This window comes from Myiozetetes cayanensis, unplaced genomic scaffold (genome assembly GCF_022539395.1).
Source record: "Myiozetetes cayanensis isolate MyiCay16 unplaced genomic scaffold, myiCay2020 scf29, whole genome shotgun sequence".
Classification (NCBI taxonomy): domain Eukaryota; kingdom Metazoa; phylum Chordata; class Aves; order Passeriformes; family Tyrannidae; genus Myiozetetes; species Myiozetetes cayanensis.
In genome coordinates, this window is record NW_026087510.1 from 3,960,725 (window position 1) to 4,094,161 (window position 133,437).

Consider the following 133,437-nt stretch of genomic DNA (forward strand, 5'->3'; position numbering starts at 1 on the left):
GGACCTGTTGGGCTTGCAGGTTTAATTTTTCATCTACCACAAGAAATGGCAAACTCCTTTGCAAAGACTCCTTCAGGCTGCTGAATTCCAAGTCTTGATCCCCTCCAAAGTCAAAAGAAAACAAAATTTTGGGCAGAAAACTAATATTTTCTTTGCAGGGGTGAACCTGGTGATTACATTGCATTGAAGAGCAGAAAATGAATTTATGAACTAAGAAGCCCCATAACTCATTATTAAAAATAACAGATGGGTGGAACCTAAATCAAAACCTAAAAAGATCAAGTTTGTGTGTTTCATCAGTAAGAAAATCAGCACATTTTTAAGTCTTTTGGGCAATTTTCCATCACTTTTTTTTGTTATGAAGAGAAACACCCAACTCACCGTAGTGCTTTGCAGCCTCACACTGCAATAATGGAGTTACTGCCTTCTATCCAGCCACTTAATTATGAAATATTTTGGGGAAAAATGTATGTTTGAGGCTGCTAATTGTCCAGCTAATTCGACAGAAATTGATTGCTCTGTTGCAACCACGGTCAGGGGGAAAAGGAGAGGTGGAGAGGGATGTACAAGCCTCCCTTTCGTTTCAGCAGGAAATCATATTAAAACAAAATATCAGAAAGAGCTGGATCAAACACTGCAGAGCGAAATAAATTGAGTTTATTTTTTAAGGGTGGCAAAACCCTGCAAATGTTACCTCACTAATCTGTTGCCCACCTGCATTGCCACCTGTGTCAGGTGACTTGGAGCTTTTTAATATTTCCCTTTACAGGTTATGTTGACAAATGTGAGGGAGTGTTTTTAACCTTAAGCAATGCTCCCTCACAGTCACGTGGCCATCTGAATACCTCACCCTTGGAAATGGGTAAGATACCATTTGGGAAGGTAATTTCCAGTTTTAAAGGGTTATTTGAAGATGCATTTGCGAGATGCTGACTGGATTCTGTCCTTTTTTTCTTTTTTTTTCCTTTTCTCAACCCCCCCCCCCCCTCCCAAGACCTGTCATCCACTTCTGGAGTGCTTAAAATAAAGTGCACAGATACAGAGTAAGCTGAAACAGTCAAGAAGCTATATAATACAAAAATGTTGCCAGTAAAGTGTGTTACTCAGATCTTTCTAAAGTACATTTCTGCCTTTATTCTGAAGGCCAGAGCGCAGACAACTCTGACTAATGCAAGTAATGGAACCAATCTCTCCCTTTGATCATCAAAAAAAGGTTATATATATTTTTTTTTTCTCTTTTTTTGTAAACTAGGTCCAACTAGTTTTGCAATCTGTTGGGAGCAAACATGAAAGAAAAAAAAAGGTTTAATTATCTTTCAACAACGAAGAACAATTCCTCTTCTTTGGACGCACACCTGAGTCGTGACATTCTCGTGCTTCAGGTGATGGCAACGATTTGTGTGCTTAAACCAGGAGGAAAAAACCAGCCCTAAGTGATTTATAAAATCCACTCTCTAGTAGAATTGACCTTTTAACTGGAGGCTGAATCGTGCTTACTGAGTGTGGTTTGCGGATGATTTTCAGGGGAGCTGCTCAAAATATAAACACGGAGCTGAGGGCCTTGACAGAGATCAGGGGATGAGAGAAAGCTGCTCAGTTCACTTTGTTTATCAACACTTATTTCCTCTGCAGACACTGTGATTCAAACTGTGATTTAAAGACTTAGAAAGCTGGGGTTTTTGTTCCACAGGCTGCCAAGGTTGGGTGTTTTCTCCGTGCCTGATACAGGAGGTCAGGCTGGATGGTCGTAACAGCTCCCTCTGACCTTGGAGTGCATCATTTGTCTGCTTTTTTGTTTTTAAGGCTTCAAAACGAGACGCTTTAAGGTTGGAAAGTGAAGAGTGGAACTGAAAAGAAAATCAGAGCATTTGAGTCGTTTCGGTTTCTGTGCTCTGCTGGTTTTTATTTAAGTTACTTCTCACTTAACTCCGGGCCTGAGCTCAGACTTGGGGGTTGTATATTCAGTGTTTTTCCCCGTGGAAAAGGGATACGAGGTTTTCATGAGGAACCTGGAGCTGCAGAAGGAGGAAAAACACAAAGAAAAGTCAGGGAACAATGGGAATAAACTCGAGGTTGAACGGAGAAGAAAGGGAAAAGGAGGATTATCCTGCCCCAAAGGTTAAAAGCAAGGACATACACGGTTCATACATCACGAAATTGGGGGGAAACAAGGGAGGTCCCGAGCCATTAATGCAGAAAAGGGAATGAAAATGTTGGGTTGTGCAGATGCTTGTTACACAGCTGGAATGAAAGGCCACGAGTGAGCATTAATGTGCTAAAGGCAACAACAAAGCAGGGACTAGAGGAGCAAGAATGGATTTTTTTAAAGAGAGCAGAGGATTAGCCCAAGATCCCCAAAGTACAGATGGCTGTTGGGTGAAATAATCACCTCGGCCTCGAGGGAGCCAGCAATGCCCATGGGTTGGTCACACCATGAGGAGGAATTGAGATGCAACCAAATGAAGAGGAGACTAATTGAAAGCAGGTCCCAGGGAAACTTCTAAGCCTTCCCTCCCAATTTCTGACTCATTCCAAAAAAAAGAAAAAAAAAAGAAAAAACCCAAGAAAATAAAGAAAGAAACAAAGAAGGAGGAATAATCTTGCTGTGTTTTGGAACAGTCCAGATGACCCTGCTGAAGTTGGAAACAAATATTAGGTAATTAAAAAGGTCTATTTTAAGCAAGTGTTTAGACCAAACCTGTCAATGTTAACACTTTCTTTCTCTTTCTGTGAGTTCCCTGCCTTCAGAAAATGCTCAGGACTTCCAGCTAATGAGGCAAATTTTCAGTGCAGAGATAAAATTTTGGATCCAGGAATGAAACCCCTGAACTCATGCACACATAGTAAGGAACCTGCAGTCTGGTTTTGCACTTTAAATGTTATTTTGCCTGTCAGTGATGCCATGCCTCTTTTTGTCCCCCAGGTTCTTGCAGGTATTGGTAGTGATGCTCAAAAGTGCCTTCCTCTCTCAATGCCTTCTTAATGTGGCATCAGCCACTCTTCCATCCCCTGTGCTTTTCACCTGAAATTGTTGTGCAGTTCACAGGGAGATTCAGTGACTCTGTGAGAATAACACAGACCCAGCTTTTGACCTGAGTGTTTCTTGTCTGGGGATAAAATCAACAGGCTGATTTCATCCCTGTTCCTCACTCTGTCTCCTCTTCCTCTCAGCACAGGGGCAGTCCACGGGATGACACATTTCTGAGGCAGCAAAAGCCAAGGGCGAGGTTTGATTGTTGGAAAACTCTGGATCTTCTCCTGGTTAGGAGTTAACCCCCTCTTTGATGCCTCTTTCCCCTCACACCCTCTCTCAGCACTGGGACAACCTCCCATGCCCTGTGTTTTTAGGCAGCACTTCACCTCAAACCCATCCACGCCCTCCTTGAGCTGGTGCCAAGGCACTGCAGGGGGTTTCCAACACTGAAATATTCATGGAATCACAGAATATCCCGATCTGGAGGGCACCCACAAGGAGCCCAGCTCCTGATTCTCCATGGCAATCATGCCAGGAGAAGTCTCTGGTGGAGACCCAACCTGGTACTCAGGGGGTTCCCACCACTGCCTTTACCTTTATAAAATCACATCATCCCTGCTCCTGGAAGGATTTCCCACAGCCTGCAGGGTGCTGGGAGGCAGGGTTGGGTGCCAGGGGTAGGCACAGGTAGGTGGGGTGTGGAAGGGCAGAGGGGCTGGAGCAAGACAGGGGTGGTTTTTCCTCACCCCAGCATCACCCTCAGGGAAGGGGCACCTGCTCCTGCAGGGTGGGAAGTGGTTTTGCCTGAAGCACCACGATGGAACATTCTCCATTAAGCCATGCTTTGTGTTCAAAAGACCTCTCTCTATGTTGCAGTGTGTGGCTACTCAAACCTGAGCTCTTCAGACCTTTTTCCTGCAGCCAGGCTCCCATTTTGATCCTATCAAGGCTGTCTGGTTTTAATTTAACCCTTCCTTTTGGAGTGGATTTGTCTTGAAAGGCATGAAAAGGCCGGGCTCCCAAGCTACCTCACCTCTTCAAGAGCCACAGGGAAGGTAAGTGCACGGATTTTTAAGCTGCACCAAATTTATCCCTAATGCAACAACACTGAAATAAAGCTGCCCACATCGATGTGGCTGCACCGACCTTTTAAATGACCCCCGAGGTTTTGAGTCACATGAATTTTCTGTTTTCCTGGGCAAAAAAATTCTCCCTGTGATACCTTCAAATGATCTCAAGTGTGCAAGTGATGGTGGCTGGGGTTTAGCTAAGCAAGGCAGGTGTGTTGTGTGTGTTGTTAAATCATGAAAGGGGGTGTTGTACATACACAGGGGGGATGTGTTTATAAAAGTTTATAAAGCTCTTCGAGCCCGTAAGAATCATTTTATTTTATTTTAGCGAAGAAACAACAACAAACAAACTCCACAGCAGCGTGGCTGCCTGGGTTAGGTATCAACCATGAGGTTTTGGGGGTCCAGGAGCCCCTGCTCTGTTCCCCCACCAGTTTGGCAGCAAGTGGGATGATTTGTGTGCTTGCAAAAACCCACAGGAACATCTGCTGTGTGCACACCTGGCCAGCAGAAAGGGTCAACCCAGGATCTGGGGGCTGCTCCTCGGGGAGGGCACGTTTTGGGGGTCCCTGGGTGAGATCCATCCTGCTGGTCCCCACCACCCCAGGGACCTGCAGAATAAGGGCAAAAGGGGAAAATAGGTAAGAGACTTTCAGGGCAAACCCACCTGCTGAGGGTGGGAAGCCCATGGCACCCCCTTTCTGTCCTAAAAAGCCATGAAATGCTAAATTTCAAACAGCCCTGGGTGTGAGGGCTGCAGGGCAGAGGTCCCTCCTTCCTGAGGGTTCCCTTCCTTTCCCTGCTCCACAGATGGGGTGTTGTCACCTCTGCTTCTTGCCCCTCAACTGGCACCAGTGCCTGAAGTGCCACTGCCTGGTTTGGGGCCGGGTTTTTGCTGCTGTTGCTGCAGGAAAACATCAGAGCAGGACCCCAATCCCTTTCTCCTTTATTTGTCTGTGCCCTAAACAAAGAGGGACCTCAAAAAGCAGCCCCTCTCAATGTGGTTTCAGGCAAAAAACTCCTGCTTGAACCCCAAAGCTGTCACCCAATCTGGCTGAAGTAACACAACTTTAATCTTTCAGATCTGCTTTAAATAAATATTTAAATAAATATTTATGGGCTGAGCAAAGCCCCAGCCCTCGCAGAGAAGAAATCTCAGCTGATGAAATGGCCAGTCAAGCAGCTTATACACTCCAAGTTGGGCTTTGGACCCTTTTAATCACTGTTAATTCATTTACTCATTTGCTCCTCAGAGAAAGTTGTTGGCATGTTTTTAAACCCCCAGCCAAAACCCCGTGGTGATGCTGAAATGGGCATTTGAGGGGGGGACACTGCAACAGATTTGTTACATTTATCTATTTATCTATCTATCAATTTATTTATTTATTCTTCCCAGAGAAAAAAGGGAGTTTTGTGGGCAACACAGGGAGGGGTTTTTTCCCCCCACTTCTGAAGGGCTGCTTCTGCTTCCCTGAATCAGTGCAGCTGCATCCAAACTCTGCAGGCAAGGGTTTATAGCCATATCTGTAAAATATACATACGAACATATTATAATATAATATTTAATATAAATAGAATACCTGGAATAAATATATAAGTATACAAAATATAGAAATATACAAAATATAGAAATATGCAAAATATACAATATAAGAATATAATACATAAATATAATAACTAAAATAAATGTATAAATATATATTTAAATGCATATATGTGCTGTTTAAGCGAGTGCTGACTGCCTGCACGTGGTCACTACACGTGTAAAACAAGGTGTGTGTGTGTGTGGCTCTAACACCCAGGGGGTGAAAAACGCCCCCGTGGGTTTTCCCGGTGGGATGGGGAGCTCTCTGGTCCCCTACGAATTTTGGAACTGACGCAGGAGCCACATTTTCATCCCACTCTCGCTTGTCTGTGCCCTGCGGTGGCGGAGAATCGACGGCACCGCTGGAAAGCTCGGGCGTCGCGCATTCATTAAAGCCCGACGATTGCCATTTCTATTCTTTTAAAGCTTTTTCCTCATCTATTTACCATTTACCAGCTCATCCATATGGAAGACATGGCTTACACTTCCCTGAGAACTGTACTTTTAGGACTAATTGATTCGGGTAATTAATTTGTTCTACCTGCTGGATCAGATGGAAGCGCTGTCCGTGTGCCCAAGGATTAGCACTTGCCTTTCTAACATCTTTCTTAATTATCTAATAGCATGGGTTGTGCGAATTCTGGCTCTATTAGAACACTTTTACTATTAACGGTAGTGATTGGAATTGTGATGACAACTCGATTTCAACAAATTAGAGCTTAAAATCAGGAGATGAAGGAGAAGCGCCTTCTTTTAATTTCCCTGAGTTTAACATCAATAATTAGAGCAATTTTCCGAGATGCGAACCGAAATTATCTCGGCTATGATGTGGCGTATCACCCTCATTTTAGCAAATTGACTCCGGGGAAATGAATGTTACAGATTAGAGGGGGAAAAAAGAAAAAAAAAAGACAAACAGAGGAAAGACACCCCCCCCCCATCACCACCAAAAAAGGTCTTGGCTCAACAGAGAGCGGGGAAGGGAAGGGAACAAAACCCCGACGGGGTGAGAAGCTGAGCGGGAAGGGAGAACCTGAGCGCGGGGGCACAGGTTAGAGGTGGTTTAGGAGCGGTTTTAACCGCTGATTTATTTCCCCCGAAGTTTTCTCTTTTTAAAAATAAAGGGGGAAAAAAAAAGGAGATAACACTGAGATTTGGGAAAACGCTCCAAGGGGGCTGAGCGGGGCCGGTGCGGTGCGGGCTGCGGGGGATGCTACGAGGCACCGGAGCGGCTCCAAAGCGGCTCCTCGCCCCCTCCTCGCCCCCGGGGTGGTTTGGGTGGCCCGGCAGGCCCGTCCCCCCCCTGCTCGCCATTGGCTCGCAGCGCAACCCCCTTCCCACCGCGCCTCAAAGGCGCGCAGCGCCCCGCGCATCCCCGACCCGCCCGCCTCGCCTCCCCCGGCTCCGCCAGGTTATTTCTGGCTGGGGGATATTTTTATTTATATGTATATATATTTTAAAATTATTATAGTTATTTATTTTTACTCCGTCTCTTTTTAAATTTGTTGTTTATTCTTTTTTTTATTTTGTCGTCGTTATTTTTGTTTATTCCCTTCCGCGCCGGGGTTCGTTCCACCCACCCTCCTCTCTTCCCTCCTCCGGCAGCTCAGCCCGGCTCGTTCCCTTCCGCGCTGCCCGTGGGGGGACACGAACGACATGAACCTCAACTTCACGTCGCCCGTGCACCCCGTGTCGGCGCCCAGGCCCACCTCCTTCTTCATCGAGGACATCCTGCTGCACAAGCCCAAACCCCTGCGGGAGGTGCCCCCCGAGCACTTCCCGGGCTCCTTGGCCTCCCGCGTGCCCCTCTTGGACTATGGGTACCCCCTGATGCCAACGCCGACCCTGCTGGCGCCTCACCCGCACCCTGCCCTGCACAAGCCGGAGCATCATCACCACCACCCCTATTTCCTCACCACCTCGGGTAAGTGCGGGAGGGACGCGGCGGAGTTTGGAATGGTGAGGTGGGGACTCGGGTGGGGACAAGAGTGAAAGACGAGCCCCTCTGGGGTGGGTGGGCATCTTCCTACACCCCTCACCGACACGCTGGCTGCATCCCCCGGGGCAGCACCGGCTTCGTTAGTGGGGAGAAGGCAGAGTAACCCATCGCTCTGCGGCTCATCGTTCACTCGGCTGCCCGAAATCTTGAGGGTTTCCCCGTCTTTGACTTTAATTTTATTTTTTTTTTAGAATCGCTTTTATTTTGGGACTGATAGCCTCTCTTTTTCCTTGCGCTGTCCAACTGGGCTTCGCTTTTCCACCACTGGGGCTGTGCCGCTCCTCTCCCGCATCCCGGGGCTCTGCTCTTCCCCGGGCCCGTTCCTTGCTCTGGAAGAAGAAAACCTCAAAAGTTTCCCACTGGGCAGCCCAGAATGTGCGCCAGCGGCGCCGCGGAGGACGGCTCTCCTCCTCCCAGCCTTTTCCAGGGCTCCCTTGTGTTTTTCCATGCCCATTTCGTTGTTGTTTCGTTGTCGGGAGGGTGCAGTCTCGACTCCTCTCCGGTGGCAGCGCTGCGGGCACTGCCCGCGCTGCTTTCCCCTTCCCGGGGTGAGCTCGAAGCGCTTGGAAAAGCAACAGGCTCCCCCAAACCAAACCAATAAATCCACCTCAAAAACGAAATAAACGAAAAAACAACCAAAAGAATTAAAATAGGCAGGGGGAGAGCCCACCCCGAGCCTCCCCAGCCTCCCCGGGGGGTTCCCCCCGGCCCCGAGTCCCTTCCCCACCGCAGCCCGGGGTCTCCGCCGTGTGTCCCCCCAGGAATGCCGGTGCCAGCCCTTTTCCAGCACCACGCTCACGCCGAGCTGCCCGGGAAGCACTGCCGGCGCCGCAAAGCCCGCACCGTGTTCTCCGACTCGCAGCTCTCCGGGCTGGAGAAGAGGTTTGAGATCCAGCGCTACCTCTCCACGCCCGAGCGGGTGGAGCTGGCCACGGCCCTCAGCCTCTCCGAGACCCAGGTACGGGGCTGCGGGGACCGGTACCACGCTGGTGGAAAGGGGTCTGGCACCTGTGGCCCACCCCTCACCCCCTCCAGCATCCCTCATCCCGTCCGGCATCCTCTGTATCACACTGAGCATCCCCACATCCCATCCATTCAGAATCCCCGATATCCCTCCCATCATCCCCACATCCCCTCCAGCATCCCCACATCCCATCCAAGATCCCCATATCCCTTCCAGCATCCCCACATCCCATCCAGCATCCTTCTCCCTTTCATTTTTATTACTTTTCTCCCCCCACACCCCCTCTCTTCTCCTTCTCTCTCCCCTCTTTTCCCGCTCTCTCCCCAGGTGAAAACCTGGTTCCAGAACCGCCGCATGAAGCACAAAAAGCAGCTGCGGAAAACCCAGGACGACCCGAAGCAGGCGGGCGGCGAGGAGAGCCGGGAGCCGAGCTCCCCCGAGCCCGAGCTGCCCGAGCCGGCCGGCACCGAGCCCCGCAAGGGCCCCCCCGGCCCTTTCCTGCTCCAGGACCCCGAGGACGAGGTGGACATCCTGGAGGAGGCGGATCTCTGCCCCCACCGCCTCTAGCCCTGCCCGGGCTCTCCTGCGCTCCCGGGCGCTTCTGCCCCAGCGCCGACCCCGCAGGTCGCCCCCTCCTCCCCAGCCTTGAGGAACGCGCACAGGGAAGGGGGGCACAGGTTTTTTGGTGCCCTCCCCTCCCCGGGGTGAGGGCAATACCGCCGGTTCCCTTCCGCATCACCCCAAGCCTGAGCTTCGCTTGGAAATCTGATGTTGGGGTGGAGGGGGGAGTAAACTAAGCCGAGTTTCCTTTAGGTTCGCCCTTCCCCTCGAGATGTCGGACTTTTCCCCCTTCCCCGAACTTTCCCGGAGTTTAAAATAAATGTATACTCGTGGCAGCATGTTGTCGTTCCTGGGAGCGGCAGGCAGGGCAAGCCCCAACCCCATTCCCCGAATCCCAAAATCCTCGCCGCTCTTTCCATGCACTGGGCTCGCCGTCTCCATCCCTAGCGCTGATCCCGGGCAGAGCTTCCAGGACGGGCACACACTCAAACAAACAAACAAAAAAGAACTGTAGAAAAGCCCTTCAAAGAAACAGGTAAGAGCAGAATTACGGTTTATTTAATTCCAATGTGGACGAGGGGAAAGGGGGAGCATCGCCAAGAACTCGGTCCCTCCGCGGATGCTCGGAGCGAACGCGCTCCCGGCGAGCAAAAGGGATTTTCTACAGCTTGGAGAAACACCTACGCTGGCAGCCGGATTCCTTCCCGGCTTCCAGGTGGGAATCAACTCCGGATATTCCCTTTTCCGCTCAAACAGCCCCGGAGCTGGTCCCGCTCCAGGTTTGGCTCCTGTTCCCCCTCTCCTGCATCTCCCCCCGGCTCCCTGCGCTCCGTGCCGCGCTCACACAGAGCAGCCACCGGCAGCCCTCGCTTTGCCTTCATCTTCCTGCCAGGGAAATGGTTTTAATTTCCAGGTAAATTAAGATTTTTATCATTTATTTTTGTGTGCTGCCGGACTGGGAAACGCGGAGCTTCTGCCGCGCTCCCAGCGCATCTCCGGGGAGGAGATGGTCGGACTGGGGATTTCTTCCACAAAAACCTGGAGCAGAGGCTGTTCTGGCTCAAAAATCACCTGTGCAGCCCTCGCTGCACAACAACCCGGTGGCATGTCGATGTCTCGTTGGGTTATCTAATTTATTCTCTTTACATCTTTTTATTTAATCGGGAATTTAATTTGATTGTCTGGCATTATCAGCACGTTCAGGGCATTTTGGATTACGGGACGTGTTGTTTTGTGAGGGGGAAACGAGTCCCTGTTTAATATATAAAATATAGATGATTGAAAAGTGTATGTTTGCTTCATTTATGTGGGTTTTTCTTTCTTTCTTCTATTTAATTTATTTTTTTTTTTTACATGTAAAACAATAAAGATCACACATCGTGGGGAGGAAAAATCCTGGCTATCCAGAAAAAGCTTTCATGTGGTGTCTATGAATACTTTCAGGACAATAATTTTCACCAACAAAACGCCACCCTAAAAATTACGATTCAGAAGGTAAATCAACCACTTTCCTCCTGCAGCCTTGGCGTGGTTTTTTTTGAAGGAGCTCAGGGAACCAAGAGCAGGGTCCAGCAGGTCATTTCCCATCTCTGGCTGAAAAATGCTTCTCCCATCTCCGTGGCTCTTCCCTTCTCCCAACACCCTGCAGGGATGTGATGGAAACTGCCTCAAAATCCTCTCAATTCGCCGCTGTTTTTCCCCTGTCTGCCCACCGGGTATTTTGTTTGCTTCGCTCTGTGCTCACTGTCAGCCTCCCCCGAGCGTGTGCTCCGTTGGGAACCGCTAAAAATGACCACGATATTTTCACCACCGTATTTTTCTGACCGTGTTTCCACTGCTGTTCCCAGGGGTGGGGATGGACACAGCTCAGGGCTGGCCTGGCTCTGCTCTGGGGGTCGGTGATGTGCCAGGAAGGGGCAGAACACGACTCAAATAACACTCAGGTCTCTACTGTTTCTGTAGGAACTCTCTTCCCGAAGTTTTTATGCCGGTCAATAAAATAAACCCCACAAACAGCCGCCCTTCTCCCCCTCTCGGCGGTTTTAGGCACTTTTTGGGTGATGTTTAAAGCTACAATCCTATTTAGAGCCGAAGCCGCTGATTTCTGGCAGCCTCAGCGACAAACACAGGCAGAATGGGAAGCTCCCAACCCCAGGGGTGTCCCCCATCCCAGCGGTGAGCACTGAGCCTTGCAGGCAACAGGAGGATTTGGTGTTTTGTTTGTTCGTTTCAGCGATTTTTTCCTCTCAGAATAAGCGAAATTAATTTTTATTCCTGGTCCTTCCTCATTCCATGACAACGGCCCGACTTTTTCCTGCTCTCCCCAAAAGCTTGAGGAGCAGGAGAGGGGTTGTTTAGAGCTACCTCTTTCCCTCTCTCTTTTAAAAAAATATTTAATGTCTTCATTTGGGAAATGTTAGAGTGGAAGTGGCTTGTAGGAAATAATTGCTGGAAATGGGAAATCTTGGTGGATTTTCCTATTTTTCAAGAAATCCGTTGAAGATTGATTTTCAGTAAAATTCTTCAGTGTTTCTTTTTTTTTCTTTTTTAAATGAAATTGTTTCCTGTTAGTTCATTTAACATCTAAGTGGTTAACCTTTTTTTTTTGTTGTTTTCCTTATAGAAAATCAAAAAGCAATCTAAAATCCTTCCTTGAACCTTTGCTGTTGTAATTTTAAACACTTTCCCATCCGCTGCCCTAAACATTTTGAACTTTTAGGGATCTGGAAAGCAAGTCCAACCCAAATTTTTTCATTCTGTAGCCAGAGCTACATAAAAGCAGATCAGATATGCAGGTTCTGTGGGCAGTTATAAAGTGAATAGTAATTAAAGCTTTGACTTTGCTCTTCCTCTCTTCTGGTGGCAATGACAAACAGCATCACCTTAACCAGCTGCAAACTCCTGCTTGGATGGTCTTACTGGGCTTAAAAAGTGGCTGATTTCTGTCTTGGATTTATCTTCTTTCTAAGGAATGAGACATTTCCAGGGGTGGGTGCAGTTCCTCACAGGATCAGTGCAGTTGGAGCAAATATTTGTCCCTGAGCCTGCTTGGCGCAGAAGTGAGAAAAGAGAAATAAGGGTAATAAAATAATAATAAAAAAGGTATAATTCTTTGTGCCACTATATGATTTATTGTAGAACAATTTATTGTAAAATTTACCCTACTAGGAGATGATAACAACCAAATGGCTTGTGGGCTGCTGGACATTAGAGCTTGTTCAAGTATTCCATGACTGCAGGAGTTGGACATAACCTTGTCTGGTTTACCTTCTGTCTTCAGAGATGTGATGATGGAACGTGGCTTTGAGGTTCTGCCTTATTTGATGTTTTTAACTGATAAACCCACGTTTTTTGTTGGGGTCAGCAGCCTGTCCATGCCTTTGGTGAGGTGCTGATGTCACTGCAGTAGAAGTGACTCCAGGTCTTCGACCACTGAAGGTGCTCTGGGCTGCAATGCTCCCAGAAGTTAAATATTAAGAAATGATGGCTCTACAAAGTGCCTGCCAAATAAATATTGGGAATTTCCATGGGATGATGCACACAAATACCTCTCTGCCCTGTGTTGGGCCATGGGACCACCAGACATTTTTCATATACAAATTTACATACATTTCTGCAGGGGTAACTGAGGTACCTTTGTTATCTAAGTGAAATCCTTTTCCCAGCAATTTGAATCAAAATCAAAAGGACAATTCATTACCTATATTATCAAAAATGCTTCACTTCTTACTTCCAAATTGATACTTAAGTCACTGCCCTTCTTCTACTAAAATAAATTCAGTCTAGGTTAGTCAGGTTCTGCTGGGTGCAGGAAAAATGTGGGTTAGTCCCAGGGGGGGAGATCAAGAAAATTTTCTTTCCACCTAGATGCTGCAATATGTTGGGGAAGAAAACCCCCCCCAGAACAACATCACAACGAAGAGGCTTCTCCAAATTTTTGTGGGATGATCAGTGTTCACAAAGAAACCTACCCCTCCCCCAGGAGCAGCATCGCGTACAGGGCTTTTATTTCAGCACCCAAACGCTCCCCAAAAGATCCTTGTTTTGTTCGAAAAAGCCACCCCACCCAGGGAGATGCCCCTAATTTATGGGAGCTCTGAAAGGTAGTGGGATGCCAGATAGGGAGGAAGGTGATCAATTAAGACATTAAGCATTTTGCACCACATGGACGCATCTGCATGGCAGCCAAATAATAAGGCCATCAGCTCATTTTCAGGGGGCTGTTGCCTACTTCAACTCAATCCTCAGATCAAAGGGAAAATGTCTGCTTGCATTTTCTAATCAGAAAAGGGATGCTAATTCAGGTTCCTTAATGTGTGGTGATAAGAGACTTCTTCAATTAACTGGATTCTATAGCTCGGGAAATAAAAAAAAAAGGGGGATACAAAGGGAGTCAGGCTGGAAAGGCAGAAGTTCTCATTAAATCAAAGGTCCAATATTCATTACCTCCAGCATCTGGGGCTAAACACTAAACATGGAGATCATCAAAGGGGGTTTAATGGGTTAAATTGAGAATATAATCTCATTAAAATATTAGATACGAGTAAATAGCTCTTTGATATTCATCTGAAGGTTTCATTAAAATAGGCACTTGAGGTTTGTATTAAGGGGGGATTATCACTTTTAAGCAGAAACAACAAGTTGAGGTTCCCTGAGCAGAAATGCTTCCAAGTGCTACCATTTGGTTTAAAAATGAAAAGTAGGAGCACTGGCAGAGCATGGGACCATTTTTCCAGCCGGGATGGGTGGATTTTACCACCTTCCACAGGGAGGGGATGCCAAACATGCCCCCTGCAGCCTCACCTTTTTCAGAAGGTGATCCTTCCAAAGCATCCTCCCCACACTGGAAGGTGCTTCTCCCACCAAGCTTTCCCCAATTTTTTGTAAACTTCCAGCTGCCAAACCCCCTTCAAAAAGAGACAAAAAGGGACCTAATAAATTGGACAAAGCAGTTACACCCAATCACAAGGTGCTTGGTTATTTGTCTGCCTTGTAACCAGCTTGTTTGCTTGGAGATTTTAGCCAAAAATTCCCTTGCCGGGCGTTCTAATCACATTTCACATGTTGACTTAATTCATCACTCACTAACTTAAAGAGATGGAACCATCATAAGAAACCCATCTGTTTGTTGTTATTTTTATAGACTTAATCTGTTAAAAGCTGTTTCCTCTCCAACATGTAGCTCTCAATTATCCTTAGTTACCCAATACATTTTCCAACTGCTCCTGGCTAATAACAGATTGTCTGCCTGCTCAGCCAGGACTTGGTTGGAATTTTCTTGTCCCAGATGAAGCTTCAAAATTTTGGTCTTAATGTGACAACTATTCCCTAATAAATACCAGAGTAATATTTGAATAATTAGTGTTGCATCATTACCAACTGCTGTGTTTGGTGCATATTTTTGGTCTTTTTCCTTACCAGTAATACCTTATTTTTGGCTTCATTTCTGGACAGTCTGCCAAAATCTCCTCTGTGCTTCAAAAAGAGAAATATTGATGGTATTAAGATCATCATATGAGACAGAAGTTCATTTTTAATGTGTTGTAGACGTGTCCATGTGTTTGACTTGTCCAAAAATGATCCAGCTGTGACAAGCCAACAGCTGATTAGTCTGAAAGATGCAACTGCTAGATCAGTTATTTTAAAGAAATATAACAGAGAAGACCATATTTAAAATGCTACATATGCAAAGGTTTATTTTATTAAAAAAAAAAAAAAAAGGTATGGTAGAACTGAGCCCAAAATGTACCAATGATTAAACTTGAGCCACTTCATATTTCAATGGGCTGGTAAATCAATATGTGATGGTCAGAGCTCTTAATCAAGTAGTTGAGGCATTTTTGATTTGAAGATATCCCAGATATTTTCAGATATATCCCTTATAAGATATGAAGGGCTTTGAAGGCAGCCACAACCTCCTTCTCCTTCTCGTGTCTACTTCGCAGAGTCTCCAGGGATGGGATTTTGGGGAAACTGCTTCCATCTGAACTCTGGGGCTGAACTTCCTCTTTCCCCTCTTTGTCTGATGGTCTTGTCATGAAAGTCTTTGGCCTTGGAATCTTCTTAGCATATTCCAGTGCCTAAAAACAGCAAAACTGCGGTAACTGATGGGGAGAAAACCTGACCAATGTTTCCAAGAATACTTAGGTGGGTTTATGTTGAGTCAAACCAACAGGATTGCAGAAATCCTGGATCTGAGAGAGCCCTGGTTTAACCTGGGGTGTTTTTTGGTGTCTGTGCTTGCTGCAAGAGTTGGGAAAACACCTGCCATGCCTCAAGTGGAAGCTGCATCGTCTCATGTTCTTGGTGAAAGAGTGTGTGGGAAGCCTTCTGAGGGAATCCAAAGCCCTTTGGACACCCAGACAATTCAGCTTTGTCACATTAAACCCCCCCTCTTTGTTCCTGAAGCCTGCAGGGCTCCCTTTGTCCCCTTGGAGAAATACCCCAGTAGGCAGGTGAGCTCCTGCAGAGCTGATGGCTCAGGCATGGCATTTCCAGAGCTTTGTTAATTCCTGCAGCAAGGAAAAGGTGCTCCCTCGGTTGGTGTGTGTGGGTGCAATGCCATGGAGGCCCTCACTGCTCATTTGGGCCATTTTGGGAGGCCAGTGAAGGCTGAAGTGATGTTGTGTGGGCTGGAAAAATAAGAGCAATTACTGTAGCTGTGGAACCGATGGGCACGTTTGTGAGGGAGCCTGAGGGGCAGGTGGGTAATAATTAACAAGAGGAAATCTGTGCTTCATGGAAAAAGGAAAATCAGAGTGGAGAAACTATTTTAGCCTGCTCTGAGTTAAACTGATTCCCTTCCCCTTGTGCAAAGCCCAGAATCTCTCCCTGTGTGCATTTTAAAGGGAATCTGTTCTTACCTTCTGTCTCGACACTGAAGGGGTGACCTGAGGCTTTGTAGGTAACTTCTGAACTAAAGTAATATTTTTCATGTTGTATTCCTTAATCTGCTTTGAATATTCCTTTTGCACCTTCAATTTCTGCTTCTGAAAACAAAACAAAACAAAACAAAACAAAACAAAAAAAAAAAAAAAAAGAGGAAAAGAAAGGTGTGTCATTGAATGTCTCAGTGGATCCATCAATGAAACACTTTTCCCCACCAAGTCTTCCATTTACACCTCTGCTGCTGTTTAACCTGGCCATGCCATTGATCCCCCACCTCAGCAGAACACAACAGGAAACCCTGATAAATGGCACAGCTTTTTTTTTTTAGTGGCTTTTCATTTTTAAGAGCTTTTCCCTGGGTTGAGGATAGAGCTCAGCAGAAACGTGACAGGCACATCTGAATGTTGGGAACAATCTGCCTCCATTTCAACAGAGTAATGTGCATCCAGATGCTTTCTTGTGTTTACACAACTTGTTCTACTTCCACTTTGAGGGTTGGGCAGACCTCCTGCACTGGGAATGACAGTGCAGCTCAAGTCCCTGCTTCTGGAACCACAAAATCAGAGGGATAAAATTACCCACGGTGCAATCATCTTCCCTTCTATTTGAATTTCCCCCTTTAGGATCTCAAGGCAGACCTAAAACCAAGGATATGAGGCACCAAACAATCACAAGTGACTTCTCAGCAGCGATTTCTCTGCCTGTAAATTCACTTTGCAGAGCTGTAAAGCAGAGCAGGTGACAGAGGATTTACTCACTTTCTCTTTGATGGCTTCATAGTCAGGTCCGAGGCCCCCGAGCTTCACGTTCAGGTTTATGCAGACTTTGGGGCCACATGGCTGAAAAAACCACCAAACAGCAGTGATAGATTCCCCTTTATATGGTTTGATAGAGAGAATAATTAAAGCAGGAGCAGAGCAGGGTTCAAATGGACTCTCAGTCTCAGCCCTGGCACGTGTCATTTTAAATAAGTGACCAACGAGACTGAGTTAATTGCACGAGGCAGAGGACACTGCATTTATTTCCTTTGAATCTTGGCGGGAAATTGCCAATTATCCACATCACAAAGCAGCATTTTCTCAGTCAAAACTGACCTCTTGGAAGCTTTATTTTTAAACAGCTTAAAGTGACCCCTTTGACTGTTATTAGAGACTCCAAAGGAGGTGTTGTGAGAGAAGCAGATAAAAGTACCTGATTTTGGTGGTAAAAAAACTAGGCCAGTGTTGATAGTAATAGTAACCTTTCTTTGTTCTCAAAACTGCAGTGGAAAATTGTCCACAGGCAGTTGAAAAATCCATGCCTTGAGCACAGCAAAAGCTTCACAAGTGCATAGGAAGAGAGGAGTGATGGGTGATGCCACTTCAGTCCTTCTTTCTACAAGGACCCCAATGCTTCCAGAATATTTTAATAGAAAGATCCTTTAATACTAAGTCCTTTTTTAATAAAAACCTTGATAAATAACTCTTTATTAATAAAAAGTGCCCTTTCAAGAGTACCAGGTTAATTTTTGGAAGTGAACTATGTTTTAAAAACTCGTCCTTGTGATCAGCTCTGCAGTAATTTCAATCACAGAGTAAAGCAGAAGCACCAAGACATTTCTTCTATATGCAAGTAAAATATGCATTTATTTAAAACACGTGTTCAGGATAAACTCAACTGCAGAGAAACTAATTCTATGCTCTGAACTTTCTGTTTGAGGTTTCTTTGTGTCAGCTACCCCATGACATAAATTACTAACTTTTAATTTTAGCTTCTGTGAGGAGTAAATCCTTTAGCTGTCTACAGAAAAATCAGGGTTTTCTCACTTCACATGATGAGCAGAACTGCATTTGTTTATTAGGAAAAGCTGGATTTTCCTGTGAGACACAAACACTCTTATTCTCTGGGCATTGCTCACATATGAAGCGTGAGAAAGCCACCAAAAATACAGGATATAAACAAAGGTTGGAGCTCAGGGGAACAGAAAGGGATGGAAATCTGCCCTTCAGTTACTATCATAATCCTGCTAATTCTTCTTAGAGGCATCCAAGCAGCAACACACAGATGAAACACAGGAATAATTATTCCAGCTTAAGTTTGTCTGCCCTGAGACTTGGAGCAAACTTCTTAAACGTTTAATTTGTCATGGGCACACAGGGATCCCTTTATGCTGTTCCACTGCATCTGTGTTAACTGGTTCCACTGTGAAACTGGACACACAGAAGAGACAAAAAGAGATAAAAAGACCCAAATGGGATCATCAGGAGGCTTGGAATCGTGTTTATGCCGTTAGCTTTACAAATCCCCTCAGTTTGGTGCTGTTCCCTGGGAATCCCTTGGAAAGCAGGAGATTTGGGTTGGCCATCAAATGAGCCTGCCCAGGGTAATGGTGTGCTCAGATGGGAGGCCAGGCTGCCTGCTGGCAGATCCAAACAATCTACAACAATGAAATATGTGATGGTTTAGGAGAATTCTGGGGCAGAACTCCACTATTGCTGCCTTATTTGTTCCCAAAAATCCCTGAGAGCATTAAGGAGTTCCCATAAACCCAAAAATGTTACAAGTAGAAGTTGGACTCACCTCCTCCAAACATCCACTTTTGTTTTTTCCCTAAAGAATTTTGGATTACTGAGGGAAAAAAAAATTAATCAGATGTTAAACCATCCAATCCACGTCTGTTTTCTTACCTTCTTGCTGACTTTAGGCAGGGTTTCCTTTTTCATTTGCATGAGATGTGCCTCTGAGCTGCTCCTCCTTGTTGTCAGTGGATTTCCTCCACCTCCCTCCAGATCCTCCTTGGAGCCACTTGGTGACCATGGGATTGGAGGTGGGAGGAGGCTGAGCAGCCACCTGTCAGCAAAGTGAGCTCCTGCCAAACCAGGGATTCCTGGGTGATGCTGCTCCATCATCTGGGTGAACCTGGAGGTTGAACAAGGGGCTGGTGGTGAGCTGTGAACAGGAGAATGAGGAGGCCTTAAAAAGTGAGATATACATTTATATGCTTTATATGTGTTTCTATATAAATTTATTTTTATATAATATATTTCTCATAATTTTATAAATAGTATATATTTATTATATATTATTATTGATCTAGATTATTATTTAATTTTTATATAATTATTTTTATTTTTATTATACATTTATTTATTTTATTTTATATATATTTTATATACAGCAGGTAGCTCAACAAGCAACCTGCACATGGAGTATACTGGGAGCATGAAGATGGAAAAATGGGTATCTCACAATGACTGACTTCCCTTCCACCCAAGTGTATGGAAACTGCACAAAATAAAAGGAAAAATACAGATGGGGAGATTTTCAGCCTGATGCAAAGTTATGTAAAGCCAAGGAAAGCTGTTTTTAAATGGTTTTGGGTCAGGCCCACTGAGCACTGAGAGAAATCTTACATAAATCTTAAGTTAATAGTAATCTATAGTGGCAGGCTGGTAGCAAAATAACTTTATACTTTGGGCTTTAAAGCATTTTATGGTCCATTTCTATATTTTTTTGGGCATCATAGTGTTATAATAACACTGTTTCAACATTTATGCCCTTACCATAAACTACTGATAATCGTAATTCTGGTACCTTTTATCCTCATGGATGTATTTTTTGCAGTCCTGAAGCAGGATTTGATCCTTCAATTCTTGAAAACATCTTGAAATTGGGGAATTACTGAAGCAAGTGCTGGATTTTGCTGCTGGATCTGTGTCAGGGCCAGCAGAAGGGTTTGGATGCAGAGATTCCTGCAGGGCAGTGCTCTTGACCTGCTCCACTGGCCTGGGAGCAGCCTGAAATCCTGGTATTTGCTTGGCACTCTGGTGCCAAGGCTTCGGTTCTGCTGCTCTTCCTGGTGGTTGTTGGCTGCCTTTCCCTGGAAAATCTTTTCCATTGAGATTCCCAGTGGGTTTTGCTTTATTCCTCTGGGAGAACTTGTTGTGCTGATCCTGAAACAAATTGTCAAAATTGGGGTGAGCTTCAGTTTAGGTGTTCAACAGGAGCCCTTAAATGCACAGGACTGCCTGTTCCTAACCCTGGGGACTGTCAACCATCTGGAGAAACTCTTCCAAAAATCAAATCAACTCTTGGATTTTACTCTCTAATGAAAGTAAACTGTCCCAAATTTCAGGGGAAGATGGCTTTGTGCACACTTTTTAGACTGATCCACAGTAGGAACAAACTGATGTCAATTATAGGAATGACTTTATTTCTAAACCTCCTCCCTGCCTGGTACCCTGCAAAACATCACCCGGGTGATAAGAGATAGTTGAGGAGTTTAATCACACCAGGGCTGCTGTTGTGAGCTAAACTGCCCTCCTCTAAACCTGGAGTTTATTTAAGATTTATCCCTTTGCAATGACAGCGTCAGGTGTCGCCCACTTTGAGGAAAGACCTGGAAACACACAAATCCACCCTCAGCCCGTTTAATCTCTGGCAGCTCTAAAATCCTCCATTTCATCCTCCCAGGGTTCTTTTGTCAGCAACACTCGCAATCTGCACACAGGCACACGCACTCAGAACAACTGCTTGATGGCAGGAATTAAATCCACATATGGACCAGGGGGGTTTGGAAAAGGAAAACTTTAGCACTGGAGCCAACAGGACCACTTGTTAGCTGGACCCTCTGCTCTAACAATCCCTGTCCTGGCACGTTGAGGGTCACTGGTGGAAAGAGGGAGGTGCAGCTGAAGTTTTCCCATTTAAACAGCCCCTTCTCCCCCCTGAAATTCCAGATATAAAGTAAATCTCTCCCGATGAAAGCTCCTGTTTTTTCATCAGTGATCATAACCTGGTCTCTTCACTGCTCCAAAGACTCACATTGCATCGGTTTAAAGCCAGCAGAAAACAGATTTATGTGTACAGAGGAGGTGAGTCCAACTTCTTCTCTGGTTTATGGTGACTTCTGGTTTTCACAGGGATTTTAGGGGACAAATAAGTCAGTAATTGAGTTCTAGCTCAGAATCCTCATAAACCATCACACATGACCTTGTACCATTGTGATTTTGCATTGTTATCAACTCAATAATGTCATAAATTCACTAAATAATGTCATAAATAGGCAAGATCCTTTAAGCTCAGAATTCCTTGGCATTTGGGATCCCTTTTGCTTTAAAAATATTCAGTCCATAAGGCACATGCACTAAATTTTGGTGATTATCTATTGATAAATATTCAAGGATTTCTTGTCAGTCAGCAGTACTTTAAAAGTAACAAGATGACAGCTTTAAATATCCAAACTTCAATGATTTTACATATATATTTAAACTATTAAATTCTATCCAAAAGGCACCTTGAGCTGCTGCCCTTTCAGGTTGTCTTTAGGCTTCTTTTTCACAGTCTGGGGTGGTGGTTCTTCCTCATCAACTGTTTTAGGATCTGTAACCTGAAAACCAAGAACGTTTATGGCAACAGCACAAAGAAATGAAAGGATTTAAAAATCTTGGGGAGAGAATGAGTAATAATTTGCCTCCTATTAAAACTAAAATCCCAAAGTTAGGCATGATATAATAGGCAACAAGAAAATACATGGTTAAAAGAGAAAAGAAGCAAAAACCCGATTAACAACTGTGTGGTATCAGGGAGTGTTGCTTCTGCTTTTAAAGGGGAGAGAGAGGAAAAGAAAATTGCAGGAAGTTTGCAGCACAGAAACCTCCCTGTGAGTCTCAAATGTCTGGGCTGCTCCATTTGGAGGAGTGGATGCACCTAATGACAGAAAAACAAGCAGAAACCATCCCCGGCCAAGCAATCAGATACTGATGGATGACACACCCCACCCACTGCCAGGGCCTGAGAAAGTCTTGCAGAAAGAGATGGCAAAAAACCACAGTAATACTGGGAGAAAAGGGCAGGGAAAGCTGCAGGAATAAAGCACCCAGTACATGTCACCTGGCAAAATAAGCTCACAGACAAGAACATCTTCCCGTGGCCACAGCTGTGGGAGCAGGATGGCTGCAAATCTGATTTGAAGGAATTTTTTTTTTTTTTGCCCTGGTAAATACAGCAATAATGAACATTTTCCTTGAAAGCATCATTTTTTTCCCACCCCACTCTATTACATCACAGGAAAACAATTTTTTTTTTTCGAAAAATTTTTCCCTTGTATTTTTGTTGTCCCAAACTATGCTGCCAAGTGACCTCGACGAGTGGGGCAGTGTCACCACGACAGGTGACTGCGTGCCTGCCCCACCCTCCCACAGAACCTGCACTGGGAACACACTTGTCACCAAGAGGACTGTGAATTAAAAATCAGAAGGGTGAAATCAGTGGGAAGAAAGCGTGGAATCCTCCCTGGAAGCCGAGTCTCCCTGTGGGATGAGAGATCAGGACAAGGAAGAAAAGGGTTTCCTGCTGAGTTTTTTGGGGTGACCCCCTGGCTCCAAATGGGAAATGCAGAAACTACAAAGCGAATTAAAGGTTTGCAAGGCAGGTTTCCTGACCTGTGGAAAGAGCCAGCTCTGCAGTCAGCAGGATGGTTTTGGTGGAACCAACTGACTCGCTGCACTGATGGTTTCCTGGGCAGGTAAAACATACTTCTACATTATCTCTTTGAAAGAGGAACAGGACACAACCTCTGCCAGCATTTTTTATTTATTTATTTATTTATTTTTTTATGTGAACCATTCTATTAATACCAATCAAATTGAGAAAATGATCAAATGAAATTGCATTTTGAGAATCATAAGCTGTGTAATGCCTATTCTGTTAAATTGAGGCCCGTAATTGCTTCTCTACTGAAAAGATACAACAAAGACAGCAATCATGGCATGTCATTATCCCAGACTAGAAAACCAGCCTTTGCAGTGAGGACTTCAAAGGCTTGTGGTTCTCGAATTGCATTTGGCTGCTATTGTCGAAGCACAGGCAATCTTGATTAGGTGTTTACACTGAGGTAAGGCACGGTGCACACAGAGCCTGAGTGCCTTGGTCTAGAGCCATTAAAAAATTGTACATTATGTTCCTGGCTTTGAAGTAAGGGGCTTGTAGGTAGGAAAGCAACTCAGATTGAGTACAGCTGAGCTAGATTGGGCCACTGCTTCTCTCTCTTTCCTCTCTCTCTCTCTCTCTCTCTCTCAAAGAAACTCATCATCGGGTTCTTTAAGAATCAGGCAACGCTGCAAAGAACTTGATGCTTTATAAAATGCTGTATAAATTAGTAAATATACAGATCAGAACACGTTTATGGTATGTTTTGGGACATGCAGCCCGTATGCATAGGGAGGACAGGTGTAAATCCTGCAAATATTTTAACTCCAATATTTTAACTGCAAAGTACTGACTTCACTGTTTCATTGCCACAGCACCAGTGTCATATCAACAAAAATATCCTACCAATAAAAACAGCTTCAACCCCCTGCAAAGCTCAGATTAATCCAGTTTAGGAAACAACAGTTTGGTTGCTTCAGCAGAGGATGTGGCTTGTTTGCTTCTTCACATCCTTGGTGTTTAGGCACTTTTTGGTAAAGTTTTCCAGGTGAGGCAGCCAAAGTTGGTTCATGGGCCAACAAGAGGCTTCCTTCAAGTCTTCCTTCACCCCTTCCAGCAAGATGGAGCAATGGATTAAGAACAGGACAGGTAAGGGCTTCTTCCTGTGCAGTGAACACACAGGTGGTGATGTTGTTCACAGAACCACAGAGTTACAGAATTGGCTTGGAAGGGACCTCAAGGATCATCTGGTTCAGCCCTCCTGCCTTGATCAGGGACACCTTCCACCAGCCCAGGCTGCTCCAAACCCTGTCCAGCCTGGCCTTGGACATTTCCAGGGAGTCCAAAACCCCTGATGTGGTGGCTGTATCAAGTTTTTGAGAGAAGAAACACGTGTGCCACATGTCACAGCTCTGCTGTCCCCATGGCCCCTTCAGCAAGGAATTCTTGTATCACAGCCCTGTTTTTAAGTGGTTTTTTCCCTATTACATCTCTTTGAACAGTGCCTACACAATGGAGTCCTGATCCCCGGCTCCAACACTCAGATATGAAAGATTTTCAGAAATTTCCTGGGGGAGCAAACATAATCATATCAACACAGCTTTAATTAGCAGCAATCTGCACTAATTATTTTTGCCATCAGCCAAATTATAACTGGAAAAAAACAAGTGCTCTTAATAGCCCTGCTAGAAGAAAGCCTGTCCACTGTTCCTGTCAGAGGAATGCAGTCACCACACGCCCTCTAATGTTGTGTCAACTGTTCATTAGCCCTGGGAAGCAGCACTTTCACTCCAAGCACAAAGTCCCTGCAGTTTTCCAAGCTTAGAATTTTCTATCCCACAACTCCTGGAGCGATCCAGTGACTCCCACCTTCCCATTAAGCATAATAAGTAGCAAGGAAAAGCAACAAACTCGTGTATAATGGTTCATTAGGAGCTGTAATTACGTTGCATTTTAATACCAGACAGTCCTCAGTTTACAAAAATATGTCAGAATTACCCACCTGCTCTTGAAGAACTTGTTGCTTTTTATTGTGTAACTCCAGATAGGAATTTATCCTCTCTGAGGGCAATCCTAAAGTCTGTTTATTTTTCTTCACAAAGTTTTTTTTTGCTCTCTGTGGTCGATCTTTGGACTGGCAACCATCTGCAGATTCCTTCTTTTTGGTCTGCAGCCCAAGGGGCTCATTGCTGACCAGGACATTTGGGTTATGAAAGCTTAAAAATTCTGAATCAAACTCTGAGAATGAATCCTGGGCTTTTGCCTCCTCTTGGCTCTTTTCTTCTGAGGAGCCACTGGAGTGGAGGTAAAATGACTCCTGTGAAAAGTCCACAATGCTTCCTCCAGCTTGAGATGCTTTCCCTGCCTTTCTTGTGTTCTTCCACTTAGGATTGTACCTTTGGCTGGAATGTTTGTCCACAGACTGTTTTTTCCTGTTTGAGAAACAAACACACAATTGTTCAGCACAAATTGCACAAATTCGACATGATTTCATTTTGCAATGAAAGGCTTGAAATAACTTTTAACTAAGAGTAGAAACTTTTAACTAAGTGTAGAAAAACATGAATAAGAAAGGGCTGTGGGTTTGCCTATTTTTTTTATAACAAGTGGCCAAATCGCTGCTCTGGTTTACATTTGTCATAAAGCAAACACAGATGCTCTGCTTTAAAAAAAATCCACAATTGGTTCAATTTATGATTTATGATCTGATCCAACAGGAGGAAAACCAATGGCACGAGCCAAACACATAAAAACTGGCTTCCAGGAGATGGGGAAGGACGTAGCAGGAGTAAAAAATGTGGGAGGAAAAAGCTTTTAAGACTGTTTTTCATTCACTGGACCTGCAGTAGAGCCCTGGTTTCTTGGGCACTGCCATGATGAGTCTTTCAGAGTGACATTTATAGGCACTGAAACCTGGTTGACTCTTCAGCCCCTACTGAAAGAACCGTCCTGATGTGCTGGATTCTCCAAAGTGTGGCCCAGTTAATCCTATTAACGTTTCCATAAACCATTTATTCATGTTTCTAACTGAGTGACACGCCTCTGCCTGTATTTCAAGTGGCTCCTGACAACAAAAATAACGTTTCATTTTCGTTTCAGGTAACCACTGGTGTGCCTCGTGGTGGAGAGGAGGTGATTTAAACGGGGGAAAACATGATTATTTCTCCTTGCCACGCACTGCAGGTAAACAGAAATAGAACTGAGTACAGAAATATGTGATATAATTGCCATGATTCAGAGGATAATGCTAAAGAGCCCCTTTGTGCTGAAACGTGGGCTCAATTGGGGGCTGCAGCCCCGGTCAGTGCATGGGGACAGAAGGAGTGTGAAGAGCCCCTTCAGCCCTAATCATCCCCCAGACAAAAAGGGCACCTTTTATTCCTCCCCCCTCACAACCTCCCCACAGCCCAACTTGAGAGGGAGGTTAGATGGGCTCTGCTCCTCAACAAAAGTGTGGTGCACAGACAACAGATGCAGCACTTCCCCTTCAAATTCCAGGGTTAGTAATGGATGGAGAGAGGGGGGCTCGTGTGTATATGCTGTGATATTTGCTCTGGTTAATGGACTGGGTTGGAGTACTTACTGGGCTAAGTTCAAACAAAATAAAATCAAATTTCCATTTAATGAAGAGCCTCGCATTCAGCGCAGTATTCAGTCAAAAAAATTACTAAAAATTAGAGCATGTTTCTAGTACAATTAACATCATTTGCACTCACAATAAAATATTCAATAACTGGCCATTTTGCTTGTTGAGGAGGTGAATAAAAGCATGCTATTAATCATTTAGCCTTCATTTGTTTGTCATTTTATTTTAAATAGACAATTAAATTGAAACTGCGCATTATTATTACTTCAGGTTTAATTTAATCCCTCTAAACTTGAGAATTATTCCCAATTCATAGAGGGTTAAACCTTTTATGCACACGGCAGCAAATTAAATTTTATTTTATGTACCAAGTTAACGCTTTCTAAAGGATGTTTAAGGGTGACAGTAACTCTGGAAATTTTTAGATTCACACAGCCATGAGGACAAAACTGCATTTATTCAAGCCATTAATTTTTGCCTATAAGTTTTCAAACAGAAGTGGCCTGGTTTGTTCAGCATTTTTTGTAAGGAATGAGAAGAGGATTGCCCAGTACTGAGTCTTGGTTTTTTCTCTCCTGTCTTGCTCTCCAAGTTCTCCCTGCAAGCAGTGACTGGAAAATCATGGAATATCTTGGGTTGGAAGGGATCATAAAGATCACGAAGTCCAACCCCTGGTGATGCCCCCAGGACAATGGATGTCCCTGCTGGTTGCTGGGCAACTCTGACTCATATTTAACTTGCCCTACAGGTTTGAGAGGGATGTTTTCTTCTCCATCTTACCCTCCTGGACTGGTCATAGGTCATTTTATGTTTCAGCCAACATCATAAAAGTTGAGGATATGCTGAGAAATGGGCATAGTAATTATGAATGTAAGATGAAATCGTCCATCTTGCTGTGTAACTATGCCTGTAGGTCCTCTAAAACTATGTCTGTAGGTGCTTTAATAGCACTTGGGCAACATAAATTGGTCTTGAAATGCCATGTATATTCTGAGGAACATATAAGGGTTTAAAGTGTCAGAACTGCTCTGCTCATCTACTGAAATCCAAGCCTTACCCTCGATCCTTCTGTGCTCCGTTTGGGCTGGGGTATTCTCCCGAGCTCACCTCCTCCAGGCTGTCACTGTCCAGCTCATCAGAACTCAGTCCCAGCAGCTCTTCGTTGTCCAGGATCATCTCCTGGAGCCCCAGCTGGTCCTGTCCCTCCTCAGGGAGGCTCTCAGCGTCCGAGTCCCGGCAGTCCTGCGGGCTGCAGGCAGATCCCCCTTCCCCGGCAAGGGCCCTCCTCCATTTCGGAGGGTGGAAAACGGGTGGCACGAGGACTTTGGGGGGCACGTGGATTTTATTCAGGGTGTGAGTGTGGGGAGAAAAAACTGTGATGTGCTTCAGAGCCGAAGGTTTCATGCCGTGGCTTGCACCGATGGTTTATTTACGCCAGCCCTGTGTTTGGAGAACAGAGCAAACAACAAGGTTGTTCACCTTATAATAATGATTATTTTTATTAAAAAGCTGTGGCTGTGGGTATTGTTGTTGGCTAAGGCTCAGAATTTGACCTTTTATTGTTCAACAATTCTTTATTCTCATCTGTCACACTCATGTTTCTTTAAGCAGTTAATAGCAAGGTCCCTATGCAGCAACTGCTATGAAATCTTAAACTATTGGTGGTCATAAATAATGCAGAAACAGCTTTTGAAAAGGAAAATGAAGCTGAGACAGAGCAACAAGATGTCATCTTTTAACTTTTGAGAGTTACAATAAATTCTGTATGTTCTCTTTATTCAACTTGATACCATCTTGACATGCAAAATCAGCTAGGAAGTGTGGCAGGGAACAACACAGTGAGAAGAACTGAAAAAATTGTAAATTAGGATGAGAGTTTCTTTACATTTGATTGAAGTGTTCATAAGTCATTAAGGTAAAGTGTCTGGGAGGGAGGAAAAAGGCTCCATCACTGGTCACCCACAGCGGGGCAGAGCCTGGGGCGGGCAAGGAAAGTGGAATCTCACTGGGAATTGCCCCTCCATGAGCCCCTCTGGGGCTGAAGCAGCACCTCAGCCCCTGGAGAAAAGCCAGGCCAGGCTGTGTGTTCCCCAAGGTGTGCCCAGTCCCATGTCCCCATCCCCTGTCCCCTTACCCTGGTTCCCTCTCCCAATCCCAACTCCACCGTTCCTGTCCCGTTTCGCTGGGACCTTCACACTGGTCCCCTGTCCTGGTCCCCTCTCCCATGTCCCCATCCCCTCTCCCATGTCCCCTGTCCCTTTCCCCTCTCCCAGTTCCTCATCCCATGTCTCCTCACCCCAGTCCCCTGTTCCCAGCCCTCTCCCAGTCCCTTGTCCCTGGTCCCCTCACCCCCATCCCTTTTCCCATGTCCCCATCCCTTTTCCCATGTCCTCTCTCCCTGTCCCTGTCCCCATCCCCTCTCCCACGGTCTCCCATCCCCTCTCACCCTCTCCGTTCCCGGCTCATTCCCGGTCCCATTCCCGGCCGTTCCAGCCGTTGCCATGGGAACCGTGAGGACGCGACCGGCCCGTACCAAGCGCGGGGGGGAGCGGGGGGAGCGCGTCCTTCCCCCCCCGCCCCGGCCGGGGCAGTGGTAGCGCCCGGGAGGAGCCGCTTTTCCACCCAAAAATGGGATTATTTCCGCTCCCTCCCGGGATATTTCTCTCATTCGGTATTCAAACACACTCTGCGTGTTTTTTTTTTCTAGCGAGAAATAAATCTGAACGACCAAAACAGCGCTTTCTGTTGTCACGTACATGCCCTTTATTTTAGGGGTTTGGTTTTACCCTTCTGCGACAGAAAAGGCGATGCTGTGGCAGAGCTCTGCGGGTGTGAAGTCCTGGCGAAGCTCCCACCTTGCCTGCTGGCAGGGAAGCGACTTCATTCCTGGCTTTGGAGGGGTCCCGTGGGTGACATCCTGCATCCCCTTCACGTTCATAGAATCATCAAATCATAAAGTGGTTTAGGTTGGAAGGGACCTTAAAGGACATCCATCTTCTCTGTAACACCCCTGGAAGTTTAGGGTGATGTGGGAGACTGTAAGTGGTGATGTTATGCAGAGCAGGGAGGGATGTTATCCTTGTGCAGGTGAGAAATGTTGTCCTTGTACAGGACTGAATATCTCCAGAGGACCCCCATTGCTGGTGGGATCTGGGGTGGGATTGCTGAGCTCGATTTCTGGCAGTGGATAATGAAATCCTCCGAGGATTACGGGTGAACCAGCCCATTGCTGACAGGAGCATCAGTCCCATCTACCTGTCCTGAAGCAGTCCCAGTTGGTTTTTGGATGGAGAGCAGCTGCTGCTGCTCCTGCTCCTTGAAATCTTGATACCTGAGATCTCTGACATGAGGAAAAAGGGCTGTTTCTGCCCGTGGTACAGGTTTCCCATCGCTACACATCTGTTTCCTTTCCACATGCAAACATTTTCTCACTTATTGCAGTGGTTTTGTCACTTGGATTCTTGGGGGTGGTTTCCCCATATCCCTCTGTTACATATTGCAGGTTGGGCTTGTGATTGGCAACTGAAACACAAACACACATTGCTTATTATTATTATTATTAATTTATTATTTATTATTTATTATTATCTGCAGCAATGCCCCAACAGGAATTAGTTTACGTTGGTTAAAGCTTTTTACCTTGTCCATTCTTCTCGTGGCCTGGACTGTCTTCATTAGATCTGGATTTATAACTCTCCAGTGTCTGCTCTGAAACATCATTTTCTGCACAGAAAACAAATGTAATTAAGATAATGAGGGTTTTTTTCCCACGACTCTTTCTCACCCTCTGCCTTGAGCAGGAAAATCCTGAGGGACTAGTTATGAAATGGAGGTTCAATCAGCCTGACCAGCTCAGGGACAGGCTTGACACAGCAATTCCATGGTCAACATTCCAGGGAAATCACCCACCTCTCTTCCACACTCCGTGAGCTTTCTTCAGCTTCATCATGAAAAGCAGGACAATGATGAGCAGCACGAAAATCAGGGCAGCCACCAGGACTGGCAGCAAGAGGTTCTTCTCCTTCTTTATGACGCCTTTGGATTTGGGATCTTGCCCTGTAACAGGGGCAGGGGGGTGTTTGTGTCATTAAATGTCCTCTGAGCCTCTGCTAATTAACACAATAACCTGCTCCAGGCCAGATGAACATGACAGAAGGGCAGAATTCACCTTATTTGACTTCATTTTGGGATATGAGGTCAATTTTTTTAATTGGATGAATAAGAAAAGCTGGTAGAAATCAGTGGACTTGTGCTCTGGCACAACAAACAGCAAAATTTAGCTTTATTTCCTGGATGATACAAATGGCTGTGTTTCTGTGGTCTCCCCCCAAAATTACAAGCCAGCACTACCTTGATGCACTGACAAAAGGGTTTGGAGGGGGAAATGTGGTCAGAGAGACCCAGCCTGGTGTCAGAATTCTCATTTCGTGTTTGGAAGCTCATTAAGGAGTCCCTACCAAGAGTGAAGATGGAAATCACAGTTGCATTTTCACGTGGCAGTGGGGCTTCTGTCCTGGGAAGTTCCTCTGTTGTGACATTTCCTTTGGGTGCTGCCTCAGTCCCTGGAGGAAAGGAAAGGAGAATATTTCTCTGAAGGCCAAAGGGATGCTTAAGAAATTCGTGTTTTCCCAGCAGCTTTGAAGCACCTGGGACTTCCCCTGGCTTAGAGCTCTGTGCTCAGTCCCCTAGTGCTGGATTTTGTGTAAATCTGAAACTTTGTGAACAGAAAAATCCTCAGAGTCCCTTACATTGTGGAACTCAGCGGTTCCCATTTACAGCCGAATTAAAACAAAGCTGAGCTTTGACTCTGTGGTCATCTGGGGGCTTTCCCTGTCCATCAGTTTGCTTCCTTTGCTGGAAAAACCAGGAATGAGGCTGTATCCTCCTCCCTGAAGGAGGTATTTTGGTGTTCATATCCCTGACTACTCCTTCAGTGTCTTCCCAGCCCCCAGTGGTGCAGTCACAGCGTGACAATCCCTGTCCTTTGCCATCCCCCCCCCCCCCCGTATCTGATGATGTAAATCGTACCATTGGGGTCACCATAACCTGATGAACCTCCCAGTTCTTCATCTCCTGACGAAGCTGATGATCCTTCAAGCCCTGCATGGACAGAGAGGCGAGTTCTGACTTTCTTATGGACACAGCTGAAATGATGATGATGATGTACCAAAACTTTGCATTTTCCTCCCTCTCAGGTATGGCAGCACACCTCGTGAAAGTCACACAGGATGGTTTGGGGTTGGAAAGGACCTTAAGGACCATCGAGTTCCAACCCCCTCTTAAAAGATTCAAGCTCCCCTTCCATGTGTGTTTATCAACACATGCGTGAATTGTTTATCAGGGTGTTTGTAATCACCGATTTAACGCTTTTAAACAAAAATAAACAAAGAGCTCGCCCATTTCTAAAGCAGCAAGTGACTTTTCACTGCAGGGCCTCTAATGCTAAGAAGGCACAAAACCCTTGGCCAACTAATTTGAGCAGTGGAGCTCTTGATTCTGCTGGAAACAACTCAGTAACTGCAGCCTGGTACAGGCAGGGATTTGTGTTGTTGCACAGTGCCATCTAGTGCAACCCACCCAGAGGATCCCAGCCTGCATCTCCCCATCCTGCTGCATCTAAGGAGAGAGACATTGGCTTCTTGCATGGCTGGAAACTGAGAAAGCAAGCAATAAATGCTGTTTTCGGTGCTCCACAGCTCTTTGTAACACAGGATGTAACTCTGTTCATGCAGCATTCCCACCCTGGTTTGGTAAATTCACGTGGCAGAGACCAAACTTACAATCAGATGTGACATCTGCTGGGAGGTTTTGCTGGGTTGGTGCTGAGCTGGTACCTGCTGGAGCCTCTGGTGCTGCAGGAGGGCTGGTTGGTTGGTTGGATCCTAAAGGAAGCCCCCCCCAGACACGACATAAATCAGAAGACAACCTTTGCCACTCGAACTGATCCTGGGAAAGTTAAACCTGCCCTGTGAGCTCTATGCTCTGGGCTGTTTGGGTTCTCTGTCTGATCTGGGGTTACACTCACAGTCCTACTCTCCCACTCTCACTTTCTCTGCCCTCTGAATGTATTTAATGCTGTGAAATGAGGAATAAAATGAAGGTGAAGCACTATTCTGTGGGTGTCTCAGAGCAGAGACCTGACCCTGAGGAAGAACTGCAAATCCTTTTTGCCCCAGGGAGTCCTCTCCTTTAAAAACTCATTCCCCACACAGGGCAGCACACTCTGGGCTTCAGCTTTCCTCGTGTATCTGTGCAATTCTGACCACCTTGGAGCAGTACAATGGGAAGGAACTCGCAGTACCCGTCCTGGGGAGGTCCTGGAAGTGGAAAGATGCCATCAGTCTCTCTTCCCTCAGGGCTGGGTGATGGATGATGCAGCTGGCTGTGGCATTGGGCCCGTGGGAGAGGACTGTCAAGCGTGCTGGTTGTGCTCCATTTCTTCCCATCAGCTCCCAGCTTGTGTTTGGTGTCACCTAAACGTTTAAGGAAACATTGAAGTGCTTCCTAGTCAAGGGCAATTTAATGAAAACCCTTTCCAGGGTCGATCTGCTTCACTGTGCTGTGCTGAAGCAGCACCTGATCACTGTGCATGAGTTGTGCAAATGGATTTCAGCTGCCCAGGGAGGGTGTGGAGTCTCTCTCTCTGGAGACATCCCAAAGCCACCTGGATGTGTCCCTGTGTCACCTGCTCCAGGTGACCCTGCCTTGTTCTGGATGATCTCCTTCCCATCCCAGCTATTCTGGGATTCTCTGTGCTCTGCAGCACAACTGGGATCTAGAAAATTTTCCATTCTATGTGACACCCAAGGGCTATGGATTTGGCACCCCAAATATAAAAATTAAAAAAAAAATTGTGCAATATTTGTGAACATCAATAAACATACACAGTGACTATTGATGGGCAATAGTTCCATTTGTACTAAGTAAATATTTATGTAACAGTCCTCCATCATCCCTACAGTGACTTTTCTCCTTTTCCAGCTGGGGGAAGTCAAACACAAAGATTCATTGCCTTGCCAGAATGAATTAGGGGGAGCTGTGTAACCTGTCTGACGGAGCTCCTGCTCCTCCAGGTGACACTGACTGTGTTTATGTGATTTGGGAAAATAAAGATGTATTTCATGTGACAGAGAGATGTGTTTGAACAGCCCCGGTGGAGAGAGAGGCATTTTAGATGTGGTGGCACAATAATTTCGACTGACTGTTTATAATGTGCAGGTTCTGATGCTTTCCCTTGATCTGTTATCCTTAAATGGAAGAAATTCCTTGTTTCCAAATCAACTTTTGCAGATAATTCACTGTAACACACACAGCAGTATTTCCCAACCTTCTTTTCCATCCCCAGCAGGGTCATGTAAGAGCTCCAAAAGCTTTCAGAGTGTTTTTTTGCTGGGAAGGAAATAATCTTTGTCAGCAACAGCTCAGTAATTACAGCTGGTTTGCCCCTGCTGAGCCCTGGTGGAACTCAGGCGATGCTGGTAATTAAGATTTATTAGCTGTTTTCTGATTAGTATAAATATTTGCAGGAAGTGATTAAAGCTGATAATGGAAAGGAGAGTCACTCCAGGCCTTCGAGAAGGAAGAGCACAATTGTTTTAAGTGGAGAAATGCATTGTTTGGTTTATGGAGGTGGGTAGTGTCTGAGTTGTATGTTGTGATGCCACAAATAATTCACTTTATCAGGCCAGAACTAAGGTTGTTTCTGGTTTAAGAAAAACCCCTGGTTTTAGAAAAACACTGTGAAAAACACAGATAAAAACTCAGAGGTGACATATTGCTTCCCTGAGCACCTTGCTTGCATTAATACCTTTGTATCTGGCAGCCTGGTTTTTTTTTTTTTTTAAATATACCCCTAATTTGGGCTCATTTTGCTCCAGTGGGATCTCACTCTCTCCAGGGGTTTTGGTGCCGATTGTTGCTGTTCTGTGCTGAGTGGGAGCCAAGCAGATGAGCCCCTCCCTTGCACAGACACCGGCATTTAATGCTGACCCATCTCCAAACCTGCACCAAGGAGTAGTAGGCCATGAGTAACAGCCCAAACTGATGTGTTGCAGAAGGTGTTTCACCCTCCACTAATTTTTAAGCTGCCCAAGGGTGATAAGAAGAAACTGCTGGTGATCAAACCCCTGTCTTTGAGCACTCACCTGGGAGCTCCATCCCGTTGTCCAGCAGCCAGCTGACCCGGGGCTGGGGTTTGCATCCTTGGGTGTGGCAAGACAGTGTAATGCCCCTTTCTGTGTCTTGGGACGCTTCCAGTGCTGGGTTAGAAGGAGCAGCTGCAGCAGGAAGATTTAGAATCAGTTTTTTATATATATACATATATCAGTTATCTTTCTACTCAGCCTGATGAGCAGTGTCTGGGGGGAGCTGAGCTCAGAGCAGGATGCTGTTGTGTTAAGCACCATCAAATTCCATGCAAAAAACTGCAGGCCTGGAGCTAAGGAGCTGGCTCTGTCGCCCTCCTCCTCTGGGACAAGCAGGGGAAGGGACTTACCCAACACCTCAACAGGCTGGGCCTTGCTTTGGAAGGGGCTGCCGTAGTAGAAGCATTTGTAGGAGCCCTCGTCGTGCACCGTGACCTGGGACAGCTGGATGGATAATTCACCCTTGGAATAACGGATGAGTTTGTACCTCTTGTCTCTTAAAACTGTAAGGAAAACAAAACCCAGCGTGCCATGGGTGTTGGTGCATAAGAGGAAGGCAAATAATCAGAGCAGTGACGAGTGAAGATGGTTTTTATAATGGAATTTTTAAAAGTTCCTCGACACTTAATGTAACAGAGCAGTTTTTAATGAAACCATCTCCTTGGATATCTCTGCTCTGCTGTACAGTTCCCTTTCTCTCTCTCTTGACTTTCTAGTCTTTATTTCATCCCTCTTGCTGGATGACTTACAGGATCCCTCAAGGTCAGGCCAAGTTCCTGGATTTTTCCCACAATTGCAGCACAGAAAGTGTAACTCTCTGCCCTCAGAATGAACTGAAACTGGGGGTGTGCACCAGCCACAGGGAGAAAAAGACCTCAAAACCTATGTTTTTACTTTCAATCTTTTTTTTTCAGCTGAGGCTTTGTGAAAATACAGAGCCTGGAGAAAATCACAGCAATTTCAAAGTGATTAAATACTCAACAATTCTGAGATCCCCAGGATGTCAGACTCGGCATATTTGTAGCTGCAATGAGACTGGAGGGAACTGACTCACAGAGTGGTTTGTTGGAGAAGCCACGTGACAGAGGCTCCCTGTGGTGACTCAGAATGGAAAATGAAAACTTCCATGTGCAGGGTCAGGTTTGGTTTCTCCTTAAACAAGGACAGTTTTCTTTTGTAATACAAAATATTTGGTGTGCCTGACTTACCCAGGATCCACATGCTTTGCAAACCCTGGTCCTTGTGGGTGTTGCATCACGTGTCTGACCGAAGGGTGATTGTGGGATGTTGGAATTATGGGGGGAATCCTCAGGTGAGGGAAGTTTTGTTCACTTGGGTTAAAATCTGCTGCTATAGATACCCATGGATATGTCCTTTCCCTACCCTTCTTAAATTGTTGTGTCAGCACAGGAAAACTCAAGCATCAGAAGGGCTAAATCTTAAAAGGTGGAGATGTTCAAAATTGGACAGGGACAGAATCAAGTGTCTCGGTCCAAAATTGCTGAGAAAGAATTTGTGGGTATAAAGAACTTGTATAAATAATGGGGTTTTGCTGCCCTTGCCTGCCTCTGTGGTGTAAAATAGCAAGAATGTAGATTTATGTCAAAAATAGAGATAACTGATGGAGAGGGGACGGTTCACACACTGAGAATACTGAACCTGGGATCTTGGATCCCACAGGAAACAGTTCCACATCCATACAGGTGTGAGTCACTTCAAAATGCTAATCAGCACTCATCCCACCTGCTCTTGTAACTGAGTAAATAGGAACAGCAGTTACTCAGGGCATATTCTGTTCAGAAATATTGGCAGTATTTAAGGGAAGCATCAGTGAGCTGGTTTGGTGGCTGTCATTCCCAGAGCAACCTAGGAGGATTTGGGCAGTTTCAACATGAGTTGAGTACCCAATTTGGATAAATCCCAGTTGCTGTTATCATTAAAACACCCAGGATTTAACAAGGAATGCTGTCTGGGTACTGTGTAAATAGGGAAGGCCAAAGCAGTGCTCACCTTGCAGAGCTCTTTGGTCCAAGAGGAGGAGAGCCAAGGGCAGAGGGAGGTGAGGTGTGGGGAGTGGAAGGGAATGCAGTAAACTGTAGCTTTGGCTTTGCCAGCACATCCAAGAAATCACTGCTTGTTTCTAAAAACTTTCTCTTGATGCACCTGGAGGGGTTTGTTTCCATTTCATCATCCTCCTGCCAGAAAGGGGTGCAGTGGAAAAGCCCCTCGAGTGGTCGGGTGGCGGGTTGGGAGATGAGACAGCCCACGCTGAGTGACCCTCCCAACCCCCGTGGAAAGTGTCACAGCAGCTTTTCACACTCACTTACCCTGCTGGCCGTTCAGGAAAATGGTGAAACCGCGGGGGTTTAACCACTGCAGGGCAGAGCTGTTGGTGCTGCTGAGGGTGCTGAAGGTGCAGCGAAGATTCAGGTCTTCTCCTTCCTTCAGAGTCACACTGGCAGCCCCTGGAAACCCCCCTGCCACAGCCCAGGGTGGGGGGAAAAAACACCTCTTAAAGGAAAGCAACGATGTTTTGTACACAGTAATACTGCAATTTTCCTTTTCTCGAGGGTTTTTCTGCACTGGGGGACTCGCCCGTGTGGTTGTACTGACGTAAATAAATCACAGTTACCAGAGAGGTCAGTGGGATTTGTACCAAAGGTTTCGTGATCAGCACAACCAGATTTAGTTATTAAATGTTATTAACCATTAAAGAATTGATAGCAGACTCATTTGATGCACTTTCTCGTTCGTTTTCTTTATTCCATTATTGGAACTCCATGATCTTTCAGTCCCTTCCAACCCAAATTGTTCTGTGATTCTGTAATTCTGTGTTTCATTGTGGAGCTGTTGAACCTGAACTACAAGTATGTGAGACTGAGCAAGGAAGGATATTTTTGCAGCACCTCTGAAAAATGAGGCTTTCTTAATTCAGAAATCATCATGCTGCAACTGCTTGGAGACTTCTTGCCAAGATAAGACCCACAAACCTGGCCTGGCACGGGTTACTAAAATGAAATTGCATTCTCTTCTCTCAGTTCATTTTACAGTAAAATGTCTTTTTTTTTTCTCTCCAGACATTCTAAGACGTATAATACATTTTGTGAAAATATTTGACCTGGAATGAATTACCTTCTCCAGAAAAAAAGCAAGCCCTGGAGAAATTACTAAGGGCAGTGCCTGGGTTGGAGTTAAGTAAATAGTCAGTAAGAGGGTTTTGCTTTTCATTCCCCTTTTTTTTATGTGTTTTGATTTTATTTTCCAGGTAGCTCTTTGCTGCAAGTTCCTACTGTGCATACCAGCACTGCAGTTTGGGGAAATGAATCTTTCTGGGCTCTGGGAAAGCTTTTCATGTTCTTGAAGGTTTAAAATACATCAGAAATGAAGCTTTTATAGGGCATCCTTGCTGCAACTGTTATTTTCCCCCTGGAAACAGAGGAAGGACCTGTCTCCCTGGAAGAGTTGTTTCCAGGGTGGGGGGTTTGTGGCCCTGGTGGAAGGAGGTGCAGTGTTGTTGGAGTGGTAGGGGAGAGTTCTCTGTGGTTTTCCATGGGGGGCCCTTTCTTCATCATGGTGGTTTCCTGTCACCACCAGCAGTGTGGGGTCTTTCAAATCACACCTCTGGAGGTGAGAACAGCAAGACTGAGCAAGAAATGGGGGTGGTTGCTCGCTTTTCTGAAGCAGAGCACGCGTGGAATTTCCATGGGAGCCCCTGGCTTTGTTCAGCCCATGACTCACAGGTCAAATCTTCCCTGCACAGGGGGCAGCTGGACCTGGCTGTGATCTTCAGTCACTGGGGAGTGGGAGATGCCCCTGTGCCAGCTCCAGGGGACACTTGTTCTTGTACCACGTGGATCCCACGTGGAAAAATTAATCTGGCATCCAGTACAGCAACATATCCACAACTTCAACAATTTCTTGCCAGAAATTGCAGGATGCACTGAGCAGAATAATTCATGCCTCTGGTTGCTGTTCTGAGAGCCACCAGGAAATGCACTGAGAACTCACTGCTCTGAGATGTGCACTCAGAGCAGAGCTCTCTTTGGACCTGTAGCCCACGCAGACACCCTGTCTAATGAGTTATTTTTGGCCTGCAAGTGGAGCTTGAGTTAACTGTGCTGCCCAGAGCAGACAGTGGTGGTCAGCAGATGCAGGTTCATCCTTCAGGAGTCTGGCAGTGAGGGGGGAGAGGGCTTGTACTCTGAGCAGAGGCTTCTGAGGGCATTAGCAAATTGTCAGCAGGAGCCCTGCTGTGGTTCCTGCTCCAGCATCTGGTAAGGAGGGAGAGGGACCACACATTTGTTTCTCCTGCAAAGCTCAGGAGTGAAGCCTGCAGGGATCCTGAGCAAGGATCACTGTCTTGCTGGTTTTTTTTTTTCCTTAAATCTTTCCCTGTCTGACACAGTCAAATATGAATCTCTCACACCTCTCCTGTGCAGACAGGAGATTAGCAAAGCAGGTATAAGCTACATCCTCCAGCAGGAGCGAGGAGACTGAGCATTTAAAGTGCTTTCTAAATTATTCTGACTTTTATCAGCCTCTTTTTACACGATGGCATACACGGATATCCAAAAGCTGTGGAAAGTAAGCAGTGATCCACTGCCCAAATTTAAGGGAGAATCCTTGGTTACCTCAAGTATGTCACCAGCTGATAGGAGGTGACCTGGCCTCGTAGATCCTGGCTTTAGGAGTCAGCTGAGGCTCAGCATTGGGGTGACAATACCTCGCTGTCAACCAGAAAGCAACAACAGCAGAGCTGCCTGGTGTGCTGGAACTCTGGGAACAGAGCTGTCCAGGCTGGACCAAGCGCAAAGGGGAGATGGAATAAGATAACCCAGAGGGCTTACCTTGCAGGAGGAGCAGAGCCACGGCGTGCAGCACCCTGGGGACACTCATGCTGTGCTCTGGGTGCAGGCAGTGTTGGCTTCCTCTCTCTGCTGGGGCTGCTGAGCAGCAGCAGGTCCCTTTTCAGCACAGGCTGGGGGAGGGGGGCAGATTTACCATGACTTCATCCCCACCAGGGTCTCTGCCCCTTCCCTTCTGGCTGCTGTTCCACTCTGCTCTCCCCCCTACCTCACATTTCCCGTGTGTTGGCGACTGCTGAGAACTCAGTGACCTCACAGGTCCCAAAAACGAAACTGGTGGGCGACAGGATGGGGGGGATTTCACCTTGACCTCCCCCTCCAGCTCTGCCACAGAGGGGGAGCAGGAAAAGGTTAGCAGAGAGCCATGGCACAGCTGCACTGTGCCCAGGATTTAATTCCCAAAAAATGGGGAGGCACCAGGAAGGCAGAGCAAGGTCGCTTAAAAACCCATCTGGGTGGTTTAAATCCCTGGGGAAAAAAAACCCAACACGTTCTTGGGTCACTCTGCTCTTGCCCCAGGAGGTTTGTTTGGCTCTCCTTGCTGGGATCCTGGGGAAACGACGAGGGAAAGGTAATTTTGCTGGGGTGCAGGGTTGGGGACAGTGGGCAGGTCCCACAGGACTGGTGGCACAGTTTGGGTTCCCCTTGTAGGTCTGACAATTTCAGGAGTGATCTGAGACTTAGAAAACTTTCTGTGTCCCCTCAGTCTGTGATTTATCACAAGATTTATCCATGTGGTTCATGGTGTAGCCACCAGCCATGTGGTGACTGCCAAAAAGCTTTGGCACATCCTCTCCTGGGCTCTCTTTGCAACTGCCCAAAATTTAGTGTGAATGGCTATTACTGTCAAAATAAACTGAATTTAGTAAGGTAAGAATTATGGCTTAAAAGCCATGTGCACTTGCAGGATGTGGGCTTGAGGGAAGTGGACAAAATGGTTAATTATAAATGCATTACTGGGTTTGGCTTCTAATTTATCATCAGCTGTTTCCATTAAACTTTCAGGTGCAGGGAAGTGCATCATTCTATTAGTGTACCTTTGATTTACAGAAGTTATGGCTTCTGTGTTAATCATAATCAGTTTTACTGGGATACAGAGCTGCAGGTCAGGAATTCATGGAGTTTGAAAGGGAAGAGTCTCTCTGGCTGATAAAACTATTGGTGGATTAAAAAAAAAAAAATCCGAAAAGCTGAGACTCCAAACCAGAGGGAAAACTCCATCCCTGCTCGTGGAAAACCACACTCGAGATGGTTTTGTGCCATCTGCTGTCAAATGGGTGAACTTCACCATCGGCGCAAGGAATCAAAACGCGGCTCCAACTCCAACACACTCCAGAGGAAAACTGAAATAGGAAGGGTGTTTGGCATCTTTATTCAATCACCTGTGAGACTTTTTCTTTGTCCGGCTTCCGATTAATCCATTTAATGTCAGAAGCAAATTAAACCGCAGTGGTTGTTTTAAGAGTTGTTAGCACTTGAAATTGAGATTAAAAACAACCAACCACCCTCCCCCTCCCCACCACCACCACCTCCCACCCCCAAAATAAAAAAATACAGATGTCACAGGTAATTACAGCTATTTTTGGCAATACAATTATTGTGGTTTTTTTTTTTAAACAGCAAACAACATTTTTTTCTCAAATAAATACAATCTGCTCACACTAAAAAAAAAAAAAAACAAACCAAACATAATAAACAGAATGATACAACAGGTTGAAAATGAAACACCAAAAAAGTTGATAACATCAAGTTTGACCAGATGTCACCGAGAGAAACTTCAGAAAATACATCTGAATGGGAAATAATAAAGGAACTGGCTGTGTATTTTGTGTCAGGAAGCATGTGCAGGTCACAAATATTCCCCAGGGAACAAGTATTTGAGGAAGTGGTGAGCAGTAAGTAGCAATTTAGGGTGTTTGCAGCCAATCACACCAACTGCTTAATTATATTTATTTTCTTCATTGACTCACCATTTCAAGCATGTCTGCCCCCACCATCGTCTCATGTGTATTTTTAACTTTTAAAATAATTTCCTGTGTGCTCAGGCTCTCTTTCTCTTTAAGAAACAAACCAAACCACAAACCAAACTCATTCTTTGGTGATAAAAATTATCACTCTCACAGTAACACTGACACTAAAATCCAATATCAGAGGGGAGAAGGAGGCTCCTGCCCTCAGCCAACTTCTTCCTGAAACTGCTCAGTCTGAGAGAAAAGGGAAATAATTATGGTTTTTTTTAAGTTATTATGGTCTGGATCCTCAGTTTGCATAAAAAAGCAAAGCTCTGTGATTTCAGTTTACAACGTCAATTTGACTCTTTCATTTTCCTAACTCACCCCCTAAGTTGCAATTCACAAAAACAATTGGGTTAACAATTTATTCTTGGCAGCTTTATTCCTTAATTAGGGAAAAAGCTGGGAACTATTTGCCTCCTACAACCTGATGAAACCGTTGGGATCTGATGCAGCTCAAAGTGAAGGCAAGGAAAAGACAGAGATCAAATTCAAGCCTAAATCTAGGATAAAACACTGGAGTGACTTAAATACACGTTAAAGAGCAGCAACGGAGTGAAAGTGAAGCAGCAATTGTCTTGTACCCTTAACTTCTCAATTAAAAATTTAAAAGGAACAAATTTTTATTCTTTTTTTCCCCCCACAAATAAGCCTTACCAACGTGAGACAACACAAAACCCCAAAGAGAAATCAAAATGCTAGAAGAAAATAAGATTTTTCTTTCTTTCTTGACACTTAATTCGAGACAAGACTACAGTTGTCAAAATACTTTCCCAAACATCCAAAAATATACTTTTTTTTTTTTTTTTTTTTTAAAGAAGAGAGTATTTTACCACTACCTTCTCCAACAAAACATTCTTCTATATTACTATATGCAAAGAGCAGCTTGTACATTGTTCAAGTTGTGCATTCAGGTTTTTGTTCCCTCTCTGTTTCATGCTTCTGCTTAAGAAAAAAAAAAAAATCTTCTTTTAATGTCACTTAACTGCAGCAGGGCCTGAGCAGCCTCCACTGCTTTGTACAGGCAATAGATATTATAACATAATACTATTTATTGCCCAAATTACATCTTGCTGGCCCCCAGCACGAAACAAAAAAGCAACCTGGAGAATTCCACGTCAGGAACCAAATTTATTGTGGTGTGATTGTCAACTACTGAAGTTTTTAAGCATGGAGGAAAACAAGCCAGAGATGCTCCTCAGGATGTCTGTACACAGCCCAAACCAGCTTAAATTACAATTAAAAATTAACCTGACAGTGATAAACCTGGCCAGGAGCAGTTTGCTCTGTCACCTCATGAATTATCTCCCTGACTTTGCAGTTACATCCCTGCTTTAATAATGCACTTACAAGTGGCCCACGGTGTGATACACAGTCATAAAGGTATAAATCCCAGAATATTCCCGTGGAGACGGTGGCAGTGGACAGGATTTTGCACAGGATGAGCTGGAAATACGTACAGGATCTGGTGTTCAAGCCCCACAAACCCAGGGACAAGCTGAGCTAAACCCCTTCGGGTCTGCTGCCTCCCAGTTTTGCCTCCTTTAGGAAGAGGGAATTGCAGTTTGTGCCTCCTGCTTCGTTCTGGCTGCTGGAAGGGCAGCTTGGCTGTGTCCTAGTGGAGGGGAGAGCAGTCCTGCTGAAGGCTGGAGAGCTTAAAATAAATCACCACAAAGCCAGCTCCGATCTGTGAGTATCAAACCTACATCAAATTCGACCTGTGTGCCACTCACTCATCACAAATGAGGGCTCTGACACTTTCTGCAGAGGAAAAGCAGGACAGGAGGATGCTGGAATGTCTGTCTTGGTACATCTGAACATCTTTTTGATGCTATTTTTTGTTGTTACTTTGTTTTTACTCTTGGTTGCCCAGTGAAATGGTTGATGCCCCAGCCCTGGAGGTGTCCAAGGCCAGGCTGGATGTTGGTCTAGTGGAAGATGTCCCTGCCCATGGCAGGGGGGGTGGAATGAGATGAGCTTTAAGGTCCCTTCCAGCCCAAACCACCCTGGGATGATTCTGTTTCTGGGAATACTCAGATTTATGGCTCAAACCAAGAAAGGGCTTTGCCTAAATCTCTTTCATCCCACTTCAACACATTTTTAAGTACCTTCTGACAGTGATGAGATCCATACAAGTGTCTGCAGCAACATTTTCATCCCAGGCTGATGACTTAGATAATTCTAATCCAAAAAAAAACCCTGTGCTCTGATGCCACTTTATTCTCTAAACTACCCACTCTGGTGTATTTTGCACTCTCCTGTGACACAGCTGGGATTGGAATCCTGCAGGATCTTGCACCAGGAGGACCCCTCTTGTGATTCCAAAGATTTTAGTTGAAGATGGAAACTCTCCTCTACCCCTTCTCCCAGAATCCTAACCCTTCCCCCACTGGATAAATAGCATTTTAATAGGTCAAAGCAAGTTGCTCCTAAATTTAAGTGTACTGGGTTGTTTTGGTTTTTTTTTTCAGCTGCTTTGTGTTTATGACAGATGGCACTTGGGAATTAAGGATGAGGAATCAAAGCACTGAATTCCAGCATCTTTTTGAGTCCATCATTACCTCCTGGAGAAAGCTGCTTACTGCAGAATCTCACCAGGGTTGACAAAAAAAAAAAAAAAAAATCAGCTCCCAAGGGACAGAAAGCCACCCCTGTGTAAATGAGCAGCACAAAATCTCAGTATAAAAGGGAAAAGCCTTTTCTGAAGGGAACTGAAATGGCATAAATGCTTTAGGCTGTGTCTGTGCACAAGGGTGGATTTTAATAACCAAAGTAAAGGGAAAAAAACCACCCAACCCTGAACTTTCTAAGCCCTCCAGGTTCGGTTGAAATAGGCTTATTTTATCTCCACTTAAAAGAAGCTGCTCCCAGTCTTTGTTCACAACAACTTTTGATGCTCAAACTTCATCTGTAACTGATGGGAAATTTGGGATTGTCCTGCAGTGCAGATCAACATCCATCAATCTCTGCATCCAGCACAACCCCCACCACAGTGCTCAGACAGAGGAGAGGAACAACCTGCTGCTGGACCCTCCTTTGCAGCTGGTGGTGATGGAAAAAGGTGCTGAGAATTTGGGGGCTCACACGTGGTGCTGAACAAGCCTGCTAATGCTCTGCAAAACAGCAGTGAAATAAAAACAAACCCCAGCCCCAGCATCCTGAATGCTCCACTGACACAGTGCTACTTGTTCCTAACGGGGTGCAGATGGCAGTGAAAGCGTCCCCAGAGCTCCCTGCCAGGTGGGAGAACGGCTCAGCACAGGCTCTGGGGCTGTGCAAGACCTTCCAACCTGTATTTTAATACCTTTTTTTTTTTTTTTTCTCTCCCCCCTCCAATCAGTCCCCTTTTTTTGTATTCTAGTTGTGGATGAGACTCTTTGCGTGACTGTGGCTGTGGGAGATAACGCCAGAACAGCTGCTTGTGTGACCCCCCTGGGCATGGTATGACTATTTTTCCACTGTCAATGAAACACAAGAGAGAAGAGACATTCTCCAACGCTTCCAAAGGCCATGGGTTGGGTTCTCCTGGCTGGGGTGGCTTTGCCTACTCCTGTAGTAAGGTTTCCCTCCAGTTAAAGCCTCCAGTTGGTCCATGTGTGAGAGGGAGGATGGGGGGGTCTGTGAGCTGCCAAACACCCGTGTCCCCCAGTTCTTCACAGGAACAAAACCCCAAGTATGGAATCTGTGGGAAGAGAGATGGAAAAAAAAGCAGGGATTGAGCTGAGCTGCCCTCAGGGGTGATGTCCTGCTGTTACCACTGAATCATTTCACCACCTTCTCTCTTTCCCCTTCTCAGAGGGGGATTGCAGGGCTCAGGTGTGACAGACAGACTGTGCCCCTTTATGTGTGCAAAGCTCTGGCAAAGACAGATCAGAGCCTTGTATTTTGGTTTAAATACAGGCCAGTTCACACCAAAAGTGTTGGCTAACGTGGTTCCCAAACCCTGAAGGCCAGCACAGCTATGCAGGAAAACATGGACCCTACAGATTAGAATATCCCAGTGAGACCTGGCAGTGCCCTGGCAGTGCCCTCTCCCTGGGCAAGGCTGGAGGAAAGGAGTGAAGGTAATTAAAAAAAAAGAAATTATAATTTTCAGTCCTTTCCTATGACAGTGAGTGAGATGAGAAGGGGAAGTGCAGCTCAGAAGTGCCCTGGTCACTGTGGTGAGGGTGTTTTAGGCACTGTGGGAGTCTCTGGTGCCTACAAAGCCACACAGGAGTCACTGCCAGCCCATCTGGAGGTGGGCACCTGATCCCACACCGCTACAGCAGTGCCGCTCTCGCATCATCAGCCCCTCAAACCGACCTTCTGCACTCCCCTGAGTCCTGAAATGAGTGGAACTCGGGCACAGCAAGGTGTCCCTGCCTGGCTGAGCAGATTCCAAACTGCTTTTCTCTCTGCAGAGCCCGAGCTTTGCTCCTCGGTGGGAATTACCTTTCGGACCATCTGCACGAAGTCCTTGGAGTTCTGTGGGGACAGCCCTTGGAGCTGGCAGGTACAGGCCTCCAGGGAGGATGCATGGGCCACTATCAGGATGTTATTTCCTGAAATACAGGGAGAAACACTGGTTTAAGAGGCAGGTGGAGCCAAATTTAGGTCCCAGTGCACAAGATCAAGCAGATTATTGGAAAAAACAGTTTCAACTTATCACGTAACAACACATCAAGCTGTGTATTAGGGAGAAAAAACGTGATTTATTAACGTATTTAGAGCATTTCTCAATTTGCAGGATAATGGTTGGCTCGGTGCTGCTTAATTTTAGATGCTTTCTGAAGGAAAGTGAGATTTCAGCTGTTCTTGTCAGGCAGGTGCTTTTTGCCTACACAAACACGGACTCCTGTTACAACCAACACTTTAATTTCTGTTGCTGCTTTTCCACTGTGGTAATTTTACGTTTCCATTTCCAAGAGCCTTTACAAGCAACGCCCCACTGTGCCATTGCACAGTTCTGTGTGCAAACCATTAAAGTAAAAGCTTCGAGTAAAATCAGTGAGATGAAATGAGTAGAAACACCAGAGCTTAGACACAGCCTATTTCTATGGTGTGAACAAAAAAAATAACAGCTAGAGATTTTTTAAATCTCAATATTGCGTTTGGAGAAACGTTTTAAGGTCTTGATGGGGGATAACTCTCAGAGGAGGAGCTCAGATAGGGGAGGGAAGATGCCCCATCTGATTCTGGGGGGAGAGATAGCAGAGTGCAAACAGCTCATTTATTCCCTTGGGTTGGGTAGGAACTCCTAAAATACCTTATTAATTGTGTTTATGGGCCTTTCTCATCAGGTGAATGCATTTCAGCTCCTAGTTCTGACACTTGCAGCGTCTCTGGGAGAGGGAGGGGGGATTCAGGCATGGGAATTTCCCCCCCTTTAGGAGGGAAAGGCTGATTAGGAATATTGGCATTCACATCCCAGCCAGCCTGGCTGGTTTTTTTCACCCCCTCTGCTGCACTTACCTTTGCCTTTACATTCACTGATGATCTCCTTTGTTACTTGGTAGCTTCTACTTATGTAGGTGTCATAAGATTCAGAAACCACCAACTTGCTGACAGGAATATGAGGTCTGTGAGCAGAACAAACACACACAGTAAACTGGAGGAAGCAATAAAGTTTGAAGTGCAGGTTATGATTCATCTCAAAGTATCTGTTCTTTAACTCTCCTCTTTCCCTAAGCCCTCAGAACTTGTGTCAGGACCTCTGTGATGGTTTTTAAGCTCCGAGAATGAGATGTTTAACGTTCTGCTGTGAGGTAGTTGGGGGAAAATGATAATTGTTTCCTCTGATGGGCATCACTTGGTGAAGGCAGCTGGGTGGGCTCCTGTTCCTCCTGCAGTGGAGATGTTCCTTTGTGTTTCTTTAGGCATGTTTGTGGAAAAAATTCCTTACTGTGAGGGTGGGGAGGCCCTGGCACAGGTTTGCCCAGAGAAGCTGTGGCTGCCCCATCCCTGGAAGTGCAACCCCTGTGTATTAGCTGAGCCCAAGCTCCTGAGTTTTAGGAAAAGGCTTAAACCAAAGAAAAATCCTGGAAATCTGAGAAACACCCAGGACAAAAGGAACGCTGGAAAGAGGACCTTGCCAGCGATGTGGAAAACTTGGTTTCTAATAAGCCATTTTCAGGTCACGCTCAGCCCAGCAGCACTGCCTAAACTTACAAAAAGACCCTTTCCCCGCTCTTTTCTGCTACCTGTAGGTTGTATCAACGCTTAGAGTAGCTGCAGCTAAATCCACAGGGGGGATCCAGGCAGGTAGTGTGTTCCCAGAGACCCACTTGGTCCACTCGAACAAGCCTGGCTCTATTCGGATTTTCAGGTTGTTCTCCTGTTGCATACCTGGAAAAGGGGGAAAAGAGGCCAGGGATCAATGGAAGCAGCTGGGGAGGAAGGCAGAAAGACTTGGCAGCTTTAACACTTCAGTTTGATTGTTCACGAATGGTTTTAATCAGTCGATTAATAATGGATATGGAAGATGAAATATTTAATCTATGCACTTGACAGAGGATATGCCAGGGAATGCAAACCTCTGGCTGGCAGCTACATGCAATCAAAAAAGGGTTCTTTTTGTGCTGGTATAAAATATATTCCCATGCAGATAATCCTCACCCTGAATTCCCATCCCCTCAGGTCTCCCATATCAGCGTTTCACCCAGACAGTGAGAGGAACTCTGTGGGTTCTCACCTTTCAGGATGTTGTGTGCTGTCTGCACACACCTCAGGGATGGGGAGCTGTAGATGTAGTCTACAATGGTGTTGCTTTCTAGCAAGGCTTCACCTGCAAGGAAGTTTTACCTCCTGTGAGTAAAATGAGACAAGTGGCACTGCAACATCGACAGCAGTGGTGCAGCCACCCAGCCAGGAGCTGCTCAGGTCCTGCCAAAAAGCAACCAGTGTGCTCAGAGGGCTTGGGTTTGATTTCATGTCGTTTATAAGCCGTAAATCAGAGCGATTCAACAAAACTCGAACCCAGATTAATTCAACTGGCTCCACTCCTCTCTAGTATAAATTACCATTTCATTACACAGGTGGGAGAGCACCGAAAATGAGATAAGAATCAGCTCCACTATCAGGGTTATTAATATTCCTGCAATGCCTAAGGGGACCAAAGGAGAACAGGGATCTGCACAGGCTCGTAGGAAGCAAGAATTACATTTTTGCTCCGTTTGAAGAGGCAGGACAAAGGAGTGGGAGCAAGCAGGGGTCGCTGACCTCGTCTCCAGTGGCTGTAACCACGTCAAGATCTGTAAATCTCTCGAGAGAAGAGGGGTAATTTAGAAGGAGAAGGGTAATTTAGGAGGGATCTACCACCCCTCCCTCAGGGGGAAGCTGCTCTTTGGCTCCAGCACCACCAAGGTCACACCTGCAGCTGCAAGTCGTGCCCTCAGCCCCCTCCAGTGCCACCAGCAAAGTGTGCTCTGGCTGCTGCCATGTGCACCCTGCAAACCCCGGTGCCACGTGGAGCCCCAGCACCCTGCTGCTGCTGCACTGGGATTTATTTTGGTTTAAGGAAGCAAGTGTAATTTTAGCTGCCCTACTTTGGATGCGACCAAGGGGAAGCGCCCTGGAGGAGCTGAAGCTGAGGGAGTGCTGAGCACTGAGGCTCCCCTGATCACAGCACTCAGCACGTGCTCTTTGGCCACCAAATGGTTTTGTGCCTCTGCACAAAGTCAGGGACGGGGATGGAGAGGGGGCTGGGAGAACACTGGTAATAATTTCGACTTAATAATTTATGGTTTTGACAACATAAAGCCGGGAAGCTTGATAAAAGAATATTGGTGAGGCACGAGAAGATTGTGGAAGTCAAGGCAGAAGCAGATTTTGCACGAGGGGGCTGTCACACTGCTGCTTTTCTCCCCAGCACTGGCAATAACAGTGTATTCCAAATGCACCCATCCTGCTGACAGCTCCCATTCCATCCCATGCCCCAGATTTCCTGCTTTGCCTTCTCCTCAGCTGCAGCAGCTGAAGGAGAAAAGGTTTCCTTTGGAAGAGGGAAATTGCTGGGGAAGGAGGAGGGACTTTGTAAAGCTCCTTGGAACGCCAAAATCCCATTTGTTCAGGGCACCCAATTCATCTTTGATTGCCTGGCACTTTATCCTTCTCTTGGCTGGGTGTGTGGGAGGAAAGACAGCAAAGCCTCCTGGGCAGGCTCTCCACAGGATCATGGAATGGTTTGGCTTGGAAGGGACCTTAAAACCCACCCAGTCCCACCCCCTCCAGGTTGCTCCAAGCCCTGTCCAACCTGGCCTTGGACACTTCCAGGGATGGGGCAGCCACAGCTTCTCTGAGTTCAAGGCAGAAGAGTTGCACCCCAAAATTTCCACCTCTTCCCTGTGCTTCTGTACCCCTCTACGCCCTCCCACAGGCAAGAATTTCTTCCTAATATCCCATCCAAACCTCCCCTCCTTCAGCTTGAAAGCTGTTTTCCGAGGGGGACTCACCAACCAGCCTTGCCTGTGTGCAGCCCAGCACGGTGATGGGAGCGTCCTTCTCATAATCCCTGAATCCACCACTTCTCTGAGGTAAATTGTGAGGCATATTCAGGTTACTGCGCATGTACCTTCCTGGAGGGAAAGGGTCCAAGCTGGAATTATTCCTTCAGAGGGACACAGAAGCATCACACCTTCTCCTACCCTCTCCCACCACCCACATCCCTGCAGGTGCTGCCCAGACCTGGCTCTTGAGCAGTTTTCCCCAGGTAAAACCACCAGGGATCTCCCCAAATTAAGTGAAACAGCAGCATCCTCTGCTTTTAAAGTTACCTTTAGCACAGGTTTCCCCCATGGGAAAACAAATTCTGTCCCACAGCAGAAGAAACCCTGAGTGTTACACTCTTAAAGGAGGCTGAAATGTCAGAGTTCTTCAGCCAGAAGTTGGAAAGAAGGCAGTCGTGAAATCATCCTTTGGCTACAAGATATTGATTTCTATGTTTTAAATATAAAAAAGGACTTTTTGGACAAATTTCTGATCAGTTCCAGTGCCAACAGAGCCTGGAGTTACAGTTTAATTAAAGTCTGAAATCAAGCATATTACTGGGTTGAAAACAGCAGTTTTTGCCCCAAAAGCCACTCTGAGCTGTACCTGTAGTGGGGTTATTTTCATTTAGCACTGAGAGCCAGCTGTACAAAACATTTTCCTGATGGCAGTGAATGTTTTTCCTGAACACTGATTACTAACATCATGGCTGCATTTGTTTCTGCTTCTGACTGCAGCCCTGCCACCCCAAAAAACATCAATCTGTGTCAGGAAACCGCAGGTTCTATCTAAGATTTGCCCCTCTCCTTCCTCCCTCTCAAAGCTGGGAGACCCCAGAGCAGACTCACCTTTGGCATCAAAACACTGGGACAACCAGTACTTCCCAAAAACCACATCCATCCTTTCCCCGTGCCTGCAGACAAACAGGCAGCGCTTCTGAGGCCCTGGATGGCTGCTTATCCTCAGGGGCTGGAAGGGAAATCACAGGATATTTGACCTTCATCCAAGTGCAAGGGGTTTGCTGAGATCTGGGAGTCAAAAGCAGGCACTTCTTGCTTTGCCCACTACGGGAAAGTCTTCTGTATTTATGATTTTTTTATGGAATTTATGAAACTCTTTATAATATTTATAATATTGGTGAATTTATGGCGGTGTAAAAACTGCTGAAGGGAGCACCCCCTCTTAAGAGCCAGTTTGGGGACAGCAATGTCTTCAATTAAGAAGACATTGTGGTTAACTGTGGTTAATTGTGCCATTCAAAAGCTTGCAGAGAACTTGAGCTGCAGGCAGTGAAAAGAGACGAGGTGATAGGTTTGTTTTGGTTTTTTTTTTTGTTTGGGAAAACCCAGTGGCTGGAAGCTTGTCCCTAAGGCTGTGTGTGATTTAGGGGTGTGGGGGTCCCTACCTGCACGTTCTGGCAGATGATGGTGAGTGGCCCTGCATCCCCAGGTCCTTGGTCCTCCTGCTGCCTTCTCTCCAGAGCTCCATCCACGAAGCCTTGAAGGGATGGGGAGGATGTGGTGTTCAGAATGGAGTAGGACCTGCCAAAATCAGGAGGATGCTGTTGGCTTTGGGAATGCTTGGTGTGCTCAGGCCGCTCTGAGGGCATTTCTGCAGCCCTCAGGAGCTGCTGATAATTGCTGCTGTCACGTTATTTCGTTATTAGTCGTGTTTTATTCCTGTTTGTGCCCAGAGAGAGCACCTTGCTAAGTGATCTGCACGCATGAAAAGACAAATTCCATCTCAACAGGCTGTTTCCTTGGAAACAGTTTACGGAACAACAGCTCCCAAAACTTCGGTCTGCGAGGCTCTGAATATTCTCATGCAAGTGCCACGACCTTCCTCATCACCACAGGATGTTCCCTAACATCATCTGGGGACCAGCTGCATGTCACTGACCGTGGTCTTGTGGATCAAAATTCGGGGACTGAAGCCTGCAAGGGAGTTTTCCCTCACCTTTGCAGCACAAGCTGTTGCTGGGGCTCAGCCCTGCCTCTCCCCCTGGGCACAAAATAGCTCCTACCCCCTGGCAGGGACCTGCCACTGTCAGCTTGGGTTGTGGTTTCCACATTTTCCAGTGCTGATTATCCTGGTTTTTCCCTCCATGGGAGTTTGTTCTCACCAGTGCTCCCAGTTCAGTGCAGCCAAATGGAGGTGACAGATCCCACTCTGCCTCAAGGGCTTTATCTCTAATGACAGTGCCCCTGAATAAAGCCCAGACATTGAAGGATTTTGACCAAAACCCTCAGGACTAAACCCTGACAGGCAATTACAGAAGCTGCAGTGCCCCTCTGCTGACTCAGCACATTGGATGGGTTACCTTTGCTTAGTCATTAAGAAAAGAACATCATCAGGTAATGTATGTGGCCATTTGCTTTGACAGAAATAGCTGCTGGTGACTGCACTTTTCAGTGCCTTAAATATGTCAGCAGTTGCTTCCTGATGGCACCTAGTTAGGATAAAATCTCGGAGGGGCTCCACAGCTGTTAAAATAACACTGAGTGCCTCTGCCAGGAGGAACAAAAATGGGTCACCTGCATTTTTGTTAAGAGCTGATTTGTGAGATCATACCATTTGCACCAGTTTAAAGGAGAAAAAAATGCCACTTTGTTGGTCCTGAGAGTTTCTCCAGCCTTCAGAACTGACCTTGTAGTTTATTTTAACTGTTTTTATTTTAATCATGCTGAGTTTTTCCAACAGGGGCCGGCCCTCCTCCAAAGAACTTTTCCTCTCAGGCAAAGGTTCAACACAGATCCATCCTCCCTGACCCCAAAACTTGGTCTCTCAATATGAGAAGAATCTCAGTTTCTTAGCCAGACCCATCTCTATTGCTGCACAAAGTGAATCTTCTTCCAGCCTTTCATCCTGCCTCAGCCCTTTCCTGCTTTGCCCACATGACATTTTTTTAAGGACACTGGTCTGGAGAACCCTAAGAATTTTTTGGCTGCCTCTCTTCCCTTTGCCCCCAGGAGCTGCCACACAATTTCTGAGACTTTCTTTTTTCTCTAAGCCCTTACTGAAAGGCCACAAATGCTTCAGCACCTATTTATAGATGGGAATGATGATGAGGCAAAGGCACCCTATCTTGCTGTGCCTGGAGAGGAGCCACCAGCTTGTCTTCTACCTCCTTCACGCTGCTGGAAAACAGAAACCACTGAAGCTATTTCAGCTCAGTCATCTTCTAAGCATAGGTCATTGTTTGGAAGCTTTTCCCAAAGGGAAAAAAGGAGGCAAACAGAGGTTGAAGGCAGACAACAACATCCCCTGTCTTCTGGATGATGCCTTGTCCTCACTGCTCTGTCAGGGATATCACTTTGTCCTTGGAGGCAACAGGAGAAGACCCCTTGGAGAGTGGAGATGGTTCAAGCAGAGGATGGAGGAAGGGTCTCTGTCACAGCTGGCCCTCAGCTCTGGGTAGGAAAAGACTCCTCTGCCACATCCCTCATCACTATCCAGAGGAGAGGGATCGCTGTGGAAAATGAACCAGCCATTGCTGCAGGACAGGAGGAAGAAAGGGGGGGAAAAAACCCTCCTCAGGTCCAAATATAGCTGGAAAAATCAGGGCTGTTCTCCCTCCCCCTGGCACTTGTGCCAAGTCTGATTTCTCAGGGCTATTAAAGGGGCAAGGAATGGCTTTGGCATCTCACGAGGGGCTGGAATAAACTGTGGTGTAACATCCACAGCACTCCTGGCCTTTTTGGGGCACAGGAAGGGACTATTTCTGGCTTTGCTGGTAATGGAAAAGCAGTGCAGGGAACCATCCTACCATGAGTACCCTGGTGGGTTGTCCTTAGTTTGCTGTATGGCTTTGGCCACATGACATTCCACAACCTGATATTCCCTGTGGGGAGCCCCTGTGTAAGAGGAGACTTCTTCTGGGTGTGTCACAGTGGTTTTGGTAAATGCTCAAGCACTATTTTTTTAATCACTGTTTATTAACTAATTCCCACCAAAATCAAGAGGCATAAGGCATAATCTCATTCAAAAGGTGAGGGCTGCACTCTCACTGAAGCCTTCTGAAAAAATCTTGCTAAGTACCCTAAGAAATGTTGCTGATCCCAAATCCTTTTCCACAGAAGACGTCCCTTCCCAAATCAACGCTCAGATTTAAACCTTCCTGCTCCTGGCCCCACCACAGAGATGTCTCCACAGCAGTGCCTGCAGCAGCCATCTGCTCCAGCAGTGATCCTACGAGTGATAAATAGCTGCTGTAACATCTCAGCCAAAAAAAAGTCCCACTGTCCTCTAATCCCACGCCCGGGGGCAGCATCTGCTCCTCTTGGCTGCGCGGACAGGGCTTTGTGTGCCAGCTCCTTTTCCCCCAGCGACCTTCCCAGCAGCCCTGCGAGCCTCCTCACTCACCCAGGTGAAATCCCAGCAGCTTTTTTACCCACCCGTGGAACACCCAGGTGCCGCACTCGTCCGCCTTGGTGATGTAGTTCTCGGGCAGCAGCCCCGAGCAGCCGGTTGCGAGGGAGATGCCGTAAATCCAGCCCTCGCTGGTGCTGGTTTGTTCCACCGGCGACATGAAAATGAAATCCCCCGGCACCAGCTCCAGCTCGTCGTCGTTCTGGGGGGTGTAGGGGTAGATCACTTGCAGAGTCTGGGGGGGAGAAACCGAAGGGCAAAGGGGTGAGAGGGTTGTTAAGGGAAGGGCGCCACACCTTTAACCCCAGCAAGGTGTGAACAGCTCTCCTTGTGTTTCATCCAGGAAAGCTTCCCTTCAGAGAATTCCTGCTGCTTCCCCCTCTTTGCTGTTGGGAAGCTTCTCTAGGTACTGGCTCCTTCTTCCCTCTTTGATTCCAGTTGCATCTTTGATAACCAGGAGGGAAAGTGAGTGGGATGATTTTTTACAGTGAGCAAAATCATGACTGCGTGCTTAAACCTGTTGAAAATGGAACTGAATTCTTGTTGGGATCTGGAATTTAGACAGCTCTGGTGGTCAGTGACCATTTTTGATTTACCTACACACGTTTGATCTGAAAGAGCAGCTCTTGTTGCTGTTGCTTTTGAAGACAGGGCAGAGATACTCTTGGGAATCTGGGACCTGCTGCTCCCAAAGCTGTTCATGGGACTGCACAGGAAAAAACCACAGGTGATTAGAAAGGCTGGGATGTGGCCACACTCTTTTCTTTGTATTTCCTGACATGAGCAGGATTAAGTAAAAGGTGGGAGAAAGATGAGTGAGTGTAGGTCTGTGATCTCCACTTGAGCATGAGGAATCCACATGTATTAAATGCCTACCATTAAATTTCCTTGGAAATGGCTGCAACAGTCCCCAATTTAAAAGGGGAACGGTCGTGTTCTTGACCCTTGGCCACGAAAAACTTCTGCATCGTTGCAGAAGAGAAGAAAACCCCTCATCTGCTGAGCAGCTCTGCTGTCCTGGTGGTGTCAGCCCTCACCAATCCTTCCAGACTGCATGTGGTATCTTCAGAGGAAGATGGAAACCAGTCACTGTCACCTGACATCACAAGGCCCAAACTTTCACACGTGGCTGCCTGAAGTGAGATATGCAAAGATGGAGCTGGGTTTCATCAGCAACTGCCTTTGCCATCAGCAATAGTGTTGTTGACTGTGTGATGCTTCTGAAGGACACAGGGACTCTCTGGATAGGGAAGGAGGTTGTCACACGTGGAAGCACAGCCTGGGCTGGGTCAGAGACGTGTCAGCTCTCCAGGAGCCTTGGTATTTGTGTGAAAACCAACTTTTTCCCACTCTGCCACAGGTTTTGGGGGTCTGGCTGTGGGCAGTGCACCTTGGTGGGGCTGATCACCCCAACCTTAGGAGCTGAGTTAAACACCCAAACTGAGCAAGCACCTTCTGGAGGTTCCCTCCCCCAGACACTGATTCATCCTGAGACAGACATCTCAGATGGGTCAGATGTCTCGTGTTCTGGAGGTGCCTGTTCCTCTGCACTGAGCCTCAGACTGCAGGTCTCACTTGGGTATTTACAGTGAGGTGAGATGAATCTCACGTGTGGTTTCTCAGTGCCCAAGATCCCAATCTGCAAAATGGAATTATTTTTCTGTGTGTTATGTGGAAAACAGCATTATGAAGGAAACTGTCTTAAGAGATTTAAATACTGCAGTTACAGAATCCATATGAATAATTGTAATATATGAGGGTAATTATTTCTTACATGATGGAACTAAGTGCTGTGGTTAATAATAAAGTCCAGGCTGTACAGTAAAACTGGATACTGGTCAGGTTAAAATACTGGTCTGGTTCTGGAGAGATCAGACCAGTTTATGTCGAGCTCACAGGAGAGTCATTATTAGAATTAATTAATCCAGCAGGACACTGTTGCTGCAAGAAGCAAGGGTTGAGGTGGGTGAAACAGCAAGTCTGGACAGCACGAGCAAAAAGAACAGGCAGGAAGGTCTGTTTGTTCAGATGGCTGGTTAGTCTGGGTTTCTCTTCTGAGACAGAAAAGTTTGGGTTTCTTGTCTGCAGAACTTTACCTCGTGGTTAACGAAGCGAATGTCTCGGGAGAAGATCGCGGCCACCCAGTCACAGCCCAGCTTGACATCGATGTTCTGGGCCAGCTTCTCCAGCGTGGGCAGGTGGCTGCTCTGGAAGTGATAGGCCAGTGTCACGTGGAGCTGCTTCTTGTGGGGCTCCACGTGAACATCTGCAAGGAGAAGACGTGGGTGAGCGACCCCTGAGTGCGAGGTGAGCGGTGATGGGAAAGGAGGAGAGAAAATATCACAAAAATTGCCAGGAGCTGGGCTTTGGAAGACACTCTAGAGGAACAGACTGCAGGGCACTTTGAACAGGCTCCGAGGAAGCCAAATGTGGGCTCTCTGTATTGCACCTCGGATCAAATTAATCAAATTATTAGAGGTTTTTGGGCTGGCTCAGCCCTGAGTCACAGCAGGGTGGGAGACAAGGCTGCCCTGCCCAGCTGCCCAAAAACAGGTTTCTGGGTGGTGTGGTAACAGCTGCTGCCCTTCTGAACACACTTCCCAAAAAAACCAGACATTTTTCCAGGTAACTTGGTAGGCTTTCCTGAGCAGCTGAGGATCTTTCCAAAATAAGCAAGTGAAAAAGCGTAATTTTTACTCTCCCTCCTTTGTTCTCTCTGCCACAGCAGCAATTACAAATCCATGGAATCTACAGGTTCATGCAGGTTGATTAAATCTTTTCCCTGGGCATTAGTTGGATTACCAGTTTAGCCACTGAGGGCGAGGTATTCCCAGATTGTGGAAACAGACATTGATATAATAATGATTCAAAATGATCCTGCAGGAAAGATAAAAAAAAAAAAAAAAGAACCTGCATTAGGAAAAGAGAAAGGTGAGAGTGTGTGAAATATTGTGACTCTTCCAGTAGATGTGGAAATCATAGGATACATTGTTTGCATGTAATTTATTCTTGCTTATTCAACCAAAAATTGCAATTAAATTTGACTGATTATTCAGTCAAAATTGCAGTTATTCAGAGACTTGGCTCCAAGTGCCAGCCAGGGGTAGCTTTGCAAGCTCATCCATCTTTTTCTCTCTTTCTGTTTTTGATAGCAATGAAAAATATGTTTTGCAAAAGCCCCAGAGACTTTAATGTGATAACCTGCCCAAGCTGTGGGGGCTGCAATGCAGCAACTGGCCTTCCCTAAAAAAAGAACCAATTCGGTCTGAATTGGAGCAGTCACAGGGGCAGAAGCTTTTAGGAAGCTGTGGGTGCTTCCTTCTTCTGGGTCAGTGTTTTTTGGGGGTAAGAATTGCCCCTCTGGCTGGAGGGTGTGTCTGGGGAACACTTTGGAGGGGAATATTTGTCCCTCTCTCACGTGGCTGCAGCCTCCTTGGACCTGCCCAATGTCTCTGTGCCTGTCACTGCCTAAAAATGTGCATTTTAAAGATAACATTCCCTCCCTCTTCTAAAGGGAAGGAAAATTCTGGGTCATTGTTGGGTGAAAGCAGGGGCAGAGACTTGTAGCTGTTCTGGATGGTTATGGGATGCCTGCCTAGCAGGAAACACCCCAGGGATGCAGAATTTGCTGCATCTTGATGCATTTAAGCTCCAGATTAAGCCTGTGACAGTGAAAGGCTAAACCAGTCGTGCTGTGACCAGCCCAGGCTGAGCCCTGCAGTGATGGAGGGTGGGAGGATTAGTGGGGGAGCTGTTCCAGTGCTCCCATGCTCTTCTGAGTTTGGAGGTCACTGGGGGACACCCAAAGAGCCTATTCAGCAGTGGAGGCCACGGGAGCACGGGGTGCTCTGCTTACTTCCCCCTCCACGAGCAGCAGAGGACCAGACAGCAGAGCCAGATGCTCTCAGGACTGAGGACTCTTCTCCAAGTCCTCTTCCCACCTCAGAAATGAAGTGAGAAAACAAGCACGGCCTCGAAACGGTCAAGGAAAGTTTTGTGGTGGTGGCTTGAGGCGGGGAGGGGAGCAGGAAACACCCAGCAGGCAGAGCACCCACGTGAAAGGTTGAGGAACCACCAAATGTCAACTTCCCTTCCAGGAGATAACGCTGCAGGAGATCAAGAGCGAGGTGATCTTTCGGCTGCAGGGCACTGAAACCCAAAGCACCTGCCGGGCTGTTCCTCTCGAGGCTTTTAGTTCTCACTTAAAAAGCAGCTTTGTGAGCTCTGGTGGTATCCAAAGTGGCAGTGCCCAAAAAAAAGCCACAGGCTCTGGGCAGCCCCAGCTCGGCCACTCACCTGCTTTAGAAGCCGCCTCTGCAGCAAAGTCCGCAGCAAACTTCTTCAGCACCTCAGCACTGTCCTCCTTGACAAAGAGGCCGATGAAGTTGGAGGATGTGTAGAGCTCCAGGGGCAGGGGGGCGGGGAATTTGCATTTCCAGCGCATCACGGTGGCCTGCAGGGCCTCTGTGAGAGCATCCACCTTGCTGTCCTCACACTGCCAAGGGAAGGGCAGGCACTTGTCAGGCAGGGAAAGGAAAGCAGGGTGTGTGTGTGTGTGGGGGTGTGAACAGCCTACCTTAGCTGTATCACAGCGAGAAAAAGCACAGGGGCACAGAAAAATCCATATTTAGAAATCCCCTGCCCCTCCCTCGCCCTCGAAGCGGGATCAGCCGTCCTCAAGTGACCTTCCCAACCTCACCCCACCCCCCCATCCATTCTCCTGCTAACGATCACTTGGGATGATGAGAACTTGGTCCTCTGCTGCTGCTCTTGGCTGAAAACAACAGCTTAAAAACCAATTACCTCCTCAACAAGCCCAGGCATCAAGCAAAATTTCAACCCCAGCTCCCCAAACCCTTGTGCAGGGACCGAGTGGAGCGTGGAAAGCTCCACCCTGAGCCTGGCAAGGCAGGGAGGGAGCTGTGCCTCACCATGAAGAACTGGCACAGGGTGATGTGTGGGAAAATGTTGTGAGCTTTGTTCTTCCCACAGATCTGCTTCGACTGCTGCCAGAAGTCCGAGAGCTTCTGAGCCAGGGGGCCCGTGGGGCGCAGGTACAGGACGTACTCCCGGGGCAGGGGGTCGTCCAGGAACGGGTCACCCACGTGGGAGAAGAGCCTGGGAGGGAGAAACAGCGGTTAGGTTGTCAGATAATGGCACATTTTCTCCCAGCAAAACCAGCTTTCCCCTGTCCTCGCTCTCGTTCGTTCTCCCTCTGCGGGAAAAGTCACCTCTGGCAGGTCAGGCAGAGCTGCCCTGTCCCCCCTCCAGCCCATCTCCACTGTCAAGGAATACAGAAAATTGGGGTTTGGCTTCAGGCTGATGCTCTGAAGATCCAACCCAGGTCACTGCCTCTGCCTCTCTGCCTTCTCAGTGCGCAAAACGCAAGGGGGAGAGCGCTGGAAATTGCTCAACATCTCTGAAAAGGCAGCTCTCAGCTTTCTGTTCATCAGCTGCAGATAGCGGGGGGTTCTTTCTCTCATCTGTTTCTGCTTTTACTCGAGACCACAAACTCCCTCAGACAAAGCTCGTTGCTGGATTGCTTATTTACAGCACTTAAATAGCGTTTCACTGAATTCTGCAGGTGCTTTTCAGATGATGACCCCGTTTTACATCCCCCTTTCTAATGGCTGAAATCTTAAATCCACTAATTTCTTTTACTTTTTAACTTTTATTCATACCAACCAGTCGCATGCTGCTTGAACACTTCTTCCACCTGTGGATGCCAGTGCTTTTTGTCTGGAGAGAGAGAGAAAATAAAGAGTGTTTTAGTGCTGCTGGGTTATGTGGCTCCTGTCACAGGTATTCCTTGGACCTTCCTTGTGTTTGGAAAGCTGTGGGATACCCTTTCCAGGCTGATTCTCTCAGCCCTGGGGCTTTTTTTTTTCAGATGTGCCACCTGCCAAATTCCTGCAAAGTGTTTAAAGGGTGAAGTCTGAGATATGGACTTCAGGGTTTTCCATGTTTTCCCGATTTTATGGACAGTGAAGCACTGGATATTGGCATTCAGTGACCTCTTTGCTGGTTGTTTCACCAAGAAAACCCAAAGGTTTGGGTCTGAAAGTGCAGACGTTGCACTGAGGACAAGAAAAATTCAACTGCCACGAGAGGGCACAAACCAGAGATTTTCAAGGTTAGAACAGTTCCCTTCAGTCCTTGCTACACAGAAACAGCTCTTCTGCTTTTTTTTTTTCCCTTCAAGACACCTCTAAATCCCTTTTCACTCCAGCTGGGAAGACCCAAGTCTCCTGTTCTGCAAATTTTCCAGTTGCAGGACAGATTGACACAGCGCTGTTCAACTCCCAAATGTGGAACTGTGCTTTCCAAAGGCTCGGCATCAGCACTGAAATGCAGCTGTGGATCAGGGAGGAATTCACCCAGAATCCAAATGGCAGAAACACTGAGGGGAAAATGACGAGTGGAGGAGGCAGAAAAGGATAGAAACGTTGGGGTGGTGGGGCAGGAGACAGGCTTTGAGTTGGTTGAGGGCAAAATTCCCCATGAATGGGTGATTTCAAGGCTTCCTGCTTAAGGGAAGAAGGGCAGACTCCAGGTGGGTCTGAGATCAGGGCAGTTTGGACCCTCTATGCTTCTGCCACCTTCCCTGTCTGCAGCAACAGCTTTCCAAAGCACCCTGATAGCCACGGAGGATGTTCATGCAGTGTCACCCACCAGCTCCTAGACATGTGTTGTTGACTCAGCTGTGTTTCAGCTCTGCCCTGGCCTTCCCCACCCCTTGAATACACATATTTTTGCTCATTTTGAGAGCAAGAGGAAGGCAGAAAGATAATGCTGCTGCTGAAAAAAAAAACCAAACCAAAACAAAAGAAAAAAAGGGGGGTGGGTGGGTGAGTATTGCAAATGTGTGATTATGAAAATAGTTCCTCCTGAAGGGTTTTGCTGCCCTTATCTGCCAGTGCTCATGTGAAGGCACCTGCCTTCTGAAGGACAGCTCTTGTGTGGTGAACACTGCAGGTTGGGGTGTTCATCTTGCTGACCTTGCCTCAGCTGTGCTATGCAAAGCAGCCACTGCTTTGCTTTGAAAAGCAGCTCAGGCAAGAGCAAAGAGCCAAAAAAAGAAAGAAAATAAAAAAGCTCTTCCCAGCAACTTGCAGAGGGTGGGAACCTCTCAGGCAGGCTGGATTTTCCCTAGCCTGGTTTCTCACCCATTTCTGTTGCCTTTGCTCAGTTCACCTCCCCTCTTGCTTGTGCTTTTTAAAACACAGGGAAATAAATGGGTTGGAAGTGTCCAAACCATCCCTTCTGCAACGTGTCTGTGTCAAACCCAAGGCAGTGAATTCCAGCTGCCCTCCCAGCAAAGCCCTGGCTTGGAAATGAGCAGTTCCTCCTGCTGGATCTCCCTCAGGATTCCCTCTCCCCAGGCCCCAGCACGGATTTCTGGAGGAGCCATCCGAAAATCCAGCGGGACAGACGGTTCTGCCACCCACCCACCCACCCTTGGTGGCTTGTTCCCTCAATGAACTGATGTTTCCTCAGCAACAAATCACACAGTGGGAGCTCTGCTGGAGTGAACTGCAGCTCCTGCAGTGCTTGGGGACCACGAAGGGCATCACAGAACGTCAGGCTGGACCCTCAGACATTTGTTCATCCGTGATTTCCAAAGTTGCCTCTTTCATCCGCAGGGACAATAAACTCCCTTTTCAATTTCATTTTCAGGGTGAGCAGGAAATGCTGCATAAAGCAACCAAAAGCCAAAGCATATTTTTATCCCAGGACCTCAAACTAAGATGCTCTTCTCTTTTTTTTTTTCCCTTATTTTTTCATTTAGAGCAGGGAATGGTGATGGTGACTGATGGCCTCTGCATCCCTTCCAAATACTCTCCCCTGCAGCCAGAACTTGGAGAGGGCTCATCTTCCAGCTCCCAGGCCAAGATCAACTTTTTATGAGTTGAGTACTCAAAACTAGTCACAGCTTGTACAAAAATGGCCTGATTTTCACAACTGCTGAGTGCAGTGGGAGCTGGGAGGCATATTCTGCTCCTGAGAAAATCAGGTCACTTAATTAGGTGACTGGGGGGCTCAGATTTACTCATGCTGGGTAGCAAAGCAAGTGTTGGCTGTAGCATTGTAGTAAGTGGTAAAATCACTCAATCACTGGTTAAACAGGACCAAAATCTTACTGGGAAGCACATCCCAGCTAAACAGTTGACCCCTGGGCCCAAAACATTCCAGGAAATTGGTGTTGCTGCCCTGGTTTCCATGTTAATGTGTAAATGGTGGGCATTTTAACCCCAGCCCACACGATGGGAGAGCACAGAGCTCTGTGTGCTGCACAACTTAACTCCTCTCTCTTGAAGGAGTTTTGGCTTCCTGCAATTTCAGGGTAAGGAGAAAAAAAAAAAAAGGCACAAGGGAATGTCAATTCAGCTAGGAAATATATATCAATAAACAGAAATATAATGGCCAAATCCCATTTACTTCAGAGGAAATGACTGTAATGGGGAATGATGCATTAACCATAAAGAGAACCTGCAGTCTCAGAAGCACCACACAGAAACCTTCCCTCAGCTTTCTGATTCTAGTCCAGCACTTTAAAAACGGCTCAGCTTCATTCAAGCCCAGTTTAAAAAGGGGCTCAGCTTCATTCAGGCCCAGTTTAAAAAAAGGAAGGTGTGTGTGGCTGCCAGAGGCGATGAAATACCGTGTGGGAAAGTTAATGCAAACAGTGGATTAGAAGTTAATGCAAACACTGCAAGAGCAAGGGATGGCAGGGAGCTATTTTAAAGGTATTTCTTTATCTGCATTATATTTTCTCACTAAAAACCTCTGCAGGCTTCAGGGGGTCGATGCCCCCAGCAGGGATTTCCTTCACTTTGCCAAGCAGAGACGCCAGTTCTGCCGTGGGCAGAGCTGAGCTTTGTGTCTTTGAGGAGGACCTCGCTCTGCCCTGAGTTGCTGCTCTCAGAGGCAGGAGAAAATGCCAACATTTCTACCTCAGACCCACCTACAAACTGCCTCCAGAGGCACCAGGGGATTTGTGAATGAGCAATGGAAGGATGGAGGCAGCCTGTGAAAAAAAGCGAATGACTAAACCTTCCCTTTCGTTCTCAAGCCCAGACAAACTTCTTCCCCATGAACAAAACCCCTTGGAGGGATGAATTCATCATCTCAAGTAGCCCTGAATCTCTGGCCCATAAAATATTTAGCTGTGTAAATACTGATTTTTTTTTTTTTTTGGAAATGGCATAAAACATGATGGAATACTTGGCTCTCCTCGTTAGGTTCTGTTCAAAGGCCTGCCTGACATGATAAGATAGGAATTACAGATCATAATTTATGCCAGAGGAGTTTGAAAGAAGGATGCCATCAGACAGAGCTTTTTTCTTACAAATATAAAATCGGCACCTTTATTTTTCGCTTGTTTGTGTGCATAAAATATGTATTTATGTAAATACATATTCAAATAGGTATATGTATCTATTTAAAGCTTGACTTTTTCCATCTTTGTTGGTTTATGGTAAAAGAACAGACAGCAAAATGCTTGTTGGCTCCAGGGAATGAGAAAAAATAGGGATTTTCTAGATGTGAAGACGTGTGTCAGTCCAGGTACAGTCCAGGTCAGAAGTTCAATATTAACTCCTCCCTTAGTTTTTGTGTCAAGCTCAGCCATGGTGTGAGAGGTCCTGAATTCAAACCCAGCAACACCTCCAGGGAAGCTGCTCTAAATTCTTCACAAACAGTAAAATTCCCACATTTTCCTGTGCATGTTTGTTTCCCAACTGCCCACCTAAGTGACCTTCAGAGATTCCTGAATTTTGGCAGTTTTCATCAATAGTTGGTACCACCAACAGTGCAATAAATGAAACTTGTCTATTTTGGGCTTTCAATAAACAGTTGCACGTTGAAGAAAAGTTCTGCCAGCGAAATTTCTGTCCATCTCATCACCTGATCAGGGAAAGACACCCGAATTCCACAGTTTTCCTCCACACAAAAATGAGGTGTTCTTCCCAAACGGTTTTCCACGTGGGGCTGTGCCCCTCGGAATTCTCCAAGTGCAGAATTCAGTTGGTCACCAAAAAAAATCATCTGATACCATTTCTGTTGTTATTTGGGTGACCTTCCTTCTATAAATAGGGACAGCACAGGAAGATATCACCAGGGATCCAGTTCCTGTTTAGGGCAGGGGGTTGGGTATGTTCTTTTTCTGCAGGGGAAAAATAAACAAACCCCAAACCCTGTGCGTTTTTGTGAGACAAACAATCCTAATGTAAGTGTGTGGCAGAAATGTAATCACACACTGCTATGTATTCCCAGTCTCCAAATAGTTTAAATATTCATTTTTTTCAGAGGCACAGTCCTGCAGCCACAGGATGATGATGATGGTGATGGTGATGATGATGGTTTTTAAGTGCAAACAGCGAGGGCCTGGGCGTGTCTCTGGTTTACATGTTTGTTTCTGATGGTTATGTAAGATTTTGAAGGCGGATTTCTTTTCCCCCCCTCCTTCTTTAGCACATGTGCACTAAGTCATCCCCCTAATCCTCTGCTCAGCCAGCTTGTTAAAGCAAAAGGAGAGGGAAGTACAGGCTCGTAAAAAGTGTCCAGGATAAAGGCAGGAATGTAGCAGCCATTTAACGTGTTTAAAGAGATACACGGTTTAAAGAGGAAGCAGGATATTATTTTCCTCAGAACAATAACAGCCCAGCTTTTTATGAGATGTGGGCTTAGATGGCCAAGTCCTGAGCTCATGTGGCCCTCCATGTCCCTGTGGGGTGGAGGAGGAACGAGGTGCAGGTATTTGGGCTGATTTGGATTGGTCACACCCCATCAAAATTCCTCTGTCCTTTTATTTTCCCCTTCAAATGCAAAACCTCTATTTTTGCCTATTATTACTTACAATCATGATATTGGCTTTATTTTTAATTTTTTGCTGCTGATTACATTTGTTGTCTGGCTTTCTACTTCACTTCCTTAAGCTCTTCTCCCCGTGTGCTGATCTAGAAATGTATTGCCCAAACAAAGAGCAGCAGTGTCTGAAAATAACAGGAGTCCTGAGGCTGGAAATTTAAGAAAACCGTGTCTCACAAAGCCCTAATAAAACCATAAAAGTTGGCAGCACCTCAGCTGGCTGGTTCAGAAAGCTTCAAAACTGTCGGGCAGGGCAATCACTGGAAAATGAGGTCAGGGTTAAGGGAGCTGGGAAATAAGTGGTGCTGTTAAAGGGTTTGGAGAGTTCTGACCATTAGCAGCACAGCCCAATAAATAAATTCAAATGGAAGGTGGATGTAAATGGAGCACACTGATCTTGTCCCCTTCAAACACCTGAACGCTGCGGAGTGGCCACGATTTCGTCCCTGCAGGGAGCAGGAGCTTCCACCCCAACACCACTAATACATCTCCAGCTAAGCAGGGAGACAATGTCTTTGTGAGGAGCCAAGTTAGAGGTTTAAGCAGGCTCGAATGTACCATCTGGAGGCCCAGTGATAGCCAGAAAAGGAAGCAGTTGTCATGCTGATTGCAAATAAATAAGTCCCCGGCAGCGCTGGAGACAAACACGGCGCTTTCTTCTTTCCAACCGCTCTTCTTCCTACACAGGGACGAGCTGGGGCGGGACAGAGGTTTGCTGTCGCTGTGTTTTTGGGACCTTCACCCCCGTTTCCCTCCTCAGGGGTGGGTTTGGGGCAGCGTGGAGCTGCAAGCGGGGCCAGGTGGCCGCTCGCGGCACGTGAGTCGCGGTTGTCCCGCTGCCACTCGGCGAGCACCTGCCTCTCCATCTGTCCCCTCGCGTGGCACAGCCCCTCTGCAGGGCCCAGAGAGCCACAGGGATGGATCACACCCCACAACCCCCCCATAATTTGAGGGGAGGGGAGAGCCACGAGCTGCCTGATGTCACACAGGTCGTGCCAAGCCTGGCTTCAAGCTCCCTGGAGAGAGACGGGTGCTGCTTTGCTGCCCCCCAAGTCCTCGAGGCAGCCCCACTTTACTCCTTTGCATGTAGAATTTTTTTTTTTACTATCATGTAGATCTTTAGGAAGAAAAAAAAAAACAAACCAAAAAAAAAAAAAGCCACGACCAGCACTTTAAAGTGTCAGTGTTAACATTTTCCAGCTCCTTGGGGTTTCAAAACAGGAAGTTTGGGGGCGGTGCAGTTGCTCAATTTGCCAGAAAGCTGCTGTTCTGTGAAGATGGTGATGCTGGGCTGTACCAGCAACTCGAGCCCTGATGGCCCTCACTCTCTGGGACCCATTCTCTGTGAGTTTTGATGTGCTGCTCCTGCCAGTGGAGAGCTGAGCTGCTCTCCAGAGGCACAGCAAAGCCAAGGGGAAGTTCTCCCAGCCTGGCAGAGGTAACACAGCCCAAAGCCAACGTTGGTACATCTCAAGCCTGAAAACAAAGCACTGAGCTGCTTGGTTTGGACCTTGTGATGAAACCTGTGAGGCAAACTTCACAGAGCCAAATCTCCTGCATTTGCAAGAGCCTGTGATCATTCTGACCCCTTATTTTCACCTCAAGTGGTGATTTTTCTCCTCTTTGTGGGCAGTGTCTCTCTACCAGGAGGAATCCTACAGGCTGTGTGTGCTGATGGCCTCGCAACTTTGCTGAAAAGGCAAACCCCAGAGATGGAAAATGGGAAGTGGATGCCCAGGGAGGAGCCAGCCACGATCTCACCCCCAAAATAGACTCAAGCAAAGCACCAAGAAGGAAGTCTAAGAAATTAAGGAAGGTGGAAGGAAGAAGGGTGGGGTGCTGAAATAGTTGGGTTAAAGGCAAAAAGAGAGACTCAAAATAGCCTCCTGCTCTAGACAGCTCTGTTCAGGAAATTTTTTAAGCCCTGCTGTTTTCAGTAATACACACATTTCACAGCATTCCAGATAAGCATTCCTGGCTTAGTGTTTCTTGTCACCCAGGTAAGACCAAGCTGTGTCGATATTTGTTACGTCAAAATTCACTTGGGAGAACCCCAAAGTGCTGTAGAGAAAGGGGCCAAGGAGGGTTAATGCAGCAGATGATGAGGTACATTTGCCACTGACTCAAGGCTGAAACAACCCCCTCTGAGTAGTCTTGGGAGTGGGAGTCCCATGGTACTCAAAGCTCCCTTTTGGGGTGAGAAAACACACACAGTTCTCAGTCTCTTGCCTCAGAGATTCTGAAGTGTGTGGTTAAAGCAGCCAGCGAAGGTTCAAGTCAAAGTTTCCATCAGGGGAAAGAGAAAACAAGTTAGTTTGCAAGCTCTGGTCTGAATTTCAACCTGAGTGTCTGTATTTCAGACCACACTGTAGTCCTTGGGTGATACAAGTGGCAGAAGCTATAAAAATGCACAATTACAATTATTTTGCTGTTCCAGCAATGATAAGTCATAAACTCATGGCCAGACTTCAAACTTTAATACCAGATTACATATTAAAAATGACCCTGTAGTGTCTGGCTCAGTAATCTGGAGTTTGTACACGAGGTCTAGCCAAGAAGACTCCAAAAGGTTTAAATCCTTACTGGGGAAGGGTTAGAAAAAAAAGAAAACACATTAAAAATAAATATGTTTGAAGTCTGAAAGGGAACAGGAAATGAAGAGTTGTGATAAACTGAGAAACAACGAGATAAAGAAGGATCTTAAGCATGTGATGAGAAAAACTTTACCACAGACTGGGAATATTTCCTTGCCTACTTTCCTGATTTTGTTATGGCCTGTCAGCTCTAAGTGTGGAGTCTTTATTCCTGCAGCTGATCATATTCCTGCGGAATATGTAAGTGAATTACAAAAATAAAGAAAAAAAGAAATAGGAAGACGTTAATGAGACCTGGATTTAGTAATTATCCCTACACCAAAGAGTACTTCTGCATCTCTTTAACTTCAAGCATGTACTTACAGACTTCACTGAGGCAGAAGCACACGCCAGCTGCTCTTATGCAAAGCATGTGCTGAAAGGTTATTGCAAATCAGGGCTTTGGGTCTTATTCTTCCTTCCAGCAGATTTTCTAAGGGCTTTAAAACAAGTGTTTGAGGTGATAGAAGGAACTTTGTTCAGCCTGCTGGAAACCTGGGGATTTGGTGCTGGCAAGTAACAAATGGATGTGTATTTGCTGGAGTATTTGCTCCCCAAAAAGCCCTCAAAGCAGCATTACCTGAGCACAGGTCTGTCACAACCCTCAGCAACTGCACAGTCCTGCTCCATCCCCTCCCCATGGGATATTCCTTGACCTCAGTCATAGCCTTTAATTTAATTTAATCACAAATCTAGCAGGTATCATGGTGCACTGGTTACTCCAGTGCTTAGTTCTCATGTTTGTGGAGGAATAAATTCACCTTCCTGTGCTTTTTTACATTTTAAATTGCAAAATGCTCCTGCAGCAGCAGCACCATCATCTCCAGGACCTGGCACAAAGCATGTCAGAGACCCCAACAGGGCACAACCACAGCACAGATCATAAACTACCAGCTCAGCAGGACCCCTCAACCATTCCAGTCTCTTCTGAGCCACCTGGGTAAACACAGGGCTTAAAAAGTGCTCAGCACACGGTTCCATCTGACCACAAGGGATGGGAATTCCCAGAGGTTGAGCACTGCTGAAATCCTTCATTCTTTCATTATTATCCTTCTAATTTCTGACACCTAAAAGGTGGGAGCAATGGAGTGGGAATAAGTAAGGAGATAAGTGAGGAAGGCAGGAGGATCAGAGGCACAATCTGTCCCCTGACCCTCTCCTGGTCGGCTTGGCCGACACATCTCCTGATGTTTTGTGGCTGCTTGGTGACCCAAACAGTGGGAGATTCGGGGCTTTATTTAAGTTTTTAATTAAGTTAAGCCTTTAGTTAAGGCTTTTGACCACAGAGATTCTCAGGTGAGGTGTGTTGTGAGTATGAAGTGGTTCTTCCCATGGCTTTTCCCTCCTCAGTGCCCAAACACAGCCAGCACCCCATCTTAGCACCTCACCAGCAGTGGGGACACCCCTCATCCTACTGACATGGTTGTGTAGGAGGCCAGGTCTCTGATGCTTGCCTCGAAGACCTTGTCATCCAGATTGATCTTTTCAGGCAGGTATTGTCAGACAGACAGACAGACAGACAGACACACTCACAGGAGCATCACCTCATTTCCACAGCCTCGCTCTCCCCCGCACTGAGTGTGAAGCGCTGCTGTGGGGGAGTGTTTCTAAAATTATTCCTGAGGAAAATCTTTTACAACTGAGCCCCATCTTCTCTGTTGTGTGTGTTTTTTTTTGTTTTTTTTTTTTTTTTTTTAATGTGTGTCTGGTACCTTGAAATCATCCTAAAAACTGTGTTTTTTTGGTTTGGTTTGGTTTGGTTTGGTTTGTTTTCAAATGCAGGAGGAGTGGTAGGAATATTGCAGCCTTTCTTGCCGTGGGATGGAAGTCACTGATCCAGTGATCCAGTGACACTTCCAGCCAGGCAGCATCAGCAAGTGGTAGCCAGGAATAACACCCTGGACTGTTGGTACAGCAAAATAACAGCTGTGCTTCCAGCAAGACCCCTCTCTCCACCTGTCAGAGTGGGACCTTGGGAGATTCAACAGGAAAGAGCTACAAATTAATTCAGTGTTTAGTGTGGAGAAGGATTGGTTGTAAAGTCCTCTTGTTTTTTACAGACTGGTTTGTTCTTCAGGCTCCTGTGGTTATGGAAGAGGATCCAGACTGATGGGAGCTTCCCCCTTGGTAAATATTTCAGATCTGCCTTGTGAAAAGTAGGCACGAAAGGAGAATAGGTTTTTGGATGGCTTTAAGAGTGAATCACCTGGAAAAGACTGGGAGGTGAGCTGTCTCATTATTGGCCATCAGAGCATCCTCCCAGAAGCAAAGCCCTAAAACATGCTGCAGTCCAAAGGGAAGCATCAGCCATCACACAGACATGCACAAAACCAGGCTTTGGGAGTTGTTCTGGCATTCCCAGAGCTGGTTCTTCAGAGCTAGGGCAGGTTCAAAAAGCACTGCAAATGTGTTCTACACATTTCTGTGCTGTGGATTCATCAGGGCTGCTGTGCAGACAGAGAGGACAAGGGCTCAGATCTGAGAGTGCAGGAGCTGCACCAGCACGAGCACTTGGACACTGCCACAGCTGCAGAGGGGCTGGGAATGTTCTGGAGGAATTGCTGCCCTGGGAAAGCCAAAATTTCACCACCCCCACCTCGGGAAGCAGAGATAAGGAGGCTCCACGACATGAGAAGTGGTGTGTGCAGGGGTCTCCTCTGCCTCCACATGTGGCAATCCATGATTTCAGGCTGCAGCTGAAAACAGACCTTCTTTCAGTGCATTCCTCTTTCGTTCTGCAGTTTAACATTTAATGCTTTATCTCTGCAAGGCACATTGGCAGGCAGGGTGTAAATAAACCGTGTGGAGCGAGGCTGAGCCAAATATCAGAGTAAACCCTGTAGGTAGGAGACCACTGGGACCATTTTCTAAGCACAGTTCTTCCCTGCATCGAGGCTTTGGGATGTTCAGGGATGCTAAGCCCAGTTCTGCACGGATTCCTGTGTGGAAATTACATCCTGCAAGACAGGTAAATGTGCTCTGTGCTGAACTGCATCAAGACAAGGCTTGCAGAAGAGCTCAGCATTAGCCTAATTTTGCTCCCAGTGGTATTGAATGAGGCAGAATTAGGCTGGAGCTGAGCTTCTGAAAGCTGTATCCTATCTTCCTGCTGCCTAAAAATAAGGAGTCCAATTAAATCTACAGCAGCACAGAGTATGAGGGAATGTATAATTAATTAAAAAAAATCAAAGGCTGTCTTGCAGTGCTGATCAGCATTTAGCAATCCTGCCACCAGCTCTCACTCTTCTCATTCTTCCTTTTTAATCAGTGATTATTGTTGTATCTCCTGACATTGTGATCACATATTCTGGTAGTATTTCAATATGACTGCGTTCCCTGGGAGCAGTAAACCTGCTCACAGGAGGAAAATGAGAAACTCCATTAAAAGAGGAAGGGAAAAAATTTATTATCCCTTCCAGCCCTGGCCCTGACACCTCATTGGAGCCCTGAGATTGGTGAAGGATAAAAATTTGCTCCCTGTGACAGTCGAGGCTTTCATTTTTGCAGCACAGCCCTGATGAGAAGCTACAGGCTGAGGGATGAGAAACTGCATGTCCAAGGTCATCTCTCAGAGCTATTGCTCTCTCTTATTGCTGTTTTCCTGTATCCAGCACTCCCCAAAAACAAAAAGGGGTGTTTTTGGCCTACCAAGAGAGCATGAGGCTTTGTCACCTCCCAAACAAGTGTTTCACACTTGTACTCTCCCAGTGCAGAGCGAAGGGAGCTGGAAGGGATGTGCTCTTCACAGTTGTCCTGGTAGGAATCCCCAGGGACTGGGCTGGATTCACAGCAAATCTGGAGTGACTCCATCTGGGTCCCCAGGAGATGAATCTGGCTTACATTTTGAGTGCCAGCTGTTGGTGGGAAGCAGTAAGACAGCAGCAAGGGAGGGTCTGGACCATCCCACTCTTGGTGGGGTCGTGCCTGGATTTCTCCACCTTCCCTTTGCCTCGTGGAATTCCAGGTTGAATCTATTCCTCTGAGTCAAAATTTCAGGTTAAATCTACTCCCCTGAGCTGAGGTTCAGGTTGAATTTGGTCCTTTGTGGCAGTAAATGTGGGCAGTTAAAGATCCCCATGATGAGTAAGGACAGACTTCTCCCTCAAGGGAAGGTTGAGGGGAAATCACTCCAAAACCCAGCGGTGATGGCACCAATTGCTCGCCCTGTGGATTGTTCCAGTGAAGTGAATGAACCTTGTGGTGGCATCACTCCTTTCAAATATAAAGACCTGCATCTGGGCTTGTCCTACACTCAGTGGAGGCACTCGCAGGGCACGGAGTGGGCAGGATTTCAAATTGGGCTGATGACTCACAGCCTGTAAGTGCCTCTTTCTCCACCCCCCTCCCACCTGGAAAAAGAGTGAGATGACCACAGGCATCACCTCCTGCCCTGCCAGGCTGTGTGAAAGCACTCCTGCCCTCTCTTTTCCCCTGCCTCTTGGTGTGCTCTGCCCTTTCCCCCTGGACATTTAGGCCACGAGTTCCACTCCTGCCACGTGTGACACCAGGGGGACGTCACCTGGGGCTCCTTCAGCAGCCACATGACAGAAATAACAGCACAGCACCTCCTAATTAGTACATGCAGACAGGAAAAAAAATAATCAGTTGGGAGGGAGAAACTATTCATGGTGTGGTCTCTACGCTCTGGAGGGGGAGGATCTTTTACCTTAAGCCAGCTTGTATGTGTGACTCATAATTTCTTTATCAACTGCATACCCCTGGTGAAAAGCCTGATAAAGATTATTAATTAAAGGGCCAGTCATCTCTAGGTTCATAGTGAAATTCAGTAGGAAGTTCTATCCTGCTGTGGGTTGGTGTGGAACAGCTCAAAGAGGATGAAAAGGGATCTCAAGAGACTCATATTTGTACAAACATCAGCCCCAGGCTGCATTAGAGTGGTGTGTCTGCTAAACAGAATTCTTTTCTTTTCAGTCTGAAACACAATTTCAGACAGTTCCTGCACTATGTTAATATTTTGTTTAGTGTGTTCCTGAAGGAAAAGTCCCCCTAAATAGACGCAGGGCTCCAGGAGCCAGCTCTGCTGGTGCCAGATTTAAAAATAAAGATTTCTCCTTTTTTTTTTTTTATGTAAGGAAGAGCAATTTTTACTTCTCTGCTGCCTATGCTGACTGGGCACTCGTTCCCAGCCATAGGCTGCTGCTCTGAACCACGCATTTGAAGTTATTTTTGAAATGCATTATTACCCTGAAGTTGCATCTCTCTCTTTTTGATGCATAATTTAGATTTCAGCCTCTCATAAATTACATGCCTAAGGAACTGCTGATGCTTCTGAGAGAAAAAAAAAAAAAAACCAACCCAACAACACAACAGAAATAAAACTGTACAAAGTATTCTTTGTGGAGACTGTTCTGGATAGAAACACATTTATGCTTCTCTGAGTTTTCCTTATTTTTGTCTCTGGGATGTTTACACGGATACAGAACCTCTATTGTTTGGGAATCCCCCACTATCAATGAGATCTCATTGAATTCCCACTGCAAATCCTGAAATCACAGTTCTTGGTGGTACCCAGATGGATGGAGTAGGGATGGAAAAGAACCTGGAAAAGAAATTCAAATAGTTTGTTTTGGTTTTTTTTCCCCCCTGATGGAGGAGTTTCTTCATGGCAGAACTGGAAGACCAAGAAAAACTCAGTGAGAAACACGACTGAAAATCATGAGGGGGCTTGAGTAGCTACATCTCAAATGCTGGATCTGCTCCTCTTCTGCTGGTTGATGTTGACAAATCTATTTATTTCTGGGTGTATTTTATCCTGGGCCCAAAATAGAGCTAGGGAGGTCTCTGGCTGTTGCTGTTATTCTTTAGGTTACCACAGATTTCTTCCTAAAAATCTGCTGAAGAAAATCCCAGTGGCTCACAGATGTCTTTGGCTTTAATATTTCCATAATTAAAGGTGTAGGCATTTTGGACAAGATCCCACAGAATATGAAATGCCACAGCTCCCCACTGAACTTGGCTGAAAATTAGTAAGAACGAGCCTGAAGTTAATTAAAATCAGGGAAAATAAACCTTCTGTTGCAAAACAGCCAGAAGGGCAGAAGGTTTAAGATGGCTCTGCATTGTGTGTGATAGACAATTATAAGTGAGTTCATCTGGGCTGCTCCTGAGGTTAAAAAGAAGAAGAAATTATTGCCTGAAAGTAATAAATATATGCATGTAAAACTGAGATTCAGCAGGGGGGCAGGGGAAAAAAAAAAAGTCTAAAATGGGATGTTTTACTAAGTATTGGAGGCAAAACATCAGCAGGTTTTTAAGTGTGTCATTTATAAGGGAAGTGACTCAAATGAAATTATGCACTTTTAAAAATCAGCAAAGCGTTGAGGACGTAACAACCTTTCAAGAATTTTAGAAGCCATTTCATATTCCTATTACCAGAGATCCTCAATCCTGTAATTTTACCTTTTTTGTTGTTGTTGTTGTTTTAATGGCACAGCTCCCAATATCAAGTGATTATTTGGGAATCAATGAGTTTCATTAAAATCAGCAAAATCAATCTGTATCCTTCCTGTCTGGGGAGAAAAGCTTAAGAAAACAAGAGTGTCCTAAATCCTTGGAGATTGTGGTGAAAAAAAATGAAATTAAAATCTCAGGTTTTAATGTTCTGGCAATTAAATCTCACTGTCTTTAAACCAGTCCCATGAACTTCTGTCCTTAGTCCTAAGCCTTGAGTTCTCTCCTGGGGAAGGTAGAGGATGGAGAGGGAAAAAAAAAAGCATCAGAAACTCCAACCCTGTGGCAGTTCCCCACAGGAATTAAAAATACATGGCAGTTTAGGGTGAGGATGTGGCTATTTTTCTGTATTCCATTAATAGGGAGAGCTGCAAGAGCATTTTTTGGGGGCAATCCGCCACCATTTAAAAATCTACACATTCTGTAAGTTCCCATCGTTTTCCTTCTCTCAAATCAAGGTGGCTTGAATTATTCAGATATTTTTCACACAGAAAAGTTTTCCTCGAGGTTTTTTTCGAGCCTTTTGCCTCCTGCACAAACTGTGGGACCGAGGCAAAGGTGTAAAATGGTACCTGAGCCCATCAATGTAAGACATCAAGGAGCTACAAATCCATGGGGGACCTTTGCTAAAAGCCACATCACTGACAGCCTCACACCTTGTCCAGTTCCACGAGGATTAAAAGCACTTAATATGTAGCCTAAAAATCAACTTTCTTCCTCTCTGAGAGCCTCGTGTTTGCAAACCAAACATTCTTTCTTTTTTTTTTTTGTCATTGTTGAGAAGAGCTGAAAGTTTCCAACCTGGACTCCTTTTTAGGGGCCGGGTTTTCTGATGGAAAGAGAAAGTTCTGACAAACGCTTCTCCTGAATATTTCAGCCCCTCTCCTTGCCTTTGTAATGGAAATTATGGTCTGGCAGGGGGTGGTTCTGGAGGGTCACCTGGAGGCAGGTTGATTTTATTAGGCCGGCAGAAGAAAGGTAACACCACCACTGCACAAAGCCCTTTCTGCCCCTGACCCAAGAGGTGGCAAACACCCTCGCTGGAAAAGGGGCTGGGATTTGCTTCAAAAGGACTCAAACAATAACCTTTCAATGGATTCCATCACTTCCTCCACCAACAAAACATGATTCCCTCTCCAGCTTCTCCCAGTGCCAAGTTCTGTGGCTGCAGCACAATGCCTGCATTGTTCCCCCCGTGCTCCAGGCTAAAATGTATTTTGGTAACTGCTGCTCTTTATAACACAATTGTCTGCTGACAGTTATTCCAGCAAGCCATTAACTCCTTCAAGCCACGGGAACCTCTTTCCAAGCAGGATAAACTGGATAAGCCCTTGGAGAAGTCGATTTCTCCCACTGAATAAGAACAGAAAGTAACCTAAACCTGGGGCTCTCAGTGTTAGATAACATGTAAATGATGGTGACTCACAGTGGAAAGTCGTAGATAAAAATTGCACAAAGGCTTATTTAACCACCATCTTGTGATTTCTTTCCCTTGTGCATGAGAGTGTGAGATAAACTCACACACACACACACTCCAGAATAATGCTGCTGTTTGTCCATCCCTCTGCCCTGCAGCTGCCTTGGAAGATATGAGAGACAGAATAAAAATGGCCATGCATATTCATCCTCATCTCACATTCCCCACCGAGGCATGAATGAACCCTCAAACAGCTTTAATTATGTGACAAATCCCCCAATTCCCACAGTTACACTCCCAGGGAAAAGCTTGCTGGGTTACCAATGGGATATTCTCATTTTACAGCCTGGAAAACAGGAATAGGTGATCCTAAGCACCCAAGGACTGGGGAGGGATCCCAAGTGATGGTTTCCCAGACTTCCCTCCTTGGATTAAGCTACAGGAACCAGGCTACACAAGCCTGGAAAGAAGGTTGGAATAGGTAGAATACCTGACTTGTCATGGCAGGAAACGTTGAGAACAAGGTGTTGGGTGTTTTTTTTTTTTTTTTCAGTGTGTGTATTTTTGTGATTCAAGCTCAAGTCACAGCCAAGCTCTGAGAAACCAAAAAGAAGAGCCAAAAATTGAGCTGGAGACCAATTCCAGCAGTGATTTGAGATATTCCTGAATCAGTAAACCTGAGTAATGTCCAGTGCTGAGGGAACATCCAGTGAGGAGAGAGAAGGAAACATCCAGTGAGGAGAGAGAAAACAGCTTGGCCAGACCAACAGAAGAAGATTTTAATTTCTGAAGGACACAGATTCATAAATAAGTGCCAGAAAGTGTGGCTGGATTTTTAGAGAAAGGCTGAGGAAGTGCATTAAGGAGTTTCCATATTACTCATCCTGCCCATCTCCCCAACAGCACAGGATTGTTCCCAGTGGGATTGTTTCATTCCTTTCCCCAGCCCAGCACTCAGAGGCTGAAGGACCGGGGCCAGGCGACCTCACAATTAGAGATGTTCTTCCTAATGTTCCCCCTGTAATTTGTCTTTGCTCATTTTCATGCATTAGCCTTTATGAGCTTCACAAGCCAACCTTAATTGCATTCCCTGCTGTCTGCTTAAGGAAGGACTGGTTGGTTTTTATTTATTTTTTTTTTATTTTGCATGGATGGAAAGCAGGGTTTGGAGCCTTGGAGAGCAAGCCCATCCCTGAAAGGATTCCTAAGTCAGAGCTCACCTCTAAGGTCCAGTGTGGGGTCAGTGACTTCCAGGGGGAAATAAATAGTGTTGGATGTGAAAAGAGCCAATATTCCTGTCTTTTTGGGAAGCTCTAGGTGCAAAACCCACTCTGGGTGTAGGACAAGGAAGCAGCCAATTCCTCCTGCACTTTCCCACCTCTCCCTGCCCTGTCTGTACCCACATGATGATACCTCCCCAATTCTTAGGTGGAGGGTTTTTTTATGAGCAAAGAGCATCAATATATGTATGAACAGTGCTCAGTAGCTTGTGACCTTGCTGTCAGAGGGAGGCTTTTTGGTTCTGCCAGCACATGCATTATTAATGCAAATATCATAACTAGTTGTGAGCAACCAGAATTTTCTTCCTTTGTACTTCGGTGTATAAAGGTCTGTGAGGATGGATCGAGCTGCTGCATTTATATTTGCTGTGTCACTAAGCTAGAGCTCCTTCAAAACAAAACAAAAAGGGAGCTCCTTAAATAACAGAAGTTATTTTCCAAACTTCAATAGGTGTTCTTATTAACTTGAGAAATTGCTTTTAAAACAGCGAGTATTTTTTATAATGAGTCAACAAAAGCTGATTGTGGTCATGCTGGATGGTTCTCCAGAATCAGCAGATTGTGGGGAAAGGCAGAAAATGTATGCTAGGCTCATTTTAGGTTTGAGGGAGGCAACTCATCAACTAATACACATGAAGAGCCATTTACAGGAATGATACATTCAGCTTTCAAGGGTGGGACAGTGATGTGTCTGTTCTTGGTGCACAAGGCTCAGTTCCTTCTCAATCCAGATCTTAATCAACTGCAACTGTATTTTTCAATCTTGCAGGAACCTTTCTGATCAGTTTTTTTTTTTTCAGGGCCTCCTTGCTTTCCACCTTCCAGCATTGCTACTTGCCTGATTCTCTCAGTAACTAAATCCTACTCATCCTGAATTCAGTGGTGGAACTCAAAGCTTTGGTTTGTTTGTTTAAGAGAATCATGGAAGGGTTTGAGTTGGAAGGGATCTTAAAGATCATCTCATTCCACCCCCTGCCATGGGTAGGGACACCTTCCACCAGCTCAGGTTGCTCCAAGCCCCATCCAACCTGGTCTTGGACACTTCCAGGGTTGGAACAGCCACAGCTTCTCTGGGCAACCTGTGCCAGGCCCTGCCCACCCTCACAGGGAAGAATTTCTCCCTAATACCCAACCTAAATTTCCCCTTTTTCAGTTTGGAAAAAAAGTCCAATTGTCTGCTGAGAAACCTTCCTAACAATTTTAATTCCCAACAATTTTTTTGGAGAGGAGACAGCAGGTTAAGAAGCGGGGCAAGATGGAAAAGTCAGGACTGTGAGGCTCGTGTGAGTTTTCTCCCTCTCCTGCAGTGGGAAGGTTTGTCCCTGAGATGTGTGATGGATGGGGAGGGAAAAGGGCACTGAAACTTGGGTTCATTAAGGAACATTCACAGGGCTATAACTCAGGAATGGTTTTTCAGTTTTGGTTGTAGGCAGATGAAGTTTCACGGAAATGATCTGGTTTAATACTTAAAATAAAAAGGATGGAAGCCAAGAGTCTGAGAAGCTGCCTGAAGTGTGAGGAGCCCTTCCTGGGCTCTCATCACCTCACCAGCTTTTGTACTGTCACAAAGTGACATTTCCAAGGTGCCTGACTTTGATCAAAACCAGCCCAATTGTTGTCTCAGACAAAGGAGTTAAAAAGACCCCCCAAAAAAGTGCTTGTGCAGAAGCAGGGAGAGATGTAAAGGCTAAAGGCTTCTCTAACCACCAAGTATCAACTTCAGCACCCACTCACCTCCCACACACCACTAGAAATAACCTGAAATAATTTATTTAAGCGTGTCTGTATTGCAGTTACATATTTAATGACTTAAAGGGACAGCGTTTCGCTCAGCAGCACATCTGAATTTCCCAGGATTTGAAGGGAAGCATCACTCCTGCACCCAGTTCTCTGAGGATTTCGGGATTCAACTCCAGGCTGTTGTCTCAGGTTGTCATTACCCTTTATTAACAGGGAGAAAACCACAGTAGCTAAACTTAGAACGTGGTAATTCAGCGAGAGAACAAGGTAATTCTCCTGTCCTGCTCGTTGAATATTAGAAGGGAAAAATACATCTCATCTCCCTCCTGCTCCTATTGTTTGTTGCCTCAGGCATTGTCTTTTTGTAGATAATAATATATTCCAGGACTTAAGGGCAAAAAGTTAGGTAGGAATGCTAATGGCAGAATGTTGGGGACATAATTTAGAAAGGGAGAAGAAAAGGAAGCACATACAGTAAAACTTCATGTTGGAATTATCTGAGGACACTGGAGATGAAAGCATCTGATTGAGTCATGTTATTAATATGGTGAATAGTTCGCGCCTCTGGAATTGTCTGTCCTTTTCTGTGAAGACCTTTGCCTTGACAGTGGTCACATTTGGCCAAGCTGCTTCCAGGAAATTCTGATTTTCACATGTTTAGCATATCGGTACATTTGTAGAATTAATTTGGTTTTATCAGCAGAGGAATATTCCTGAATATGAGGGGTTTTTTTTTAACAGGCTCCAGTCATTTTGACCTTGCAAATGGGGCAGGAGAGCTGATAAACCCAAGTTGGGGAGTTCTGGCTTTTCCCCTTGCACAAATACATGGCACAGAAAAGCTAATTATAGCCCCAGGGCTGACAATTATCGGCGACAAACACAAAGCCCCCAAACAAACCCGACAGCTTCTCATTTTCAAGAAGTTCTAGGAACACTCTTTTAATGGCCCAGCACCTGACTGGGTGGCAGCTTTCTTTTTGGGCTGGTGTTTGCCCAGAACAAAGCAGAAAGCAGGGAGGCAGAGAAGCCCTGGCAGCTGCCTGAATCTCAGCATCCTGCTTTAATTTCCCTTTCTTGGTGGCAGATGGCAGCTTTGCAGGGGTGTTAAATCTGCTCCTAACTAATAGGGTGCTGTTTCTTCGAATGCTCCATCTATTTCCACAGGAAAAAAACCCACCCATTTTCAGTAGAACATGGCACAGCCCAACAGTCAAGAGACTGTAACGTGACTGGGGGTGAAAAGAATTAAAAAAAAAAAAATCACACCACCTACGTCCCCCTAAAAGCTCTCTCAAATAAACAGTGTAACCAGGGCTGTTTACTACACTTTCTCATGTATTCTGTCAGTCTAAGAGCTGAACACCCCTGTGCTGCTCACAGCCAGGCTGCCCAGGCTTGCTCAAACATGCAGGCTGAGAGATGCTCTGACTTCCTCCAGGCCCAGAGCTGCTGTTTGTTCGGAGGATGAGACACAATCCCTGCCCTGGAGTGCTCACAGCTTAAAGAGAGGATGGAATAAACAGTTTATCATCCCTGGGACCTCCCAGGCCACAGAGGGGAGGGGGTCAGATGTGCTGAGTAGGGCTCAGCCCCTGTTTTTATTAAGCTTTCCACTCCTAAAGCAGCGTGGTTTCTGCACTGTTAGTTTGGATTTTCCCCTTTCACAGAAGTTTTGCTCCACCTGCCCAAAAAGCCACCAAGGAGGTAAATCCATAATAACTCGAGTTGCTCCATGGAATTGCAAACAAAGCTTGGACCAGCACTCTTAGGGATGGGCTTGAGGGGCAATTCCTGTGCCTGGAAAGCAGCTTTCACACAGGACACCCTGTGCCCCCTGACACCCCTGTCATTCACTGCTGTAAAATGCTCCGAGGGTTTTGCAGAAAAAACTGTGTTATGTCAGTGCATTCATTCCTAACAACAGGCAGAGGGGCTTGATACGGCAAATATTGAGAATTACACTGTGCAGGACGTGTGGTTGGGGGCTGGGGGGAAAGGCAGTGGTTATAAAACTGCCCAGTATTTGGTCACTCACGTGATTTTCACCTCTGCCCCAGAGCTGCAAAGTGATCCTGTGTTTGTGTGCAGCTTTTTCCACCCCGTCAGCAGCTGAACCTCCCATCAGCCCCAAGCCCTGCAGACACACAGCAGAGCAGCTCCAAACGCTGCTGAGCCTCCAGTGGGCCACGTGTAGATGTGACTCTGCCTCCCCAGGGCTGCAGGGAGAGGTTTCAGCTCTAATCTCAGCCCCTGGGGTGTGTTTGGTTGCAGAATAAAGGTTTATTCCTACTGCACTGCAGGTTTCAGCCTCCGCTGCCCAAGTGCTTCTGCCCAAACTCAGCTGGGCAGAGTCCTTATCTCTGCAGCCCTGCAGCTGTCCCTGAACCTTGTTGGCCTCTCCTCCTCTTTTTCTTGGTCAGGGAAAATCCTCTTGCAATTGAAGTGATCTGCTCTGAAGAAAGAGGGGCAGAAGGTGGCCTGATGTCACTGGTGGTCGTGGTAGCAGCATCACCTGGCTCACCTGAGCCAGGGACCAGGCACAGCTTTGAGAACAAGCTCTGTTAGCAAGTGCCAGAACAAATGAATAAACAAAAGAGACACCCACTGGAAGCCAGGAGTTCTCCCACCCACGGAGCAGATACAATGACACCTGCTATCAACAGATAGCCCAGCTGGTTGTGACTCTCAGTCACCTCTAAAACCCAGGGGCTGTGACCTCCCCACTGATGGGGAAGGAAATGGGATGGCAGAGATCCCAGAGATTGCACAGCTTGGCTCCTCTTCAGGTTTGGGGCTACAGTAACTGCAGGGCTGGCTCTGAGCTCCTTCCAGTCCTGGGCTGTGCAGATGTGAGCCCACATGGGGCTACTTTCTCCTGCATCAAGGGGCGGATTTTGCTTCCAGCTATTCCTGTATCATTTCCCCTCCACCTCCAATTAACTGGTATCATCCATCCAATAATAAGCTCAGCTCAGAATCAAAGGAATTAGGCACTGATTTGCTTATATCACACTTTTACATGCTTCTGGAAACTGCTCTGTAGTTGTGCTCATCCCAGAGCTGGCTCAGAGCAGACACATGACTGCTTTGCCTGACAATGCTCCTGCTCCTGCTGAGTGATTTCTGGGGTGTTCCACCTCAGCTGAGCTCAGAATCCCTCAACAGTGAACTGTTACACAGCTGAGGCTGCAGAAGGGAGAGCAGGGGAATACCGAGCACACCAGATTCTCACACTGAAATTTAAAGCTCATTTTTTTTTTTATCTAAAAGGCAGAAGAGGGATTTCCCACTTCCACTGAATGCCTTTGGCTTCCCTTTAAAAGGGAATGAAGCCAAATAATACCAACCAACCTCTGCCTGTCTGGGCCCTCGTGTTGTATTCTCAGTTCTCTCCTTTTCCTTCAAGAGTCAGTAAATTGGACTCTCCTAAACTGTATTGGCTACGATTTGATTGCAAGCCAGAGCTGGGCTCCCACTGATTTTATGTGTCTTTGCAGTATTGCCTTTGAAATCTTTAATATGTTCATGTCCTCAGCATGTACTTGATGGAGCTACAGCAAGCAGATGAACTATGGATCTGTAAAAACCCACTGAAGGCCAGGATTAAAATCAGTCTCACCCATTATTTGCTGTGCTGCCAAAACTTACACTAAGATTAATAACTGAGTTGTGCCCAGTGCATTTAAAAGAGCTAAGGGCATGGCTGTGCTTCTTCCCAGGTTTCTCCATTTAAAAAACATCCAAGCAGCACCCCCATGAGTGGCTGAGGAATAGAGGGCTCAGGGAGCTTTGGGGAGAGAGGGAAGGCAGATGTTTGACTTATTTTTCTTTTTTTAGCAGTAAAACTCAGTCCTCTCTGCTGAATCACTTGCTAAATTCAGGTTTGGATGCTTCTAGATGTTCTCAACATACCACCTAAAATGAAAGCTTGGGAGCCTTGGGCATCCTCTGGAGTGGATTTAGATGGGTATTCAGACAACCTAAAACCTGAGCTTAAAAGAGGCAACAGCTTTTGTGCCTAAAAACATGAGCAAACACACTGGAGTACTTTGGAGAGGATGCACTGAGTGGTGGAAGTTACTGGCACAAAGTGTTGTGGTTGAAGTACAAGTGCATTAAGAAAAGGGAATTTCAGTTAGGATTGGCTTTTAATGGTGGCTTTCAAGTATTTTGGGCCCAAATGCAAAGTTTGGCTCAGGAAATCTCCTGAGCACAGACTAAGAAGAGAAGAGCTCCTCAGTGGCGTATTCAGCTAAATTTGATAAATAATAAATTTCCTCTAAATTTAAATTTGATAAATAATAAATTTCCTCTTCTAAGGCTCTGAGTGGGATGTTGTTCTTTTCAAGCCCTCACCTAAATACCTTTAGAGAACAGCCCACTGGTAATCCAGGCCACAGATTGCAGAGCAAGGGTGAAACAGGAACAGAACAGATGGTGCAAAGGTAAGATTTCATTCATCAGGCATCAGGCTCCTACAGAGTGCAGACAAACCTTATCCAGGACAAATATGTTGCAGGACAGGTTTTTAGTGCCAGCCCTTGCACATACTTTGTGCCTGAACCATTTCACCCCACAGACCCTCCACAACAGTTCCTGGGTGGTTGGGATGTGCCCTTCAGTTTAATAAGTGATGTTTATCATCACTCTTCAGGTTCTTTTCCAAACCAACAGGCTTCTGCTGCTGATTCTGATGGTTTGGTTTGTATTGTAGAGAGGGGGGAAAAAAAAAATAAATAAAGGGGAAAGCAAACCACTCATTGACCACAAAAGGCTGCCTCATTTCAACTGTCCATGCCCTGAATACTTCAATGTATGTACTGTAGGAACATGTGCTTGTGTACATGCATATAAATGTGTGCATATGCCTGCCTATATATATAGCAAATAGGTACATGCTGTGCCTTTTTACAGCCCTGAGCAACCTCAGGGATTTCCAGCTGTGTTTGAATAGATTCCCAAGCCCCTCAAGGTGTTTTGGGTGAGCTGGAGAGTTGCAGAAGGGCTGCAGAGATGGAAGGAGCCCTTTTCCTTTTCCCTTCCCAGATTCAGAAACGCACAAGAGACCAACTGCAGGGAGCAAACCCCAGTACCAGTATTTGGGTACCTCCACCATCTCCTAGATCCTCTCTGCTTGTGTTATGGCTTGTAAAGATTATGGAGACACGTGAAAGAAGTGCTCCACAAGACTATATGACTTACAAAAAGTCAGAGCAGTTTTAAAACTTGCACAGTTTAGGGGGGGAAGAATTATTATTTCTCTTCTTCGAATGCATCATCAAGAGTTGGGGGAGAGGGAGGCATAAAAATCCTGTATTTCAACATTTCTTTTCACCTGAGGTGGGCCTGCAGAAATCACCTGTCACCAGAGCTGTGTTTCTGTAACCAGAGCTACACCCAGAAATAGCCACTGTTGGCAGATTTACAGCTCCACATTTCTGACCTTTGTTTCCTGCCCAGAGCAAGAACAGTTGTGTCTGAAACGCTCCTGGGAGAGGGAAGGGATGGAGTGGGAGCCATCAGTCCATCCCAATCACTGACATGGGGTGTAAACAAGTGCTTAGGGCTTTCTTAAATAAGAACTTTAGAAGTGTTTCTTTGCATGTCTTAATAGACCCCATCCAGCCACCAGCAGAGAAGATTCATTGCCACCAATTATTGCAAACATTTCTCTTCTCAGCCTGGTCCCCTGACCAGCTGAAGCCATTCCAACCTTGCTGGCCAGGCTTATCAGCCTGGAGTGGGCTTAGAGTTGACTTGGATATCACCAGCACACCAGTGAGGGAGGAAAATCAATGCTTACAAAGGCTGCTGAATCCAAGGGAATGATTCCTCTTCAAGCCAGCGTGCTCTGAATGAGGCTGGACAAAGGAAAGCTTTGATAGCCATTGATTTCTGAGGCAAAGGAGCTGCGTCCTTTGCTGGGCTTGAAAACGAGTTGTTTAAAAGTAGAGGTAAAAAAAATCCATGCTGGCTGGGGGAAGGTGATGGGGGCTGTGCACAGGTTGTGATGGTGAGAGGCAGGCAGGCTCTGGGCTCTAATGAAGAGAATTGAGAGGGGCTGTGCTGGAGATACAGAAGTGCTCTACTGTGAGAAACGAGCTGATAATGAGAATGAAGAACTTCCTCTGATTATTGCTTCTCATTTCCTATAATGCAATCTGCATCTCTAAAGAAGGCCCTTGTGTTGGATGTTAGGTCCCCTTGCCTCCTCTGCCTGGTTAGAAGATCCTAAGCAGCAGTATTGAAAAAGAAAGGTTAAACTGAATCAGGCAGAATATAAGCCTGTTTTTCTTCTGAATTGTGTGCAGTGTAACACCACAGGTATGAGTGGAGCCATTTCAGACAGGCAGCAAAATCTGGCAGGCAGGAAAGTGCAGAACTTGGCTGTGGCAGCAGCCAAGACAGTGCTGAGAGAATCATTGAGACTGAACAGGAGGTGATGGAACGGTGTGTTTAGATGCCTAAATTCTCCTAAAAATCACCCCAAACCACCACTGAAAATAACTCCCAAATTCAGACATCTCCTCTCAGGTTTTATATCCAAATTGGACTGGGGGTTTGGGTAAATGGCTCAGTTTGCCACGAGCAGGTGCAGATTTTGGATGCTCCCCTTTCACCTTTCAGGGACGGTGGTGAGCTGCATCTGGGGCTGGATGTGTGAGCCCTCACACACACATGGCTAAAACCCCCAAAACTGACAGCCAGGTTTGAAAACAGAAGCTCAATCCTTCTGCACTTGCAGTTTCCCCCCTCTGTGCAGCGGGGATGGTGATAACACTTTATCTCCCTGCTGATGGCCAAGAAATTTCTCTGCCTTCCTCACACCACAGTGGGAGGCAGAGCAGTCACAGCTGTTACAGGGCAATGCCCGTCCTTGAAATCCTCTTCCAAGCAGGAGCTGAGGGACATGGGCAGTGGGCACAGCAACCAGCAGAGCCACAGGGGTGGAATTGCGCATTTCAGAACAAACAGGATGCAGAGGCAGAAGAGAAAACCCCTCCTCGATGAAGAGCCGAGAGGAAATGAAATTAGAGACACTGAATCCAGATAACCCAACCGAGCAGCTCTAATGTGGGGTGGCAGTTAGGCAATGGCAAGAACAGCAGCACAGGGCTATCAGCAGGCTCCACCCTGCACCACAGCACCGAGAACCAAAACTCTTTCGAGGCCGTGCGTTCGCCCGGCTGAGTAATCTCAGCTTAAACCAAAGGAACAACCCATGTGTTTGAACTTGAGCAGCACTTTTGGATCCCTTGCCAGGCTGGCAATGAAACTCCTCCTGGTTTCCTCCTCAGAGGTGGGAGAGCCTGTGGAAACCTGTGTGGTTCCTCGGAGTGCACTGCTCAAAGGATGACATTCCCCCTGCTTGACGTGCTGCTGCACAGCCCAGTCCTGCCTCAAAACTTCAAAAGCCACAGGGATGTTGTACCTTAAATACTCTTTTCAGGAGTGGAAACAACTCCCAAGCCCTTCCTGGGGCGCTGCTGGTGTTCCCTGATTGTTTTCCCACTGACACCAGTTACAAGAAAGCCCCAGTTTTCAGGAATTTTTCACTCCAACCAAAAACTCCTCTTGGCTTTGACTCAAACCTTGAAGCAAAGGGACAATTAGCTACTCACAACATTCAATCCCATTTGCATAATCTCATCTAAATTGTTCAACTGCTTCAGATACTTTTGTGATTAGGAAGATACCCCACAAATAAACTGCCTGCGTGTTCCTGACACTCAAAACAGGGCTTGCAAGGAAGGGGAAGAAGCAGCATTTGATATTAGAAATTAGATATTACTGGCTCTTAGTAAAAATTATGAAGGAGAGGAGAGTAAGAAGTTAGGAAGCCGCTTTTGGTCTTTATACCATTTTGAATAACTGAATATTTGGTTTATTTTTTTTTGGCTTCTGGTGATCCAAGGGGGAATCATGCCCTTTTTGTCATCCATACACAACTCCTGTGCCCCATCACTACCAGAGCTTGCACCTTTAACGTATTTATCCCCCAAAATATCTGTAAGACAGGGAGTTACTGTATTCCTGGAGCCAAAAGAAGGCAGCACCTTGCCCTGGAAGCTCTTTGTGGCTCAAGGAACCTGCTTCCAAATGCAGTTCTGCTAAAATCTGGCCTCAGGCTCTTTGGGGATGACACATCCTGAAAGACCTATTCACATTTTCCCTCCTGTTGTCACATTTTCTCTGGGCAGCTTTGGCTCTACCCTTCCAAAGCTGACTTTGCAGCAGATGGGCCTATCTGAACACCAAGAGCCAGCACAGAAATCAGCAGCTGGTCACCAGAGACCCCCAGGAGGAGGTGGAAGGGATCACAGCAGGCTGCCCAGCACCCTGGGTCAGGCTTCTTCATGCACTTCCAGAGGAGTTAAAGGCTGTGCCAGTGACTGCTGGTAAAGGTTGGTAGGGACATGGGAATCCACCAGAACTCCAGGCATGCTGTGCACTTCTGACATGCCCTTCTCCTCCTTGGAATTCCCAAGGGCTCCAAGTGCTTTGATCTCAAGGAGGATCAGCAGCTCTGGGGCAGGAAGTGGAGGAAGCTGGAAAGATAAATTGACCCCCAAAGTCAGGGTCTTCCTAGGGAGTTAAATCCTCTCTCTGAGATAGCATCTGATGAGGTTTTTTTGGGAGGCTGGATGATGAAATGCAGCGCCCTTATAAAGGCTGATCTTCCCATGCAAGTGAAAACATTACCTTAGGGAGAAAAGAGGAAATACCACAGGGAAGTGGGTCATTATCTCCCCCCAAGCTGAACTCTTCTTACCCAGTCAAAGTGAGACTCAAATCCCCCCATTAAGTTGGTTTCAGGTTGGTGTGAGGGGTTTTAGTCGTGCAAGTCACCCCACACAGGACAGCTCTTGGCAGAGGCTGAGAAGGGATGGTTAAACAGGATGGACAATGGATTCTCCTGGAGCAGTGAACCTGGAATTGCTGTGATGATGAAGGGAAGCAGCATCAGCTGCCCTGAGCCATCACAGCACAGCCCCCCGTGCAGCACTCGGGTCTCTGCGGAGCCATCCTGACTCATCCCCTGCCCAGCCTTGGCTGACGTGTTTCAGACCCAAATAATCAGGGTATCCAGGGACCAAAATGCACCCCAGCTGCCTGGGAAAACATGATTACGTGCCCCAGCTCCAGCCACAGAGCTGGAGTCACTATTTATAAAATCCTCTGCGGCCCCAACATATAAATGTGCTGAGAACAGGCGAGAAACACCTGAGGTTTATATTTTTCTCCCACAGGCTTTGGTACTGAGTCTTATTTATGCCCAGGCTCTGAATGGTATAAACCCCTCATTTCTCTAAAGAAAGCTTTTTTTTTTTGGTTATTTCTGGGTAAGATGCTCAAAGCTGGTGTGCATTAGCATCACTCCAAGAGAGTAAATGGTGCTGGGCTGATTTACACTGCTGGAAGGCTTTGCCCCTCAGAGCATGAATGCATTTATGATGCAGCTACAGAGAGACTGTAAAGGGAATATAAATGTGTTTTCTGAGGTGCAGCTGTAAGCTACATTTACTTCAAGGCTTGTTTCTGTTGCCCATGGACAGTGTGAAGATGAACCAGATCCAATTCTTGGTTAGGCTGGGATTTCTTTGAATGGAGCCTGGGAGAACTGACTGCAACTCATCCATGGCTCATACACGGTGATTTGACACTTACTGGGCCTTGGCAGCTCCTCTCAGAAAGAAATATTGATTGGGAAGAGAAAATTCGATATAATTGTAGAACAAGGGAGCAGGACATCACTGACACCACTTAGAGCCTGCAGTTCTGGAGAGCCCTTTGTCTCAAGTGGATGGCAAATGTTAATTAAGGTGCCCTCTCTGGCATCAAGTGACTTGATGTATTGTCTCGTGGTAAATTTTTCTGTCTGTAAAACGAGAATGATAGCTATTTGGAAGTGGCTGTTCCTGCCAGTGCCATTCTCATGCAGCTGTGAATTCTGCCCATCAATCTAACTCAGCTGTAACTATGGGTAACACAGGGAGTGAAGGATTTTGCAGGCAGTGCTGGGATCAGTGTTTGTGAGCAGGAGATGATCCTGTCTGGCCTCTCCCCATCTTCCTCTCCAGACAAATTTGCTCTTTCTGCCTCCTGGAGCGGGGAGGGTGTTTGCCTTTTCTCTTTGCACAGCACAGCAGGACTGTGGGACACACAAATCAAGCTTCTGCTCGCTGGGGAAAAACGGTATCAGTGTTTTATGTCAGCACAAACTCAGGGCTTCAAATTTGCATCATGAAACCGCTTCAGTCGCTCTCGACAAAATGGGGAACAGCTCAGAAGAAAAACAGCCCCCACCTCGCCCATTGCAGGTGTTTCCAATGCCATTTAACTTGGTAGAAATGTTTGGAACATCCTGGTCTCAGCCATCCCAGCACGTGCTCAAGGGCTTTGCTGAATCAGAGCAGTAATGGGATTTGTGTCGTGTGAGAACTTGCTGCATTTCATTAGGCAGAGGAGAAAGAAAATAGCCAATTTGAAAATCAGGAGATGAAAAATCTCTCTGAAACACACCCTCCCCTACACTGGCAATTGTGTCACAGTCAGCAGCCTGGAGTGATTAATTCTGCACTATCATGAAAGGGGGGACAAATGGCACTTGCCTTGTGTTTGATAATAGCGGGGGGAGGTGATGGGTGTGAGTGAAATACAGTGAAAAACCTCTTTCCACATCAGGCTATTTATCAGAGTTCCCAATTTTTGGGTTGGCCTCTGCATTTCTAGCACACAAGGCAGACATCCCACGGCTGGCTCAGCCACATGGATAACCTTTCTCCAGCATCTCCCTGCTGATCTCCTGCTGGCAGGGACTGGCCTGGCAAGGTGCTGCCAATGACAGGAGAATTCAGCCTGGAGGACACGAATGTGGTGCCCAGGGAAAGCAAAGCCATCAAAAACATCTCCTCTCACTCATTCCATGTTCCAGTTCACGGCTGTTTGCTTTCTGTTCAGATTCTACACCACTGGTGGGTGACAGGAACCACTCAGGGTGTTGCCACACCTGCTCTCCGTGCCCATCTTTACTCTTTTGGGAATCTGGGGGAAAAAATGGGAGGGCTGAGGCTTCCCAGGGGAAAGGAAGAGCAGTGGCTCTGCCCTCTGACTGTGCGAGGTTGGTGTCTCAGACATGTACCAGGAGCTGTGAGCATTCAGGAGTACCTGAAACATCACCTTTTGCTGCTGGGACTTGCCAGAGCTTCAGGAGAAGTATCAGGAAGAGTGGATTTGAAGGGACAGCACCTTGTGAACACAGACAGGAGGTACAAGGTATCTAAAACTCCGTTTATGTAGGTTGTCAGCTGCTTTGTTGCTGTGACTTCATCAAGTCCCTCAACCCACTCTACCATTTCTTGCTGGTTTTTATTTATTTCCCCCCCCCAACACTTTCTGCTGCCCCCTGGATTCAGTCTTTGTGCAGAGCACAGAATATGTTGGGGACAGAAAAATGCCAAGCAAAGCCCTGGCCCATCCTTTTTGGGTCTGTTTATAGAGGGGCTGAGTAAGACACAGGCTCGGCAGTGCACCCCATTGTACAGCACAAAGCCTGCAGAGAGTCCTGGTGATGGCATCCAAAACCCTGTCAGCTGCTAAACTACAGCTCTTTTGATGACTCTGCTTGTTGAGGATAATTAGACTGGTGCAGCACAGACACACACACGGATGTCTCTATTCTTCCTGCAGTTGCAGAGCACACGCTGTGAATCCACGATGAGCTCTGGTGAAAACCCAGGGCAACGTTTCCAAGTGGGAGCAAGATTTGGGAGGCCGGGATTTGCTTCCACAGGTGACTCAAAAACACGAGGAGCCAGCAGGGTTAGCACTTGATGTCTGAAAGCACTACATTTTTAGGGTTTTTTTCCCCCACACTTTCACTCATGATCTTTCAAAGGATGGAATTCCCCCCGATTTGTGTCAGGGTAGTTATCCAGGAGGTCCTGAGGACTGGCAGCAGCCTTTGAGCATGGGCTCCACAGCAAAGTGGGAGCAATAATTTAGGGATAAACTTCCTTTATAAGGGGCATTGTGCAGAATTCTGCAGGAACAGGCTGACCTGCTGCCACTGCCACCAAGCCTCCAAGGGGGGGAAGGATAATCAGCATTTAATGCAAACAAGGCTCCATTCAAAGAGCCTGGATATCTGAAATCATGAGTTTCTCTGGTGAGTCCTTTGTCTTGAGAATCTCATCAGTAAATTTAAACTGGCTCCTGGCAGTGGCATCAGAGAAAAAGGGACAGAAAAGATAACACTGGTATCTGTATCACTGGAGACTGATATGAAGCCTGAAAGGGAATTGCATGCTGAGGATCAAGTCAGGAACTGCCTGGGGTTTTGACACAGAAGGCACAGAGTAATTTTTCAGGCCCTGTCAGTGACATGTGAGGTCTGGGTTGCACTCTCTGAAGTTCCTTCCTTCCCAGTGCAGAGAGTGGGATCAGGTTCAGGACCTTGGCTCCGAGACAACAAACTCATCAGAGAGACAGAAGCACAAGCAAATGTTTTCTTGTCACCATGTAATTTTAATACCAAAACAAACCAAGTACTCAGGGACTGGGAAACTTTCTGACGTCTCCTACAGCGTTTGCCAGAGTTAGAGAGCCCTGAAAACCACACCCCAGCCATCCAGGGATTGCTGGCTTCGGGCTGAATTGCCACTGAACTGGGGGTTCTCTGCATGTGGTGATGTTACTCAGCCATTTAAACCTGAGATCCCACTGAAGCACGGTGTGTGCAGGCACTGGGAAGGTGTTGGGGTGTGTTTTCCTCCCTGAACACACCCAGCTTGTTCTCTGGGCAGCCAGCACTCATCCAGCAAGTACTGCAGTGACCTTGGCTGTGTGGGGAGCAATCTTTGTGTAGGGAGCCTCTGTCCTTGAACTGTTTGTGGCAGAAGCATTTTCTTTGCCATTACCAGACCTGCATATCTGATTGTTCCACTTCCCCCAGCCATCAGATATGATTAATGGCAGTTGTGTCCAGTATCCTGAGTCACTGAGGCAACACAGGGCACTGCTGCTGCCATTATCATTTCAGAGGGTGATCTTATCACAGGAATGACTTCTGCCTCTGATAAGGAGTGTCCCTCCATCTGAAAATTCTGTACAATGCCATGGAAACAGTTGTTCCATTTAGACCAGACATCTGAGTCTTGTCATTAAGCTGTTGGACTGAAACTCTACAGATTTGGGAAGAATATCAAGTATCAGATTTAGGTAGGTGCAAGTGTCAGCCTAACTATAGATCTGATGTATAGTTTTAAGCTTCTCTGTGCTTCAGTTTCCAGACTATACAGTGGAAATAAAGAGCCCTTTATGGTTTATCACTTTAGATCTTTAAAGTAAGGATGGAGATCCCCCCACCCCCCCAAACACAGTGGAGAAGCTGGCACAGAACAGCCTGAATCCTGCAGGAATCATCTCCTGGTCCCAACAGCAGAAATTTGCAACAAAGACAATGGAAAAAAAAATAATAAATCCACGTGCAGAGCAGCCATGGGACTCAGCCCCAAGTGCCTGTTTGCTCCAGCCTTTCTCCAGTGCACCTTCCTGGCAGCTGCTGATTCCATCGCACTCCCCGTGTCCCACTGCTCCGTGCAGACCTGCTGGATCCCTGCCAGCACAGATGTACAAAACTGCTCTGAGGCCTCAGTGCTGAGCCCAGGAATTGCAGTAGTGAACTGGAGCAGTTAAATTGCTCAAACTCTTGCTCAAGTTACGATCTCATCTGCTAAACCCCGGCGTGGGCCGAGCTTAAATGTCAGAGCTTAAACCGGCACGTGGAAAGGGAGGGTCATGTAGGGAAAGGGGGGGGGAGGGTCTTGTCCAAGCACTTCCAGCAACTTCTTCCTCTTTCACTACTTGTAAACAGGTCACAAACTCTCCCTGTGAAGCTCCTACTCACAAATGTCCATGGGGCTGGTGGTTGTGCTGGAAGTATTTTGCTTGGGTGGTTTCTCTGCCACACAATCCATGGCTCTATCCAAGCCCAAAGCTCCCTGTCCTGAGTGATGAGCACACACAGAGCATTAGGGAAATCTTCCCCTAAAGCAACACCTGGATTTTCTATTCAAGCAGCTGTTAAAACTTGGAAACCCCCTTTCAGTGGAGCCTTCCAAGCTGTTGCTCCTAGAAACCTTTCTATGCATCAACTTCTTCCCTTGGGATGGGGTTTCCCTCCACACCTGGGCCAACACAAGTCCCCACAACTCATAAAAACCCTTCTAAAGCTTGGGCTGAGGTGGGGCTTGGGGCAAGCCCATGTTTTGGGCTGGTTCTTTGTAGCAGGACGAGTTTCAGCCAAGAGCATCTGCAGAAAACTAACACCCTGAAGGCAAGGCCGGGAAGGAAGAGAAACCACTTCAAAATGGAAAGATTATCTGCCACACTTCTTTTTCCACGCTGGATCTTCCCAAATCCAGCCCAAACCCATGAGGAAGGAGGGACTTCCAGCCTTGCTATGTTGCTAAGTCTGTTACTAGGCAAAACATGTTTTAGGAGGAGATTTTACTGTTTGTAAACTGGATCTGAGCTGCGTTTCTTTGACAATAACGAAACCCTCAATGCTCCTCAATTCTCACAGCCACTGGGAAAGCAAATCCAAATCAGACTGGCTTGGCTTTATTCGGGGCCAGGGGAATGGACACAGAGTGGTCTTTTTGTGGGAGGGAAGAAGGAGGAAATGTGCAGCACAGGGGAAGTGATGAAGCTGATTCACTGTAAATTGTCCAATATTCCTGTCTATCCCATTTTTATGGGGAAATGTTTGCAGTTATCTTCAGATCCACCCAGGGACACAGCATTACACATTAAACCAATATTCTCCACCTGTCTGTAGGAGATAGTTCCCCTTTTCCAGGCTGAGATGACGGGAAGGAACATCCATTTATTTTTGGGAAGCTTTGGCACCTGTGTTTTCCTTTACTCTTATCACAGAGAGCACAGTGCCTGAAAAAGCAGAGTACCTCTAATTGAAGTGTTCTGGTTATGGACAGTGATTTACCCAGCTTGAGTAATGACAGGGGCCAGGGAATTATCTTCATTTTCCTAGGCCTGGATCTCTTCTGAAACAACATCTCAGGGTTGTGGCTTGAATTGAGAGTTGTATGAAACTGCAGTAACATTTTAAAATGTTATATATTTATATATGCCTGCACATATGTGCACCCAGAATTCAAAAAAAGAATGAAAATTTTTGGTTTTGAGGATGTTTTGGAGGAGTTTAAAGTCTGTCATGAAACTTTTAAAACTGTGGATCACTGAACGTGCAGGCTCTGCAGGTACATTGATTTCTGCACCATGCAGGCCAGACAAATTTCAATAATTTAAATTTGGTCAAAGGTCTTCTTCCATCCTCAAAGAAATTGCAGTCCATCACTAAATTTTCCTATTTTTAGGCATTTTACAGACACAGGTTAGAGATTTTTTTTTTTTTTTAATAGCTTGTACCTACGTAATAGGTTTAAGTGGTCAAGATTTGGGTAAAATGCTTGTCTTGGTGCCCAGATTGCAAAGTGGGAATTGTAACATCACCTTTGCCTTCCTTCCTTGTTTGAATCAGAAAGCAAGAACTAATGAGGGTGTGCAGAACCCGACAAAACAGAACTGCAGCTGAGGGGACCACTTCAAAGGGGTGACATCCTGCAGTGGTTTGAGCAGCTGCCATGCACAGGTAAGGGCATCCCAAGGTGGTTTGGGCATCACTGTGAGATCTGGAGTAGCTCAGATGAATGGAAGCTGTTGCTGGGAAGAAGGAAGGCAGGCAGACCTGTGCCAACAAGGATTTAGAGGTGAATGGGTATTGTCCTTTGGTGGATTCTTTATCCCCACAAATCGCATTCAGGAGGGAAAAAAACCAGGCTTATTTAACAACACCTTGATCTGAACACCAGATCCACTCAGTACCTGACAGCCTCTCTTGGTTCCAGCCTGGCTCACACATTTTCTGCCCTTAACTGAGCCAGTCTGTGCTAAGTTGGTCTGGACTAACCATCCTAGTAACACTTGGAAACCGTATTTAGCCTTTCACCTTTGAGTATTTCATCACACACTGGGTGGAAGTGGCTTGCCCAAAGGAACACAGAACCAGGGAAATAAAAGGAACACGAGACTCCTCAGCTCCTGTCAGCAGTGCAAGCCCAGGATCATCCTGGCCATCTGAGCTTTGAAAATGTAGGCATAGAGAAATATTATCAAATCATGAAACAGTATCAGTTTGGAAGAGGCAAAAGCTGGGGGGTGAGACACATGAAGCTGCTCGAGCTGAATTAGAAGCTGAAAGTGCTCCCCAGGATCTCAGTACTGGCTCAATACCAAACCCAAAAACTGTGATCTCCAGCTAACTCCTGTGTCTCTGATCATGTCTCCAGGGGTCTGTCCTCTGTCCCCTGCCCCAATCAATCCCCCCCAGCTCTACCAAAAAGCCAGGAGGCCGCTGATGCCAACAGAGATGGCATTTTGTGACATGCCTGACAGACTTGTCTGACAACTCGGAGCTTTGTTTTGCACAAGCCACCCAAACAGATGGTCACCACTTTTAAGTACCAGCCTGGCTTGTGTTTGTAGGCAGGATCTACAAGCACAGAACTGAAATTTCACTGAATTCCCTCTTTCCTGCTCTAACTGTGGCTTTGGGGTAGAAAACAGAGGTGGGAGAGATTGGGGGGAAAACTCAAAAGGGCTTTAAGGGTACTTCTCAATGCTATATTTGAGAGTGAGGTGCTGCTTTTACCTCCTTGCCATCTCGGTCATTCTCTGTCATTCACACTTACAGAGTAACATTCTGTGAGTTAAAAAGCATTTTCTGGGAAGCAATGACCTTTAGGGAATGTCCTGTGGCCACACAGTCCTGCCCCTCAGGCTTCCAAACCTGTGCTGTTCCTTGGTGGCACTGCTGAGATGCCTGATTTCCGTTTTGCTTCCTGTCTGAATTTTAATGATGAATTATTTGTAGCATTTCCAGCAGGCTGGAACAGGGGCACTAATTGCTACTTCAGATGGGGAAAGTGGTCCCTCTCCCAGCAGAGAGCTGAGCTGTCAAGCAGGGTTATGTCACATTATCCCGAATTTAGGATCGTGACAGCCTCACCCATCTGGCTGGTTAGATTTGCAATGAATAGTTTTTGCAGTTAGGGATATTTTACCCCTTTCTCTGGCTTGCTGCCTCTGTTTAACCTTCTCTGGCTTGTCTGACGAGGCTCTGAGTGCATTTTTATCAAATGTCAGTGGTTTTCTTGGGCAAGAACATGACCCATAGACACAGTTCCTCAGTGAGGTAAGAGCAGGGCTGCCTGTCAGCCTTGATGGCACTGTTGTGCAGGTAATAACTAGTTTCATTCATAGTATCATGCTTTTTTTTTTTCTCTAGCTACTCTGAAAGATGCACATCTGTTTTTCCAACCGAGCAGAGCATGAAGTCACCAGCCTCCTCTGATCTGCATTTGCATTCCCTGTATATAAATGCTGTGTGCTGATCTCAACAGACAGCTATAGATCACTGACAGCCCCGAGGAATGCAAGGAGGACTGTGGAAAACACAAGATTTCCTGCATGTGCTGGTGGATCCACAGACGACATATGTCCTTAAACTGCATCTGTCTGTCTCTATATTTGTAAAAAACCTGCCCAAAGACAGGCTGCCAAACCACCGAGTTCTGACTGGTGCAAACGGGAAAACTTAAGGACATCAAGGAACCATCCCGATCCCCTCTGGTTTCATTTGCATCCTAAAGCGCCGGCTCCCACTTCAGGAGTCGCTCTGTTTCATCACTAAGTTAGCATTATGTTGCTGCCTAATTAATTAAAATCATAGGCACACGCAGGGAGATGACACCAGGGCAGAAACTGGACAAGAAAAGCCGAACCACTTCGGGCTATGCCCGGAAATCTTCTTGCATTGTTCCGTCCCTTTTTGGGTGACTTGTACAGGGATTAAAGAAAATCTCCGGGCTGACCGAGCTAAAGCACTCGCGCCAGGGACTCGTTATTTTCACGGCGCGGGAGCGACGGGCTCTCATTTCAGTTTAGGGGTGCAAAAGCTGCCTCTGTGGCCATTCCCAACTTCCCGGCGGTGCGGGGACGGAACCCGGGACGCCACCTGCCTCTCTCTCCCCGGCACCTCGGAGCCGGGCTGGGATGCGACCCAGAGCATCCCTCGGGTCCTACGGCATCCCCGTCCACTCCGGGAGCGCATCCCCCTGCTGCCGGGAGAGTATTCCCTGCTGCCCTGGCCTCTCCCAGAAGGCATCCCAAGGCTACTCTGAGAGCGTATTCCCTCTCTGCCCAGCACAGCATCCCCTCTCTGCCTCGGCCGGCCCGGCAGCGCATCCCGCCGGCTCCAGGAGCGCATCCCTCCGCTGGCGGGAGAGCATTCCCCGCTGTCCTGACCGTTCCGAGAAGGCATCTCCGGGTCGCTCCGGGAGCGTATCCCCTCGCAGCCAGCTGAGCTTCCCTGCGCTGCCGGCTGAGCTTCCCTGGGCTGCTGGGAGAGCATCCCCGCTGCCGGGAGAGCATCCCCAGCGCCCGCGAGAGCATCCCCAGCGCTCGGGAGAGCATTCCCAGCGCTCGGGAGAGCATCCCCAGCGCTCGGGAGAGCATCCCCAGCGCTCGGGAGAGCATCCCCAGCGCTCGGGAGAGCATCCCCAGCGCTCGGGAGAGCATCCCCAGCGCCCGGGAGAGCATCCCCAGCGCTCGGGAGAGCATCCCGCGCTGTCCCGGCCGCTCCCGGACCGCATCTCTCCCGCTCCGGCAGTGCATCCCCCTCTCCTGCATCTCACCCCCCGTCGCCGGGACTGCATCCCCCCCTGCTCCGGCAGAGCATCACCCCTCTCCGGGAGCGCATCCTGCCGCTCCGGGACCTCATCCCCGCGCCCCGGCAGCGCATCCCCGCCGCCTCCCGGCTGGATCCCCGGAGCTCCCTCCCGCCGGTCCCGAGCAGCGCCCGCCGTCAAGCGACCAGGTTGGGGTGGGTTCAGGGGAGGGAAGGGGCCGCTCATCCGACTTACGCCCGTGCTTTCGGGAAGCCCATGGAGAGCAGGATCTCGAGCGAGGAGCCGTGTTTGATGGTCCCGGCGCGGTGCTGGCGGTTCCGCCGGGGGATGACTTTGCTGTACAGCTCGTCTCTGGCAGCCATGGCGAGCGGGGCGGGCTGGGCCATCAGCGCGCAGCCATCGCGGGCCGCGCAGGGCCATCCACGCACACGCCGCGGGAGCGCTGCCCGCCCGGCCCCGCGCGGCGCGACCCGCCCACCCCGCGCAGCCCCTGCGGAGCCTCCGCGGCGCTGCCGCCGCCTCCGGGTGGGGGAGAGCAAGGGAGGGAGGGGAGGGGAGGGAGGAAGGGAGAGAGGGTGGGGGTGGCCACGGGGACGTGGGAGGGAGGATGGGGGAGCCCACCCGGGATGAGACACGAGGGGGGAGCGGGGGGAGGGATGCAGGAGAAATGAAGGTTCCTTTAAAAAAAAAACCCGAAAAGGAAAGAAAACAAAAAAAAAACACCCACAAAAGCACGTGCACGCACGATTATTTCAATTTCTTTATTTCTTTATTTGTTAGATTTTTCTACTCATCTGCAATTTCTACTATTATTTCTGTTTCTTTAGTTGCTTGCCATATTTTCCATTTATTTATCTGTAATTTCTATTGTTTATGTATTTATTATATTTTCCATTTATCTGTAATTTCTATTATTATTTCTATTTATTTTTATTATGTTTTCTATTTATTAATGCTATTTCTATTTTTATATTGATTACCTTTTCTATTTTTACCTGCAACTTCTATTGTTATTTCTATTTATTTATTATATTTTCCATTTATTTATCTGTAATTTCTGTCGGTACTTCTGTTTATTTTTATGTTATATTTTTCTGTTTATGTGTTTATATCCAACCTGGCCTTGGACAGTTCCAGGGATGGGGCAGCCACAGCTTCTCTGGGCAACCTGTGCCAGGGCCTCCCCACCCTCACAGGGAGGATTTTTTCCCTAATATCCCACCTAACCCATTCCTCTGGCAGTGGGAAGCCATTCCCTGTGTCCTGTCCCTCCATTCCTTGTCCCAAGTTCCCTCCCCAGCTCTCCTGGAGCCCTTTAGGCCCTGGAAGGGGCTCTCAGCTCTCCCTGGAACCTTCTCTCCCCCACAACTCTCCCAGCCTGTCAACAACTCCACTGGAAGCATCAAAGATGTTACAACCAAAAAAAAGGAACAGAAACAGGATTTTCCTAAGAGACCACCTCATGTCCTTGTAACTTCAGTGTCTCTGTGTTTGATCTGGCTGTGCTTCTTTACATGGAAACCCTTTCATTGGGAAGCAATTCCTTTTTTTCCCCCTCAACAGTCAAATGTGTGCCTGGAAATAAAGCTTCCTCCCACCTTTTCTTTTTTTTTTTCTGATTGAAAGCTGAAAATGAAAGCTGTCTTAGTGAGCAAATAGGGAAAGAGAGTAAAAGCAGAAAGCAAATTTTTAAAAGAGCAAAGGCGTAGAAAACTGTGTTGCAATCGCCCAAATTAACAATAATTGTAGGGAAAAAAAGGAAACCTATGAAAAGTTTGGGCCTGTGTGAAATCTGTGATATTCAGTTTATTTAAAATGCTGTCAGGGTTTTACAGAAAACCTGTTGTTTTCTCTTTTTTTTTTTCACATGGCTGTCCTGTTGGTGGCCTGATCCTGGATATTTATATTTCTGCTCACTTACTGCTGCTCATCATCTTCCTGATTCAGGGCACCAGCAGAAGCCTCCTCTGTGCCCTCTCTGCTCCCCTACTATTTTCCTGAGTGAACTCAAAATACTATCCTTTTACCTACAGGAAAATGCATTCTGAGGGGGATTATTTTTATCACTTCCTTCAATGCAACATGGAATTAATTTGGGGTTGGGAGTGTTTAAAAACGTGGTGCTGGACAGTGAGTGGGAATGTTGCTGTAGACTTCAATAGGAAGGGGTCAGGCTCCTGAGGAATTTGAGCCAAATTTAGCCCTCTCTTCCCAGCCTGATGCCCCCTCCTTGCTGGCATGCAAAGGGTTTTGCTCCCTGACAATGGAAATATTCTGGAATAAGCAGCACAACAGCAGGAAACGGAGCAGGGGGTTTGCTTTCCTCCTCCCTTCAAAAAAAAAAAAAAAATAAAAAAAGGGGGTCAGATGCCTTCAGAGAGTCCTTGCTTTTGAATTATTACCAGTTGAATTGTGGTGTTGTCCCAGGGCGGGAGGGAGGGAGGGACAGGGACAGGATGCAGAGCCCCTCCTGGGCCAGGAGGAGCAAAGGGAAGGCTGTCCCTGCTCCCAGGGAGGAGAGAAAGGAGTCTGCCATAAGGCAAACATTGAGCCCAAGCTGAACAATGAAGGCAGGATTGCTGTTTCCTAGACTTTGGGCCTGATCTTGCAATAATTTGCGTGCTCGAGCCATTTTACACACTCGGATATTCCACATGGCGACTTCAGGCCCCTGGGGGAGGGAGGGCTCCAGCCCCTCATCCCTTATCCATCCTTGGCAAATCCATCCTCCAGCTATTTCCCTGCACGTTGAAGTGGTGTCAACACTCAGCCTTTGGGGCTGAGCAGCTGAAGGTGCTAAATAATTAAAAATAAAAACTGACTCCACCCTCAGCACTTCCCCCCCCACCTTTTTTTTTTTTTTTAATTTTTTTCCAGTCTCCTGAGTTTCCAAGTGCCAAGAAACGCTGATTTATCACTGAGAAAAATGAACAGCTGCCTCACACTTGGTTCAAAGCAGCAAATGAAAAGGGAGGCAAAACTGTTAGTCAGAGTTTTGACAAAGCTCAGACTGAAGGAACAGCAAATTCCAGCCCACTTCCTATGCCACTGGTAACTGCTCCTGATGGGAACAACTGCTGAGCCTTGCTCAAAGTGGAAGAACAACATTCCTTAAAGCCTCAAACACCTTTGTCCAGCTATTTTACCTGTTTGGGCTGGATAATGGGGTTGGAATGAGCATTTATCCCCGGTCCCATCCCACAGGGATAGTTCCCTTCCTTTGCTAAGCATCCATCTGCCAAGGTACTTCCATGAGCCTTCTCTCCTCTCCTCACTGCAATATTTGAGTCCCTCCAGAGTGTTTAAAAATAGAAAGAGCAGCTGGTTTGTAGAAAGGGATCCTGCACTTTGTCCAGAAGGCTGTGAAAGGACTTTCTCACCCCACCTCAAACCTCTGCCACGATGTTTGGGCTCTGGGAGAGTTATTAGGGCTGCAGAGCACTCCTGAAGGACCAGGGATTTTTTTATCCAGCTCCAGCTTTTGTTGCCTTGGGGTTGTAGCTCCAAATTCTGCTGCAGATGTGGAACTGTGGGGTGGGTTCGTGCTGGGCTTCATTACAGAGTAACAGGATGTTGGGCCATGGGCACAGGAGAATTTGCTTTTCTGGCTCGCATTTCCTTCAAATTCAAAATGTATTTCCATCATTGAAAAAGAAAAATCACTTTAATTTCATCACAATCCCTCTATTTGGGCAGGGAGCTGTGGAGTCGAGCTGGAATAAGACAAAAGGCAGAGTGTCCTTCAGATATTCCAGGGCAGGGGGTGACATCCAGTGCAGCTTGCTGAGCCTGCAAGTGAAAGGAAACCAAGATAACACATGTGTTTTAAAACGCTTGGAGCTATTTTTGGTTAGAAGGCCATGGGGGATGCTGTGTGAGGGAGAGGATGGCAGCTCCCCTGGGCAGCTTTAGCAGGATGGCCTCTCATGGGTGATTAAAAAGTGAGCAAGGCACGGCCTTGGGAGCTGGGTGAGTAGCTGAGGCTTTGCTAAGAGAGATTTCAGCCTCTAACTGTGCAGAGAGGAGTTCTTTCATATATATATATATATGAAACCAGTTGCATTCAGCAAATATTCCTTTTAATTTCTCCTGCAGACTTGTTGGAGCAGCAGCCCAGACTGGGGGAACTCCAGAGTGCTCTGAACAGCACTGCCCATCCCTGCTCAGTAACACAACTGGGATTTAACTAAATCCACCAGTAAATCAGCACATTGGTGTGTGACATCCACTTATTCTGGGCTGGAAAAGCCTGGTTTAGCTGGTTCTGCTCCCTCTAAGCCTGGTCTATGCGAGTAGAAGAACAGTTGAGCAGAAAAAAAAAGACATTAACAGACCCCCAACTTGCAGCCCATGTGCAAGAAGCATCTTGATCCTTGGCTGTCTTATCTCCTGGATCCCATGTCTGCTCCTGCTGCACTTGTATGAATCCAGTTTATTGCCATGATTATTTATTTGCTGGGGAATGAGCCAAGGAATAACGTGACACAATAGAAAGCTGCTGGGATTTCCCCAACTCCCCCACACGGTAAAATATGCTGATCTGCGGGAGGTTGTGCAAAGTCTGCAGCCCTTTCTGCAAAGCCCTTTCTCTCTTTGACTTTGGCTTTGGTTGTAATTATTATTTTTGCTGTGATTTGTTTAGCTGCATTCCTGGGCCCTTGTCAGAGCCCCTGAAGGAAAAATGCTTTTGTTTGGTAGAATATTGAGAAGGAAGGGAAGAAGAGGGTGTTTGTGGTCGCCTGAAATCTTCCTAATTCCTTTGTAGAATTGTTTGAAATAATACCAGGATGGATGATTTTGTTTAGTCTCAAAGACAGGAATTAACCAACTAAAATCAGAGGAGTGATGCTAAGAATTGCTTTGGTTCCTTTTCTCATTTTTCTTCAGTTGTTTTTTGCCTTTTAGCTTCCCTCTCTTTGGATACAACAACAGCCTCTGAATGGAGAAGAGAATGAAAGTGCTTCCAAACAGAAGTGGAAATGATCAATCAAGTTCCACAAAGTTCATCGAAATAGAAACAATAAACCAGCAATAAGGCCAAAATGTGAAAAAAAAAAGTATTGCTAATGTAGTCATCAAACATGCATAAGAGACCAATTTTTAAGGTTTATGACAAGAATTTTGTCTGGAAAACAGCACTTTAATAATGCACATCTTTTTATTAGAGAAGAGGATTATTTTACATGTCCATGTGTGTCTGTCATAGATACATTTCTGTAGCTTGAGAAGAACTTAAAGATGTGATTTCAATATGAATAAACATCATCCAACATCCTGCTTCAGCTGGAAGTGCCTGCAATTTATTTCATATTTAAATCTCCATTAGATGAATGGCTAAAAGATAGAGGCTGCTCTCTGTAAATTAAATTCCCCCCATCTGTGGCTCCACGTGTAACTCTTCGCAATCATTTACTCCAGTGTCACATTCCTACTTGGAGCATAAATTTCCTCGGGCTTTCAGCCCTTGCAGTTGCCTTATCCTGCTCGTGCTCCTTGTTAGGATTGCGAGGGATAAACAAAACAAGGGAGGCAAAGGAGGGAAGAAAAAGAGTTCCTGTTTGCGAATCGTTCGCCATCTGTTTCTCGTTGCGTGTGAGCGTTCGCAGCGCCGGTGTGCATCTCGTTTGGAAAGCACACAGAGCCCGGGGAGGGAGGCTTTGAGCTTCCCAGTGAGGGACAGACCTGCTCAGGGAGGGGAGAGGAGGTGTGGTGGCCACCAAATGGATTATCTGTCACTCCAGCATCGCCCCCGTGCAGATAGAATGTGCTGTTTGGTGTTAATGAAGCATGAGGGACTTTCCTCTTCTGAGAAAGGGGTCTGAGGAGAACTCCTGGAGTTCCTGGAACACAGTTCTCCCCTGAGTTTTCTGGCAGTTCCGAGGGCATCCTGCAGAAATCCTCAGCACGACCTAAAAAAAAAAAAAAAATAGTTCGGTTTTTTTTAAAAGTTTTGTTCAACGGAGAGTTTTTGAATTGTTCTGTGGCATCGTTCAGGTGGAGAATTGTTGTGGTTGTGTTCAAAGTACAGATTGAAAGCTCATTACCCCCAGTAAATCTGGTAAGATTTCCTGTATCAACCTCGGAAATACTGAAGAGAAAGTTCTAAAGTGGGTGGGTTCAGATTCCTGCTCCAGGGACTGGTCAGGCTGTCATTTTAGAGGCACTGTGGCAAAGAGGAGCTGGTGGAATAGTTGAATTAAATGAGAAAAAACCTGGATAATTACAAATGCAGCTTCATGCAGTCCAACTGAAGCTTGGGTTTAAATGACAGCATTTTCTGAAGCATTTGGAGTAAAGTCAAAGGGATCAGGGATCAGTACAAGGGGAGGGGGAAACATCCCATCTCTTTCCTGCCTGCTGTGTCCCAGGGTGTGAGCACAGACAGGATCAAGGCCTGTTGCTCTTTCCCTGCAAAAGGCTGGATTTTGGTGCTGCACTTCCCTCTTGTGTTGGCTGATAATACTGTACATCCTCTGTTTGCAAGAGCCTCACTCCTGAGTGTCCCCCTCTGAGCAGCTTTAGTTCACCCTTCCTGGCTTGTCCCCTTCCCAAAGAGTTTCTGCAATAATCCAATAATTCCCTGCACCATTTTTGATTTCTCTCCCTGTTTTTGTGCACTGAACAACGGGAGGTAATCCTGGCCAGTTTGTCAACCCTGTGGCTGAGCTCACAGAGGAGGAGTTGCCCTGGGACAGTCACATTTTGACTTTTTTTTTAATGAACAAAAAGTCCATGGCAGGGAAAGGAGATTTCTCCCAAGAGGGGAAGGTCCTATCTGTCCTGCCACCCTGCAATCCATGGAGTTTAAACCAGCCTGGGAACAATGGCAGAGTCAGGGACTGTCCCAGAGCTATTAAACCCAAAGTATAATTGTATACCCTGACTTCTTTTAGGCAAGAGATGGAGTGATGAGGTTTTCCATCAGCTCTTGTATTCCAGCCCTCATTTCTAATTTTTGCTGTGAACAAAAAACCATGAAGTGGTAGAAAAATTGTGAAAACTCCAGGCAATTATTTCTCACTGGGATGAATAAATTGAAGCTACTTATTTACAGTGTGACCAACAGTGGCTTTTTCCCTGCTGTTGCTGTTCCTAAGCTTTATTGCTGGAGCCTCAGACCAGCAATATTCTTACAGAATTATTTCAAAGTATGGAAGTTCTGCTTTATTGCTGTGAGATTTTATCCCACTCTGCACAATATTTGGGCGCTTCTTTGACAAACCCAAAGCGCCCAACACATCCAAACACGTGGTTTTTGTGGCAGATGGGCTGTACAAGACCAGACATCCTTACAGCACATACAGACAGATGCCTGTCTTCCTCCCTCAGCTCTGGATGTGACACCATAAGGCAGCCAGGCATGAATTGGGATCAGCTTCCCTCACTTCACTCTGCTGAAAGGGCTGGAATTCTGAATATTGCACAGAAATGTTTGCCACTCCTGTCCTCCAAAGACTGGGAGTTGCTCTGCTGAAATGTCTCTGTGCTGAGGTGCAGTTGCTTTTGCCTGGCACAAGTTCTCCATGGGTGTCTTTAAATGTGGAATTTCTTCCTGTTCTCCCCAGGCAAAGCAGGTTTTCTCAGTGCTCTTTAGTGTGCACCCTGCTGCTCTCAGCTATTGATTTGGAAGGAAGTTTCCAGCAGGTCAGGTAAAGAGAGATGAGAGCACTTGATTTTAATGCAGACCTCAAATGACTTGTTTCCATTTATCCCCCTCCTTGAAAGCCTGGCAATTATTTATTACAAAGGCAAGGAGTGGGGGGGAAAAAAACGAATCAAGGTCCAGGCTCTGGCCAAGTGTGTGATGTGTGATTGAAGATGAGGTTTGCAGGCATGACTTGAGACCTTTAATGGGGCTGCATTAGGATGTTTAGCTGGAATGGGATCATGAGCCTCTTGGAGGAGTGCAAGGTGCTCTGGCAGGGGTGGAGGAAGGGCTGAGGCTTGTTAGCAACGGATCTCCCATCCCTGGAGTGGCACCAGAGCTCTCAGCATGGAAATAAGAAACCCAAGGCAGAGGGAATGAGCTGATTGCACCCATCTGTGCTCTGGTTCAGACTGGGAGCAGCATCCAGCCTGGAGATTCTTATTCCCTGCCTTAAACTTATCCCTGCTCAGGAACAGCTGCATTTCAGTTGTACAGGATTACACTGTGCTGACTTGTGCTTTTTTCTGGGGCTCAGTCAGGCTTTTCTGTGCTCTTTCTGGGTGTTTTCAAGATGTCTCAGGGATGAATCCCTGCAGGAGGGGGAGCAAAGGCACGAAGCCAAACATTAACCCCCCCATGCCAAGCTTTGCACAAGTGTTGGGTATAACAATAATTGGGTGATCAGGCAAAGCTGTGCTTTAAAAAGAGCTCCAGGGGCACAGCAGTTCTTTTGCTCAGTCAGATCTCCCTGCTTCCATGGAGTGGAAATTCCCAGTCAAACTGATTTTTGTTTATTTGTTTTTTTTTGTTTGTTTTGTTTTATTTTTTGTGGAGCTTCACCAAGTTTTATTCCTTTTCTGGTACCATGGTCTCGTAGAGCACAGAGAAGAGAAGAAGCCCTTTGAGGTGGGAGAATTTAATTTATCAGCTGGTGGTTCTGGGTGTGGAGAGGAGGCTGTGGTGATTGGAAAGCTCATTTTGGTATGTGCTTACAGCAAATTACTGAGGTCATTTTAGTCTGTACTGGGGTCTAATGTGCACTCCCAGTTGTTGCAGGGATTGCTTGGAGGAGAGAAATGGGATGAATGTGCCTGTAAATATTTGGTTTCTGTGTACTGAGCTGGTCTGGGGTGGTGGGATTTGGATCAGAGTGCAGTTGGTAATGGGATTCCAGCCTGAAAAACCTGCCTGAACTTCAGCCTCCAAGTGTTTTCTAGGAATATTTTAAGAAAGAACCATCCCAGTGTGTCAGCAACTCTGACTTTCTCTTTGGCTGTCCCCTGGGACATCAGTGGAAGCTTGTTTTTAATTCTCACTTCTAAAAGACCTTCTCCCTGGTCAGGGCCAGGTGAAACTCTGAAAGGAGCATTTTAATCAGAATACAGCTTTTTTGCCCCATCTAGTGGGTGCACCATGTATTGAGCCCGGAGTTTGCTGTGTTTTAATTCAGTTTATCTAAGGCAGCTCAAGAGTCCCTGGTTTCTGTTTTGCCTTCTGGCTGTTTGAGCAACAATTGCATGTGGGAAGTACACAGAGATGAGGTGGTTCTCACACAGAAAGTGAGAAGTGAGTGATTAAGGCACATTTATTGAAAAAAAAAAAACCAGCTTGGAAAATGACAATATATTCTAGGTGAGGGTGTGGGATTAAAGAGCTGGGTGTTCAGAGCTGGGAAAGAACAAAACAAAGCTTAGAGGATATAAAACATGCTCCCATGACCTGTGCTAAGGGGGGCATTTCCCAACGTTGCCTGCAGGAAGAGGGAACAAAAATAACCATGCTGGGTGTTTGGAGGGTGAGATGAATTTGTACACAGACCTTGCACACATCCTGCTTTGCCCTGTGCTCAGCTTTCAGCTGTCCAAGGGCTGGTTATTGGGAAGGAATGCTGAATGTGGAATGGCTATGAGTGATAATCAACGATTTCATAATTCCTGGGGGTCTCTGGATGGAAGGAGCCCTAAAAATGCGAAGTATTCTTATTTTCTAGGTTGGGAAAGAAAGCAATTACTTGTGGACCTGTAATTTTCTTTTTCTATTTTATCCTTGCTAATGGATGTGAATAGAGGATGGCAGGAATTGCACTGATAGGATGGGTAAAGGCCTTTCCAGCTCCTTTAGGAATATCTGTTATTTTTATTCTATATTCTCTTTGAATTCCCTCTGAGGTGGCAAGTTTAGTTTTAACCTGGTGTAACTCTGTGTGAGAAAAATCTCTGCATCAGGGGCTATTTTCCTGGACTGGAAGTTTGAGGAGGGAAAGGAAGTTTTGTGCTGTTTTAACCCTGCTTGGCTGTAGCTGCTGGTCTCTGGTTGTGTTAAGAAACTGCTCCCACGTGGCTGGAATTGCAAATCATGTATTGGAAAAGGTGATCAGCTTCTGCTGTGGGGTGGAATTCAGCAGTGACAGGTTGTTTAAAATAAAAGCCTGTGGATTTTATCACTTTCTTCTATCCAGATGTAAGGCCCAGCTGTGATTTTTAGGGAACTTCCACAGGGAAATGATATTCCTTGAACATCTTCCTGGGCTGCTGGCCCTGGGGGCCAGGTTCTCACCTGGGATGGGAAAGGCTCCTGTCCAAGTCTGGGTCAGAAAACAGACCTGAGCCTAAATGTGGCATTTTCATGGAATCCCAGAATGGTTTGGGTTGGAAAGGACCTTAAATCTCATCCCATTCCAACCCTCTGCCATGGGCAGGGACACCTTCCACCATCCCAGGTTGCTCCAAGCCCCATCCAACCTGGCCTTTCCAAATAAAAGCCTCAATCCAAGGTTATTTGGCTGGATGGGCTCAGTGTCTCCATGATCCATCCTGTGGTTTGATCCCAAAATAAATATCTGACCCAACATCCTCCACAGCTTCAAAATATTTCTTAATGAAAGTGTAAAAAAAAATAAAATTCAGAGCAGCTGCAGTAGCTCCTGCCAACCCCAAATTGCCTTGCTGGTTTTGCTGATAGGAACACAGCTGCTAGCAGGAAAAATAAATAAATCCACAAGGGAAGAGACTCTTGATTTGCATTTAACTGGAGTCTGGAACAGTCACTGTGGATTTGGACCAACTCTCTTACACTGGTGGACAATGGGACTCAGGTCACTGGATTTATCTGTTGGGATTTACCAAGTGTTTGGTCTTTTTTTGTCCTTAAACATCCTGGTGAAGCTGCTTCCAGCAGTTGCAGGGGGCATGAAACCAGATAGCAAAGGAGGTTACAATAATAATAACAACACCCTCTCTGTCTCAGGGGCTGATCAAACATACAAGACTCAAGGGATCTCCTTGGTCAAAGTTCAGTTCCTCACACTTACAGTCAGCTCTGGGACAGAGGGCTAATTTAGAATATCTGGTTTATTCCTCATCAGTCACAAAATATCCAGTTACACACTGGAGAACTGCAGGAGAGATGGGAAAAGTCACAATCTTGAAAAAAAAACCAAATAAAAAAGAGGAAATCGGTGCTATTGCCAGTGATCTGAAGGCATTCCCAGGGCTGGGATATGCATTAAATAATGTTCCCAGATTTTCACAAGGACTGGAGGGTGGCCTGAGACGGAGAGAAGTGATTAACACACTAACAGTGGCATAGAATACATCTTGTCTCAGCTCTGTGGAAAGCTGCAAACTTGCAGAAAACAACAGAAACAGTGGAAAAAAACCCCACAAACAAAGAAACTAAATTCTCTGCCTCAGAGCACGACAGATGGGTCACCTCTGCTGTAGGTCATTGCTCAGACCTGTGGCCAGCATGAAACAATGTCAGTGTGAGGTAACTGCAAAGCTGCTGCGTGGAATCACAAATTCCTTTGTCCCAGATGCTTCAGGTCTTTCTGCTGCCTGCAGAGACATGGGTGGCAACAGCCCAGCCTGCAGGTGCTGGTGGATGGATGAGCAGCACAGGGGTGGCTGAGGGTTGCTTCCTTGGAAGATGTGACTGTAGCCACCTTTCCAGCGTGGTCCCCTGGGATTTCTCCAAGGTCATGCGAGGAGTTTGTAGCAGAGCCAGGACCTGCATCCGACTCTGATGCCTGGAGAATAAAGGCTATCTTTCATCTAAATTAACCCCCCCCCCCAATTTTTACAGGAGCTTCAGGGCCTCTGTCTAATCTATTCACACAGCATTCATCACCATGGCATCTAGGTGCCACTCTCCTCGTCTCTTAACCTTGCCAGAGTCTATCATGAATATTCCGAGCATCTCTCCGGGTTTCCAAATGAGATGAACGCTTTGCTCTTCCACTTTTCTGATCAACAACCCATCTGTTAGAGCCTGAAAAATGTATTAAAAAAAAAAAAAAAAAGGGGGGGGGGTGTGGAAGAGGTGGGGAAGACAAACCACCAAGAGGATGTCCAATTAGCAAATCTCACACTTTGCCACATTTTGGAGCTCCTTTCCCCATTAGAACTTGTGCACTATAACAACGTGGCCTGTCACTGCACAGCCTGCCAGCTGCATAAAATCAAGGCATCAGGCTTTTTTAATTGAATGCATAATGAGGTGACTGGCAGGTTTAATTAACAAAACTCATCCTGTGTATGCACCTGGAGGTGAAAATAAGTTTAATCAAGAGGAGTTGGCAAGTGCCAACAGCTCTGTCATGGGCTTCCCCCCGCCCCCCTCTTATTTTGGTTGGTCTCAGCCAGGCTTTATATTTGCAAAAATGGCTCTGGGTGCTGATTAATTATCTTTTGCCCAAGATTGATGAGTTGTTGCAGCCTGCCTGTAATGAGAACCACTGCTCCTGGAAAAGCTGCACTGGAAGCTTTAATAATCAGGCTGCCTTAGATAAACTACTCATGGCAAACATTCAAGGTGTCTGGACGTGGTCCTATTTCAGTAACCCTTGGGGACCTAATCCATGGGAGGAAAATGTGCCCTTAAAATGTGTTGCCTGATCTTATTGCTAAGAGGAGATTCCTGATGAGGAGGGGGCTGTGGAGCTTTCTCAGAAAGAGATTTCTCAGTCTCTTTGTTGAGGCAGAAGCCATAAGGAATGTTGTTACTTAGGTTGATTTATTTCTGGTTTGAAGTGGCAGCTGGCCCATCTTTGGAGGGACCTCATGCTGGTTGAGAGCTGTAGCTAGAGGGTAAGAAATGCCCTCAGAAGGCAAGGCTAGAGGATATATCCCTGAGTAAGGCCAGCCTGGGCCACCATTCCCTCCCTCCTCAAGACAGGGCACCCACACTGTGTCCCACATCCACTTTGGCCCTGGTGAATCCAAGCTAGGAGTGCAAAGCTGGGGCTGCAGAGATGGAGCCCAGAGGTGACCATGGGTGAGTGCCATCTCCCCTGGGCAGCTGATGGCTCTGGAGCTGCTGGATCCCTCACTCCCCAGCCAGCCTGGGGAAGGTGTCACCAAGCCAAGTTCTAGCAGAGGTTGTGGGCGTTCTCCGGGGAGGTTAATGCATTCAAGCTGTCAAAATATTCTTCCTGCTATTCACCCAGTTAACATGCCCTCTCTTTCTTTTGCCTGAAAAGGCATTTGCTATGGTATTCTAATACGTGGTCTGTGTTCAAGATGTTACTGACAGCTGTTGTATGACTACAGGAAGGAAATTATGACTCCCTAATGATAACATGTCACGGCGTGTCTCTCTGCTTTTCTCTTCCTTTAGCTGTGCATTTCTCCTGCCAGTGCCTCCTCACTGCACACACAGGCACTGAATTGTGGAGCAGTGACATGTGTACTGTGTGCTTTCTTAAAAAAAAGAATGTTCTGATTGCTTCTGCCTTGCCTTTAAACAACGTGGATAAATTTTGTCCTGCTCTGCTCTGCTCTTGTGAGACCCCACCTGGGGCACTGGGCACAGTTCTGGGGTGCCCAGCAGAAAGAAGGACGTGGAACTGTTGGAGCAAGTCCAGAGGAGGCCACAAAGTGGGACTGGGGCACCTCCTCTGAGAGAGTTGGGGCTGTTCAGCCTGGAGAAGAGAAGGTTGTGTGGAGACCTCTCAGTGTCTGAAGGGGCTACAGGGAGGGACTGGAGTGACAGGACAAGGGGGAATGGCTTCAAACTGAAAGAGGGGAAATTTAGGTTGGATATTGGGAAGAAATCTTTCCCTGTGAGGGTGGGGAGGCCCTGGCACAGGTTGCCCAGAGAAGCTGTGGCTGCCCCATCCCTGGGAGTGCCCAAGGCCAGGTTGGACGGGGCTTGGAGCACCCTGGGCTGGTGGAAGGTGTCCCTGCCCATGGCAGGGGGTGGAGTGAGATGAGCTTTTGGTTTCCTTCCAACCCAAACCATTCTGGGACTCTACAGAGCAGGCAGAGGAGATGACCCATGTGGTGACCTCTTATGCTTTGGGATTCTTCATATCCCAACATCAGCATTGCCATCCAGCTTCCTTAGAGGTGGTGGAGCTGCAAGATGCTCAGTTCAGCATCAGGCATTCAGGGTGAGGAGTGTGTTTGTACTCAGTTTGTACTGTCAGTTTAACCTCTTACATCATTTTGAGGCTTTTCCCTGACAATCTCTGGAAGGGCTGGTGGCTGTTGGATGAGGAGCCTGCTAAACACCTGGAGGTGGCTGGTCTGGATGGGCCACCACAAGCCCATCTCAGCTGTGATCCAACACTCCCAGCCTTTGCAGGGAATCTTGTCATGAATCTCTAATGAGAAGTGACCAAAAAAAAAAGTCTTTTGCATCTGCTTTAAGGAACTTGCTGGAGTGACAAGTCTGTTTAACCTAGTTTTTAATTCCCTTGATATGGGAAAGTTTCTGTGCCCAGGCAGAAGGCCCAGAAGGGTTATGCATCATTTACAACCCAGTGTTCAAAGTGAGGGGCAAAATGGGGGCAGGTGGGAGTGAAAAGGTAGGTTTATAATTCTCAGCTCAGCAGGAGCCACTGTTTTGTACAGGGGCAAAACCCAACTGATTAACAGCTTCTGGCAAGGGCAGGAGCTCCTGGTCCCCTCCTGCTTCCTGCTGGCACGACAGAGAAAGTGTCCTTTCACTGTGGCAAGCCACAGCTCTTGTCTGAGTGTACCCTCTGCACACCTTCCAAGCCGCATCTGAAGGACTTTGGCAGGTTTTGGGGTCCCCAGAGAACCCAAGAGGTATAATTTCACTCTGTGTGACACCTTGGTCCCTGCTGATTTCCCATTTAGGAGGCAGCTGTTTGTCTTTGAGGGATGTGCTGCTGCTGTTCAGTGTAAAAGTCTTCTAATACCAGGCTGTTTTAAAGAGAAACCTAAAATATTTGATATCTGGAGATCATAGGCTCTGTGGGTAGTCAAATTGGGATTACTGGGATCATGAGTGTCCTCCTGGGACTCAGGCAGTACAGGGCTGGGTGCTGCTGAGCATCCCAGAGTGTACCTGAGCTGCTTGTTCTGTAGCCAGGCTTAGCATAGTCCTAAATGGAGAAATTCCCAAAGGGATCTGATATCATCTTCTCCTGCAGGGTAATCCTAGAGTCCTCTTCATTTTGGCTCTCAGAGAGCTGAGGCACTTGTCTTGCAAATTTTTTGAGTAGGACTTAGATTTTTTTTAAAAATTCTTCACCGTGGTGACCTTCTTGAAACATTTGAATTTGCTGTGGGATTCCTGGTTTCTGTGGGATTCCTGGCCTCTGTGGGCTGTGAGCTGCACTGATTCCTGCAGGATTTCCCAGGTGGAAACTGCTGGACAACCCACCTTTGTCTCCCAGAAGGGATTTTCATATTGCCTGTGGTATAAGAGCATAAACTTGCAGGAGGGGAGAGCACACTGTGGAAGTTGTTTCAGCACCTGGGAGCTGGGACAGCCATAAAAACCTGAACGAGCTGCACTCCCCACTCTGTTGCTCAGGGTGGTATCTGTGGGAATGACTGGACATCCTCATGTCCCCAAGACCCCCTTCCAACACGGGCAAGATGCCACTTCTGTTTGAATTTAGGCAGCCACGAGAAAAGCCAGAAATCACTTTCCCATTGCCACTGGTGGTGGAATGGATGGGTGGAATCCAACTTGTGTGTAGGTGATTCCATAAGAACCCTGCACAGCACGAGCCTTATTTTGTAGGAGTAGATATCTTTTTCCCACTGAAGGGAATAGTTTGACATCCTAAAGGTTGGTTTTCTTTGGGACTGATGGGAGGAGTGGATTAAAGGCGAGTTTTCCTTCATCCTCTCTCTGCTGATAGACACGTGGACGGCCACACGAGTAGAGTGAAGGGCACAGAGGGGTGTTTTTTTCAGCCTGTTTTGCCCAGAATAATGTAAATATTGCTCAGGTGGGTGGGGAGAAGAGCAGGGCTGCTGTGGGGCCGTGGCTGAGGAGCGGCAGCCACAGGAGGTCAGTGTTGCACTGTGGATGCAGCAGTGAAAAGTCAGCATGGCCTTGGAGGAAAACTTGACCCAGGAGTGAAGTTAATTCCTCTTGGGCACTTCTGGGTAGTTTGCTGGACGCAGAAGCGAGCCAGTGTGTGGCAAAACCCGGTGCTGGTGAAGAACACATGCCTGGGAGGAGCAAAGATCCTGCCACGAAGCGGGGAAGGAAAAGCGCCAAAGGAGCGCGGCGCGGATCTCACGCCTGGGAGCTGGGAACAGACACTAGATGGCTTGGATCTGGATGGATCCTGGGAGCTGCAGGCTTTCACCTCCAAATCCTTGCCCTGTCTTTGGCCCAAGTGTTGCCCTTGCAGCCTCAGAGGGCTGGAGGTTTGGGGGGCAGCTGGAGCGGAGCATCGCGGTGGCCGCGGCGCAGGTGGCCGGGTTTGTTGGCAGCTTCGCTCCACTTATCAAGGGGCTGAAAAGCCCTTCTCTATGCCTGCTCTCAAATCCCCTCTGCCTTGCAATTTATCCTCCCAGGGTGGTCCGGGGGGCAGGTTGGAGCAGGAGGCGTGAGGGATGCTACTGTCAGGGCCGGGGCTGGCTGCTGAAAGAAGATTTGCATTCCAGGAGATTCCAAGATTTTCTGGCCAGCCACTGCCTTCCCCCAGGGCTCAGTGCTCTGAAACATGTTTTAGGGCCCATTCCTAGGGAGCTCTGGCAGCTGTTTGATGTGGTGGCAGCGCTCTTGGAGAATGGCTGAGACAATGACAGAAGTGAAACTCGAATATTCTCCAGTAGGCTCTGTGGTTCCTTCATTAAAAACAGACAGATAAACAAACAAATTACAGCCCATTATGAGCATGTCCTTCAGTTCCTCTTCAAACAGCCTTTTGCTGCTTTAAAAAGCCTTAAGTAAGGACACAGCCTCCCCAGTCCAGGCCATAAACTGTTGGATTTAAGCTTTCCTTGTGCCTCCAGGTCTGCTGCCTTTGCTGTCTTCTGACTGTCTGATGTGAGCTTTTAATTCGTTTGGCTTTTCCTGGTGAGAGGCTTCAGAACAAGATTCCTTGTGTGCAGCCTTTGATGTTACACCACAAAGAACACCCCCCTTTTCCCAAATGCTCTGCTGAACCCCCATTAAAAAAAAAAAAAAGGAGGGGGGAAAGAAGAAAAGTTTCATGTAACTAGGTTGAGAGGAAGTGGGGTGACCCATGCAAATAGTTTTTGTGTGGCTTACAAAGGCTCAGATTCTCTGGTGATGGGCTCAGCAAAGAGATCTGAACTCGTTTAGGCAGGGCTGGGCTGAGTTGTCTTTGCACTGCACTGCCTTGAAAGGCAGAGGATGCAGAGGGGTCCCTGCCAAGCCAGGCTGATACAGCCCAATATTTCCTGACCAGTTTGCTGTCTCTTCTCATGAGTCTGCCCTGGTAACACTGATTTTCAAGAACACAAAAGACCTGCAGCCCCCAGCCTTGAAACCAGAAGGTGAAGCGCCCTGTGGAAATTCAGCCAGAATTTTACTTCCCCTGAAAGCAGATAAATAACTGTTTTGCTTCATTTGACACTTAGTGACTCCTGCTTCGTTGACACCAAGCTCCTGATGTAAAACTCTGCCCTTGTTCTCCGTGCCTCACATCTCTGCACTGGGGGCACCTGGGATTCCTCCCGTTCTTAGTGCTGAGGGAGGGGGAAAACGATTTGTCTGCACCACAGGTTGAAACAAAGCCCTCTGTTTTTAAATTTGATGCCTCTGCAGTCTTGGATGGCTGACTGAGGGCGTGGGGCTTGGGGACTATTTTGTTTTCAGGCTGCAAGAGGGGGCCCAAACAGAACAGGTGCCACGGGGTGCAGCTTGTGAATCCTGAGCTTGGTGAAAGGGCTTTGTCATGAGTGCATTTTTGGAGAGGAGAAACCTGTGCACTGACCCTTTTCAGTAGCATCTGATGCGTGCACCGTGATTAGAAAGAGTAAGGGAAGTTAAAAATAACCTGTGGAGGAGGCATTCTAATGAGCAATTATCATTCCTTTCCATTGACTTTTGCAGCAAGACTCTCCATGTGTTTAGTCTTCTCGAAAGAACATGCCAGATGTTAGAGTGAGTGACTTGTTAAGTCCCTCAGTACTATTCTCACTGGTGTTCTGAACCATTGTCAGGGTGGATTTTTTTTCCTCTTTTTTTTTTTTTTTCCTCTAACTATTAAAATAATTGGGCCCTGAACATTCTGACCTGATAAGGCAAAAGAACCTTGGCTGGCTTTTCCTTGGGGTCACGTTTGTGAACAGAAAAACTCGGGGAGCGCTTGCCAGAACAAAGAAATGTTTCTGCATGCAAAAGATCTTCAATAACTTAATCTGAGGTGGAATCATCTGGCTTCAGAAGCTGTGCCTCCTGGCAAAAAAAAAAAAAAAAAAATTAAAAAAAAAAAATCTGACTTTTGCATTTCAACATCCTGAACTTTAGTCTTCAAGGAAGCTTTTTGTGCTTGTGGGGGCTCTGCTGCTCTCCCCAAAGAGAGCTCTTTGGAAATGATTGATGACAAGGCCTGGTTCTACCTTGGCAAATATTTTTAATATGGGGAGAGCAAGGAGGAGAGCAGACCTGGCTTGACAAAGCCACCAAAGCCCCCTTTTTTTTTTTTTTTTTTTTTTTTTTGTGTGTGTGTGTTTCCCTGCTCCTGTGTAGGAATCTTAATTGGATTAAAATACAAATCTGTATATTGTGATTTTGCATGCCATGGATCCCCACCCTGTTGTTTTTAGCCACATTGGCCAAACTCAATGAAGTGCACGGTCAATGTTTGAGCTCTGCCTTTGGTGTCCCTCGGTTGGAGCTCATTAAGCATTCGGGGGAATAATAATTCTGGGACTTGAACTTTGATCTGAGGAATCTGGGAAAGAAAGGGCCGGAAATTGCAGCAGCCTGATTAGCTACCCCAAGTTGATCAACTTTTCTGCCAGATGCAGGCAGAGCTCCCAGAGGCTGGAAGACAATGGTGGGGGTGAGGCAGAGCCACCTCCCCGTGTTGTGTCTGCGCTCCCATCACATCCCATTACTGTCTCCAGTGCAGATGGCACTTTGAACCACTCCACACACCCACAGCCAACCAGAGGCTTTGTCCAAAATATCTGCTTGGCAAAAAAACCCATAAAAAAATATTTACATATTTAACCTTAAGTATTTGCTGATTTTCACGTGTCTGGGAGTCAGGGGGTTTCATCTGGGACTGGAAACATTGAATTATCTTGAGAAAACTCATCCTTTCCCTCTGAGCTCTGTCCATCTCGAGTCTGACTCTGTCCTGCTGAAATTCCCTCAAGTCCAACATAAATTACAGCATGTGTCAGAGCAGTACTTCACTCCTCAGGAGGAGCTTTAGGTTGGGGTATGAAACCTGCAATGCTTACATTTGGAACGAGGCAGGGTTTGTCGTGTGTTTCCATTTTCCCAAAAATACAGTGAGGATTTCAACACCAATTCAAGTCCACGTTGTGACAACCTGGACCAGCTTCAGGGCTCTGCTGTGCCTGACTGGGAGTTTTCTGACACTGGGACTGAAAAATCCCAGCTGTAACAGAGAGGAGGGAACTCAAGTTGTTCCTCAAAGAGCAGAGCTTGAGGCTTGGATATCTTTCTCCTTGTGAAGTCGATGTACCTGCCACCATCAGAATAACCCCGAGTTATTGAACCCTCCATCTCTTGGAAAGCTTTGCTTGTTGCTGTTGCTTTTGCTTCAAACTTTGGACACTTTTGATTTCTGTCAAGAGACGCATCAAATGTCTACCTCAATAAATACCCACAAGCAACTGCTGCCTGCTGCCATCTTTCTGGATGCTTGGCCAGCTGGCAAAGGAGGAAATGGGATGTGGAGCTTTTCCAGGAGAGCTTCTGAGGAAGACAAATTTTCTTTTTTTTTTTTCTTGTTCCTGCTAGAAATCAAATACTAAATATTGTAGTTGAAAACCCAAATGGTTTGGGTTCCAGAAATAAGATGTCTTGGTGCCTTATGAGCTGCAGTTGTGGTGTTTCTTGGTCCCTCTTTATCTGGGAGGTGCTTTGGTCCTTCTCCTGTCTCAGACACGGGGTGATGCAGTGGTCTATCAGGTGGAAATGCACTCAGGATGTTTTCCAGGAGGAAAATCACCCTGATGTTGTTTGAAAGAAAGTTTCCCTTTCAAATGAAAGACTTAATATAATTCTGGCAAACTCCCACCCGCCTCCCATTGCGGACACTCCCTGTTTATGGTCGTGTGTAGCATCAGAAACTGCCTTTAATATGGGTTTGGAAAGTTGATGTTGAGTGACTGGCTCTCAGTTTTCATGATGGAGAGGTGTCTCCTTGTCAGAGAGCCAAAGGCTCTGCCAAGATTCCGAGTGTTCTGTCCCTATATAAAGCTGAGGTTTGGTTTCAGGCGCAGTGACTGAGGAAGCTGACACTATTCCAACATGTTGTTCATATCCTGAAGTCTTTTAATTTCCCCTGGCAGCCCCGTTTCGCTGAATAAATTAATCAGAACGTAAGATTTGTTGAATATGAAGCCTCAAAAAAAAAAAAAACAAAACAACAAAACCCCAGGTTCCACTTGTGACTTTGACAAAGCTGTTATAGTGGGTGGTTAGTCATTATTTTCCCCTCTATGGGCGAAACGGTTGCAAGAACCTCTGCTATTGTTGCTAGAAAAAGTGGCTTCCTGTGATATAAAGTAATTTTTTTAAATAGGAAACATATGGCTGGTCCCTAACAACAAAGTAATATTCAGGTGCTGATGGCATATGCCTCCAGTCCTATTACAGGAAGCTATCTTGGAAATCTGGGGGCAGAGGCTTAGACACTAATTTTCAGGAAGTGGGGTTGGGGAGGGGGGAGATGGAACCTGAAACTGATATCAGAAATACATTTACATTTTTAATTTCGCTGGAAGTTCTTTGCTGTTCCTGCCTTAGAAGTCTGTGATATTCACTCCCTGGTAGCTACCATAAACAAATGCTGTGTGAGGTCTGTGCTGCTCTGTTTAATTCTCATTTGAGGGGAAAAAAACCTCCTCAGTAAATTCATACTCTGAGAGCTCCTCTCAGGGGTTGGTGTCTCATGTGGGAGCATGGAGTGACAGGGCGAGGGGGAATGGTTTCAAGATGAAAGAAAGTAGATTTGGGTTGGATATTAGGAGGAAATTCCTGGCTGTGAGGGTGGGCAGGCCCTGGCACAGGTTGCCCAGAGAAGCTGTGGCTGCCCCTGGATCCCTGGAAGTGTCCAAGGCCAGGTTGGAGCAACCTGAGATAGTGGGAGGAGTTCCTTGCCCATGGCAGGGGGTGGGATGAGAGGATCTTTAATGTCCCTCCCAACCCATTCTAGGATTTCACTTGACTGTTCCAAAGCTGGCCACCTTAAGCTGGAATTGAACATGGCTTTATACTCATCAGGTTGGAGAGGGTGCCCTGTAGTCCCACCCTACTTCTCCACCTCAGGATCCCAAGATCCAGATTGTCCCTCAGCAGATGTTTTTCCACTTGGATTTTTCTTCTCCTGAACCCCTTGGTGAGCAAATTCCTCGTGCCTTGTACTGACAATAAGAAACCTCTTGTTCCAAACCATAATTTTTCTCTTTTTGTGCCTGAAGTTGTGGAACTGCTGTGCATTAGTTCTTATTTTGCATTTCCCTGCCTCTTGCATGGCTTTCTGGGAGCTCCACAGGCTGCTGGGGGTCACCATGTGCTCACTAAATTACATTGCTTTTGTTGTTGTTGTTGTTGCACTACCACAGACAGACTTGGACTGAACCATAGCTGGGGATTTTATTTTCATCCTCCACTGCTGGCATTTTTGCCTACCTGCTTCTAATAATTAATAATATTTACTGTTGTTTCCTTAGCACTGAGACGTGAACCAAACTACTTTTCTTTTCCCCCTGGGTTTTGGCTGATAACTTTAATTTTTAATTAAAAATTCGAGTGTTGTTCATCATCCCCCAATATTCAGGCCGCTTCTCAGCTGGAGCTTGGGTTGCACTCACAGCCCAAAGCAGGGTTGGTCAGCAGGACCTGGAGATTTGTTGTCCAGGTACTTCTGGGAGTGAAAAACAAACCAGGGAGGTGTGGAATGAACCTCACTGGTGGCACAGCTCTGTGGGCATCACATGCCCTTGGTGTGGGCACTGTCAATTTGTTTTATCCCTGTGCTCCAGGAGTTGACACCAAAGCAAAGCAGGGAGTGATTTTTGTTTGGCAATGAGCTCTTAGGGGGAAAATGGCACTATGGAATGTCTTGACTTCCAGCAGAAGGAAATAAATGGGCAAGTGAGAGTGCCAGGGTTTTCCAGTGAAGGTTCTGAATGGGGCAGGAATTTTCTCTGGAGCTGCAGCAAGTTGCAAAGAGACACAACAGCTCAGCAGGACTGATTAAGTGTCTGCAACTCTGAGTCTAAGATAGTGCTATAATAAAAGTTACAAATGAGGGAGAGTAGTGTGTCTGCTGGAAACTTAGCATGACTGAGTGAAAAAAATGCACAGGGTAATTTATTGTCAATGAAGAACCATCAGCAGGAGAGAGTGAACCTAATTCATCCCTCTTAATTAGGTGTGGGACTTAAACCTTGGTCTTGCACAGCTCCAGCCACAGAGTCACTTGGGCTCTCAGAGGACTTTGACTACAAAACCTTGAAATGAGTTTTAATTGTTGGTTCAGATGGCTGACAGAACAATAACCAAGGAAAACCCTCTGGATCAGCCTCGGCTGGGAACGTCACCATTATCAGCAGCTTCCAGAGGCGTCACCTGGGTTGTTTTTCTGCAGGTCCAGAGCTATTTTACTAAAATCTGTGGTTCTAAAGAGCTTGTGCTGTTCAAAACAGCCATGTGGGGTGGCACAGCTTTGTGCCACCCTGCCTTGGCAGGTGGGCTTGGACTAAAGGATCTCCAGAGGTCCCTTCCAACCTCGACTGTCCTGTGCTGTGGCTGTGCCCACCCAGACTCTCAGCAGCTCCCCCAAAACCTGCAGGTAGTTTAACAGCCCCCCTTCCCTCCCCAGCCCAAGAAACACAGCGTCCTGCTGCTAACAAAGACACCTCTAGTCGTTCCCCAGGTAATTTTCCCTTCTCCCAAGCCTTAGGAAGCACTGAATCCACGGAGAGGGGAACAGCAGCACCTCTTGCATGCATGGCCAGAGAGTATATTTGGAGGGATAAAGCACTATTTGGAGGGATAAAGCACAAAGATGATGTTTTTTATGGGGCTGGGTGAGGCTGCTGTGCAACAAAGGGATCCCACCAGGCTGAGAGAAGGAGAATTCCATGTGATGTAATTCCCAACACGAAGCTCCAGACAGAACCAGTGTGGTCAGCTTGAGGCTGGAGTGTCTTGGAGGGGGGAGCAGGGAGGAGGGGAAGGGTATCCCAGGCCGGGAATGTTTTTACAAATGAAGGAACAGCACCACAAAAATGCGCTGGAGCTCTTCCTCCCCTGCCGGCAGAGCCCGGGCTGGGTGTGCAATCCACACGAGCCGGGCTTGTCCTACAGAAATGATTTGTTAGACGAGCAGAGCCGGGGCTGGGAGCAGGGGGAGGTGGAAGGAGTCGGGGCGGAGGGGGAACCTTGGAATGGATTCAGGAATGACTGATGGGCTCGAGCGAAAATTTTATCCGACTACTACTACCTCGTGGAGAGGGCAGAGGGGGGAGCTGAGAAGTGGAAGGGGGAGAAGTGAGAAAAGGCAAATGGAGGAAGGCTGGGCTGTCTGCTGGAGCATCGTGTGATATTTTCTTTTTCGCTGCTAAATGCAAAATTGATTTTTTTTTTAATGCATTAAAAAAAAAAAAAAAGGGAAAAAAAAAAGGCAAGCAGCCTCTACCTCTCTCTTATAATTCCCAGACAAAGGAAGCTGAAGCAGACACCCCAGACAATGGATAGTCCTGTCTCCCTTAAGCATTTGCCTTTCTCAGCAGTTAAGGTGGGAAAAAAAAAAAAAAAAAGAAGCAGAAAAACCTAATTGAAGGAATGAATTAAAAAGATGACCCCGGAAAAACGTGGCAGCCTTTTTATTTGATGAGGAATCAAGTTCACAGTGTGTCAGCAGAGGTGCTGCGATCCAGTCTTTTATTTGTTTCCTGGCAAGAAGAACATTCCTTTTTAGTCTGATATCATCCTCTCATCTTCTCCCTCCCTCTTTCTGTCCTTCTCTTCCTCGTCTCGCATCCTTTTTCCTTCCTCCCTTTTTTCTCTCTCACCCCCTCGCCCTTTTTTTTTCTCTTTGCTTGCCAGTTCAGGCATTCTCACATACATTACCCCTTCCTTTCATCTCCAGAATGACCTGAAATGACCTTTTGCCTGGCACTAGACGTGACTTAACTGATAATAGCAGATACTTGGGGGCCTCAAGCGGTGGTTTGTCTCGGCACGTAGAGGGAGGGGAGAGAGAGAGAGAAAAAAAAAAATCCCGATTTTTTTTTTTTTCATAGGGAAAGCAAAGCATGGCTTTCTCTTTGTGGCAGCGTTTCCTGCAAGGTAGCAATTAATGACACTTATTGCCCGCTAGATAAAATCCTTCAAAAGCTTTCCCGAGACCCAAAGCTGTTACAGAGAGAGAGGGGAGGGGGTGGTGGTGATGGGGAGAAATCTGTCTGCAAGTGGTTAAAAACTCCCCACCAGAATCCTGATGCCACTGGCTACTCGTGCTCTGCATTGCGTCTTCCCTGCCTTTGTGCTCCCGTCTCAGCCAAATACTTGTTGGAACAGCACAAATGTCCTTCTGTCTCCAATAATCGACACTTTTAGGTGACTAATCTGGGCAAAAGGTTATTATTTGGCTTCTTAGCGTCCCTCCAAGCCATCGTGGGGGAAGATAAGATTGCAGCCAGACCCAGTGGGTCTCTGATTTTTTAATTTTCACTATTTATTTGGATACTCGGTGAGGCTGGGTGAGTTACCACAGCAACGACTCTGAGTCTTGAACATGAAAGGGCTCTTATTGTGCCATGTGGTGCCTCAGAGATACAGAGAAAGAAGGAGGCGGGGAGGAGAATTCCTCTTTAGAGAAACAATAGCCAGACATTATGTGAACTTTTGGGGCTTTATAATAAAGTTTGAAGGAGGAGGGGGGGGGAGAGAAGGAGCTGCAACAGTCTGCGGGTGAAAAAATGTGCTGACTTCCAGAACTTTGGGAGGAGAGGTGTATATGTTTATGGAGATATTAATTAATTAACTGCCAAATAAAAGCTTAATCCGTGGACGTGTATTTAGTCCTTTTTCTCTGACAGATCATTTAGCCCGGTGGGGCTGTGGGACTGCCCAGGCAGATCAGAGCTCAGGGTCAGAACCTGAGATAGGGAGATTTTTTTATTATTATTATTATTTTTTATTTAATTTTATTTTTTGAACTTTGTTCTGCCCTTTCTTTGGAGAGAAAGGAAAAGGGGTGGGTGTTAAAACGTCAAGAAAGGTACCACAGTGCAGTCTGGTTTTCATTGTCCAGGGGAACGGAGCGGCTGGAACTCCAGACAATGGGAAAACGTGGATAATAGGGTTACTAAAGGATGCAGAGCAGGAATACTCAGTGAATGGCTGCTTGTGGGAGCAAGTTGGGTGCAGGGGAGCTCATTAGTTCAGATTTTCCTCCACCTTGAGCAGTTGCAGTCTGGGACTGAGCAGGGTGACCCTGCAGTGTCCCTGTGGCAGGTTCCCTGAGTCCCACAGGGGTCTGGATTTACCCTGTGGGGCCAGATTGGGGTGTCCCTGCTCCATCTTGTATCAAACTGGGGGTTTACTGTGTCCTACCCCTAAATATTCAGGTGTTAATTTAAGTCCCATCCCCAGCAAGCAGGGTGGCAGCGTTTCATTTGGGCCACAACCCCTGTGTTTGCTCTGGTGGGGCTGTGCACTGAACCCATGAGCTCTGGCACCTTGTCACCTGCTCTAACTCAGAGACAACCCGTTTCCTTCCCCAAACACCCATTCATAAGTCAATTCTGGATTTTTTTTTTCTTTTTTTCCTCCCAAATACTCACTCCAGGTCCAGGGCCAGAATTTGCGGGGTGGGCAAAGCAGGAATCTGTGACGAGGGGGGAGCAGAGATTGACCTGCTCAAGGTGACACTTGAGCAGCTTCCTCTGCTCTTTCAGCTTACAAGGCTTGTTTTGCTTGGCAGGAGTTGGCAGTGAGATGTGAACCACTGGTACTGGACAATCCCCAAAAGTCTGTGTGAAACTCATCCCTATCTCCCATGATTTGATATCATTTATTTGCAGTGATCACGCAGCATGCCCTGAAATTCCACACCTCAGTCATCCCAACTGAACAAAAGTTCTTGGAGTTCCCCTAAAATTTTGCAGAAATATCACCTTTTGACCAAGGGAAAAAGAGCCAGGGATTTCAGCCTGGCATTATTCTAGGAATTTTAAGCAACCACGTGTCATTTGTGCAGTGCTTCCTGTTCCTCTCTGCTTTGTGATATGCAAATCTTAGTGTATTAATTGTCAGTAAAATTAACATCAGACACGAAGGTATAAAAATAAAGCTGAATTATTATTGTGGGAGTTACCATCTCTCTGTGGAGTCTTTGACTCCAAAGTGTTTAATCTCATCATCCTGTTACGTGTTTGTACGTGTTTCGTGTATACATTGAATATTTGCTGTCCTTGGAATATTTTTATGCCAAAATTACTCCCCCCACCCCATCACAGAGCTTGTAGTTTAGGCACTTGAAATTTTGAATAATACTGTATAACTACTTAGGATTACTTTCCCTCTCCAGTGCAAGTTCAAACTCTTGTCTTAATTAATAACCTGGGTTCCCAGCTCTTCTTTTCAGAGGGCTGTTGCTAAATTGAGTGAAGTGGATTAAATTACTGTTGCAGGTGAAGGACAAGGCAAATCATGGTTTAGTGGAGGCAAATCATAGTTTATTGCCTGAAAAGCATGACTGCCTGAAGTGATGATGATTGTGTATTCCTAAGGATGTGCAAGTGTCAGCTGTCTAAATGCCTAAATATCATAAAAGATTTCTGGTTTCTTTCATATGCAGGATGCCTGGAAGTTAGGCTGAGATCTGTCAGGATAATACTGGCACTAAACCTTCCTCTAATTCTCAAACTACCTGTGAGTGTGAGATTAAGGAAAAAAAAAAAAAGTTGGGTTAAATCTCTGATCTCTTTATCAATAAGAAAACACGATGCAGTGGAAAAGTGATTTGCCTTTGATGGCTGGTGTGCCTGGAACTCCAGGTGAAGTAATTCCGTGGTGGAGCTGTGCCTGGAACTCAAGTGTGATGGGCTCTGCAGAGTGTTTTTGGTTCAAAGGCTTTAAAAGGTGCAAGAAGGAGCCACAGCACAAGAGAACCTGTGCTGCAAAATCTCCCTGTGTCCATCACACAGATGTGATCCAGGCAATGAAGCAGCATTTTCCTGACTCTTCCCTGTGCCACTTAACACTTTAAATATGTTGTCATCATCTTTGCCTTCCCTGTTTTCCTCCTGGTTGAACTAAAGGCCACATCTAGTCCCCAAAATCCCCTCTTTCTGTTGGCACAGCTTGCTCTGAGCACCCAGCCAAGATTTAACATTAAACAGAAAGTGGATATGAGTCTGGAGGTCTTTGCTCCAAAAACTCCCAGTCTGTTTATAATTCTGCATTTGCAGAGTTTTTCCCAGGGTAGGATAATGGACTCTGTGCAATAGGAATAATGGCAGCATATATTATATGTCAGAAATGGTTATAAGCAATAAATGAAGAGGATAAACTCTTTACTACTTGATAGCCACGTGGATGTGGCACTTGGGGACATGGCTTAGGGTTGGACTTGATGGTCTTGGAGGGCTTTTTCAAGCTAAATGATTCTATGGTTTAATATAGAGGTGCTTATGTAGTTATAATTGTACCAGGCACGTATGAACTCATCATATTTTATAAATGGAGCTGTTCCCTGACCTTAGAGTAGAAAGGGAAAGGAGCACAAACAGCCACTCCAACGATCCTCCCTGTCTGCCCAAGCCATGGCCTCTCTGTGGAGACCACAAAAAACCTGCTGCTCACTTCTTTTCTGATATGGACAGGAACTCCCTCCATCCTTTCAGATGTGGAAGCTCATTTCATATCAGACACCCAGCAGTTGTTTCCTCTTTAATCAAATGCTTAACTTGTGCATGTTAACAACACCAACAAGTGATTTAGGTAAGCTTGGGTTATTAGGAAATCTTTTTAGAAACTGTGGAGTACATCAAGCATGTGGAAATGGCTGCTAAAAGCATTTATATTGCTCAGTAATTTGAAAATAGAGAAACATGAAGAGGAAATGATGTCTGCAGTGAGCTGGGTGGTGTTTGTGCATCTCGGGAGATGGGAGCTGGAAACTGGAGCGTTACTTAAGAGTTCTGACCCATGAAACTTGTGTCTCCCTCCAGCTGCCAAGTGAGCAGCACTAACTGTGCAACAGCACTGAGTCTGCCTTGCTGAGTTCCACAGCTTTTGATGGGGGAAAGAGAGGGGAAGCTTTGGATCCCTCTGCCTCTTCCCTTCCCACCTGTCCTACCCCGACTCTGTGTTCATGTCTGACACCCTGTACAAGTGATGCCATGGAGGGGGTTTTGGGCCTGGCTGCTCTTGGAAGTTGGGATTCCTGACTGATGTTCTCATCTCTCCCACTGATTTCCATGCATGACCTTGAGCACTGCAAACCCTCATTTGTCAGTGGGAGGGGGAGCATTTGGGATGTCGGGAAGTGAAGGCTCCCACCTGTCCGTGCATCCCTGTATCCCATTCCTGTGGAATTCAAGGTCTCCCTGCTGAACCCCTCCAGTTCCCAGCAGTGTTGAAAGGCTCTGATGCAAGAAGGGGCATTTCAACACCTGAGCCATCTGCAGGACCTGGAAAATTCAAGCTACACCTGCTTTATTTATCCAGCTGGAGATGCCAAAGTATTTAGGGAACACTTTGTTAACTGAGGGTTATGGAGCAGGCTGGGATCTGCAGACTGCAGGTACAACTTCAGAGCAAAACCTGTGTTGTACCTGAGAGCTCTGCATCCCTCTGTGCTGCATTAAGGGCACTGGTTCTGTGGAACAGGGTTATTCAGGTGGAAGGAGGCTCTTCAGTTATTGTCCCCTGGAAGTTTCAGGCAGCAGGAAGACAAACTGCTGATAAAGAAGGAGAGCAGAAATTTACTCCTGAAATTTTTTTTTTTAACAAGTTATTTGCAGTGAGAGCCTCTGGTTTGAGTTGACTCAGTGCTCTGCAGAAGAGATTTTAAAGGTCACCAATCCAGTGGGAGGAAATGTGACTCTGGAGCTGAGTGCTGTGACACTCCCTTGGTGAGGGGCAATGCAGGTGCCAGTCCCTGTTCCAAGCAGGGCTTTGTCCCATGGCTATTTCATGCAAAATAAAAAGAAGCATTGTTGTATTAACCCTACTGTGTTTTCAGATATATATCTGATAAATAGCTGTCTTTAGGGACGCTGCATTTAAAATGTCTGTTCGCTCTTTGAGTTATGAATTTCTGCTGAAGTTCATAATAGAAATCTGCTTTAACACCCCCAGGTGTGCAAGGCTGTGCCCTTTGCAACTTGTTCTCTCTTTCTTTGGCATATTTGCTCTGAGGTAACTTCAGTGTTTTGGTGGGTCAGCAGACAGGTAAATAAGCAAGTGTAATCCAACATCTCCTTGTGCCAGGGAGCAGGAATGGCAAAACTCCATTTATTACTCCTGCTTTGTTATATTAAAATTGCATCTTAAGCAGCTGGGCTTTTCCTCCTGATGTATAGCTTTATATTCATTAATGATTATAATTTAATTGCATGAATTTCCTGCATGCTGATAGAAGAGTAGGCCCCCTGTGTAAGCATCTGGAGTGGTTTTATCTCCCCTGCTCTCTGGGTATTATGACTCGTTTCTCTCCACATTGTTTGTGTGTAATTGTTTGTTTAAATGTCAGAAAAAAGCTACAAATCCTGCAAACATTTACCACTAGGTGTAGCACTCAATACCAAGAGTTTTAGTCCTGCTGACTCTTTTACAATTACCTGTTTATGGCAGGAATACCTTTCAAAGTGGCTTGCAAGTAAACACAAGACAAAGCTCTGCTTGCATGAAAGCTTTATGGAGAGATGTGTATTTATATTAGGTATTTATTGCATTTACCTCCATAACAAGGGAAAAGCTTTCACTTCCCTGGTAGGCACTGGGGTTGTTCCTCCGAGGTCTGGAGTGATGTGGAGCTGTGTGAATTCACCCAGACACCTTAAAAACTACTAAATCACTGAAAAGGGCTGATGAAAAGGGAAGAGGATGATGTGTAGTGGTGAGGGGCACAGTTAGAGGGGTGATGTAGCCACATAAATAGACAACAGCACTTGCAGCACTTTTAAATTCATGGGGTTTAAGACAAACATCCCATGACACTCGCTGTGACCCTGCAAACTACTTCAACAGGATAAGCCAAGACAAGTTACCAACAGGCAAAGAAAGGATAAGGGAGATATTAAGAAGAAAGGAGAGTTCTTGGAATAAATCAGCCATCAGGCAGTGGTTTGGAAAGGGATGGGGGGAAAAAAATCCCCAACAAACTGCAGGTGTTTTCAGGTGAAAGTTAACAATCAGTTGGTGCAAGATAAAACCGCTTGGGAATTTCTGGATAAAGAAATTTGGGTAGTGCAGTGCCAATATATCCAAAAGTGTCAGTTTTTTAAGGCACATCCCATGAGCTCTTTCGGAGGGGATGATGAAGAATCATGCTTTGATTTTACAACCCTTTTCAATCTTGTCAAATAAAATAGCTGCATCACACCAAGGCTGTTCAAATCCAGGTGATCACACTTAAAATGCTCCACCTGGGATCACCTGGCTCGTGGGGATGCTCAGGGCTGCTTGGGGACCCCCTAAATCACAGCAGCTCCTTGGGGGAAGGCTGTTGACTTTCCACATTGTTCCAAGTCCTTGCACAGTGCCTGGGGAACGTCCCCAGAGAGAAGCTTTTATATTCCTGGAGGTGTGGAAACCTCAGCAAAGCCTCCTACAGAAATCAAGCAGCTGGTATATGGTTCTGCTGTTGCAAATCCCCAAAACGAAGCGAGAAAATTAAATTGTCACCTTTCTCCCCCTCTCTGCCCCAAAATGCTGTGAGCTGAACACGGTGTTGCGCACAGAAATGCAACATAAAATCAAGAGGTGAAGCCAACAATCCTCTCAGGGCTGCAAAACTTGCTTTATAAATGAGTTTCCCCTGCTCTCACCTCACTGTGCTCCCCGAGCCCTGAGCATGCTGGCAGTGAAGACTCCTTTTGTTGGAGTGCCAAAGTTGAACTCACCAGCGACTTTAAGTGGAAAAAATGAAATGGATCCATTTGATTCATGGTGATGATGTGTATCCTGTGAAGAGCACTTGGAGCTGAAATTTAAGGCAGCCTGTGCTGACTTTCAGCTGAGGGAGATGATTAAGGAGATGGATATTATTGCCTGTTTTAATCTGTCTTGGCTCTGCTGTTGTGCATACAGACAGTTGTCATTTTTCTCTGAGATGTTTATGGACTTTGCTGCTTCCCCCTGGGAAGTGCTAAGTCTGGAGGTTTCCATGTGGGAACTGGGAGGCTGAGGTTTTAATTCTGACCAGCCACAGAGTAGAGTGTTTGGGGAAGGCTGGAAGTTTAATTTATGTGTTTAATTTATGTTGCAAGAGCCCATCAGAGAAAGGCAGCAGTTGACTTTCAAAAAACTCTTCCATATTTGCTAAGGTTTTATGATCAAGGTGACCAGAAAAGCAAAACACCTGACCTGGTCTGGGTTTTGTAGGAGCTGTGATTGGTTTGGGGGACCACCTTTGTTCCTGTGCCACTGTGATGTTGGACGAGTCCTGCCTTTTGCTCTGTCCCCTGTGATGGTCCTGGTGGGTTTTGTCTGGTCTTAACTGCATGTTCAGATCTGATGTTCCCTGCACTATGTTCTGCTCAGCTGAGGCATCTTTACCAGACTGGGATTAGGTACCAGCAGACTCATCAGTCCTGTAGGGATTGATGGATGGTGAGTCCTTTTCTGCTGGCAAAGGCACATCCAGTACAATAGAATGGCTTTTAGCTCTACCTGTTGCTTGTGCAGTTTCCCTCTTCTCCTTCAGTCAACTTTATTTTGCCTGGAATGTAAAACCATAGGAAGTTCCTGCTGTCATTTATTATCCTGCAATAAGACACTGGAAAATCATAGTTAATCTAATGTGTGGAATCAGAAAGTATGTCAGGGGTACTCTTCATCAGGAAGTGGAGGAATCAGGACAAGGGGAATGTGTTCAAACTGAAAGAAGGGAAATTTAGGTTGGATATTGGGAAGAAATTGTTCCTTGTGGGGAGGGTGAGGCCCTGGCACAAGTTGCTCAGAGAAACTGTGGATACTCCATCCCTGGAAGTGTCCAAGGCCAGGTTGGAGCAACCTGGGCTAGTGGAAGGTGTCCCTGCCCATGGGAAGGGGTGGAACAAGATGAGCTTTTGGTTTCAAAGTATCTCTTGAGCAGGAGATGTCTTAATTTTCTTCATTGAATTACCAGCAGTAACAGTCCCCAAGTCTCTTTGAGATGAGCTGCTTTGCCTCTGGTACCAGCCCTGAAGTTCCTCATTTAGCATCCTTTGCTCTCTTATCTGGTACCTCCTGTCCAGTGACATGATCTCCTGCAGGTTCCTCTCCTGGGGACATTTGGGGACACAGCATTATCTGAAGTCTGGCTGAGTTATTCCACCTGTCTATAGGAATAAGGTCTCCTGGGTCCCTTTCTTTTTTTTTCCTGAGTGCAAGAATAAGCTTTGCTGGAGGAAATGGGCAACTGGCAGCAGGGCAAGGTCACAAAAGGCTCCACAAGTCATATATATACCCAGCAGGCAGCCCAGAGCCTCTCCTGGGCTGTTAAATGGCAGCAGAAAGGACTGGATGTTTCTCCAGACACTCACAGGCAGAATGTGCCTTCCTGCAGTTCCAGTAGGAGCCAAGGAACCCAACTCCTACTGAAAACCAATAGATTTGAGGCTTGTGACTCACTTAAGTCCCTTTGAAAAGCTTTTCTGTAGCCAAAAGCGAACATTAGAGTTCAGAGGACCAGAAACCCAACCCCACCCTCTACAGCCTTTCTTTAATTTGTCCTTTCCCGCTAAGAATTCAAGGATGGATGCACCGCTGAGAACAATGGAGATGAGAGCAAGCAGACAGCATCCCTTGGGAAATCCACTTCTTTGCCTCTGTAGTGCTTCCAGAGGCCACGAGGAAGCCTGGACAGGTAGAGCTGAGCTCACCACAGAGCTGTGCTGGCACAGGCAGCGGTGCCTGACGCCTGCACATGGTGGAAAAAAATCAGGATGCGCCTCCAATCCCTCCGGGCAGAGAAGATGCCGTAAATAGCATGGCCAAGTTTCAAGCTCTCACAGCACAGTGGGAAGCGGTCCAGGCTTTTCTGGTGTCAGGAAGGAGAGCAAGAACGCGTTTTATGGGTCCTGGAGGGGGGGAGAAGAGCGAGGCCAAGCTGTCCCAGCTGGGGTTGGCAGCGCTGGGAGGGGCAGCATTTGGCTGCAGTGCCAACAGTTCCCTCCTGGGTCGGTGACCATGCCTTGGTGGGCTCTGTCCTCACCCAGGCAGGGCTGATGCCAGGCCAGAGCCCGTTCCAGGGCTGTGCCCTGGGGCCCAGCTGTGCTGCTGAAGCAGAGGATGTGGCAGCAGCCCAAACCCCAGGCGGTTTCTCTGACCAGTGCTTGGGCTGTTCCCTGTAGGATTTTCACTTCTCCAGGCTTTCCCCAGCCCTTGTCCTGACTGGTGGATGCCTGGAGGAAACTGTGCTCTCCTCTCTCGGTGCTCCCAGTCCATCTGGGGGTCACCCAACAGCTCCTAGGCATGGGCCAGGGCTCTTTTCTTCTGCTCCTTTCAGTCCTGCTCAACTTCTTACTATTTAAAGGCCTTAATTGCAAACCCTAAAGGGTGTTTAAGCACCTCATTGCTACTTAAAATAAGCTTGGATTTACCTGGTGTGTTATATATATATCTCTAAATATATGTTATATATCAAGACATAATCTGATGTATATCACACTATATATTTTATATTTTTAGATCAGATTGCATAACTTATAGGTATTTATATTTTTGTTATATGTGTAAATATGTATGTTATGTATCAGATTATATACTTTATATTTTTAAATCAGATTCTATAATTTATATATATTTCTATTTTTGTCATATAAAATATATATGTTATATAAATATATAATCTGATATATATCAGGTCATAGGTTTTATGTTTTTAGATCAGACTCTAAAATTGATATATGTAGTTTTAAACTTTTCTTATATGTATAAATATATGTGTGTTATGTATAAATATATAATCTGATATAGATCAGTTCATATATTTTATATTTTTAAATCTGATTCTATCATCTATATATATTTATATTACTGTTACATACAAATATATATGTTATATAAATATATATATGATTATATGTATTTATATTTTATGTCAGAGGATATACTTTTAATATATATTTATATTTTTGTTGTATGTATAACAAACATATATCTAAATATATAACATATATATTATATATAACATAATATATATAATATAGAAGTATATAATACATATAAAAATATATAAAATATACTTAGATAGATATATCTATGAGTTCATTTTGAGGTGCAGGCCCTGTAGCTTTGGCATACATTGCTCCATACAGTTTTTGTGTGGCTGCCAGGAGAGAAAACAGCTTCGTGGCCTCAAATGCCCTGCCTGGTTTTCCCTTCCCTTCTCCAGCAGCAAAGTGGAGGTAACGCGTTTTCCACTTGGAAAACGGGGCCAGTCCGAGCCAAGGCTGTGCTGAATAAACCATGGTGCCAAGAGCTGCTGGGTAATTAGGCATGAAGGCAATCAGCAGTTGGGACTGGCAGGAGGAAGGTTTGCAATGTGCCTCCAGCTCCCGTGCTGGGGCACTCCCAAGGAAAAGGGATCCCGGGCATCCAGCAGCCTGGATTTGCCCTGGCACCGGCACTGGGTGGTTTTTGGTTGCAGATTGAGTACCTGCAGCGGTTCTGGAAGTGCCAGGAGGGCTGACACGCTTGGTTTTGGTCGTGTCTTGCTGTGTCTCTGCCAGCCCAGAGTCACAGCCTCCCTTGTTCCCAAGGGGCTTCGTTTCCATTGGTTTGGCTCCTGTTCCTGGTGACAGTTCCAGCTCAAAGGGTGCAGGTGTCCTGTTCACCCACCTGGGCTGCAGAAATGGTGGTGAGTGGTGATGTTAGGATGAAATTCTTTACTCAGAGGGTGGGCAGGCCCTGGCACAGGTTGCCCAGGGAAGCTGTGGCTACCCCATCCCTGGAAGCATCCAAGGCCAGGTTGGAGCAACCTGGGCTAGTGGAAGGTGCTCTTGGCAGGGAAAGAGGTGATCTTTGAGGTCCCTTCCAACCCAGATCTTTCTGTGTTTTTATGAACAAATGAGGGGGGCACAGGGATGTCTAAAATCACCACAACTCTTTGCTAAGGCATTGTGTGTTTGAGCCTTGGATCCATCAGTTCAGAGCTTTTGGATAATTCCTCTTAACTGTCGGTGATATGCACTGTCCACCTGCTTTCCATGTCTGGAAAGCTCAATAAACACCTGATAGTTCTTGGCACAGCCAAGACAAGTGTCTGAGAGATGCTCCAGAGGAGATAATATTCCAATTTAGCTGCCTCTTAGGAAAGTCCCTGTTAGGGACTTTCCTGACCAAAGGAAAGCTTTGGGATGTGAAGTGGAAATGTCTTTTGGTGGGTGCATTTGGGTTTAATTAGCTGGCCATGGCAGCTTCTCCAAATCCACATAAAACTTTCTCGGGGGGGTTTCCAAAACCTCTTCAGACTCTCTACACTAGAAATACAGCAGGGCTTGGTTTTCTCGTGTAGTTTTGGGATTTTCCTTTCATGATTTTGAATGAAATCAGGACGACCAGCGATGTGTGGGCAAGGAAAGCTCTGTTTCTGGTCCTGTCGTGGAGGAGAACTGAGAGGTGAGAGCTCAGCGTAACCTCCTCCAGGAAAAAAAAAAAAATAAAAATTGGAAAGCTTGAAATGGAATGAAAAGCTTTAAAAATAACACATGCAGTTTTGCAGAATTGCTTTTTTTCCTCGGCGGCTCCCGTGAGTTTGGGGAGGAGGGGGGTTCCAAGGCTGGGGCGCAGCAAGAGTGTAAATTGCAAATTGAAGTGCCAAAACCAGTCTGGCCTGTGCAGGTCACCGGAGTAGACACAGCTCTTGCCTGAAAGCATTTGTAATCTAAAACCCTGTGCTATTCCCATTGGAGGTAATGACAAAACTCCATGTGATTGCAAACGGAACAGGATTAGACCTTAACTAAATAAAAGGAGCTTTTTTTTTTTTGCCTTTTTTTTTTTTTTTGTCACCAGATACTCCTTACCCACGACACATTCAAACAGCTTTTGTTCAGGGATCTTAACAACCGAATTTAGTCTGGAAAAAAAACTTCTTTC

At 46.4% G+C, this 133,437-nt stretch overlaps 4 protein-coding genes across 4 annotated transcripts; 1 reads left to right on the forward strand and 3 right to left on the reverse strand.

Moving 5' to 3' along the window:
* Positions 1-7,158: 7,158 nt before the first annotated feature.
* Positions 7,159-9,159, forward strand: BSX (brain specific homeobox). Its single transcript, XM_050323070.1, has 3 exons — positions 7,159-7,553; positions 8,390-8,586; positions 8,920-9,159. The coding sequence occupies exons 1-3, from the start codon at positions 7,286-7,288 to the stop codon at positions 9,157-9,159; spliced, it is 705 nt and encodes a 234-aa protein (XP_050179027.1). The 5' UTR covers positions 7,159-7,285.
* A 5,726-nt stretch (positions 9,160-14,885) lies between these two features.
* JHY (junctional cadherin complex regulator) lies at positions 14,886-28,520 on the reverse strand. Its single transcript, XM_050322844.1, has 9 exons — positions 28,482-28,520; positions 27,093-27,475; positions 24,452-24,881; positions 21,317-21,409; positions 19,615-19,973; positions 18,708-18,969; positions 16,800-16,880; positions 16,017-16,142; positions 14,886-15,233 (listed from the first exon to the last, which is right to left on the reverse strand). The coding sequence occupies exons 2-9, from the start codon at positions 27,437-27,439 to the stop codon at positions 15,033-15,035; spliced, it is 1,899 nt and encodes a 632-aa protein (XP_050178801.1). The 5' UTR covers positions 27,440-27,475; positions 28,482-28,520; the 3' UTR covers positions 14,886-15,032.
* A 303-nt stretch (positions 28,521-28,823) lies between these two features.
* On the reverse strand, positions 28,824-39,184 carry CRTAM (cytotoxic and regulatory T cell molecule). The gene is given in 12 exon segments (XM_050322845.1): positions 28,824-29,557; positions 29,675-29,758; positions 29,945-30,091; positions 30,493-30,597; positions 31,064-31,135; positions 31,816-31,917; positions 32,337-32,451; positions 32,453-32,508; positions 34,180-34,311; positions 34,530-34,682; positions 36,507-36,656; positions 39,027-39,184. Coding segments are annotated over 12 exon segments (1,296 nt in total). The 5' UTR covers positions 39,076-39,184; the 3' UTR covers positions 28,824-29,426.
* A 1,209-nt stretch (positions 39,185-40,393) lies between these two features.
* On the reverse strand, positions 40,394-97,526 carry UBASH3B (ubiquitin associated and SH3 domain containing B). The gene is made up of 14 exons (XM_050322843.1): positions 97,311-97,526; positions 59,576-59,629; positions 58,822-59,008; positions 58,187-58,385; positions 55,987-56,156; positions 53,917-54,125; positions 50,928-51,063; positions 50,371-50,491; positions 49,489-49,611; positions 47,730-47,822; positions 47,239-47,383; positions 46,511-46,617; positions 45,491-45,600; positions 40,394-44,738 (listed from the first exon to the last, which is right to left on the reverse strand). Exons 1-14 carry the CDS (start codon positions 97,460-97,462, stop codon positions 44,601-44,603), a joined length of 1,944 nt encoding a protein of 647 aa, XP_050178800.1. The 5' UTR covers positions 97,463-97,526; the 3' UTR covers positions 40,394-44,600.
* Between the last annotated feature and the right edge of the window lie 35,911 nt (positions 97,527-133,437).

Excerpts from the sequence above, each read along its gene's own strand:
- BSX (XM_050323070.1), top strand. The coding sequence starts at position 7,286 with ATGAACCTCAACTTCACGTCGCCCGTGCACCCCGTGTCGGCGCCCAGG. Across the intron at positions 7,554-8,389 it reads CTATTTCCTCACCACCTCGG|GAATGCCGGTGCCAGCCCTT; the intron begins GTAAGTGCGGGA and ends GTGTCCCCCCAG. Across the intron at positions 8,587-8,919 it reads TCAGCCTCTCCGAGACCCAG|GTGAAAACCTGGTTCCAGAA; the intron begins GTACGGGGCTGC and ends CTCTCTCCCCAG.
- JHY (XM_050322844.1), bottom strand. The coding sequence starts at position 27,439 with ATGAAACCTTCGGCTCTGAAGCACATCACAGTTTTTTCTCCCCACACT. Across the intron at positions 18,970-19,614 it reads TACATCCATGAGGATAAAAG|CTCACCACCAGCCCCTTGTT; the intron begins GTACCAGAATTA and ends TCCTGTTCACAG. Across the intron at positions 16,143-16,799 it reads ATGAAGCCATCAAAGAGAAA|AAGCAGAAATTGAAGGTGCA; the intron begins GTGAGTAAATCC and ends TTTTGTTTTCAG.
- UBASH3B (XM_050322843.1), bottom strand. The coding sequence starts at position 97,462 with ATGGCCCAGCCCGCCCCGCTCGCCATGGCTGCCAGAGACGAGCTGTAC. Across the intron at positions 58,386-58,821 it reads CCCTGTGCCAGTTCTTCATG|TGTGAGGACAGCAAGGTGGA; the intron begins GTGAGGCACAGC and ends TTCCCTTGGCAG. Across the intron at positions 47,384-47,729 it reads AGCACACAACATCCTGAAAG|GTATGCAACAGGAGAACAAC; the intron begins GTGAGAACCCAC and ends CCCCTTTTCCAG.